General features: G+C 46.1%; 13 protein-coding genes, 1 long non-coding RNA gene and 1 other non-coding gene across 19 annotated transcripts in view; 10 read left to right on the top strand and 5 right to left on the bottom strand.

The window, feature by feature from the left end:
- LOC120697263 (proteasome subunit beta type-7-A-like) overlaps positions 1–236 on the top strand; it is a 3,583-nt gene extending 3,347 nt beyond the window's left edge. Inside the window, exon 9 of the transcript XR_005684398.1 lies at positions 103–236. The gene's annotated coding sequence lies outside the window, so the exon portion shown is untranslated. The remainder of the gene's footprint in view (positions 1–102) is intronic.
- Positions 237–5,763: 5,527 nt separating this feature from the next.
- On the bottom strand, positions 5,764–5,865 carry LOC120701712. The gene has a single exon (XR_005686268.1). It is a non-coding gene; the product is annotated as a small nucleolar RNA R71 (small nucleolar RNA).
- Positions 5,866–22,957: 17,092 nt separating this feature from the next.
- On the top strand, positions 22,958–29,491 carry LOC120697264 (UMP-CMP kinase 1-like). Its single transcript, XM_039980423.1, has 9 exons — positions 22,958–23,203; positions 26,425–26,479; positions 26,592–26,709; positions 26,804–26,960; positions 27,334–27,414; positions 27,503–27,610; positions 27,832–27,903; positions 28,814–28,908; positions 29,183–29,491. Coding segments are annotated over exons 1-9 (894 nt in total). The 5' UTR covers positions 22,958–22,996; the 3' UTR covers positions 29,184–29,491.
- A 20,870-nt stretch (positions 29,492–50,361) lies between these two features.
- LOC120701186 lies at positions 50,362–54,396 on the top strand. Its single transcript, XR_005685995.1, has 2 exons — positions 50,362–50,612; positions 54,122–54,396. It is a non-coding gene; the product is annotated as an uncharacterized LOC120701186 (long non-coding RNA).
- A 13,717-nt stretch (positions 54,397–68,113) lies between these two features.
- LOC120697265 (UDP-galactose/UDP-glucose transporter 5-like) lies at positions 68,114–73,028 on the top strand. 2 transcript variants are annotated; one of them, XR_005684400.1, is made up of 12 exons: positions 68,114–68,349; positions 69,275–69,388; positions 69,462–69,554; positions 69,643–69,708; positions 70,155–70,253; positions 70,753–70,832; positions 71,556–71,668; positions 71,820–71,908; positions 72,233–72,319; positions 72,413–72,481; positions 72,560–72,783; positions 72,855–73,028. XR_005684400.1 is itself a non-coding variant. In XM_039980424.1 (11 exons), exons 1-11 carry the CDS (start codon positions 68,197–68,199, stop codon positions 72,671–72,673), a joined length of 1,077 nt encoding a protein of 358 aa, XP_039836358.1. In that variant the 5' UTR covers positions 68,114–68,196; the 3' UTR covers positions 72,674–73,028. The 2 variants fall into 2 exon arrangements, 1 of the variants encoding a protein (XP_039836358.1); XM_039980424.1 differs by having other exon boundaries at positions 72,560–73,028.
- Positions 73,029–73,445: 417 nt separating this feature from the next.
- LOC120700553 (suppressor protein SRP40-like) lies at positions 73,446–74,060 on the top strand. Its single transcript, XM_039984804.1, has 2 exons — positions 73,446–73,749; positions 73,837–74,060. Exons 1-2 carry the CDS (start codon positions 73,446–73,448, stop codon positions 74,058–74,060), a joined length of 528 nt encoding a protein of 175 aa, XP_039840738.1.
- An 802-nt stretch (positions 74,061–74,862) lies between these two features.
- Positions 74,863–79,422, bottom strand: LOC120697266 (protein-tyrosine-phosphatase MKP1-like). Of its 3 annotated transcripts, none has more exons than XR_005684402.1 (4): positions 79,244–79,421; positions 76,885–79,158; positions 75,247–75,413; positions 74,863–75,134 (listed from the first exon to the last, which is right to left on the bottom strand). XR_005684402.1 is itself a non-coding variant. In XM_039980427.1 (4 exons), exons 2-4 carry the CDS (start codon positions 79,126–79,128, stop codon positions 75,360–75,362), a joined length of 2,190 nt encoding a protein of 729 aa, XP_039836361.1. In that variant the 5' UTR covers positions 79,129–79,158; positions 79,244–79,422; the 3' UTR covers positions 74,863–75,359. The 3 variants fall into 3 exon arrangements, 2 of the variants coding, with proteins under 2 accessions (XP_039836361.1, XP_039836359.1); XM_039980427.1 differs by having other exon boundaries at positions 74,863–75,413; positions 76,885–77,464; positions 77,573–79,158; positions 79,244–79,422; XM_039980425.1 differs by having other exon boundaries at positions 74,863–75,413.
- Positions 79,423–81,320: 1,898 nt separating this feature from the next.
- LOC120697267 (beta-hexosaminidase 1-like) lies at positions 81,321–86,713 on the bottom strand. The gene is made up of 15 exons (XM_039980428.1): positions 86,301–86,713; positions 86,120–86,206; positions 85,390–85,425; positions 85,037–85,148; positions 84,853–84,923; positions 84,641–84,771; positions 84,482–84,498; positions 84,313–84,361; positions 83,815–83,915; positions 83,116–83,175; positions 82,622–82,655; positions 82,395–82,493; positions 82,233–82,292; positions 81,860–82,110; positions 81,321–81,770 (listed from the first exon to the last, which is right to left on the bottom strand). The coding sequence occupies exons 1-15, from the start codon at positions 86,658–86,660 to the stop codon at positions 81,595–81,597; spliced, it is 1,644 nt and encodes a 547-aa protein (XP_039836362.1). The 5' UTR covers positions 86,661–86,713; the 3' UTR covers positions 81,321–81,594.
- A 979-nt stretch (positions 86,714–87,692) lies between these two features.
- On the bottom strand, positions 87,693–90,074 carry LOC120697268 (12S seed storage globulin 1-like). 2 transcript variants are annotated; one of them, XM_039980429.1, is made up of 3 exons: positions 89,783–90,074; positions 88,238–88,967; positions 87,693–88,104 (listed from the first exon to the last, which is right to left on the bottom strand). In XM_039980429.1, exons 1-3 carry the CDS (start codon positions 89,976–89,978, stop codon positions 87,954–87,956), a joined length of 1,077 nt encoding a protein of 358 aa, XP_039836363.1. In that variant the 5' UTR covers positions 89,979–90,074; the 3' UTR covers positions 87,693–87,953. The 2 variants fall into 2 exon arrangements, with proteins under 2 accessions (XP_039836363.1, XP_039836364.1); XM_039980430.1 differs by lacking the exon at positions 89,783–90,074 and adding an exon at positions 89,074–89,110.
- A 1,322-nt stretch (positions 90,075–91,396) lies between these two features.
- LOC120697269 (probable glutathione S-transferase DHAR1, cytosolic) lies at positions 91,397–94,545 on the bottom strand. The gene is made up of 6 exons (XM_039980431.1): positions 94,355–94,545; positions 94,137–94,227; positions 93,053–93,199; positions 92,278–92,395; positions 91,877–92,017; positions 91,397–91,777 (listed from the first exon to the last, which is right to left on the bottom strand). Exons 1-6 carry the CDS (start codon positions 94,410–94,412, stop codon positions 91,691–91,693), a joined length of 642 nt encoding a protein of 213 aa, XP_039836365.1. The 5' UTR covers positions 94,413–94,545; the 3' UTR covers positions 91,397–91,690.
- A 6,389-nt stretch (positions 94,546–100,934) lies between these two features.
- On the top strand, positions 100,935–105,582 carry LOC120700554. Its single transcript, XM_039984805.1, has 7 exons — positions 100,935–100,970; positions 101,390–101,546; positions 101,665–101,747; positions 102,030–102,122; positions 102,234–104,117; positions 104,511–104,694; positions 104,783–105,582. The coding sequence occupies exons 1-7, from the start codon at positions 100,935–100,937 to the stop codon at positions 105,397–105,399; spliced, it is 3,054 nt and encodes a 1,017-aa protein (XP_039840739.1). The 3' UTR covers positions 105,400–105,582.
- Positions 105,583–106,169: 587 nt separating this feature from the next.
- On the top strand, positions 106,170–109,786 carry LOC120697271 (G-type lectin S-receptor-like serine/threonine-protein kinase At2g19130). Its single transcript, XM_039980433.1, has one exon. It carries the CDS (start codon positions 107,153–107,155, stop codon positions 109,643–109,645), a length of 2,493 nt encoding a protein of 830 aa, XP_039836367.1. The 5' UTR covers positions 106,170–107,152; the 3' UTR covers positions 109,646–109,786.
- A 338-nt stretch (positions 109,787–110,124) lies between these two features.
- LOC120697270 (G-type lectin S-receptor-like serine/threonine-protein kinase At2g19130) lies at positions 110,125–115,389 on the top strand. The gene has a single exon (XM_039980432.1). The coding sequence runs from the start codon at positions 112,360–112,362 to the stop codon at positions 114,964–114,966; it is 2,607 nt and encodes an 868-aa protein (XP_039836366.1). The 5' UTR covers positions 110,125–112,359; the 3' UTR covers positions 114,967–115,389.
- A 1,497-nt stretch (positions 115,390–116,886) lies between these two features.
- On the top strand, positions 116,887–120,057 carry LOC120697272 (G-type lectin S-receptor-like serine/threonine-protein kinase At2g19130). Its single transcript, XM_039980434.1, has one exon. It carries the CDS (start codon positions 117,361–117,363, stop codon positions 119,950–119,952), a length of 2,592 nt encoding a protein of 863 aa, XP_039836368.1. The 5' UTR covers positions 116,887–117,360; the 3' UTR covers positions 119,953–120,057.
- Positions 120,058–123,545: 3,488 nt separating this feature from the next.
- On the top strand, positions 123,546–128,296 carry LOC120700555 (G-type lectin S-receptor-like serine/threonine-protein kinase At2g19130). The gene is made up of 5 exons (XM_039984806.1): positions 123,546–123,683; positions 123,717–123,972; positions 124,806–125,729; positions 127,626–127,778; positions 127,869–128,296. The coding sequence occupies exons 1-5, from the start codon at positions 123,627–123,629 to the stop codon at positions 128,294–128,296; spliced, it is 1,818 nt and encodes a 605-aa protein (XP_039840740.1). The 5' UTR covers positions 123,546–123,626.
- Positions 128,297–139,611: the final 11,315 nt, after the last annotated feature.

The following is a 139,611-nucleotide window of genomic DNA, read 5'->3' on the forward strand; positions in this document are numbered from 1 at the left end:
CACTAACAAACCTTTTAGGCTAGTTTGGTGACCTTATTTCTCCAAGGGATTCCCATTTCTCCAACGATTTTGAACTAATTTTTCATTCATTCCCCCAAATCCCTTGGGAAATGGGGTTGCCAAACTAAGCCTTAGACACGGAAAAAACCTCCTCTCTTCTTAATTATTATTTTAGATATGGATATAGTACTGTGACTGGCTTATATGCATGTAAATATATGTATTGGGGAGCAGTACTTGTCTGATGGAGCGAGCTATATGTGAGTGCTGAGTGGCTTGCATGCGTGTACATATCTATGGAGGAGGCCGAGATCAGATGCTAGTAGGTATGCCACCGCCGCATCATCATCGATCTGTTCAGAGGCAGTGGTGTAGCCAAGGGGGGCGCAGGGACCATGGCCACCATTAAGTTTGTGCAACTAAATGTATATGTACTATATTTTAGCAATAGATAATATGCTACATGTCCTTTACACAACAAGTTCTTTCTAATTGTTCAAAGGTTATTAAGTATTTTTTTTTATTTTGTAGGACACTAAATATAAGTTTTTCTATGAAAAAATTAGTTTGCACGTAAATGTTTATATGAGTTTTATCCTGGCCCCTCCTATCAACAAATCCTCGCTATTGAGAGGTGGCCGGTGACGTGCTTGCAGCCGTGGTGGTCAGGGAAGCAACTCCCACCGCTGCATGTTAGTCTGTTAGAGATGGAGTCAGATCAACACAAAGACATTATGCAATGAACGAGAAAGAGAGACAGCCGACATATGTACCAGCCGGTGGCTTGCAGCCTGAGCAAATGTGGGTGCAGTCTTAGGGCCAGTGCGACGAGGACGACTTCGAGCTTCTTGTTGGCGGTGCAGCAGATGCAGCAAGGCAGCTTGCACTCTTCTACCATGTGCCCCTTCTCCTTGCAGCCGCAGAAGCACGCATAGTAGCATGCATGTGCGTAATGCTGCCTCGCATAGCACTCGGCAGAGGCTCTATAACGCGCACTCGGACAAGCAAGAGGAGTATCGGTAACTAGACTGGTAGGGGGCTCATGCCCCCATGACCCATCGCTTTGACCCCCACCACTGTTGCTGGATTCATTTACTTTTTTTATCACTACTTTAGTTATATGCTATATTTGGTCAGCTCCCAACTACAACAACTTGTTATATGCGTCGAGTGAGCGCGGGAGAGCGAGCGCGTGGGCAGAAAGCACCCGTCGTGGTCAGGGAAGCAACCCCCGCCATCGCCGCCTATTAGAGATGGAGAGTCAGCACAAAAGACATGTTATGTTCATAACCAAAAAGAGAGAGAGGAGAGACATTTATAGGCTGCCGGGTTGCAGCCGGAGCAAATTAAAGCTGGGTGCAGCGCGACGAGGGCATCTTGGCCAGTGCGACGAGAACGTCTCGGCCAGTGTGACGAGGTCGAGCTTCTTCCTGGCGGTGCAACAGCTTCCTGGCGGTGCAACAGCTGCAGCACGGAAGCTTGCACGCTTCTGCCATGTGCCTTTTCTTCTTGCACCCGCAGAAGCAGCGGTAGTGGCAAGTGTAGAAGATCACCTTGGCGTCGCACTCATCCTTGATGTCGTCGTCAAAGGTGTGTAGGGTGCTGCTGGCTCATGGATCCAGCCGCAGTGGTAGGGGGCTCAAGCCCCCCGACCCATCGCTTTGATCCCTCCACTGTTGTTGGATTCATTTACTTCTTTTATCACTACTTTTATATATCTTTTTCACTACTTTTGTATTTGGTCAGCTCCCGGCTACAATGGTAGTGTTTGGTTTGATGAATGAAAATAGATGGTATGAATCGTCCTGGATGGATGGAGGCCGTACATGTGATTCTGGATGCTATGGTTTATGCGGACTGTTTGGTTGACCGATGATATCATGAGCCTTTCTTTCCTTGGCTACGCCATATATTTTTCCAAACCCAAAGTAATTGTCGTTTACGCCACACACACATAGATTAAGGGACCGAAAGGGCGACCAGAGGGGGTGAATGGGAGCCAATTGAAAAATCTTGCAATTGAAAGCTCGGCGTAAGATTTCAAGTTCGCACCCAACCCTCAAGTCCTAGGTGAAGTGTAGAGTAGCTATAGAGGAGCTACACTAACACAAAACAACCCTAGGAACAAACGTTAGCAAGCGCGGAAGCTAACACGAGAAATCAGCGCAAAAATCAACACAAGGTATATACACCGGTTGATCCGACCTACACAGAGGCACCTCGTCGGTTTAACCGGTGTACAGAGCCTGCAGCAGATAAACAAGAGCACCGGATGATCTGACGTGGCTGTTTGACCGACGTCGGTTTAACCGGCGAAGCAACGCCGGATGAAGTTGTCCAGATGAGCACCCAAAACGAAATTACCAGCACCGGTTAAACCGACGCATTCAAAAATGAAGCGTCGGTGCAATTTACCAGAGGCTCAGCAAAATGTCGTGTCCCGAGCACCGGTTCAACCGACGTCGATGAGTTTCTATACGCCAGTTGAACGTGCAAAAACGTCACGCAAAATGGCTTCACCGGTTGAACCGATGCTCTATGGAGAGAAAGCACCAGTGCAACGGAAGAACAACAGAAAACCCTAAACTCAGAGAGAAGCACTCACTGGTCGATCCGACGCATAAACCTTGAAAGCGTCGGTTCAACCGGTGCTATGAGAAACAGAGTCCAGAGAGGTTTTTCAGTGCGCGATCTTCGGAAAACTCGATGATTGAGCAATCAAAACTCGTCCAAAGCTCACCAAAATTTGCAGGCACGATCACTAGAACCTTGTGAACAAAACCGCTGATGGATATGGAACAGGAGGTATCATCATTTTTGTCTGTCTCGTGCTGCCTTTGCTTCCCTCCTCTGTGCTTTTGCTTTTGCATCTCGTCCGTCTCGTGCGGGCCCTCCAACAGATGAGCTGCCGTCACTTTTTTGCTTCTTCTCGAGGCCTCCGCCAACGCATCCCCCCATTCCCGGACAACAACTGCTGCTGTAGGCAACGCCTCTCCCTCTTTGCATGCTTCCTCATGCGTGCTGGGGATGGGGATGGGGAGGAACTCCCCGACGGGGAATTCCCCGTTGCCATCTCTAAATGGATCGGATTCTTGAGCGACACGGGTCGAGTCGAGTTGTGGGACGGAATCAATTCCCACCGCTTTTTTTTGTCTATCTCGTGCTGCCTTTGCTTCCCTCCTTTCTGCTTTTGCTTTTGCATCTCTGTCCGTCTCGGGCGGGCCCTCCAACAGATGAGCTGACATTACTTTTTTTGCTTCTTCTTCTCGAGGCCTCCGCCACCGCATCCCCCCATTGCCGGCCAACAACTGCTGCTGCAGGCAACCCCTCTCCCTCTTTGCCTGCTTCCTCCTGCGTGCTGGGGACGGGGATGGGGAGGCACTCCTGTTGACGCCTGTTATGAACTAAATTTATGATCTGTTTTATATCTTTTTTATATCTTTTTCAGTAGATAATCATAAATATTATAGTATTTAGCTAACAATTAACCCTGTTTTCGAGAATGCTTTTGTTTTTTGTGCATTATTGATTATTGCAGGAAAAAACAGGAATAATTGAGGTAAATTAAAAGATTTCTCGATAGATAGGATTCATGCTAAGATGAGCGGGCTCCAAGACTAAAACCAATTAAGGCCCAATTGGAGGATGAAGCCCAATTATGGAGGAGTCCTAGGAGATAAAGATTGCTTGGAGGAGAATTATCCTTGATATTCTCGAGATTCTTGACAGCAGTAGCTTGGAAGGCTATTTCGGGGATCTTAACGACGTCAAATGAGGAAAGTTTGTACACCAAAGTTGTAGATATTTTCGAGATCTACAATTTGGAGTCCGAGTTTGCTTTATTTGGACTTCAGAAGAGGGAGATATGGTCGAATTACCATCAGCTGCAGAATATGGAAGAGTTTATTTCGGGAAGGAAAGGATGGTGACTTGATCGACAAGCAAGGAAGGTTGTGAACGACCGGGACTCTTTCGGAAGCTTGGATATACAAGGGAATATTAGTTTTAGGAGATTAGGACTCTTAGAACCGACCAATTAGCTTCCATGTATAGGATTCCCTCCGGGGTATAAAAGTAGAGCCTCCCCGAGGGGAATAGGAGTTAGACCATTGAGAATTACATTGCATACGCGAGTTTAGGGCAGAGCTCGGGGGCCTCGGCGAAGCAACTCGGCGAGAAGTAGATCTCGGCGAAAGGCGGAAGCAAGAGGAGGAAGGAACCAGGGGGGTCGGCCGACCCCAGGTCTCCCGAAGGCGGCTCGAGTTTATCTTTCGACACAATCTTCGTCGAGTTCACCCCGACGACTGTACTTCAAAGTTTACGATGTATCTCAAGTAAAACCTTCGTACTTCTTATTTACTTTGATAAAGTCTTGATGATTGATCAATAAAGTTTGTCTTTTAGACTTACCTCCTAGTTTATTCATGATCTATGATCCATATCTTGCAATGCTTAACTCCAGCATGTTTCGGATCCGAGTTAACTAGTTACATGTTCTTTTAGTAGATCTCTCTACTTTAATTAGTTGATTGAATCTGCTCATGCTAGATATGGTTAGGGTTTACTAGTTCGTCGATTACCGGGTTTGCCCAGTGACAGTGGAGCCGGGGAAAGGTTCGAGTAGGTCCTTGACATTCATGATCATGTCTATCCAACACTTAATATTTATATCTAATCACAAGATGGTTCTTAGTGAATTGGTTGTTTGTCTCATATCTCTTGAGGAATCCTTTTGCCATGTTAAATCCTATCTTTTCTCGTGTTTTAGATTAAACTCTGCTTTCATCTTTTATGCATTAAGATTAGAGTATAATTATATTATAGTTTAGCTTATAATTAGAACGATCTTAATCCCTTTAATAGCTTATTTAGATCTATTAGAATTAGTTAGTAATTAAGTTAATATTAGATTAATAGTATATTAAACATAATTAAGGCCCTGGATTGACAAACCCAAGATACTCATCCTGGGGAAAAGCTACTACGATATTGTCGCTTGCAGTATAAGGTTTGGCGTGTAAGTGCTGTCAACAAGCTTTTTTGGCGCCATTGCCGGGGAACTCTCTAATTATCGTTTAAGCTATTATAAATCTTTTGTTAATTTAGTTACTACTAGTTTTGATAGTTAGATTAGTTTGCCTTTTGCTTGTGTTAGTTCTAGTTAATTAAGTTTGCTTTGTAGTTTTTAAATACCTTTTAGTTTTAAATTAGATTAATATCTATTGTTTTAGATTCATTTACTTTGCGCTTTATTTGTTCTTTGTTTATCTATTGAGTTTAGTTTAAACTATTAGCAGCAACTCTGTTTAGTGTTTTGTGTAGTGGCATGGATCCAACTGACCCTAGATCTTTTGTTTAGTGTTTTGTGTTAGTTTAGTTATGTCTAGTTTACACGGGAATCTGTCACTCGCGGAGTACTTAACTCCAAGAGCCGCGGATTTGAAGTTCCAAGTCTCAAACAAGAAGCCGGAATCAGGATCCTATGAGCTGAAGCCAGGAATCATTCGGATTGCTGCGGAATACCAGTTCAGTGGAGAAGATGACGAGAATCCTTACAAGCATCTGGAGAGACTCAAGAAAGTGTGCCGCACCTTTTATCAAGATGGAGTTCCAGTGGAGTGGGTGCTTTGGAACCTCTTTCCATTTACCCTTGAAGACAAGGCTAACAAGTGGTACCAAGCTGCATCAGTAGAAGCTGAGGGAGACTGGGAAACTCTCGAGCTGAAGTTTCTAGCAAGGTTCTTTTCTCCATTTAGAGTGCACAAGTTGAGAAAGGAAATATGTAGCTTTGAGCAGAAGGAGGATGAAGACATCGATGAAGCTTGGGACAGACTAGAGGAAATGAGGACACAAGGACCACCACTCGGGATCACTCCAGAGATGATCGTATCAATCTTCTACTACGGTTTGAAGTCTAAGGATTTTGAGCGACTGAACATTTGCGCAGGAGGGTCACTCATAAACAGGAAGCTGGATGACGCCATCAGAATTCTGTCGGAAGTTTGTTTGAATTCCAAGACTGAGAGGGATAGGAGATGCAGTGCAGTGAAGGAGTGGGAGCACCAGGCGCCCAATCTTGCCACCATCCCAGATCAGCTATCTGTCAGAAGAACTCCAATGTCCTACGCAATTGAGGAAGAGGAGTACGAGAATTTTGCACTTCAAGAGGAAAACAAGAGTGACTTCAGAAGTCTTGCTAGTGCAAAACCTTTGACAGAAATGGAGAAGATGAGCTAGATGCCAGTGGACTTTGGCAGTACTCTCAAGTGTGCAGGCCCACTCCCAGTAGAGGACTTAGTGGAGGAAGAAGAGCTGCCTCCACCAGAAATACCACTAAGGAGAAATGCTAATGGCCAAGGCACAGGGGAGATGCTGCAGAAATTATTCCAAGAGGAGGAGCTGGATAGTGATTTTGTCTCTGAAGTGAAGTGGGTGGTTGGAGTAAAGCCGGAGTCGTCACTTGCTGAGGAAGTTATTGTTTAGCTGCCGATTGAGGAATCTTCAACTGGAATTTCATGCTCCATCAACGGCGAGGACTTCAACAACATTCATTGCTCCATGGAAGCCCAGGTAAGTACACTGAGTTATGAAGTTTATTCTAAGTTAAGTGATAGACCATGCTTAGTTTCTACTGATCTTAGGATTAAACTCCCTAGCAATAAAATAATTAAACCTGTAGGCATAATCAAAAATGTTGAAGTTAACTTTGCTAATAATATAATGCCAACTGATTTTTATATAATAAATGTCTATGATGATAATGTTAAATTAATCTTTGGTAGACCTTTTCTTAAGTTGGTAGATGCCGTAATTAATAATGAAAAAGGTAAAGTCACTGTTAATATAAATGGATTAAAATATGACTTTGATTTCTTATCGGCATCTAAAGTGCCCATTAGTCTCACTCCCGATATAGAGGAGATAGAGAGTATTAATTATATAAGCACTTTTAGAGAACCTTTAAGTTTAGTCTTAGAGGGAGAAGAAGAAGGCTTTTTCTCTGAAGAAACAACCATTGCCGCTAATCAACTTGAACATAATGAAAAGGAATCCCAAGACACACCAGTAGAGCCATTAGGTGACCTTAATCAGCAGGAGGCGCCTGACATAGAGCTTAAGCAACTACCCGAAGGACTTAAATATGAATTTTTAGGAAAAGATAAAACTTACCCACTAATCATTAATGATCAACTAAGTCCGGAGGAAGTGGAGAGACTCCTGGTGGTGTTGAGGAAGCATAAGAAAGCAATAGGTTACTCTCTAGCAGATCTAAAAGGAATCAGTCCACCATTTTGTACTCACCGGATCCCGATGGAAGAAGACCACAAGCTAGTGGTAGACAATCAAAGGAGGTTGAGTCATGAGATGAGGTCTGTAGTGAAGAAGGAAGTGATTAAGCTGCTTAACGCTGGAATCATCTACCCAGTACCAACTAGCGAGTGGGTTAGCCTAGTCCATTGTGTGCCCAAGAAAGGAGGTTTAACTGTAATTAAAAATGATAAAGATGAATTAATCCCACAAAGGACAGTCACTGGTTGGAGGATGTGTATAGATTATCGAAAGCTTAATAAAGCTACTAAGAAAGATCACTTCCCTTTACCCTTTATAGACGAGATGCTAGAGAGATTAGCTAAGAATACCCATTTTTGCTATTTAGATGGTTATTCTGGTTTCTTCCAAATTCCTATTCATCCAGATGATCAGCACAAGACCACTTTCACTTGTCCATACGGAACCTTTGCTTATAGAAGAATGCCTTTTGGACTTTGCAATGCCCCAGCTTCTTTTCAAAGGTGTATGATGGCAATCTTCTCAGATTTCATTGAAGACATAATGGAGGTTTTTATGGACGACTTCTCAGTACATGGCACAAGCTTCAACCACTGCCTTAATAATTTGGAGAAGGTACTTAAGAGATGTGGAGAGGTTGACTTAGTGTTAAACTGGGAGAAGTGTCACTTTATGGTTAGAAGGGGGCTTGTGTTAGGACACATCATATCCGAGAAAGGAATTGAAGTAGACAAAGCCAAAATTGAGACTATAGAGAAATTACCACCACCTTCTGATATTAAGTCTCTAAGGAGCTTTCTCGGACATACTGGATTTTATAGGAGATTCATTAAAGATTTTTCAAAAATAGCTAAGCCTTTGACGTACCTGCTTCAAAAGGATATTCCATTTGAATTCACTAAGGAGTGTGAGGATGCTTTTAGAAAGATTAAGGGACTGTTAATTAGAGCACCTATCATACAACCACCTGATTGGAATTTACCTTTTGAAATCATGTGTGACGCTAGTGACTACGTAGTAGGGGCTGTGCTGGGATAGTGGAAGGACGGAAAAGTTCATGCTATTTACTATGCCAGCAAAACTCTTAACGAAGCTCAAGTCAACTACGCTACTACAGAGAAGGAATTGTTAGCAGTAGTTTTCGCCTTTGAAAAAAATCAGATCTTATATAGTTAACTCAAAGGTTATAGTCTACACTGATCACGCTGCTATAAAATACCTTCTTTCTAAAAAGGATGCTAAGCCTCGTCTGATTAGATGGATCTTAATGCTTCAAGAATTCGATGAAGAGATCAGAGACAAGAAGGGAGTTGAGAATGTAGTGGCAGATCATTTATCTAGGATGAACCATGCAAAAGATGGACCACCAATTGAAGATGCGTTAAGAGACGATACCCTTTATGCAGTTCTAGATAAAGATTCTTGGATGATAGATGTCATAAGAGCCATAAGAGGAGAGCCGCTAACTCATCTCAACTATAATTCTAAAAGAAACATCCTTGCTGAAGCAAAGAAATATTATTGGAATGCTCCCTACCTATATAGATATGGATCTGATGGAGTCCTTAGAAGATGTGTACCCGCAGATGAAAGAGAGGAGATTTTAAGAAAATATCATTCTGCCGAATATAGGGGACATCATGGACACTTTAGGACCCAAGCTAAGATTTGGGGGAGTGGTTTCTTTTGGCCAGAAATGCATGAAGATGCAAGGAAGTTTGTTGCTTCTTGTCCAAAGTGTCAGAGGACCGGAAATATAACGTCTACAAATTCAATGCCTCTCACATACAACCTACAAATTGATTTATTTGATGTTTGGGGAATGGATTTTATGGGACCATTTGAAAATTCACATGGTTTTGAATATATTTTGGTAACTGTGGATTACGTTTCGAAATGGGTGGAAGCTTTACCATGTAAGAGAGCGACTACGCAATAGTCCATTGAGATGATTAAGAATCATATATTTCCAAGATATGGGGTTCCAAGAGTGATAATCTCAGATAGAGGATCGCATTTTATTGGTAAAGAGTTTACCGATTTCTTGGTTAAAATTGGAATAGAATATAGAGTTGCTACAGCCTACCATCCACAAACAAATGGCCAAGCCGAAACATCAAATAAACAGTTAAAAGAAATTCTTAAAAAGACAGTGATTAAAGGAGGCAAGAATTGGTCAAATAAGCTTAGTGATGCTCTTTGGGCTTATAGAACTGCCTATAAAGCACCTATTGGGATGACACCTTATCAATTGGTTTATGGAAAGATGTGTCATTTACCAGTGGAGTATGGAGCATAAAGCTTATTGGGCATTTAAGGAATTAAATTTAGATTTAGACGCCGCTATAGTCAAGAGAAGGATCCAACTTATTAACCTTGATGAAATAAGATTGAAGGCTTATCATAACGCCACTATCTATAAGGAGAGGGTTAAGAGATGGTTTGATAAAAGGATCTAGAAGAAAGAGTGTAAGGAAGGTGATAAGGTTCTTCTCTATAATTCGAGATTTAAACTTTTTGGAAAAGGAAAGTTACAAAGTAAATGGGATGGACCCTATATTGTGCATGACATATCACCTACCAGAGCTGTTACCATTATGGATTTTGAAGGGAATAAATTTATGGTAAATGGACAAAGGTTGAAGGTATTCCTTGAAGAAGATAAGTTTGAGATCGATTATATTGACATATACGGATTCAAGGAAGTAAGGAAGCGTTACCATGACCAAAACCCTTAAAATTTCCATAAGTTTCTATCTTGGTAAATATTAGTCGTTTTTAGTTTCGGGTTTTTACAATTTTTCTGCGTAAAATAATTTTAAATTAGGTAAGGAAGTCACCGACCAAACTTGAGGCCCATGGGCCAGAGGAGGGGCCCAGGTCGGCCGACCTGTAGGGGGTAGGCTCGGCCGACCCAGGCCTTCTCCGTGTCGATTTGCGCTCAATTTTTGATGGAAAGTTCCTTTTTCGTATCCATATCAGTTTGCTTTAGAATTCGAATTGGAAACCTTGATTTTCTTTCTGAAGTCTGCATATCTCCGGACTATAAAACCATGGGCGAGCCATAGATCCAAGACATCGACAACCAACGCAACCAAGCCATAGCAACAAGTTCCGAAGCAAAGGAGAAGCAGTTCGCGAAGAGGGAAGTTGGGGAGACGAGCCGAGGGGGATGGTCGGCCGACCAAAGGAGCCAGGCTCGGCCGACCAGGGCCCTCTACCAGGGGTCTCGCGGTGGTTTCGTGTGCTTTTGTCTCTGACGTGGAGGAAAAGGCAAGGATGCATGAAGTTGCAGAAAGACGTCGGGTCATGGAGAAGTTGGCAAGGCTAGCAGTCAAACCAAAGGAGATGAGGACCAGGAAGTCCGGGAGGATCAAGAGGATGCCGAAGATCAACTATCAAGAGTCACCAGTCAGTTTGGGTGGTACAATAAACTCAATTGAAGATCAATACCTGGAGGATGACCATGAGGATGTCCCTGATCATGAGGCTGCAAGTGCTATCTATGAGACTCCTAAGATCAATCTCTATCGTCTTGGAGGAGTGGACGGGGAAGGAAAGAGCTGTTGTCCGACTTGTAGGGAAGCCATCTACTTCAACTACCGGAAGGGCGGTGACATCTTGGACGTAATCAATGATCTGGAGAGCCGTCTCTTTGCCAAGATAGAGGATACTAGGAGGGTGTTCATGGAGTTCAAGGCAGAGTTAAAGGGGCAAGTGAATTATATTCAGAAGATCAGTCAAAGCCAGTTCCACACTCTCCACTCCATGAAGAATCAACTCAATAGGCTGGAAGGCAGTTACCAACCTGATGACACTTGGGAAGATCCTGAAGAACCTCCTTACTATTCGGATGGGAAAGATCCTCTTGATAGTCCAGTGGATGATGAGCATTGGTATGACGATGAGGATTAGGACACTTAGTCTAGACTAAGTGTGAGGGAGGAAGTTAGTAGAATTTCCTCATTATAATAAAGCATTTTTATCTTTCTTATTTTATTTTAGACTTTAGGCCTTAGATTAAATAAGGTCAGTATCGTTTAATCAAGTCATATTTTGAGTAAGTCTTTATTTTTATTTTTCGTGAGTTATATGAGTCGTGTAATAGTCTAAATGTTTTTATTAATAAAGAGTGTGTGTGTGTGTGTGTGTGTGTTAAATATCTCACTTTGTTTACGTTTATTCTTTATTTTCGCTTTGAGATTTAATTTTGCTTTAAGATTTCATAATATGATTAATTTGAGATTACTACGACTATCAATGATGCATAACCCATGTCTTTATCGGAGAATTATGTTTTATAGCTTTGCCAAAGTTTTAGACTAAGAGAAAAGATTAGAGGAATATTTAAAATATTTTTCTTCTTTTAAAAATATATAATAAAGAGAAAAAGTTTTACATCCCTTTGTCAAGAGAGAGTTATAAATTCCTATTAGAGCTTAGATTATGGAAGCCAGTTTATAGGCAAGTTATCTCATATGAGTTTGGTTAAGTTTGATCCCTCTAGAGAATTTGATCTTTTAAACTAAACTTGGTCATCATTATTCATCTTTTTGCTAAGCCTTTATTATGATCTAATTGCTTATATCAAAAGAGCAACTTCCTTTAAACGCCCTATTATCTCAATTTGCTACCTTTACCTATTAAAAGTGAAGTTTTTGCTCATTCAACCTTGAATAGATTTTATCCAGTGAATTGTGAAAGGAGGTGTAAGGTGTTATAAAAAAATAAAAAAAATAAAAAATATATTTTATGGCGCCAAGCAAAATAAAATAAAAAAAGGGGAGAAAAAATGACCAAGTGGTCGAAATAAAGAAAAAAAATATGAGTAGAATTAGGAAAAAGGAGAAAGAAGGGAGAAAAAAATGACCAAGTGGTCGACAGTAGAATTAGGAATACCTTTGGATAAAGTTAAAATTTCATTGTGTTAAGTGAGCAAAAACTTCTGCTATTCTAACAATGTGCAATTTCCGGATTTATTCCATTCCATTTATATTGCACATGTCCACTATCTATATCTTCTTTTCTTTGCCTTTAAACATTTATTTCTTTATTTTGATGACCAAGTTATGTTGAAAATGATTGAATAATCTTTAGGGAGATATCTTAGCTAGATGATAAAATGAATAACTTAGCCAAGCCTTTACCAAGCTCCTCATATACTCCTAGTGAGATTAGAGAAAGAGAGTTTAAATTTATTAGGATAGCCACTTACAGGAGTGACCTTTGTGAGCTTGACAAATGGGATTTGTAATTCTTTTATCTTTAGTAGTAATTGTTTTAATAATATATATATATCCTCTTCTTAATTCTGAAATAAGACTTTGGCATAGCTATGATTTGTTTTGCTTTGATGAATATTTATGGGGATCTATATGCATAAAAGAAAGTCTAAAAGTCTCATGTTAAGATTTGAGTGATTTCTAAAGTAAGATTAAGTTAAAAAGTGATTGTTTAAGAATTTGCATAAATTTAGTAGAGTTTTTATCGATCCTATGCTCGAGGACTAGCATGATCTAAGTGTGGGGGTGTTGTTGACGCCTGTTATGAACTAAATTTATGATCTATTTTATATCTTTTTTATATCTTTTTCAGTAGATAATCATAAATATTATATTATTTAGCTAACAATTAACCCTGTTTTCGAGAATGCTTTTGTTTTTTGTGCATTATTGATTATTGCAGGAAAAACAGGAATAATTGAGGTAAATTAAAAGATTTCTCGAAAGATAGGATTCATGCTAAGATGAGCGGGCTCCAAGACTAAAACCAATTAAGGCCCAATTGGAGGATGAAGCCCAATTATGGAGGAGTCCTAGGAGATAAAGATTGCTTGGAGGAGAATTATCCTTGATATTCTCGAGATTCTTGACAGCAGCAGCTTGGAAGGCTATTTCGGGGATCTTAACGACGTCAAATGATAAAAGTTTGTACACCAAAGTTGTAGATCTTTTCGAGCTCTACAATTTGGAGTCTGAGTTTGCTTTATTTGGACTTCATAAGAGGGAGATATGGTCGAATTACCATCAGCTGCAGAATATGAAGTGTTTATTTCGGGAAGGAAAGGATGGTGACTTGATCGACAAGCAAGGAAGGTTGTGAACGACTGGGTGAAGCGCCCCCATTCTCACAGGGACTTAAATGTGATACAAATGCTAACCCAATAGATTAGCCACACATTTATTTCAGAGTAATACAGATTACAGCAACAGCGGAAAGCGTAGATTACAGCGGAAGTCTTTATTTAATCCGCGCCTCCTGGTTGGGAAGCAGGCCCGTATCCCTTACTCTTACGACCTTGTTGGCTTTTCTCTGAAAAACAACAACAAAGCAAGGGTGAGTACATGCATATGCCGCAAGTACTCCGCAAGTCCACTTTTCCCTTCTTGGGGTAATAGCCTATCTTTATATGCCAGGTATATCTGGGGCTATAGTTTTTGCAGAAAACAATGCAAGGTTTATTTTAGTTGGCAAGTTTTTAGTTAAGAAATAGAGTTTTCATATCATAGGGGTGCCACTGGACATACAAGTCCACACGGCTAATTCATCCACAATCAACCACATCAATCATATCCACATCCACCATTATATCCATGTCCATTTTTAGATTTATGAAAACTATTTGAAGAACCAAGCCGTAACCCATCCATACCAGTGGACACGGACTATTCTAATAGGTTTTACTTTGATCAGAGGTTGCACTAATTCCCACAAGGTGGACTCAGCGACACTTACGGCCAAATAAGCATCCGAATTCCACACCGAGCCGTTACCCTTACTTCCGGCCCTAGCAGTGCTTTAGAGGTTCGGGCATCTGCAGTCCCCCCTCACCTTACAGTGACTTCGGGACCCCACCCCTTCCCTAGCCCCTTGTGCGCCAGCACATCCGCTACTAGACTTTTCATTCAGGCTTAGGCTCAGTCAATGCCTCATACAGAGCGAGTGGTTGTACTAAAAGAGTTAGGCAAGATGAAAATCAATCAAGTCCTTATGGAGGGTTTGGGTAGGACCAGCCATACAATCACAATGCTCGACTCCGCGAGCCTCAACCTCCCCGGTCCTCTCCCTGAGTCCCGGGCCTTGGGGTAACTGCGAGTAGTGAGTCCCCCGTCCCACCCTGCCCTTGTTATGGCTGTGTACGGTGGTAAGCCCGTCCCGACCAAGTCGGTTTGCCGGGGTTCTTCCCCATTTTGTTTCGCAAAACAACCCATCCCATTGTTCATCAAATTTTTATCATCACGCCTCCAACTTCTCATCAAGATCATGAGAGATTTAGTTTAATGAGCGATTCCCGCCTAAGCACGCTACATCTAAGATTAGGGTTGGCTATATGTGTGTATTTCGCTGGTTCACCTTAGCAAGCAAAACATGCAAGTTTTATGGTAATTAACAGGCCAAGGGTTGTTTTTGCAAACATAGGAATTTTATGCATCAAACGGGTTCCAGTGGACTTGCCTTGTTAGCGTTGTTACGGACTGCTCGGTTCTACTGTCGTACTTGTCACCTCGGAAACGGGGACGGTAAGTTCCTTGGGCATGGTCTACGCGTACCGAAGGGGTGTAGAATGAGTCTCAGGAGATAGGCTTATATTGAAGAAAAGGTGAACCCTCCAAAACGGAGTTTACGCCGTGGAAATAGATGGTGTCTGGTAGTCCTTACCGACGGAGATGACTCCGGAGGATGGAGTGGTGTAGCGAGCCTCTTGGCAAGTTGGCGGGCTCGGCAACGGCAGTTACGGAGTCGCCAAGGTAGGGGTGGTGCATGAGCACAACGTGGTCGGATGCGGTGGAGGGGTGGGGGTCTCATGGTTGCTTGGCGGAAATGGGGGAAAATCTCTTGGTGAGGTGTGTTGGGGGTGGCTTAGGTGGATAGGGGGTGGGCCTAGATGAACTTAGACGAAAGAATCACCTAAATCGGAGCTAAAACGGGTAAGATATGTGGCGTGGTTTGGGCAGGGAGTAGATTTGGCCTTTTCGGATAGTTCAGGGAGTCGATCCGAGCTTCATCACTTGACTCCTATCGGTGGGGTCCGGCCTGGCCTCGGCCCAAGGCGGCGACGTGCGGCGCCTGGCCCAGGGCAGCAGCGCGCGGGCGCAATCCCGGCCCAAAGAGGCCCATGCGCGCGCGGCCCACAGCACGGTGCGGCGCACGGCCTGGGAGCTGGCCCTGGCGGCTAACGGCGTCTAGTCAGGGGCACGCGTGGCAGTGGTGGAAGGAGGGGACAGCGTCGGGGCGGAGTGACGGCGATGTTGGTGCCGACGCCGTTACACCGGGCCCGCGTGGCGGCGTCAGCAGGGAGAGGGGGAAAGGTGACGGCGTCGGGGGAAAGGCGACGGCGTGCCAGTTTGCTTGGTCGGCCCGGTCCGGCGAACCACCGGTGGGGGTCGACGGCGGTTCTCCGTCGGCGCGCCGGTTTCGGCGATGGAATCAGGCCAGCGACGATGAGGTAGGCACGGCGAAGTCAATGGTGGGGCCGGCTCGGGAATGAATTGGACTGGGACGGCTCGAGGGTAGGGCATTTCGCGTTGCGGATGGGGACGCCGGTGGATCAAGCGGCTGCTCCGGCGAGCGATTTGGGGATGGTAGACGGCGAGTGGCGGAGCGGGACGGCTTGGTGAGTTTCGCGTGGGGACGAGGAGCGCTCTAGGGGCCTATTTATATGTCGGGGAAGGTGGGAGCGAGGTGGCCACGGGGCCATGGCGCGCGACGCGGTGGCGCTGGGATGGCGCAGATGCCATGGCTTGGCGGGGCCGGGCGTCAGTGAGAAGGATTGGCGGGGCCGGATGGCGGGACCGGATGGCGCACTCGATGAGGTTGGCGGGGTCGGCAGGCAAGGCCGGAGCAGAGATGCCACAGGGGGGGTAGGCGGGCGGATGCTGGGGCGTGCGACACGCGCGCACGGCGCGCCGGGCGGAGGAGGAAGAAAACAGGGGCGTGGCGACGTGGGTCGGGCAGCTGATGCGGCAGCGTCACTGCGGCCTGGGGCCGGGTGGCGAGGTCCAGACGACGGGCCCGGGGTAGCGGAGACGTCGCAGGGGGGGTCGACGGGCGGTGGCCGGAACGTGCGCCACACGCGCACTGCGCGGCGAGCGAGCAGAGGAGGAAGAATGGGAAGGAGGGGGCGTCGTGGGCCGGGTAGAGGTAGGCGGCCCAAGCGGGCCGGCGAAGTGAGGTGGGCTGGCAGGGAAAGGCGGGGAGGCAGTGGGCTGGGCTGGGGGAAAAGGGAGAGGGGTGAGGTTTTTCTCTCCTTCAAATTTTGATTGGATTTTGATTTTGTGTTTGGATTTTTGGTGGAATGAATTGGGGAAATTTGGTGAGGATTTGGTGGGGGTTTGTGAGGGGTATTTAGAAAGGAAAATGCCGCGATTGCGTGGGAATTTTGGATGCGTGGTTCCCGGCCTAGGGCTGCGTGCTAATTCACGTCTTAATTACGTCGATTCGCTCGTGGGTTAGAGGTTTTTAAATTGAAATTTTCGGGCGCTAATTTTCGGGGTGTTACACCGGGACTCTTTCGGAAGCTTGGATATACAAGGGAATATGAGTTTTAGGAGATTAGGACTCTTAGAACCGACCATTTAGCTTCCATGTATAGGATTCCCTCCGTGGTATAAAAGTAGAGCCTCCCCGAGGGGAATAGGAGTTAGACCATCGAGAATTATATTGCATACGCGAGTTTAGGGCAGAGCTCGGGGGCCTCGGCGAGAAGTAGATCTCGGCGAAAGGCGGAAGCAAGAGGAGGCAGGAACCAGGGGGGTCGGCCGACCCCAGGTCTCCCGAAGGTGGCTCGAGTTCATCTTTCGACACGATCTTCGTCGAGTTCATCCCGACGACTGTACTTCAAAGTTTACAATGTATCTCGAGTAAAACCTTCGTACTTCTTATTTACTTTGATAAAGTCTTGATGATTGATCAATAAAGTTTGTCTTTTAGACTTAGTTCCTAGTTTATTCATGATCTATGATCCATACCTTGCAATGCTTAACTCCAGCATGTTTCGGATCCGAGTTAACTAGTTACATGTTCTTTTAGTAGATCTCTCTACTTTAATTAGTTGATTGAATCTGCTCATGCTAGATATGGTTAGGGTTTTCTAGTTCGTCGATTACCGGGTTTGCCCAGTGACAGTGGAGCCGGGGAAAGGTTCGAGTAGGTCCTTGACATTCATGATCATGTCTATCCAACACTTAATATTTATATCTAATCACAAGATGGTTCTTAGTGAATTGGTTGTTTGTCTCATATCTCTTGTGGAATCCTTTTGCCATGTTAAATCCTATCTTTCTCGTGTTTTAGATTAAACTCTACTTTCATCTTTTATGCATTAAGATTAGAGTATAATTAGATTATAGTTTAGCTTATAATTAGAACGATCTTAATCCCTTTAATAGCTTATTTAGATCTATTAGAATTAGTTAGTAATTAAGTTAATATTAGATTAATAGTATATTAAACATAATTAAGGCCCTGGATTGACAAACCCAAGATACTCATCCTGGGGAAAAGCTACTACGATACTGTCGCTTGCAGTATAAGGTTTGGCGTGCTTAAGTGCTGTCAACAACTCCCCGATGGGGAATTCCCCGTTTCCATCTCTAAATGGATCAGATTCTTGAGCTAGACGGGTTGAGTCGAGTTGAGGGACGGAATCAATTCCCACTCTTTTTTTTGTCTGTCTCGTGCTGCTTTTGCTTCCCTCCTCTCTGCTTTTGCTTTTGCCTCTCCGTCCGTCTCGGGCAGGCCCTCCAACAGATGAGCTGACATCACTTTTTTTGCTTCTTCTTCTTGAGGCCTCTGCCACCGCATCCCCCCATTGCCGGCCAACAACTGTTGCTGCAGGCAACCCCTCTCCCTCTTCGGCTGCTTCCTCCTATGTGTTGGGGACGGGGATGGGGAGGCACTCCCCGACGGGGAATTCCCCCTTGCCATCCCTAAATGGATTGGATTCTTGAGCGAGATGTGTCGAGTCGAGTCGAGGGACGGAATCAATTCCCACCGCTTTTTTGTCTGTCTCATGCTGCCTTTGCTTCCCTCCTCTCTGCTTTTGCTTTTGCATCTCCGTCTGTCTCAGGCGGGCCCTCCAACAGATGAGCGGACATCACTTTTTTTTCTTCTTATTCTCGAGGCCTCTGCACTGCATCCCCCCATTGCTGGCCAACAACTGCTGCTGCAGGCAACCCCTCTCCCTCTCCCTCTTCGTGTGCTTCCTCCTGCGTGTTACTATGGTACCTCCTCATCTCTTACCTTTCTGTTTGCTTGTATGTATGTTTTTTTCGATTAGGAGCTTGTATGTATGTTTGTAATTCCAATCCAACTTGCATGTATAACCGACGCTTCCTTCATTTTAATCTGTCTTCATCTTCCTCTGCTCTTCTCTGGTACTACTACTGTACCTAGCACTCTAGCAGCAGCTGGTTCTCATCTGGCATTCTCTTTCTTGCGTTATTGCGTACTATATATACATAAACCATCACTTTATTTAATTTGCTCTCTTTCTTCATCATTTTTTCTTCAGAAAACAGAATCCTCACCCCCCCTTTTTTTCTCCCAAGGAAAGAATAATAAGGCCATAGCGACCAAAACCATTTTCCAGTGCTCATCTAGACTGGTTCTACTTTTCTAGTACTCCTAAAAATTGGCCCTGAGGCCCATGAATTATTTAATCTTCGCCATATAATATGTATGAGGCCCATGAATTAATTAATCTTCGCCATATAATGTGTACTGGTATATGTTTAGGATAGAATCACGTTCACGAGGATGATCGCTTCAGCTTCTTTTGGCTGTTCTACAGCCACTATAGTGAAAACAAGTGTATAAACAGTGAAAAAAGGCAAATAAACAGAAGTAGTGGCTCAAAATAAGCACAACCGATCAGGGCATGAATATCTGATGAGAAATTATAATAAAGCGTCCTAAAGTTACAACTTCTCCACGCGGCGCGCTTGATTTCTGTTTGTGTGTTACGTCACGCCCCTGTATTTCTCCATATAAGCGAAAATGATTAATTGGCCGGATGTTTTCCTTTCCCTTTTTATCGGATGAAATTTTGGACAGGTGAGATTTCTAGATGGACCACCTCACGATGCGTATGTACGTGGCACATCAAGAAGCCTCTAGCTAGTACTAAACGGAGGACCATGCATCATATCAATCTCTTTCTTTTTAATTTCTTTTTAAGAGATGTTTGATTGGGATAGGGGAATGTAAGGCGTGATAAGTTTTATATTTTATTTAGATTGTGGGATAGAGAAATAAATATGAGTATAAATGGATTAGGACAGAGAATAGATGAGAGGATGGGATAGGATTTCTCTATCTCTATCACCATCCCACACTAAACAAACAGCCCCTTAGAGAAAAAAAACAATTTTGAACCTGCTAGCAGCTCTTTTTTATGCGAATACACAATACAATGCAGACTCTCACAAACACGCACGTACACTCAGCCCTATAAACGCACGCACGCCACTCTACCCCTATGAGCATAATTGTCGACGAGGACGTCGTCTACCACTGAAAGAACAAAGCCGTTAAATTCTGGAATAATTCTTAGAAAACGAGAGCACTCGTGTCAAGTCCAAGACTCAAACCCGAGTGGACTGTTTCCACCACGGGCAGGAGCTGCTGGCAGGTTGCGAGCTGAGCCCGTGCTTGGTGGCTACAAATCAAACCTACTTCTTCGTTCCAATGTGCATCTTATCTTCATAGTACCACCACCGTTGTCGGCGTTGATATTTTTCAAAACTTTAATCACTTATCTTATTTAAAAAATTTGTATGTTTTCATCTACTCATTTGATATATGTTCTATCGTTAAGTTTAGTTTATGTATTGTAAATTTACATGTTTACATAAATTTTTTAAATAAGACGAGTGATTGAAGTTTTGAAAAAATCAACCGCCGACAAAAAAAAAGAACGAAGGTAGTACCTATTTGTCACTGAACTCATCGCATGCAGATGTTGCTGCTCTAAACCACGCCGGTCGAGTTAGTTGATTTTTCTCATCCGTATCATTGTTGATCCTCACACTGCCCCGCATGGCAGATACGATCAAGGTAATCAGTGTTTCCCAAATCGCGCGTCGGGTGCACGACCGCAGCGCGAGGAAGGGCGGAGAAGTGGCGGCGGGTCTCGGCGAGGGTGGGGGGGGGGAAAGCGTGAGGATGCGCCCTACGGAATGAATTGGACTGGGACGGCTCGGGGGCAGGGCATTTCGCGTTGCGGATGGGGACGCCGGTCGATCAAGCGGCTGCTCCGGCGAGCGATTTGGGGATGGTAGACGGCGAGTGGCGGAGCGGGACGGCTTGGTGAGTTTCGCGTGGGGACGAGGAGCGCTCTAGGGGCCTATTTATATGTCGGGGAAGGTGGGAGCGAGGTGGCCACGGGGCCATGGCGCGCGACGCGGTGGCGCTGGGATGGCGCAGATGCCATGGCTTGGCGGGGCCGGGCGTCAGTGAGAAGGATTGGCGGGGCCGGATGGCAGGACCGGATGGCGCACTCGATGAGGTTGGCGGGGTCGGCGGGCAAGGCTGGAGCGGAGATGCCACAGGGGGGGTAGGCGGGCGGATGCTGGGGCGTGCGACACGCGCGCACGGCGCGCCGGGCGGAGGAGGAAGAAAACAGGGGCGTGGCGACGTGGGTCGGGCAGCTGATGCGGCAGCGTCACTGCGGCCTGGGGCCGGGTGGCGAGGTCCAGACGACGGGCCCGGGGTAGCAGAGACGTCGCAGGGGGGTCGCGCGGGCGGTGGCCGGAGCGTGCGCCACACGCGCACTGCGCGGCGGGCGAGCAGAGGAGGAAGAATGGGAAGGAGGGGGCGTCGTGGGCCGGGTAGAGGTAGGCGGCCCAAGCGGGCCGGCGAAGTGAGGTGGGCTGGCAGGGAAAGGCGGGGAGGCAGTGGGCTGGGCTGGGGAAAAAGGGAGAGGGGTGAGGTTTTTCTCTCCTTCAAATTTTGATTGGATTTTGATTTTGTGTTTGGATTTTTGGTGGAATGAATTGGGGAAATTTGGTGAGGATTTGGTGGGGGTTTGTGAGGGGTATTTAGAAAGGAAAATGCCGCGATTGCGTGGGAATTTTGGATGCGTGGTTCCCGGCCTAGGGCTGCGTGCTAATTCGCATCTTAATTACGTCGATTCGCTCGTGGGTTAGAGGTTTTTAAATCGAAATTTTCGGGCGCTAATTTTCGGGGTGTTACACCGAGACTCTTTCGGAAGCTTGGATATACAAGGGAATATGAGTTTTAGGAGATTAGGACTCTTAGAACCGACCATTTAGCTTCCATGTATAGGATTCCCTCCGTGGTATAAAAGTAGAGCCTCCCCGAGGGGAATAGGAGTTATACCATCGAGAATTATATTGCATACGCGAGTTTAGGGCAGAGCTCGGGGGCCTCGGCGAGAAGTAGATCTCGGCGAAAGGCGGAAGCAAGAGGAGGCAGGAACCAGGGGGGTCGGCCGACCCCAGGTCTCCCGAAGGTGGCTCGAGTTCATCTTTCGACACGATCTTCGTCGAGTTCATCCCGACGACTGTACTTCAAAGTTTACGATGTATCTCGAGTAAAACCTTCGTACTTCTTATTTACTTTGATAAAGTCTTGATGATTGATCAATAAAGTTTGTCTTTTAGACTTAGTTCCTAGTTTATTCATGATCTATGATCCATACCTTGCAATGCTTAACTCCAGCATGTTTCGGATCCGAGTTAACTAGTTACATGTTCTTTTAGTAGATCTCTCTACTTTAATTAGTTGATTGAATCTGCTCATGCTAGATATGGTTAGGGTTTTCTAGTTCGTCGATTACCGGGTTTGCCCAGTGACAGTGGAGCCGGGGAAAGGTTCGAGTAGGTCCTTGACATTCATGATCATGTCTATCCAACACTTAATATTTATATCTAATCACAAGATGGTTCTTAGTGAATTGGTTGTTTGTCTCATATCTCTTGTGGAATCCTTTTGCCATGTTAAATCCTATCTTTCTCGTGTTTTAGATTAAACTCTACTTTCATCTTTTATGCATTAAGATTAGAGTATAATTAGATTATAGTTTAGCTTATAATTAGAACGATCTTAATCCCTTTAATAGCTTATTTAGATCTATTAGAATTAGTTAGTAATTAAGTTAATATTAGATTAATAGTATATTAAACATAATTAAGGCCCTGGATTGACAAACCCAAGATACTCATCCTGGGGAAAAGCTACTACGATACTGTCGCTTGCAGTATAAGGTTTGGCGTGCTTAAATGCTGTCAACAACTCCCCGATGGGGAATTCCCCGTTTCCATCTCTAAATGGATCGGATTCTTGAGCTAGACGGGTTGAGTCGAGTTGAGGGACGGAATCAATTCCCACTCTTTTTTTTGTCTGTCTCGTGCTGCTTTTGCTTCCCTCCTCTCTGCTTTTGCTTTTGCCTCTCCGTCCGTCTCGGGCGGGCCCTCCAACAGATGAGCTGACATCACTTTTTTTGCTTCTTCTTCTTGAGGCCTCCGCCACCGCATCCCCCCATTGCCGGCCAACAACTGCTGCTGCAGGCAACCCCTCTCCCTCTTCGGCTGCTTCCTCCTATGTGTTGGGGACGGGGATGGGGAGGCACTCCCCGACGGGGAATTCCCCCTTGCCATTCCTAAATGGATTGGATTCTTGAGCGAGATGTGTCGAGTCGAGTCGAGGGACGGAATCAATTCCCACCGCTTTTTTTGTCTGTCTCATGCTGCCTTTGCTTCCCTCCTCTCTGCTTTTGCTTTTGCATCTCCGTCTGTCTCAGGCGGGCCCTCCAACAGATGAGCGGACATCACTTTTTTTTTGCTTCTTATTCTCGAGGCCTCTGCACTGCATCCCCCCATTGCTGGCCAACAACTGCTGCTGCAGGCAACCCCTCTCCCTCTTCGTCTGCTTCCTCCTGCGTGTTACTATGGTACCTCCTCATCTCTTACCTTTCTGTTTGCTTGTATGTATGTTTTTTTTCGATTAGGAGCTTGTATGTATGTTTGTAATTCCAATCCAACTTGCATGTATAACCGACGCTTCCTTCATTTTAATCTGTCTTCATCTTCCTCTGCTCTTCTCTGGTACTACTACTGTACCTAGCAGCAGCCGGTTCTCATCTGGCATTCTCTTTCTTGCGTTATTGCGTACTATATATATAAACCATCACTTTATTTAATTTGCTCTCTTTCTTCATCATTTTTTCTTCAGAAAACAGAATCCTCACCCCCCCCTTTTTTTCTCCCAAGGAAAGAATAATAAGGCCATAGCGACCAAAACCATTTTCCAGTGCTCATCTAGACTGGTTCTACTTTTGGTTCTACTTTTCTAGTAATCCTAAAAATTGGCCATATCTGATGAGAAATTATAATAAAGCGTCCTAAAGTTACAACTTCTCCACGCGGCGCGCTTGATTTCTGTTTGTGTGTTACGTCACGCCCCTGTATTTCTCCATATAAGCGAAAATGATTAATTGGCCGGGTGTTTTCCTTTCCCTTTTTATCGGATGAAATTTTGGACAGGTGAGATTTCTAGATGGACCACCTCACGATGCGTATGTACGTGGCACATCAAGAAGCCTCTAGCTAGTACTAAACGGAGGACCATGCATCATATCAATCTCTTTCTTTTTAATTTCTTTTCAAGAGATGTTTGATTGGGATAGGGAAATGTAAGGCGTGATAAGTTTTATATTTTATTTAGATTGTGGGATAGAGAAATAAATATGAGTATAAATGGATTAGGACAGAGAATAGATGAGAGGATGGGATAGGATTTCTCTATCTCTATCACCATCCCACACTAAACAAACAGCCCCTTAGAGAGAAAAAAAACAATTTTGAACCTGCTAGCAGCTCTTTTTTATGCGAATACACAATACAATGCAGACTCTCACAAACACGCACGTACACTCAGCCCTATAAACGCACGCACGCCACTCTACCCCTATGAGCATCATTGTCGACGAGGACGTCGTCTACCACTGAAAGAACAAAGCCGTTAAATTCTGGAATAATTCTTAGAAAACGAGAGCACTCGTGTCAAGTCCAAGACTCAAACCCGAGTGGGCTGTTTCCACCACGGGCAGGAGCTGCTGGCAGGTTGCGAGCTGAGCCCGTGCTTGGTGGCTACAAATCAAACCTACTTCTTCGTTCCAATGTGCATCTTATCTTCATAGTACCACCACCGTTGTCGGCGTTGATATTTTTCAAAACTTTAATCACTTATCTTATTTAAAAAAATTTGTATGTTTTCATCTACTCATTTGATATATGTTCTATCGTTAAGTTTAGTTTATGTATTGTAAATTTACATGTTTACATAAATTTTTTAAATAAGACGAGTGATTGAAGTTTTGAAAAAAAATCAACCGCCGACAAAAAAAAGAGAACGAAGGTAGTACCTATTTGTCACTGAACTCATCGCATGCAGATGTTGCTGCTCTAAACCACGCCGGTCGAGTTAGTTGATTTTTCTCATCCGTATCATTGTTGATCCTCACACTGCCCCGCATGGCAGATACATCAAGGTAATCAGTGTTTCCAAAATGAAGCATGGCTGTATGCTTCACGAGTTCTGTGATCCTGCAATTAACCACCGGCTCTGTTGCCCCTCTGTTTTGGGAGGAGGTTAAAGTCCGACGGGGTCGGACGGTCGCGAGCGCGCGACCCCGCGCCGCAGCTGCCACGAGTCTCCCGCCGCCTCCCCTCGCCCCTCGCCGCCGCTTCCTCCCTCGGCTCCGGCGGCTCCCGCCGCCTCCGCCACCCGCCTGCCACCGCCACCGCCGCTAAACACGCTGGCACGCTCCTTCTCCAGCCTCCTCTCCCCCGCCGCCACCGCCGCCCACCGGCCTTCCTCCACCTCCCAGCTCTGGCGGCTCCCGCCGCCTCAGCTCCGCCGCCCACCTCCTACCTCCACCGTCGGCCGGCGACCTCCCCCGAAACCCCCTCTATAGTCGCCGGGCACAGATCCCCCGACAACCCCCACCCTGAACCCGCCATCGGCTCGCGACAGCGGCGAGACCGCGAGGAGGCGAGCGAGGCGGCGCACGAGCAAGGAAGCGCGAGGCTGAAGACGGCAGCGCTTGTTGGGCCGGGCCGCGCCGGTCGCGCGGTCGCGCTATCACGCGACGCGGTCGCATGATAAACTTCGCAATTCCTATCCATCTTCCGGAAGGACAGAAGCCCACCTATCTTCCAATGTTTGAGATTCGTGCAAACTATATTGACCATGAGATCCATGTAACCCTAACCTCCCTCCATCTTTCTCTCTCCCGTCTCCTCTCTCCCTCCCGTGAGCCCAACGCGCCGCCGGCCTCTCCGCACGCCCGGCCCGCCGTCTCCGCACGCTCGGAGCCCCACCTCGTCGCCCGCCGCACTCTCCGCCTCGTCGCCCGCCCCGCCTCGTCGTCTCCGCGCCCCCAGAACCCCGCCGCCCGCCGCTCCTTCCCCGGCGCCGGCCTGCCTCTCCGCGCGCCCGGAGCCCTGCCTCGTCGCCGTCGCCCAGAGCCCCGCTGCCCTCGTCGCCGTCGCTTGGAGCCCCACCGCCCTCGCCGCGTCGCCCGGAACCCCGTCGCCCGCCGCCCGCCGCCCGGAACCCCCATGCGCGAGCCACAACATTCCCCTAGAACTGATCAACACACCTCTAAACTGAGTCAACATTCCATGAAAATTGATTCAACATTTCACCCTATTGATTTCAACATCACCTCTAAACTGATTCAACATTTCATTTAAACTGATTCAACATTTCACTGTCTAGTGTTTCAACATCCCCAATCCACCATTTCAACATCAGCGGGCTGTTTATGGCGCATCCTCAATTAGTTTTAAATATTAGTACAAACAAATGCATAAAGATACAAAAAATGTTCATGGCGCATGCCTGTTTATTGGTGGGCTGAATTAAAAAGACTAAATGGGCTTACTGGGCTTAAAGATGTATTGATTAATGATCTTCCACAAGATGCATAGGGACTCCCGATAAACTTTGCGCTGTTTTGATTGCTTCTGACTGCTGGGGCTAGGCTGGCCATCACATTACTCATTGCTCCAGTTTCTCATGTCTTCACACACAAACATATAGCAGTTCTGTTTTCTTTTTGGCTCATCAAATTTCATTCACGACATGCTAGTCGATTGTTGGATGCAGGATGAAGTTGGGTCATTTCCTCCAGGGAAAAAGATTGCCGTTGTGTTTGTCATAGGTATGCCGGACCCTGTCTTTTATATATGCTTAGCACCGAACAAATATACAGCGTTCATATTATTTACCACAGGCATGATATGCCCTGTCCTGCATCTGAACTTCTTGCGCAGGTGGCCCTGGCAGTGGCAAGGGCACTCAGTGTTCTATGATTGTCAAACAGTTTGGCTTCACCCATCTAAGCGCTGGAGATCTTCTGCGTGAGGAAGCTAAATCTGATACTGAACAAGGGTGCCACACCTAACCCTTCTTTCTGTAAACCAGCTAAGTGTAGGTACCAGCTGGTTATGTTGCTGACATGCGCAAGTTTCCTTTTCACTATCAGTACGATGATAAAGAATCTGATGCGTGAAGGAAAGCTTGTGCCGTCCGAGCTCATTGTCAAGCTTCTGTTAAAGGCAATGCTTCAAAGTGGGAATGACAAGTTCCTTGTTGACGGATTTCCTCGAAACGAAGAGAACCGCCAAGCATATGAGAGTATTGTAAGCCTACATTTTCTGATGCCTGACTCTGAACCTATCATTATTTTTGTTCTAAAATATACATAAGCCTTATGTATGAGTTTGTTGTGGTAGAAATAGTGATATGGCCCCCCTTAGCTTTATTATCATGCGCTTTCTAAAGCCTGACTCCGAACTATTGGTATTTTGGTTCCGGCGCAAATGAGCATGAGTCATGTATATGAGTAATGAGTTCATTGTGGTAGAAAATAGAGTTAGCTCCGCTTAATTTTGTAAGCATGCTCTTTTCAATGCTTGATTCGGACGTCTGAATGATTGGTATTTTGTTTCTAAAAGGTGCAAATAGTGCTATGCATTGCCCCCCTTTAATTTTGTTGCATATTATTGTTAACAGATTAAAATTGAACCTGATTTCGTACTATTTATTGATTGCCCAAAAGAAGAGTTGGAGCGGCGCATTCTAAACCGAAATCAGGTTTTTCTCTTTGTGATTTCTAAGCCTCAGGTTCTTGTTTTTGTCACGTTTGCTTAATTCACTGTTTCATATATTTGGTCTTTTACAGGGAAGAGATGATGATAACATTGACACTATCAGGAGGCGGTTTGAAGTTTTCCAGGAATCAACTCTACCTGTTGTGCAGTACTATGAGAAAAGGAGGAAGCTCAGAAGGGTAATTTTGGGGTACTTTGATTTTTGTACGAAATATGAAAAAAGTTATAACCTTGTACCTGTCTCAGATATTAACAGAGGTAGTATAGAAAAATGTGAACTATAACTAACTTAAGTAAAAAAAACTATGGTCCATATATCCATTTCTGCTCTATGCATCTATGTATATATAGGCCTCGCAATTCGCTAAGGATTCTGGACTATTGGTGGTTGTATCTTCAGGTTGACGGTGCTAAATCTGCTGATGCAGTTTTCAAAGATGTGAAGGCCATATTCACTCAACTGAACACTCAGGTTCACATCCATGTTCCCTCTTCCAATTGCTTAGTTCAAGAAAAATATCATGACTAATCGATGCTTGTCCTTTGTGTTGCATCCCCTTAAATTAATACATGAGATCTGAAAGGCTTTTGCTATGGTACTTCAAAATCGCCACTTTATAGAATGAGGTATTACCTCCTAGCAGAAGATAACATATTGAAAGAATATATTTATTTATTCTTGTTTAATATTGAAATTAGAGGAATATGGATTAAATATTCCTAATATACAAAAGACAATATAGACAATGCCTTTCTACAGAAACATTTTCATATGCTGATAGAGGAGCGAAATCATGGATAAGAACACCATAATTAAAATGAATAAAAAATGCAATGACCACAACCATCAGTTCTTAGTGAAATCATTCAAATCCAAAATAAAAATATAAGAAAATCAGAAAGGACACGGGAACCTGAGGAAACCCAGAAACACATATGTGTGCTAACCACATCCAATAGTTAGCAACAAAGAAAGTATTCGAACCTACAAAGGCGCAAACAAATGTAGAAGATAATTAGATAGGGAAAAGGAAATCAAAGAACCCTATAGAAGCTATAAACAAATCGATGAATCAGATGCGCATTTCGACAAACAATTCACAAGAAAATAATTCAAATTAACAATGGGAAAATAGAAGAGCATAAGGTGTCGGGTGTGATGGATTATCAGGAGGCATGCTCGTTGCTTCTTGCATTTAGTAACTGGGCAGCATGAGTTTTTACGTTGCTCCCTGATGGATATGGAAAAGGAGGTATCATCATTTTTGTCTGTCTCGTGCTGCCTTTGCTTCCCTCCTCTGTGCTTTTGCTTTTGCATCTCGTCCGTCTCGTGCGGGCCCTCCAACAGATGAGCTGACGTCACTTTTTTGCTTCTTCTCGAGGCCTCCGCCACTGCATCCCCTCATTCCCGGCCAACAACTGCTGCAGCAGGCAACCCCTCTCCCTCTTCGCCTGCTTCCTCCTGCGTGCTACTATGGTACCTCCTCATCTCTTACCTTCCTGTTTGCTCGTATGTATGTTTTTTTCGATTAGGAGCTTGTATGTATGTTTGTCATTCCAATCCAACTTGCATGTAACCAAAGCTTCCTTCCTTTTAATCTGTCTTCCTCTTCCTGCTCTTCTCTAGTACTGTACCTAGCAGCAGCCAGTTCTCTTCTCGCATTCTCTTTCTTGTGTTATTGCCTATACATATAAATCATCACTTTATTTAATTAGCTTTTCTTCTTCATTACTTTTTCTTCGGAAAACAGAATTTTGATGGGGAACGGGGCGCGGTACATGGTGTTGGTACGATCAACCTGAGGTTTACTTTGGGAAAGGTTGTGCGGCATTCCCCTCGATCAATAAAAACATCGTCAGCGGTTTCTTGCTGTGTCATGATGGATTTGAGTTGGTTTTCGAGTCTAATAAATTAGTCGTGTCTAGATTTGAACAATTTATTAGTAAAGGTTATGATAGCGGAGGCTTGTTCCGCTTATCCCTTTCGGATTTTTTGTAATTCAGTTGTGAACCAGGTTAACCGTTTGAGTAATGATGACGAGGTTAATGTTTGGCACTCATGTTTATGTTATATTAATTTTAGAAGCATCGCTCGGTTATATACTTTATGTTTAATTCCTAAGATGCCAATAGTCAAAGGTTCTAAGTTGATAAATTGTTCTACTTTATGTTTAATCGCGCGTGCAAAGCGTGACCCCGTGGCGTCCTGCTGAACACTTGATAAATTGTTCTCGAGTTAAAATGGTGCGGACGGAACTATTTGATAGGAGCAAAATGGTGTTTTCCAATATGAACTAACGGCAGCATTGACGGCGCAATGGCACCTAGGGCATAGAGAATTAAAATCGGTGGCATTGATATTTTCAGATGGCATGGAGGATATCACTGTAACTTTCAGTGTCATTGAAGGAATTTAATCCACAACTTGCCACGGGGCTAGGCATAGTGCAGCGCATCCGTTGCCTCATAATTGCTCTCCTGATGGGACGACCCTCGACAGGAATCTACCACCCTGCTTCAGGGTAGGGGGTGCTGGCTGCCCCCTTGGTGGTGGTGCTCCTCAGCTCCTGGCATGGGAGCCGGGCCAGCGGATGGCTGACCGATCGCTAGGATGTACCTAGTAGCTGGGTAACCCAAGGCCGATGGTTCATCCAAAATGGTGCGAGCCTTGGCCATAGGTTGTGCCACATAGTCTCAGGTGCTGACACATGGGCCAGCGCAGGGTGTTCATTAACTTCCTGGCGGCGTTGTTGTACACGCCCCCATATCATTGCGGGCATCATAAGATGCACGATGCTGATTGAGATAATGTCGTAACTCCTGCTGTTGATAGGTATCCATGGGGTGCATGGGACTGCACCAAGGGAGCTATAGATATGTAATTATGTATGCCTAATTAACAAGGGACGTATGTATACATATAGCCTGCAAGCCGATCGATATGGGAGAGCACTAAAAAGTCTTTTAAACACAAGAAAAACTTCCTCTCTTCTTTATTAATATATACAGGGGTATAGATATGGATATACAACGTGTCCGTTAGCCTGTTAGAGATGGAATCAGATCAGCACAGACATTATCTTACTATTACTAATTGAAGGTTCAAAAAGATGCACAGATTTCGAGACGCTCTAGGAAAAAAGATAAAATCTAGAAAATCCCACAAAAAAGAGAAACATCTGACCATCAATTAATATATTGGAATATTTATAGCCATTAGATCTGTTTTCTAAGTAATTACCCACCTCTGCCATTATAAAAGGTCTCGAGTTCAACTCCCAACAAAAGCAAAATATTTCTTTTTTTTTTTGCATTTTTCCCTATTTTCACCTTTGCCGTTTTGAAAGGTCTCGAGTTCAACTCCCAACAAAAGCACATTCCACCTTTTTTTATAATTTTTTCCGTTGTCAAATTTACTCTCATTTTTTTGTCAGATTTTCACATTTACAAATTTTCACTACTAAATGATCACATGTTTTTTTAAATAAAGATGCTGAAAACCTTTCATGAAACAGATATTTTATGCCTAATCTTACTATTACTAATTTGAGACTTTTTAGACTCACCACGTTAATCCTCACAAGATGCGCTCAAAAAAGATTAAATCATAGAATTTCTTACAATAATAAAAAACATCTGATTATCAATTGGCAGATTGAAATTTTAATAGCAATTAGATCTGTTTTCTAAGTAATCACCCACCTCTGCCATTATGAAAAAATATTAAATAATCCCTATAAACTACATATTAATTACGCACTCTGTCGTTATGAAAGAAAATATGAAATAACACTCTAAATTTATATTTCGTACCTAATTGGTCACATTTACTATCATAATGGATAATACTAAATAGTCCCAATAATTTATATCTAAATCGTTCACCTTAGTTATTATGACCAATAGTATAATAAAAGTAACCGCTCAACTTTATATTAAAAATTAATTACATCTGCAATCATATCAAAGAATAACTAAATCAATCAAAGCATATATACATCTAAAGTAGCAAGATATGCTATATGTCGTACTATAACACATAATATATCTAGGGTCAGTTGGATCCATGCCACTCCAATTTCTTGAAATTGGATCTCATGTTGAAAATCATGCCATTGAGTGGCATGATTTTCAACATGACACCCAATTTCACGGAGTTGTGGTGGCATGAATCGAATTTTCCCATATATCTAAGACTCTAGCCCGTGCGAGAGCACGGGTTGATAGACTAGTGTAATGAATGAGAAAGAGAGATGAGACAAATGATGTATGTACGAGACAAATGACGTATGTACCGGCTGGCAGCTTGCAGATGGAGCACATGTGGGTGCAAGTCTTAGGGGACAGTGTAACGTGGACTTGAAGCTTCTTGTCGGTGCAGCAGATGCAACAAGTCAGCCTACACTCTTCAACAAGATGCCCTTCCTCCTTGCAGTCGCAGAAGCATGCATAGTAGCATGCATGTGCATAACGCTGCCTCGCGTCGCACTCCACGTTGACAGCGGCAGCTGCTGGCGCGGCCGATACCAGCACAGCAACAGGCAACGGAGTTGAAGGAGGAGGAGAGCACAACTATCAGTGGTTGGGGGCAAACAGCAGGAGGAGGAGAGCACAACTAGCAGTGGTTGGGGGTTCAAGCCCCCCTGACTCATCGCTTTGATCCCCCACCACTGCTGCTGGATTTATTTATTTCTTTTATCACTACTTTAGTTATATGCTATATATGGTCAGCTTCCAACTACAACTTGTTATATGCTGTTACCTTTCTCCTTTTGTTGACGTCACTTAAGCACGGCAAACCTTATACTGCAAGCGACAGTATCGTATGTAGCTTTTCCTCAGGATGAGTATCATGGGTTTTGTCAATCCAGGGATCTAACTAACGAGAACTAATTAACTTAAATTTATGGTAAACCTAAGGGTGTAAAAAGGGTTTCTAATCTATATCTAAACCAGTCCTTAATCCTAATCTAATAAGAAATAAAGACTAACTAATATATATATATAAGATAAACAATTAGAACATAATTAGAGAACTAATCAAAGGGTATGAACTAGGCTCTAATCAAGATCTAATCGGATCCAAAGCATAAACGATAACTGGGCATCACAACTAGATTAGAGTAGCAAGATAACTAGTAGCTCAAGGTAACAAGCATGTTCTAGCATATTCATCAAAGCATAACTTAGATCTAGATCAATCAATCTAATCTCCTATATTGGCTTAACCTTTCCCCGGCTCCACTGTCACTGGCAACCCGGTAATCGACGAAAAGCTGTCAACAGGCACATAGATGAACAACGCGCACCCATCTATCTATTACGGTCTAATAACATAATTAAAGCAAACTAGAACCTCTAATCACCATGATTACAAGAACTAGCAACTTCAACTATACTATTAGTAAACTAGATCAAAGATCAAGAACACTAAATGAATAACACCCTTAATAACATGATCTAATCAACATGTATCTAGACATAAAGTTAATTACAGCTAGAACATGAGTAATTAGAACAAGAACTTGATAATTAGACAAGAACAATGCTTCATTAAATAACTGTATCAAGATTACAACCATGATCATACCTTCCCTGATGATACAATTAGACCTCTAGAGCAAAGTAATTAGAAGGCCGCGTAGGGTCTCTAATTACTCCCGGGAATAAGAAAACCACTAATCCTGGACTAGAATCTCGACCCTCTACTCTCCTCTAGTTGTTGTCCCTACCTTCTCGTCGACTTCGCCTTGATAATGAATTGGATGCCTCGACTCGGGGCCTATGGTAGCTATATATAGTCTGGGGAAAACGTGGCGAAAAAGGAAACGGAAACCGACTTCGGGAGGGGCCCACTCGGCCAAGCCAGGGGGGTCTACTCGGCCGAGCCCATGCCTCTACTCGGACTCTGCCTTCCATCTTTCGCGGGGACGTTGCTTGACGCCAAAGAAATACTTGTCGGAGGGTTCTCGGACTCTTGGGGTTCTGGAATCTTCGATATTCTCCGAGATTGAACGAAATCTTCTAGTCTTGACTTGATTGGAAGTATTCTCCTTGGATATTCTTCTATATTCCGGTAGCTCTTGGTATCTTCATGAAGCTTCCGATCTTGGAAAGCCTTGAGTGGCACAGAGGGGACATGAGTCATCCAAGCCCTTCCTTGATCATCATCTTTAGGAAAACACCATCCTTGAGGGTCTTTATTACTCGAGGTGGATTACGATGAATTTCGCGAAAAATAAGCCTAAAACCTGTAATAAATAGAAATAGACTTTCTCCAAGACAATATTGCAAAATTCATAATAATCGGTGATAAATTGTTAGTAAAAGGCATAGTTGACGCATTAAATCAGTGAAAATCAATGTAAAATGATATAAAATATTCGTCTTTAAGCAGTGTCAACAACACCCCCACTCTTAAACCTTGCTCGTCCTCGAGTAAGTCAAAATAAAAACTAAGTTAACTTATAATCTAATTATCAAATAAATAAACTTAATTTAAACTCTCAAACTTTTTAGTATTTGGATTAAACAAATTATATGAAAAGATAGATATTCATGTAAGCATATCCCACAATATATAAGTCGAAATCAAAATTCATCAAAAACAAATCTCCTCAATTTTTTTAGAAAAATAAAGATTCAAGGATCAGATTATATAAGGCCCAAAATTACTCTCATCTTTCCAGTCTCTCAACTTTATGTGGAAAGATCCTAGTCTATATAAATACATATGAGTGTAAGCTTTATCTGGAGCTTGGTATGGATCCTAATCAAAATTTAAAACTCAATATATTGTCAAACTAAGAAAAGAATCTGCTGGAATTACTGGGATTTCTCAAAAAGGTCATGGAAATAAAATTAATGAGGGATTGGAAAAACTATATATAGAAAAGTGGACATATGCAAATATATCTAATGATCCCAAGGCACAAACGAAGTCCTTGTTATCAGATTGCATATGGTTGGAATATTTTCTGGAGTATATAAATGACAAGTCTTAATATAAACAAATAGACATAGAAGATTTTTGAGGGGCATATACCTAATTCTACTAGCGACCACTTGGTCTTTTTTATATATTATATTTTTTTACTTGGGCGCCTCTTGGCTTTTGCCCTTTTCTTTTTATATATATTTTTTTAATTGCCTCCTAAAAAATTCTTCAAAAATAAATTTAAAATGATATGCTCTCTACCCCCACTCTTGAACAATACTCGTCCTCGAGTATTTAAACAACGACTAACATAGGGGATAGAGTTTAAAAACTCTTTATAGAAAATACTCCAGAAAATAATAGGTTGTGGTCAAATGAAGGTAAAAGATATGATATTTCTTGTTTTAAAGGTGGATATCCAGTGAAGTTTGTAATTTCTCCAATGTAGAGATTTACAATGCATGGATAGAGAGGCTAGCAATGAAAAATATAATCAAATTGAATGACCAGCTTTGAAATCTCAAACCTTAGATTCAAATCCTAATCCAACTCAACCAAGAATTAAATTTGATCAAACTATGGTTTAAATTCCTAAAGCTCTAATAGGTAGGGCCTATATAAAGTAATCACAAGAAATAAATAACATATATATATATTTTTAGAAAAAGGAGATCTATTATGACAAAAATTGAAATCTAAACATTAATAACATATGGGTCTTTATGAAATATCTTATCTATCATACAAATGCTAATCATAGTTCAATTAATTGTATTAATGAGAGTATAAATAAGTTTAAATAAATGATAACAAATCATAAAAAACAAAGTTTTTATTTCATCTCATCAAAGGGTGATACATGGTCATGATTAAAATAGCATACTTAAAATGAAATCACACTTAATTATACAAAATAGATAAAACAAGAAAAACTCAAAACGGCATAAACAAACCATTACTCTAATTAAACTCACAAAGTATTTATACATAAATGGATAAAGAAAAAGAAATGATAAATAAAGAAAAGAAAAGAAAATGCAAACCAAAGTTCTTCACTGCTGGTTGTCCTGGTTCCATAAATTCCACTCATGAAGTCTCTCTTCAATATCTTGTGCATTTTGCTCCTATTGATTTATGTCACTCCTCATATGATCAATCAACTGATAGTTCTGAGCAGTCAATGCTTCAATGCCATACATGAAACGTTGGGGTGCACCTTGAGCAGCAACATATTCCGGAGTATGAAATCTTGCTCTTCTAGGAACAAATGTTGCACTCTGAGGGATACTGACTGATGGTTGAAACACAGGAGTAGAGGTAGGATCTGCAGAACTAATAGGCCTTGCATAAAATGCTGGTCCTGATGGTCCTCCTCTGAACTGCTCATTCATGAAGTGCTGACTAGGTTGAGGTTGAGGAGTCTCCCAAGCACTCCATCCTGATGATGGTTGTTGGCTTGACTGACCTTCTTCAAACATGAACTTCTCTAGCCAATTAATTCTACCTTGAGCAAAAAGAGCTAGCCTTGGACTAGGGATCTTGAATTCAGTTTTCGACACAAAATACCCACTAGATGAATTTCCTTTAATATACTTTCCTTTCCTTAAAGAATTTTCATCAATACTAACAGGTTCCACAGTGTAATCCGGATCAAAAACTAATTCAGGCATAACTGATGAAGCAAGTATAGTGAGATAGTGGCCAAATCCCAATAATCCAGTTGTTCTTTTACGTTGGACGATCCAATGATTAATCATTGCACTACTAGGATCAGTCCAAGTTGGTTGGCAAAGAGCAATGTACAACCACTTCAACTCTGAAAGCTGCACCTTAGTATCATCCATCCTCTCTAAAACTCTGACAGTCATAAATCTATGGATGATTCGAATGATTGGGTTGACAATTTTCATCCTTTCCTTAGATGTTCCATTAGCAATCAATGACCAAAAATTTTCTAAGGTAGACGAATCAACTTCAATAGTTTCTGGTGCATTGGCATGAAATCCTAGTAGAGAGCCGATTGTTCCAAAAGATAGTTCAGTCCAATTTTCCTTTACTCTAAATCTTAGATTATCAGCACCATCGGACGATTGGACTATATCCATAGTAGTCATTATTTCTAGTGCTAAGTCTCTTTGAAAAGAAGCACTAATATGAATGAAAGGACTCCAACCAAGATTAGAAAAGGCTCTTTCAATACTTGGTTCAAAATCTAGAATCTTCATGAAATCTAAATCTAAATCAAGGTTGGGTCGAATCCTTTCCTTACAACTGAGATACATTTGCTCTTCGATAGACGACCGGAGAGAAAACCCTTCCGCAGCATACTGCCACTCTTCATCATCATCATCAACATTCATGGGCTGCGGCATTTGAGCTTGAGCTTGGGCACGGGTACGTGGTCTTATTACCGGCTCCATGACACCCTCCACGTCCATAGAAAACCGAGAGGAACAACCTCTCAAGCCTTGATCCCGACAAAGCCTTCCGGAGTCCGAACTTCCCATCTCGGAGACGGAGTGTCTCCTTGATGATTGCCTTGAAGAATCGTCATCTTGATGACGAGGGCTGCTCCTTGATGAAGAACCCTTGAAAGCCTTGTTGACGCTGCTTAAAGATGAATATTTTATATCATTTTATAATGATTTTCACTGATTTAATGCGACAACTATGCCTTTACTAACGATTTATCGCCGATTATTATGGATTTTGCGATATTGTCTTGGAGAAACTCTATTACTATTTATTGCAGGTTTTAGGGCAATTTTTCACAATTTTCATCATGATCCACCTCGAGTATGGAAGACCTTCAAGATGGCATTTTCATAAAGATGATGATCGAAGAGAGGCATGTGTGACTCACCCCTACCTCTGTGCCACTCATGGTTCTCCAAGATCAGAAGCCTCATGAAGATTCCAAGAGCTACCAGGAACTAGAAGATATCCGAGGAGGAAATTTCCAAATCAAGTCAAGACTAGAAGATTTCGTGCAATCTCGGAGAATATCGAATATTCCAGAACACCAAGAGTCCGAGAACCCCCGCACGATTATTTCTTTGGCACCAAGCAACGTCCCCGCGGAAGATGGAAATGAGTCCCCGAAGGAAGGGAGGGGGTCGGTCGACCCCTAGCCCCAGCTCGGCCGACCCCACAGGCCCCGACGTCGGTTCGCGATTCCTTTTCCGCCACGTCTTCTCCAGACTATATATAGCTACCATAGGCCTCGGGTCGAGGCATCCAATTCATTATCAAGGCGCAAAGGCGACGAGAAGGAGGGACAACAACTAGAGAGAGTAGAGGGTCAAGATTCTAGTCCAGGATTAGAGGTTTTCTAGTTCCCGGGAGTAATTAGAGACCCTACGCGACCTTCTAATTACTTTGCTCTAGAGGTCTAATTGTATCATCAAGGGAAGGTATGATCATGGTTGTAATCTTGATACAATTAATCAATGAAGCATTGTTCGTGTCTAATTATCAATTTCTTGCTCTAATTATGTTTGTTCTAGCTATAATTAACTTTATGTCTAGATACATGCTTATTAGATCATGTCATTAAGGGTGTTATTTATCTTGTGTTCTTGATCTATGATCCTTTGATCTAGTTTACTAATAGTATAGTTAAGGTTGCTAGTTCTTGTAATCATGGTGATTAGATTATGTAGTTGCTCTAATTATGTTATTAGACCATAATAGATAGATGGGTGCGCGTTGTTCATCTATGTGCCTGTTGAAAGCTTTTCGTCAATTACCGGGTTACCAGTATGAAACGCCCCCGTTCTCTTAAGGACTCAAATGTGATACAAATGCTAACCAAATGGCTAGCCACACATTTATTTCAGAGTAATACAGAGTACAGCGACAGGGGAAAACGTAAATTACAGCGGAAGTCTTTTATTTTAACCGCGCCTTCTGGTTGGGAAGCAGGCCCATATCCCTTACACTCACGATCTTTGCTGGCTTTCCTCTGAAAAACAACAACAAAGCAAGGGTGAGTACATGCGTATGCCGCAAGTACTCCGCAAGTCCACTTTTCCCCTTTTTGGGGTAATGACCTATCTTTATATGCCAGGGATATCTGGAGCTGTAGGTTTTGCAATAAAACATGCAAGGTTCTTTTTAGTTGGCAAGCTTTTAGTTAAGAAATAGAGTTTTCATATCATAGGGGTGCCACTGGACATACAAGTCCACACGGCTAATTCATCCACAATCAACCACAACATTCATTATCACCACCATATCAATCCATTAATAAGTTTATGAAAACTATTTGAAGAACCAAGTCGTAACTCATCCATACCAGTGGACTCGGACTATTCGAATAGATTTTACTCTGCAGAGGTTGTACTAATTCCCACAAGGTGGACTCAGCGGCACTTCTATCGTCATAGCAGCCCGAATTCCACGCCAAGCCCTTACCCAAACTTCCGGCCCTAGCAGCGCTTTAGAGGTTCGGGCATCTTCTGTCCACCCTCACCTATCAGTGACTTCAGGCCCCCACCCCTTCCCTAGTCCCTTGTGCGCCAGCACGACTGTCCTGCTAGGCCTTTCATTCAGGTTTAGACTCGGCCAATGCACCCCACACAAAGCGAGTGGTTGTACTAAAGAGTTAGGCAAGATGAAAATCAATCAAGTCCTTATGGAGGGTTCAGGTAGGACCAGCCATACAATCACAATGCTCGACTCCACGAGTCTCAACCTCCCCGATACTCTCCACGAGTCCCGGGCCTTGGGGTAACTGCGAGTAGTGAGTTCCCCGTCCCACACTGCCCTTTTTCATGGCTGTGTATGGTGGTAAGCCGCGTCCCGACCAAGTCGGTTTGTCGGGGTTCTTCCCCATTTTGTTTCGCAAAACAACCCATCCCAATGTTTCCCCAAGTTTTATCACCACGCCTCCAACTTCTCATCAAGACCATGAGAAATATAGTTTAATGAGTGATTCCCACCTAAGCGCGCTACATCTAAGATTAGGGTTGGCTATATGTGTTTATTTTGCTGGTTCACCTTAGCAAGCAAAACATGCAGGTTTTAATGTGATTACAGGCCAAGGGTTGTATTTTGCAAAACATAGGAATTTATGCATCAAGCGGGTTCCAGTGGACTTGCCTGGATAGGCGGTTACTCGGTGCTAACGTCGAACGTCCTAGTCGGTGTGCTGTGAGTCATCGGAGTCCTCTCTCGTGATCGCCAATACTTGGAGACGTTGGTGCATCTCCTCATATCGGCCGCGTACCATCTCCTGATGTCGGGCGCGATGTTGTTCCATCCATCGAGCATGGTCATACAGCATCTGCTGCATGCGCCTGTTGCTTGCCACGAGCATCACGATCATCCTGGCGAAGGGTGTGCCTTCCAGGATTGTCGGTACGATCAAAGGTTCCCATGGCGGGGCGTAGTATTGGTTAGGAACGGGGTTCCATGGACGGTGATTGGGATGGTTAGCGTGTGGATAACGGTGGGGATAGTGTGGGGGTCGCGGGACAGGGTTTGGTGGATTCAGCTCCGGAACAAAAGATGGCGGGGGATGTCCTAAGACGGACGGATGACGTTGAGCGTGTTGGCGGGCTCGGTAACAACAGTTACAGAGATGCCATGGTAGGGGTCGGGTTTGGGAACTACGAGATCGGGTCTGCCGACGAGGTGGGGGTCGCATGACGGCGATTAGTGGCAAATAGGAGGGCCTTAATGCAAAAGTGGTCGGGGTAGGCTTGGCTAAGGCTTGAGTGGACTATGCGAGATTTTAGGTGAATTTAGGCGAAAGAATCACCCAAATCGGAGTTCAAATGGTTGAGTTGTGGGGTGTGGTTTGTGCCAAGGGGTAGATATAGACTTTTTAGACTTTTGGAGGGGTAGAAATGGACCTTTCTTGGTAAACTTTGGCTTCAGCCCAAGGGGAAATGGAACCTGGGCCGTGGATGGTTTTCGGCCCGGCTTGGCCCGTACGCGAGCGCGGCCCGGCTCGGCTGGCAGCGCGGGGTCGCGCGGCCCAGCACGACGCGGCCTGTGAGCGCGGCGCGTGGCCCACGCGCCGGTCGGTGGGCGACAGTGGCCAAACAGCATCGGGGATAGAGCTCGCGTGTCGGTGAGACTGGGAGGGTGATGGCGTCTGGGCAGGGCGACGGTGACGGCAGTGGGGCGCCGTTGACGCGGGGCCCGCTTGGTGGTGGTAGGGGCGCAAGATGGCGTCGGGGGGGGGGAGTGGACGGCGTGCCGAGCCGGTTCAACCGGCCGCCTTCAAGCTGGACCGCCGGTGGCGGGCGGCGACGGCTCTCCGCTGTCCGGCCAGTCCCGGCGGCGGGACCGCGGGCGTGAGCATCAGTGGCTGGTGGCGACTGTGGTGGCGGGGTTGGGCTCCCGAGATGATGGCCAGGGGTAGGGTGTCCACGGTGGCGGGGCGTGTGGTTACCGGCGGCGGGTGATGCACGCGTGGTGGTGGCTTGGTAGAGTTCAAGAGAAGGGGCGGTGTGGTGCTGGGACGATGGGGGACGGTGGAGCGGTGCTTGTGCTCACCGAAATTACATGGTGGGACGGTGTGGACGACGAATTTGGGTGGCGGCCGTCGGGCAGAGGTGGTGGACAGGGCGGAAGGGGCTCACCGGTCAGTGCCAGAACGCATGAGGAACAAAGTCTTATCAACACATCCCATTTTGAAACCCTGAGCCAGCAAAAAAGTTTTCAATCGATCATACCAAGCTCTAGGGGCCTGTTTCAAACCATAAAGTGCTTTCTGAAGTTTGTAAACACGGTTTCGAAACTTAGGATTTTCGAAACCAGGGGGTTGCTTCACATAAACTTCTTCTTCGATAAAACCATTCAAGAAGGCAGATTTCACGTCCATTTGGAAAACCTTAAAACCCTTAGAAGCAGCAAATGCAAGAAAGATTCGAATGGCTTCCAAACGAGCAACTGGGGCAAAAGTTTTCTCAAAATCAATACCCTCTTTTTGGCAAAACCCCTGGGCAACAAGATGAGCCTTGTTCCAAACAACCAAACCATCCTCACCCTGCTTGTTTTTGAAAACTCACTTCGTTCCGATGGGATTACAAGCAGGTGGAGGCTCGACCAAAACCCAAACTTGGTTTCTTTCAAAATTTTCAAGTTCCTCATGCATGGCATTGACCCAATTAGAATCAGAAAGAGTGTGTCCAATATCTTTGGGCTCGAAAGAGGCAACAAACGCTGAATGAGCAAAGCCAGCGATACTTGTTACCTTGGACCTGGTGACTCGCTTGTTGAGATCACCTAGCATCTGTTGAGGTGGATGACGATGCTGAATGTGTCGCGGTGCTTCCCGTGTCTAAGTCACCTCCTCCTCAACCAAAGCTGGTCTCTCCTCAGGTGCATCTGGTGAAGCCTGAGTCACCTCCTCGATCAGCCCCCGGGAAGTAGACGTAGTTGGATCGGAGCCGTCGTCATCGTCCGAGCTCGTGGCGGAACCTGCCGGGTCCACAGCACGCGTGGTAGCCTCAGCATCACCTTCCGCAGCTTCTTCCTCCTCATCTTCAAAGATGGGGGTGCCGAGCTCATCATCCCCTGCAACTTGAAAGACAGAGGCATTGCACAGTGCAGTCTCGTCAAAAGTGACTTCACAAATCTCTCTGACGATGTTAGTATCAATAATAAGCACACGGTACGCTCTGGAGTGAGAAGCATAACATATAAAATACCGTCAGACGAGCGAGACTCAAACTTGTCAAGATTTCCTTCTTTCAGCACAAAGCACCGGCAACCGAAAACTCTGAGATGGTCAACACGAGGCTGGCGTCCAAACCGCAACTCATAAGAAGTCTTGTGCATGAAAGCACGCAAGAAAATACGGTTGGACACGTAACAAGCGGTGTTCACCGCCTTAGCCCAGTACTTGCGAGGAGTCCTATGCTCATCGAGCATCGTCCTCGCCATCTCAACCAACGTCCGATTCTTCCATTCTACAACTCCATTCTGCTGTGGAGTGTAGGGGGAAGAGTACTGGTATTCGAGCCTTTGATCACTGCAAAAGGTATCAAAATGAGTATTTCTGAATTCTGTGCCATTGTCACTGCAGATCGCTCTCATGGCCTAAGGTAACTCGTTTTTCAACCTTAAGATCAAGTCTCGAACAAACTCGAAAGCCTCATCCTTGGTTCTCATGAAAAGACCCAAGAATAGCGAGAAAAATCGTCCACGATCACAAGAACGTACCACTTTCCTCCAACAGACATCACCCGAGAAGGACCGACAGTGTCCATGTGTAATAATTCTCCAGGGTGAGAGGTCATCACCTGAGTGACACGCGGATGAGAAGCAGCTACCATCTTCCCGTGGCGACACGGATGGCAAACAAGGTCCTTCTCAAACTTCAAATGGGGCAATCCTCGGATTACGACAAGTGAGCTAAGTCTAGACAATAGATCGAAGTTCAAATGTCCAAGTCTCCTATGCCACTTCCACAGATCAGAAGAAGGACCAGCCATCAAGCAACAAGAAGGGCCAAGAGGAGTTCTAGAGAAGTCAGCAAAGAAAACTCGATCACGAGGAACAATCCGGCAAACTAAATCTCCTCTGGAATCCAAAACATGAGAACATCCCTCCTTAAAGCGAACCTCAAACCCCTCATCGAGAAGTTGCGAAACAAAAAGCAAATTGAACCCAAGGTTCGAAACCAAAGCAACTTCCCTCAGGGTAAAGCGATCAGAAACACGCACAGCGCCAAGTCCACGTACCTTTCCTCTTCCATTATCCCCGAACACAATGTACTCCTTTGAGCGCATCGGGGTGAGGCTGGAGAACCATTTGTCATTCCCGGTCATATGGCGTGCACAACCGGAGTCCATGATCCACCTGTTCTCCAAGCCTCCAACCTGCACATCAGTAGTGAGACAAAGGGTGAGCAAATGTCTCAACACTGGGGTTAGCAAAGTGAGAAGCAAACCAGTGTCGAGCCATTTGCTCTACAGAGGGATTAGCAAAACCTGACAAATCATATCCCCCGTCCCGTCTACCGCGTGACTGACGAACACCACCGCGAGGAAAGCGTGGTGCCTCGAAACCTCCTCCAAAACCTCAGTCTCGTGGTCCATAGCCGTACTGAAAATGACCCGGAGCACGACCGACAAAGCGACCACCCGCTGGAGCACGGTAAGCACCACCGTCTCCCTGACCTCCACCTACACGGCGCGCCCTAGCATCTTGCCTGCCACCACGCCGAGGAGGACCATGCACCCGAGCAGAGTACATGTCCGAGTTCAGTCTCTCCTGCTCACGCCTCACAACCCACTTCCTCCTGAAGCAAAACTCCTCCAAGTGACCTTCTCTGTCATAGTACTCGCAGTGGTACCTCACCTCACGCTTGGGAGGTGGAGGCCTAGCCTGCGGACGGGGAGGAGCAGCCCTCTTTTTCTGGGCAACCTGAGCTGTGGCAGCAGGGAGCGTGTCGAGGAGATTCCTCAGCTCATTGGGCTTTGGAACCCAAACCTGCTTCTGTGGAGGTGCTTTAGGTGGTTCTTTCAGCACACCGTCCACGGGGTCAACAGGCGAAGGCTGCGTGCTAGTACTAGCAGCGTTTCCAGCAGCCTTGCCAATCTTACCATAAAACCTGTCAAAGTCTGACTTCGTGTAGGTGTAACCGACCCCAAAACCATCACCACGCTTGAACTGCTTAATCATCATGCCCAACTGCGGCTCGCTGCTAGAAACCCAACTAAGAATCGCCCTAAGATAGGTATTCTCATTCTCCAAGTTGGCTTTCTCTACCGCAAGACTATCAAGATCAGAAATCAAACCAGGGCAAACAGAGCAGTCAATAGGTGGGCTAGACTCCACGACCTTAGATTTCCCCAAAGACTTAATCAAGGCGTTATTCTCGTCTAGCTCCGACCTAAGCGTGGGATAAAGTTTACAAGCACCAAGCAAAGTAGGCCTAGATCTAAGCTCCTCTAGCTCACACACAACAGTGGCAAACTTCGACTGCAAAGAAGCTAGATCAGACTTAAAGATAGGACACTCATCACATTCAAGCACATCGCTAATAATGGGAGCGTCCTTGACAAGTTCAAGCTCATGCTTGGCCTTGGCTAGCTCGTGAGACATGTCAGAAAGCGAAGTCTTAGCAACATCTAAGCTCGCGACGTTCTCATCTTGCTTGGCATGGAGAGCAACAAGATCGTTCATGTGAGATATGCAGCCAGCGCACTCATCCTCACCAGATTTCTCTCTAGCACATGCCAGCTCAGCCCTAAGCTTTCTACGCTCTCTAGCTGCTTCCTTAAGCAGCCTCTTCTGGTTGTCGAGAGCGGCGTACAACTCCCTAACCACAGTATCAAGCAAGTCAATAGTGGAGTTTACTTCTGAATGACTCTCGAATCCAGGAGAAGAGTCATCGTGCATCGGTGTAGCATGTCCACCTGAAGATGCACGAGCACCATTGGCCTCACCCGCCATGGTGCAGAAGCTCTTACGCCGACCGGCCGCCAAGCAAAGGCCGATAAAGCCGGTGGCTTCCTTGTCCCGCTTCTTCTTCTTCTTGTCATCGTCGTCGGAAGTCGGTGAAGAAGAGCGATCGGTGTCGGAGCTCTTGTCGAGGTTGCTGAGCTGCACCAAGAAGGCCTTCTCCCGCTTCTTGGCCTTGTACTGGAAGCGCTTCTTGAGCGACTCCTTGTCGAAGCGTCCTCCCCGGTCACGACTGCGGTGCTTGTGGCGCTGACGCTCCTTGTTGGAGCCTCCCTCGTCGCAGTCGCGGTGGTGGTAGTAGTCGAGGTTGTTGTTCTGGCCACCGCCGGACTTCTTGGGGCAATCGGCGATGAAGTGGTTCGGATCGCCGCAGTGGTAGCACCCGGGGTTCTTCTTCCTCTGCCTGTTGTGGTAGACACGCTGGAACTTGTTGATGAGGAGCCACAAGTCGTCGTCGCCCAGCGTCTCCAGCTGCTCATCTGTAACAGAAGGCAAAGAGGCAAGAGAGAAGCCAAGACCAGAGTTAGTGTTAGAGCTCGATCCACCTGGGATAGTCACAAGAGCGATGCTCTTGGAAGGAGGGGCACCATTGAGCTTGGCTCGTGTCTGGTTATCCACCTCGGTGGCCTTGAGCTTGCTGAATAGCTCATTCACAGTCAGAGTCTCATAGCCTGCAGACTCAATGATCGTGTTCACCTTGAGATCCCACACAGAGCGGTCAAGTGCGTAGAGCAACTTGAGGGCCTTCTCATGCTCTGTGTACTCAAGGGCATCAATAGATCTGTTCGCATTGACTTTGTTCATAATCGATTGAAACCGACTGAACATGTCGCCAACGCTCTCACCCGGCCCCTGTGTGAAATTCTCATATTCACGCCGGTGAGTCTCGAACAGCCTGGCCTTGACCTGAGGTGTGCCCTCGTGGTAGTTCTCAAGGCACGTCCAAACTTTGTGGGCTTCTTGAAAATCCTGGACGCGTGAGAACTCCGCACGATCAACGCCAGTGAACAAGGCATTGATAGCCTTAGCGTTAGCCTCGTGCTCGGACTCCTGAAGTGGAGAGGTCCGAACGGCAAGCACCACGTAAGTCTGGTTCATGGTAATCTCCCAAATCCCGGCTCCCATGCTTTGCAAGAAGGCTCGCATGCGGATCTTCCAATAAGCATAGTCCTCGCCGGTAAACACGGGGATCTTACCAAGACTCGCCATGGTCGCCAAGTGATTTTCGAACTGGTTAAGGTATTGAAAACCTCAACCGAGCTCTGATACCGATTGAGGGACCGAAAGGGCGACCAGAGGGGGGTGAATGGGAGCCAATTCAAAATTCTCGCAAACAGAAACTTCGGCTTTGTCCCAATGTGCACACCCAACCCTAGTTCCTAAGCACAACGTGGAGTAGCTATGGAGAAGCTAAACCAACACAAGAAAGCTTTAGGAACCAAGAAGAATTGATGCGGAAGCAAACAGCGAAGAAGCAGGGCAAGAACCAGCAAGGTATGCTTCACCGGTTGATCCGACGCTTTACTTTGAAAGGCGTCGGTTCAACCGATGAACAGAGCCTGCAGCAAAGAAACCGCGAGCACCGGTTGAACCGATGACGTGTCTTGAACGACGTCGGTTCAACCGACGATGAAACACCAGTTAAACCGATAAAATCAAAACGAACGCCGGTGCAGTTGTCCAGAGGAGTTTCAAAATGGACTTTGACTACACCGGTTAAACTGACGCAGGCGAAATCAAAGCACCGGTGCAGTTGTACAGAGGAGAAGCAAAAGGAATTCAACCGAGCACCGGATGAACCGACGTTAACAAAAATGTATACGCCGGTTAAACGATCCAACACCAAAACTCTAACAGCAACACCGGATGAACCGATGATAGTTAAGGCCAAAACACCGGTGCAACTGAAGAACAACAGAAAACCCTAACCTCTGAGAGAAACACTCACCGGTTGATCCGATGCATAAATCTTCAAAGCATCGGTTCAACCGGTGCTATGAAAAATAGAGTCCAGAGAGGATTTTCAGTGCGCGATCTTAGAAAAGCTCGATGATTGACCAATCAAAACAAGTCCAAATCTCACCAAAATTCGTAGGCATGATCACAACGGACTTGTGAACACGTCCACGGAAGGAATCGACGAATTACTCCATGGATTGCGAGAAATCGACGAAATCCAAGGCGAGATTGGGGTTTTCTCAAGAATTCAAAAATGTCAATTCGAAGGTGCTCGTGAATCCGAGGGTTTTAGCACAGGTCTATAAGGATTAGGAGCACCTCAAGGAGTCACGAAAACATCAAGAATCAACTCCTCACCTCGTGTACAAGAATCGACAAGCGAAAATCGAATTCATCCAAAACGAGGCACAAAACTTACGAGATTGAGTTGAATTCAAAACCCCGGAGGTCACAAGGAGGATTGGGCCTCCTTTCCCGATCAATCTCTGTACATACACTTCAAAAATCCATCCCTAAAGTCCTAGAGAGGAGAAGGGAGGAAGAAGAGAAGGAGAGAACCACGGGAGGGAGAGAGTGGGTGGCGCTGGCTGGTGTGTCTTCTGTTCCAGGCGCAGGGGAGAAGAGAGGAGAGAGGGGGGTATTTGTGGTGGCCACGCAGGGTCCAAAATACCCCTAGACTAAGACTAGAGACTAAAACGCCCGTAGGGGCAAAACTGGAATTATGTACACGATCCCATCCGACGACGGAGTTTCTTTCTTCGACTCGAAGCCTTCTCCGCGATGCCGCCATGTCGGTGAAGATCCGGTTTGCGGTTTTGGGGGGGGGTCCGCGAAACCCGGGTAGTTGGCCGGTTTTGTGAAAACCGACAAAACTTCACACGCGGGAAGATTCCCGCCTCCACGCCGTGGCCCTAGATGCCGTTCCCGCCTCGGCCTTCTGACGGCCCTAGACGCCGCCTGACGCCCGTCACCTCCTCACCCGCAGAGAGGCCCTAGACGTCGTCGACGCCCGTTGCCTCCGTCAGTCCCGAGACCGACGCCCGTGCCTCCACGACTTGGCGTCTTCGACCGCCGTCCGCCTCCTTGGTTTTGTGGCGCAAACCAAGAAACCCGCCTTCCGTCGCCGCTTGCGCCTTCGATCCAGGAGTGGACGCCACAGCTGCCGCCCGGCCCGAGCTCCTCCACGGCAACTCTCCGTCGACACTCGACGCCCGTATACCTGCAATCCAAAGACCAAGCGCACGATCACACCGCACGGTTGACAATTCACTCATCACAGACATGATAGAGTACTCACATTCCTCATGATCTTCTTCAAAAAGAATGCACTCAGGATTACTAGTGCGAGCTTTCCCCACTAGGTCTCGCATTCTTTTCTGCTGCACAAGTGCTAGTGAAGTATGGAAGCCCTTGATCAAAGTGATGGCAGATAGCATGCCGATGGCCGTCCTACCAACATCACTAGACATTGTCGACATAGCCATCAACAGGACATATCCACAGTGGAAGCATATCTGGTACACCATCTTCGAGAGCAAGCCTTTGTACTCAAGGCCACTGTAGGTGGTGACTGGATTAACACAACCAAAGAGAGCGTACAATGACACAGCCCATATGGGATACATCTCGCTCCTCACATACGAAGACTGCATTAGGCCAATGATGTAGGGCCCAAGTGACAGAGATAATGCATGGGTAGCCAAGAAACCCTTTTGGACTACCCAGGCGTTGGACCAGCGGCGACGTGATCCCATGACAGCATCAACCAAGATGATAATAGCTGTCACCACCACCAATGCCTCGATACGGACCACCGTCCCCCTTGGGCTATCCCACACATCTCTCGGCTCATGCAAGAGGCTTGTAGCTGTTGTAGCATTATTGATGATTCCCAAATGCTTCTCCATGTTCCCCATGCGCCGATAATGACCCACCTGTATAAAAGACAGGACAAGATGCATTGATATTAAGTAGAGTGCCAATATAGATATATTCATAAACAAATGGTACTGTTGGTCAGGTCACTCTTCAACTACCAATAATTTACCAAAGCATATTTAAATGAAAATTAATAATCTCGATTCCAAAGCAGTGGGAACACGATAAAAGTAAACTAACTAAGGCTAGTCCCGGCCATCACGTTCACCAATAGGACATAGAAATAACCACGTTAATTGAAAAAAGAGAGAGAAAAGTCCTTACCGTCGGATTTTACGAATATCTAACTATCTGTATTAAATCAAATATCAAATATAACTAAAAATAAGAATGATCTACACCATTGATTGTTATGATTATCCAAAGGTCTACAAATATCCAAATATATTGTACCACATATAGCGAATAAGAATTTTTGCTACTAAGAAAAAAGAAATAAATATATCTATGGAATAAATAGAGGAACGATCCCATCCTATCAAGACTCTACACAGAAGTCCAATTCAGGGATCACATAAACATATAATCGGTTTAGAAAAAGAAAACCTAACTTTTTTCCTACCAAACAAAGATGCTATTTGCGTTGGCCACTTTACTTAATTAATAAGATGCCACATAGGTTTTTTTTTCTGGCATGACACATCATTTAATAGGAGGGAGGAGAAAGTAGTATCTTGAGCAAGAACTGTGTCGGTATGATAGATATATTAGGCAGTGTCACAAAATCTAATGTCCTAGATCTAAGACATAACCTTGTCATTTTAACTATATAAGTATGATAATATGTATTATAGACGGTGTTTCTTAGAGTATCGTACTTTACATCCTATGCGACATTTTTTTATATTGAATTGTGATGTGCACTGCGAATGGCCTAAACGGCCAATTGCTATTTTCACCGTTGATAACAAGCCGCGCCTTTTGTCATCACGTGGCACCACATCAGTAGTGGGTTGGCGAAAATTCCAACCATCGACATGGCCCAATTTTCATCGTCCACTTTAGTACTTTACCCAACAAAAATATACAAACCTTAAGCCGCAACTAGGTCGCGCTCGCGCTTTCCGCGTGACCCCGCGTGGCCCAGCCCAATTGCCTCGCTCGCCGTCGCCTCCATTGACGTGCGCTATCCGCTGTGCCGCCGGTGATGTTAGGGTTTGGGGTTGTCGGGGGTTCCAGCTTGTCCGACGGACCTAGGGGTGGGGCCCAGGGGTGGCGGCTAGCCGGTGGTGGAGGCGGGTGGTGGGAGGTGGAGCGGAGGCGGCGAGGATGCTGCCGGAGTGGGGCGGCGGAGGTGGCGGGGGAGCAGAATTAGCGGCCATCAAGGTCGCGCGGCCGTCGAGGTTAGCGACGGTGGAGGCGGGTGGCGGGAGGTGGAGCGGAGGCGGCAGGGGAGCAGAATTAGCGGCCATCAAGGTAGCACGGTCGTCGGGGTTAGCGGCGCTGGACCCTGGAGGCGGGTGGCGGGAGGTGGAGCGGAGGTGGAGGGGACACTGCTGGATCTAGGCGGTGGAGGCCGCTAGAGCCGGGAGAGGTTGGGGGGGGCGTGGCCACGGAAACTAGGGGAGAGGGTGGAGTCGGAGAGGGGTGGGTGGGCTGCAGGGCGGAGCGGCGAGGCGGCGGAGGCCGCCGGCTGCGGGCGGGGTGGGAGTAGGCGGCGGTGGGGTCCCGCGCTTGGGAACCTACGACCTGGTCGTGGCCTATCCTCGTCCCAAAAATAGCAGAAGCATTCTCTAAGCTGCTGGTCCGTGTGCATATGCTTCGTGCTTGCAGGGCCAGCGAATGCTGAAGGGCATCTGGCCTCTTCTACGTGGAGTGGGAGATTTGTCCGATGGAAAGCCTTGGGTGGATTCGGTCAGAGAAGATGAAGACGATGCCCTCAGGCTGCAGCTGCCGTTCTCTTTCATGGAAGGGTCATGGAGGTACTTTCTCTCATCATGTTGGATTTTCTTAACGAAGCTTTTTTCGCCTTGGTTCTCCCTAGCCGGCTTAAGGTGGCGCTCGGCATTGTTACTTCTTGAAGGCGTCTCCTAGGAGGTATTGTTTGTGTTAGAATATGTGTCGAATATGTGTACGGTTAGGCTACGACTGGATTTTGAGTTGTATTAGCAGTATAGGTTAGAGTCCTAGTCAAACTCTGTAACCCGGACCTCCTCATAAATATGAGGGGAGGGCTGCGTCTGTAACCAAGACGACTAGATGGCTTGGCGTGGGCGTGTGGCGTTGCCGCGGTGTGCCCGGGTGCCGGCATAGCTATCGATGGGGAGGAGCGCCCATAGTCATGCCCCGGGGATGTAGGCTTCGGTCGAACCTCGTTACCAAACATCGTGCCTCCAGAGTCGTCTGTGATCGTGCATGTTCGTCTCAGCTAGATCCAAAAGTACGCTTCCGCAACGCTTGTTCTCTAACAAGTGGTACCAGAGCCAGGTTGGATTGGATCTTGGAGATTGATGCGGGTGATCACGGCGGAAGCACAAGGATCATGCTCGACAGGCGCCAGGAAGACTACTTAATTTGGTACAAGGTGGAGCATGGCGGCGATCGACGTTTCGATCGGTGGATGGCTATCAGGCGGGTGGCTTGAACCGTTCGATGGGCTATAGTTGACGAGGATGGATCAGACGTAGACATGATCATTGGGCCAACGCAGGTAGCCGGCGAGATCCTTATAGGCGACGATCTCGGAGCTCGCGATCGGTTGCGGATCGGAGCAGTCGGGAGCAGCAATGCGACCGGATGTTACACAGGGGTAGACATCACAACACGTTGAGTAGGGTTGTGATATGGATGTCAGGCCAGAGTGTAACATGGATTCACGTATGAGATCTACGTGAAGTTTGGCGGAGGATTACGGGATTGGTTTTGCCAGCGGAGGAACAGAAACAAGGTGCGGTCGCGGGCCAGAGGTGGCTCCAGGCGTGGAGTTCTCCGGCGGATAGATGGCGCAGGGGCAGGGTCAGGACGTGGGCGCTCGAGCGCCAGCCTAGCTAGGTGGGGCCCGCCAGGTGCGCCGGGTGCTGGAGCACGGTTGGACACGGCGCTGTCGCGAGGGGCTGCTGCGCACGGGAGACCGGAGGGAGCGGCAAGCCGGGCGTGATGCTGTCAGAAACGGAGGCTGCAAGGCACGGGCGGCTTCTGGCTCGGAGTGCAGGCGGAGTCCTGGCGCGGTGCGGCGCTCGCCGGAGCCGGAGGCACCTGGCAGCAGGAGACCGTACAGGACCGGGCGCGGGGGGCTAGCACGGAAGCGCAGGTGCTCCTGTGGACATGTGTAGAGAGAAACGGAGGAGCAGGGCATATGCTCATTTTTCTTTCTACGCGTACAGGCCGTGGGTGCGTCGACTTGGAATCAGAGGCAGCGAGTCCGCCACGGAGTTTGTTTCTATTGTGGTGGTTTTGAGACATGCGTTGGGAGTAAAACCAGGGTAATCAAGCTAAAGGAAGATCAAGTCAAAGCAGGAGAGATGACCCTGGAGCCTAGAGGGAATCAGATCTGCGACTTGGAGGAACGCGATGTTCGGGACAGCGGGGTCCTGAAGGAAGGCGGCGTTCGAGCGTGATTTCCAGCAATCATCAGTTCGAGATACAACTTGTGACAGTTGTGGTGAACGATGGGCGACGATCAAGCGGGTTGACTTTATCGTGTGCAAGCGATGGGATGGTCAACAGGGCATGCGAGGGATGCGATGGTGCGGTGACATACGCTGGAGTATAGTACTGGTAGCGAGTACTATTGTGTCGTGTGTGCTGCAGGGGAGGCGTCCAGACGAGGTCGCAAGTGGGCTGGAGACACGGTTTTTTCCGGCAGTTGAGCTGTGGCAACAGGCAGTTTGACTGGTACGGGGTCGACAGTTGAAGTCGATGACTGCGGCAATTTCTAAAGGTTGAATCGGGCAGCAGCGGTGGTGTTCTCTTAGTATCGGGAAACAGTCAGTTTAAGCAGGGATGTTGGATTCAGCAAGTTATTTTTCGTGCGACACGGAAAGAGGAGTTGTTCACTTCGGACATGACTGGTGATTTTGGTTCAGACTATTCGGGTAACATGATCTATCATGTTTTGAGTAGGCGATGTCAAGATCAAGATACAGGACGGAGTTGAGCGGATACTTCGAGTTGTGAAGCATGAGGTGGAGCTTGGGGAGAATCTAATTTTACTTGGTGGGTCGGATGATGATGGTTAATGTTCTGAGGTGAGTCAGATGGAATAACCATGGGGATCATGAAGAGCGGCACGACTGTGTTGATAGGAGAAGAGAAGGTTACACCGGGAGAAGCTGCAAGGTACACCATTGAAGGTGGAGTCATGAGGGACGAAATTGTGGAAGCAGTGTGTTCTGAAGGTGACGGGTCTCGCATAGGCTCGTGGGCTGTTTGATGCAAGCAGCAAAAGGAGACGACTCAAGTTGGTGCACGGAGGTTCGCGCATGGAAGACAAATTCAAGATGGCGGGAATATTCGCCAAGGTAGAGTTTGTTAGAATATGTGTCGAATATATGTACGGTTAGGTTACGACTGAACTTTGAGTTGTATTAGTAGTATGGGGTAGAGTTCTAGTCAAACTCTTAAACCCAGACCTCCTCATAAATATGAGGGGAGGGCTGCTGTTGTAACCAAGACAACTAGATGGTGTGGGCGTGGGCGTGGGCGTGCGGCGTTGCCGCGGTGTGCCCGGGTGCCGGCATAGCTATCGATATGGGGAGGAGCGCCCATAGTCATGTCCCGGGGATGTAGGCTTCGGCCGAACCTCGTTACCAAACATCGTGCCTTCGGAGTCGTCTGTGATCGTGTATGTTCGTCTCGGATAGATCCAAAAGTACACTTCTGCAACGCTTGTTCTCTAACAGTTTGCTAGTTGTTGATCCACGTGGGGTGGTGGGGTATTTGTAGCTTGTCTACAGGCTTGGGGTTCTTCGGCGAGGCCATGTCTCATTGGGCTCACGGCTTCCACCTTGGTGTATCGACATACACTCCGTTCGGCAGCTAGCTCCTGCTCCAGCCCAACAGTATTTTCCTCTCACACCACTCCAGCCACCAGCTCCAGCTCCAGCCAGCCCAACAGTATTTTTCTCTCACACCATTCCAGCTCCAGCCTCCAGCTCCAGCCTGCCGAACACAGTGATAGTCTTGGGTAGTCCGCGATGGTGGAGTCGGAGCTAATTCTTTGTGAGGATGACACCAAAGCTCAGCAATGATGACATATTGTGTTTGTTCTTCGGCTGTGTCTTTTCTCTGGCGAATACGCATGAGGGCTACGCACCTTTGTATTAAGCACCTTTGTATTAATACATCACACCTTCTGAACCAGTGGTCTAGCCAGGGGGGCAGGGAATTTAAGCCATTTCTTCTGACAGGAGCTGCAGCTTTGATTTGGGCCATTTGGCTGCAGAGGAATGATTCAGTTTTTGACAGGAAGCAACCTAAAAAAATTTTGCAGGTACTCTTCAGGGGAACATTCTAGCTTCGTCTTTGGGCCAAATTGCAGCGAAATGAAGTTCAGATTCAGTGGCTGACGCAGGGCGCACATAATCTTGAGGTTGCGGCTCTGCAAATCTTCAATTCGTTTGGTTGGCCGGCCCCGGCCAGGATTCCTTTTGTTTAGCGTTTTGAGTTACCGTATGAACGGTGGTTCCTGCTTTTGAGTCTTGTGTGGTGAACTAAGTCTGTGTGCTTTGTGTAAGACGCTTTCCGTTGGAGTTGTGGTGTGTGGGTTGTAATAAGGTTGGTCTGATTCTCCACTTGTGGAGATGAAGCCGGGAACGCTTGTTTCCATTATCTAAAAAAAAACAAGAGAAGAAAACATTGCGGTGTTGGGCGGTCACCGTGCACCGATTACAAGGTGGATATCTCCAAAACTAACCGGCCAGGCAACCCGGTGATCTCCCTAGATCAAGCCAAAGGCGAAGACCCGTGGCCCCTCCCAGCACCCACAAGTCTATGCTCGCACGCTCCCCTCCGAAACAACACGTGTTCCACTGCTTCATCGGGGGTGTCGGTGGTATTCATGTGTAGGCGGTGGCTCTTGTGAGTTTTGGCTGATGTCCACCATGGGGTGTTGGAGCTACTCGTCACAGTAGTGACAGGCTTGGCAACGATGACTTCTTGTGGGCTGTGTCGTTTGCGTTTGGCATGTGTTTTAATAAGGAGGTTGTTTATGTTGCTTGCTTGGACTCTTGTGCAGACTTTCCTTGATATCTCATACATAGACTGCGCCCGGTTTTACTAATAAGCAGGGATAACTCTTTTTTCTAACTTAAGCCAATAGCAGTAATTATCTTTCTTGTTCGGATGTTGCTTCGAAAAAAATTATTGGTAGTGTCCGGCTCGGGAGCAAAGAACGGTGAGCTTTCAGTGGGGGCTATTCACCTTTTTCTGTAATTACTCACATTATCTTTTCACTTAACGCTCCGAAGAAATTTGAAGTTTACTTTGTCTTTTCATTTTTGGCACTCCACCTTTGGGCCACGGGAAGATGGGGATACAATTGTGCAAACTCTCTGTTTTTTCAACACATCACCTATTTATTTGAACATATAACCCCATACAATTGTTATATATGTCAAGGTCGTAGGCATGACATATTTTAAATTAAATTATGATGACGTATTATCAATCAACCATAATCCTGCTGTCCCAGACAAATAAGTACTAACGTCCTATTCGATTCAGCTAAACTAATCTTGAGCTATAAGTAAATTAAAAATTAATTTGCTAGACATGTTTGATACTAGCTGGATTGGATTATTAATGAAGTGGATGTCAGCTAAAAAAATATCTGCCCATTAGAATATTAGATCATATGTGTATAAGAATTCTCCTTGTTGCAAGGAAAGTACGTAGAGCATTCTATGCAGAGCTCCCTAGGACAAAAAATACACAATGTATTCATGGCGTACTCTGTAGTAGCTAGTTTCGAGCCACGTACCATCGTTGTGCCCTTTGCTCTTCCACAAGCAGAGACTGCAGGCTGCAGCAGAGCGGAGCTTCACGAGCCTTTTCCGTTCAGAAAGCCTACAGGGTCAATTCCTCTGGATGGTGCATTGCAAATTGCAAAAGATAGCTAAGCTCTCTGCGTCACCTAGTCGGTTATATCGATGTGTTCTGAGGCCCAATGAATGACACAGATCAGATTCCCTAGCATAAATTTCTTGACTTGCAGCGAGTCTAGTCTCAGTAAGGTCTCGTTCTTAATTCCTTTCAACGGAGACTTTGGGTAGCCATACTCAAATTGCCGAAAGTCAGAACCAAACGTGCTTACCACGGTTGTATTGCTGCATGAGCAAATTTTAAGACCTTGCCACTAATGTTGCATTATTTGTATCACTATGTAGACCATATGCATATGAATGCAGAATGCAATGAGTATATATCAGTTTCCATGCCAAACATATAGCTCTGTGCAGGCCATGTGTAAAGAATGCAGTAAGCGATGAGTATATGTTGATTTCCGTGTCAAACATATAGCTGGAGCTAATGTTTTGACTCAAGACAAATGTCAAATGCAAAGAGGAAAAACTATAAATGAAAAGGGAAGGAGGATTATATAGAGTAATTGATAACTTGAGTCTATCGCATGGATTTAGATAACAAAACAATACAAGTTGTATGGGGATTGAAAACAAATAAGAACAATTCATTGATGAAGATCCAACGGTTAGAAAATATGAGGTACCAAAGGAAAGGTAACACGGTACCAAATAGATGGGCCCGGTAAAAAAAAGATAGGACCGGTACCATATTTGTTTAATTTTTGATTAAATAAATTTAATTAATTGATTCTATTGGTTATCGGGTGGTACTTTTTCAGCCACCTTAAAATAGCTCATAAAACAAACACATATGTGCATTGTCAGAGTATGGAAAATTTGAGAAAAGGGAAAAAAGTTGAGGTATTTTACGAGCCATTTTATGGTGCTTAGAATTAATGAAAGACATTCATTAGTCTTGACTAGTCTATCAACCCGTGTTCTCACACGTTCTAGAGTTTTAGATATATCATGTGTAACAGATTTAAAGTACAACATATATATTTTATACTTAGTTTTTTAGAATAGCATATCTTGCTACTTTATATGTATGCTTGATTGATTTAGTTAGTCTTTGATACAATTGCAGAAGTAGGTAATTTTTAATATAAATTTGAGGGGTTACTTTCATTATACTATATCGATCATAATAACTAAGGTGAACAATTTAGATATAAATTATAGGAGCTATTTGGTATTATCCATCGTGATAATAAATGCGACCAATTAGGTACGAAATATAATTTTAGTGTGTTATTTCATATTTTCTTACGTAATGACAGAGTCAATAATTAATATATAGTTTTAGGGGTTATTTAATATTTTTTCATAATGACAGAGGTGGGTGATTACTTAGAAAACAGATCTAATTGCTATTAAGATTCCAATCTGCCGATTGATGATCAAATGTTTCTTATTATTGTAATAAATTGTATGTTTTAATCTTTTTTCTAGCGCATTTTGTGAGGATTAACGTGGTGACTCCAAAAGAAGACTCAAATTACTAATAGTAAAATTATGCACGAAATATCCGTTTTATGAAAATGTTTCTAGCATCTTTATTTTAAAATTTATGGAATCATTTATGAGGGAAAATTTGTAAATGTGAAAAATCTAACAAAGAAATTAAGAGTAAATTTGACAACGAAAAAAACTATTAAAAAAAGCTAGAATGTGCTTTCGTTGTTAGTTGAACTCGAGACCTTTCATAATGGCAGAGGTGAAAATAGAAAAAAATTGCCAAAAAAATAAGTAATTTGCTTTCGTTGGGTTGAACTCGAGACCTTTCATGATGGCAGATGTGGGTAATTAATTAGAAAAAAGATCTAACAGCTATAAATATTTCAATCTGCTAATTAGTGGTCGGATGTTTCTGACTATTGTGAGAATTTCTAGGATTTATCTTTTTTCCTAGCGCTTCTCGTATACCGTGCATCCTTTTGAACCTCCAATTAGTAATAGTAAGATGTGATGGATATAAATAGAGAGGAACCAATTGGACGGAACAAAAGTTGTAGGACGAACTCAAAATAATACCGAGTTCCATCCAACCACCGTAAAAAACCTCTGCAATCCACAGTACTACTTCGCAACGGATACCTTTCGGCAACGGAATCGCGCGAAACCACACGGAACATGAGTTTTAGGCCTAAAGGAGTGGATTGGGCATGTTCATTGTGAAAAAACAAGACGCAACTTTGGAAGCACAAATTGGTGCACTGTATGCACCCCGGCACCCGACTTCGCAATGGGTAACTTTCAGCCACGGAATCGCGCAAAACCACCCGGAACATGAGTTTTAGGGCTAAAGGAGTGGATTGGGCATGTTCGTTGTGGAAAAACATGACGCAACTTAGGAAGCACAAAGTGGTGCACCCGGCACCTAACTTCGCGACGGGTAAGTTTCGGCAACGGAATCGTGCGACACCACCCGGAACATGAGTTTTAAGGCCTAAAGGAGTGGATTGGGCATGTTCGTTGCGAAAAACAAGACGCAACTTTGGAAGCACAAAGTGGTGTATTGTATGCACCCCGGCACCCGACTTTGCAACGGGTACCTTTCGGCAACGGAATCGCGCGAAACCACCCGGAACATGAGTTTTAGGCCTAAAGGAGTGGATTGGGCACGTTCATTGCAAAAAAAAAACAAGACGCAACTTTGGAAGCACAAAGTGGTGCACTGTATGCACCCCGGCACCCGACATTCCAATGGGTAACTTTTGGCCACAAAATCACGTGAAACCACCCGAAACATGAGTTTTAGGCCTAAAGAGTGGATTGGGCATGTTCGTTGCGAAAAAACATGACGCAACTTTGGAAGCACAAAGTGGTGGATTGTATGCACCCTAGCACCCGACTTCGCGACGGGTACGTTTCAGCAACGGAATAGCGCGAAACCACCCAGATCATGAGTTTTAGGCCTAAAGGAGTGGATTGGGCATGTTCGTTGCGAAAAAACAAGACGCAACTTTGGAAGCACAAAGTGGTGCATTGTGTGCACCCCGGCACCCGACTTCGCAACGGGTTCCTTTCGGCAATGGAATTGCGCGAAACCATCTAGAACATGAGTTTTAGGCCTAAAGGAATGGATTGGGCATGTTCGTTACAAAAAACCAAGACGCAACTTTGGAAGCACAAAGTGGTGCATTTTGTGCACCCGGGCACCCGACTTCGCGACGAGTACGTTTCGGCAACGGAATCGTGCGAAACCACCCGGAACATGAGTTTTAGGCCTAAAAGAGTGGATTGGGCATGTTCGTTGCGAAAAAACAAGACGCAACTTTGGAAGCACAAAGTGGTGCATTGTATGCACCCCGGCACCCGACTTCGCAACGGGTACCTTTCGGCAACGGAATCATGCAGGAACACCCGAAACATGAGTTTTAGGCCCAAAGGAGTGGATTGGGAATATTCGTTGCGAAAAAACAAGACGCAACTTTGGAAGCACAAAGTGGTGCATTGTATGCACCCCGGCACCCGACTTCGCAACGGTACCTTTCGACAACGGAATCGCGCGAAACCTCCCGGAACATGAGTTTTAGGCCTAAAGGAGTGGATTGGGCATGTTCCTTGCGAAAAAACAAGACGCAACTTTGGAAGCACAAAGTGGTGCACTGTATGCACCCCGACACCCGACTTTGCAATGGGTAACTTTTGGCCATGGAATCGCGCGAAACCACCCGAAACATGAGTTTTAGGCCTAAAGAATGGATTGGGCGTGTTCGTTGCGAAAAAACATGACGCAACTTTGGAAGCACAAAGTGATGTATTGTATGCACCCCGACACCCGACTTCGCGATGGGTACGTTTCAGCAACGGAATCGCGAGAAACCACCCGGATCATGAGTTTTAGGACTAAAGAAGTGGATTGGGCATGTTCATTGCGAAAAAATAAGAAGCAACTTTGCAAGCACAAAGTGGTGCATTGTGTGCACCCCGGCACCCGACTTAGCAATGGGTTCCTTTCGGCAATGGAATCGAGCAAAACCACCTAGAACATGAGTTTTAGGCCTAAAGGAGTGGATTGGGCATGTTCGTTGCGAAAAACAAAGACGCAACTTTGGAAGCACAAAGTGGTGCCTTTTGTGCACCCCGGCACTTGACTTCGCAACGGGTACCTTTCGGCAACGGAATCGCGCGAAACCACCCGGAACATAAGTTTTAGGCCAAAAGGTGTGGATTGGGCATGTTCATTGCGAAAAAACAAGACGCAACTTTGGAAGCACAAAGTGGTGCATTGTATGCACCCCGGCACCCGACTTCGCAACGGGTACCTTTTCGCAACGGAATCATGCAAAACCACCGGGAACATGAGTTTTAGGCCTAAAGGAGTGGATTGGGCATGTTCGTTGCGGAAAAATATGACGCAACTTTGGAAGCACAAAGTGGTGCATTGTATGCACCCCGGCACCCGACTTCGCGACGGGTACGTTTCGGCAACGGAATCGTGCGAAACCACCCGGAACATGAGTTTTAGGCCTAAAGGAGTGGATTGGGCATGTTCGTTGCGATAAAACAAGACGCAACATCGGAAGCACAAAGTGGTGCATTGTATGCACCCCGGCACCCGACTTCGCAACGGGTACCTTTCGGCAACGGAATTGCGCAAAACCACCCGGATCATGAGTTTTAGGACTAAAGGAGTGGATTGCGCGTGTTTGTTGCGAAAAAACAAGACGCAACTTTGGAAGCACAAAGTGGTGCATTGTGTGCACCCCGGCACCCGACTTCGCAACGGGTTCCTTTTGGCAATGGAATCGCGCGAAACCATCTAGAACATGAGTTTTAGGCCGAAAGGAGTGGATTGGGCATGTTCCTTGCGAAAAAACAAGACGCAACTTTGGAAGCACAAAGTGGTGCACTGTATGCACCCCGGCACCCGACTTTGTAATGGGTAACTTTTGGCCATGGAATCGCGCGAAACCACCCGAAACATGAGTTTTAGGCCTAAAGAGTGGATTGGGCATGTTCGTTGCGAAAAAACATGACGCAACTTTGGAAGCACAAAGTGGTGTATTGTACTCACCCCGGCACCCGACTTCGCGACGGGCACGTTTCAGCAACGGAATCGCGCGAAACCACCCGGATCATGAGTTTTAGGCCTAAAGGAGTGGATTGGGCATGTTCGTTGCGAAAAAACAAGATGCAACTTTGGAAGCACAAAGTGGTGCATTGTGTGCACCCCGGCACCCGACTTCGCAACGGGTTCCTTTTGGCAATGGGATCGCGCGAAACCATCTAGAACATGAGTTTTAGGCCTAAATGAGTGGATTGGGCATGTTCGTTGCGAAAAACCAAGACGCAACTTTGGAAGCACAAAGTGGTGCCTTTTGCGCACCCCGGCACCTGACTTCGCAATGGGTACCTTTCGGCAACGGAATCGCGCGAAACCACCCGGAACATGAGTTTTAGGCCTAAAGGAGTGGATTGGGCATGTTCGTTGCGAAAAAACAAGACGCAACTTCGGAATCACAAAGTGGTGCATTGTTTGCACCCCGGCACCCGACTTCGCAACGGGTACCTTTCGGCAGCGGAATCGCGCGAAACCACCCGGAACATGAATTTTAGGCCTAAAGGAGTGGATTGGGCATGTTCGTTGCGAAAAAACAAGACGCAATTTCGGAATCACAAAGTGGTGCATTGTTTGCACCCCGGCACCCGACTTCGCAACGGGTACCTTTCGGCAGCGGAATCGCGCGAAACCACCCGGAACATGAGTTTTAGGCCTAAAGGAGTGGATTGGGCAAGTTCGTTGCGAAAATACAAGACGCAACATCGGAAGCACAAAGTGGTGCATTGTATGCACCCCGGCACCCGACTTCGCAACGGGTACCTTTCGGCAACGGAATCATTCAAAACCACCCGGAACATGAGTTTTAGGACAAAAGTTATGGATTGGGCATGTTCGTTGTGAAAAAACAAGACGCAACTTTGGAAGCATAAAGTGGTGCATTGTATGCACCCCGGCACCCGACTTCACAACGGGTACCTTTTGGCTACGGAATCGCGCGAAACCACCCAGAACATGAGTTTTAGGCCAAAAGGAGTGGATTGGGCATGTTCGTTGCGAAAAAAAAGACGCAACTTTGGAAGCACAAAGTGGTGCACTGTATGCACCCCGGCACCCGACTTTGCAATGGATAACTTTTGGCCATGGAATCGCGCGAAACCACCCAAAACATGAGTTTTAGGCCTAAAGAGTGGATTGGGCATGTTCGTTGCGAAAAAACATGACGCAACTTTGGAAGCACAACTGGTGTATTGTATGCACCCCGGCACCCGAATTCGCGACGGGTACGTTTCAGCAACGGAATTACGCGAAACCACCCGGATCATGAGTTTTAGGACTAAAGAAGTGGATTAGGCATGTTCGTTGCCAAAAAACAAGAAGCTACTTTGGAAGCACAAAGTGGTGCATTGTGTGCACCCCGGCACCCAACTTCGCAACGGGTTCCTTTCGGCAACGGAATCGCGCGAAACCACCCGAAACATGAGTTTTAGACCTAAAGGAGTGGATTGGGCATGTTTGTCGCGAAAAAACAAGACGCAACTTTGGAAGCACAAAGTGGTGCATTCTCTGCACCCCGGCACCCGACTTCGCAACGGGTACCTTTCGGCAACGGAATCGCGCGAAACCACCTAGAACATGAGTTTTTGGCTTAAAGGAGTGGATTTGGCATGTTCGTTGCGAAAAAACAAGACACGACTTTGGAAGCACAAAGTGGTGCACTGTATGCCCCCGGCACCCGACTTCACAACGGGTAACTGTCGGCCACGGAATCACGCGAAACCACCCGGAACATGAGTTTTAGGCCTAAAGAAGTGGATTGGGCTTGTTCGTTGCGAAAAAACATGACGCAACTTTGGAAGCACAAAGTGGTGCATTGTATGCAGCCCGGCACCCGACTTCCTGACGGGTACCTTTCGGGAACGGAATTGCGCGAAACCACCCGGAACATGAGTTTTAGGCCTAAAGGAATGGATTGGGCATATTCGTTGCGAAAAAACAAGACGCAACTTCGGAAGCACAAAGTGGTGCATTGTATGCACCCCGGCACCCGACTTCGCAACGGGTACCTTTCGGCAATGGAATCGCGTGAAACCACCCGTAACATGAGTTTTAGGCCTAAAGGAGTGGATTGGGCATGTCCATTGCGAAAAAACAAGACGCAACCTTGGAAGCACAAAGTGGTGCACAGTATGCACCCCGGCACCCGACTTCGCAATGGGTAACTTTCAGCCACGGAATCGCGCAAAACCACCCGGAACATGGGTTTTAAGCCTAAAGGAGTGGATTGGGCATGTTCGTTGCGGAAAAACATGATGCAACTTGGGAAGCACAAAGTGGTGCATTGTATGCACCCCGGCACCCGACTTCGCAACGGATGCCTTTCGGCAACAGAATCGCGCGAAACCACCCGGAACATAAGTTTTCGGCCTAAAGGAGTGGATTGGGCATGTTCGTTTCGAAAAAACAAGACGCAACTTTGGAAGCACAAAGTGGTGCATTGTATGCACCCCGGCACCCGACTTTGCAATGGATAACTTTTGGCCATGGAATCGCGCGAAACCACCCAAAACATGAGTTTTAGGCCTAAAGAGTGGATTGGGCATGTTCGTTGCGAAAAAACATGACGCAACTTTGGAAGCACAAAGTGGTGTATTGTATGCACCCCGGCACCCGACTTCGCGACGGGTATGTTTCAGCAACGGAATCGCGCGAAACCACCCGGATCATGAGTTTTAGGACTAAAGAAGTGGATTGGGAAGTTCGTTGCGAAAAAACAAGAAGCTACTTTGGAAGCACAAAGTGGTGCATTGTGTGCACCCCGGCACCCGACTTCGCAACGGGTTCCTTTCGGTAATGGAATCGCGCGAAACCACCTAGAACATGAGTTTTAGGCCTAAAGGAGTGGATTGAGCATATTCGTTGCGAAAAACCAAGACGCAACTTTGGAAGCACAAAGTGGTGCATTGTATGCACCTCGGCACCCGACTTCGCAACGGGTACCTTTCGGAAACGGAATCGCGCAAAACCACCCGGAACATGGGTTTTAGGCCTATAGGAGTGGATTGGGCATGTTCGTTGCGGAAAAACATGACGCAACTTTGGAAGCACAAAGTGGTGCATTGTATGCACCCCGGCACCCGACTTCGTGATGGGTACGTTTCAGCAACAGAATCGCGCGAAACCACCCGGAACTTGAGTTTTAAGGCATAAAGGTGTGGATTGGCCATGTTCGTTGCGAAAAAAACAAGACGCAACTTTGGAAGCACAAAGTGGTGCGTTGCTTGCACCCCGGCACCCGACTTCGCAACGGGTACCTTTCGGCAACAGAATCACGCGAAACCACCCAGAACATGAGTTTAAGGCCTAAATGAGTGGATTGGGCATGTTCGTTACGAAAAAACAAGACGCAACTTCGGAAGCACAAAGTGGTGCATTGTATGCACCCCGGCACCCGACTTCGCAACGGGTACCTTTCGGCAACAAAATCATGCAAAACCACCCGGAACATGAGTTTTAGACCTAAAGGAGTGGATTGGGCATGTTCGTTACGAAAAAACAAGACACAACTTCAGAAGCACAAAGTGGTGCATTGTATGCACCCCGGCACCCGACTTCGCAACGGGTACCTTTTGGCAACGGAATCGTGCGAAACCACCCGGAACATGAGTTTTAGGCCTAAAGGAGTGGATTGGGCATGTTCGTTACGAAAAAACAAGACGCAACTTCGGAAGCACAAAGTGGTGCATTGTATGCACCCCGGCACCCGACTTCGCAACGGGTACCTTTCGGCAACGGAATCGTGCGAAACCACCCGGAACATGAGTTTTAGGCCTAATGGAGTGGATTGGGCATGTTCGTTGTCAAAAAACAAGACGCAACTTCGGAAGCACAAAGTGGTGCATTGTATGCACCCCGGCACCCGACTGCGCAACGGGTACCTCTCGGCAACAGAATCATTCAAAACCACCCGGAACATGAGTTTTAGGACTAAAGGAGTGGATTGGGCATGTTCGTTGCGAAAAAAACAAGACGCAACTTTGGAAGCATAAAGTGGTGTATTGTATGCACCCCGGCACCCGACTTCGCAACGGGTACCTTTCGGCAACGGAATCGCGCGAAACCACCCAGAACATGAGTTTTAGGCCAAAAGGAGTGGATTGGGCATGTTCGTTGCGGAAAAAAAAGACGCAACTTTGGAAGCACAAAGTTGTGCACTGTATGCGCCCCGGCACCCGACTTTGCAATGGGTAACTTTTGGCCATGGAATCGCGCGAAACCACACGGAACATGAATTTTAGGCCTAAAGGAGTGGGTTGGGCATGTTCGATGCGAAAAACAAGATGCGACTTTGGAAGCACAAAGTGGTGCACTGTATGCACCCCTGCACCCGACTTCGCAATGGGTAACTTTCGGCCACGGAATCGCACGAAACCACCCGGAACATGAGCACAAAGTGGTGTATTGTATGCAGCCCAGCGCCCGACTTCGCGACGGGTACCTTTCGGCAACGGAATCGCGCGAAACCACCCGGAACATGAGTTTTAGGCCTAAAGGAGTGGATTGGCCATGTTCGTTGCGAAAAAACAAGACGCAACCTCGGAAGCACAAAGTGGTGCATTGTATGCACCCCGGCACCCGACTTCGCAACGGGTACCTTTCGACAATGGAATCGCGTGAAACCACCCGTAACATGAGTTTTAGGCCTAAAGGAGTGGATTGGGCATGTTCGTTGCGAAAAAACAAGACGCAACATCGGAAGCACAAAGTGGTGCATTGTATGCACCCCGGCACCCGACTTCGCAACAGGTGCCTTTCGGCAACGGAATCATTCAAAACCACCCGGAACATGAGTTTTAGGCCTAATGGAGTGGATTGGGCATGTTCATTGTGAAAAAACAAGAGCAACTTCGGAAGCACAAAGTGGTGCGTTGTATGCACCCCGGCACCCGACTGCGCAACGGGTACCTCTCGGCAACGGAATCGCGCGAAACCACCCGGAACATGAGTTTTAGGCCTAAAGGAGTGGATTGGGCGCGTTCGTTGTGAAAAAAAAGACGCAACATCGGAAGCACAAAGTGGTGCATTGTATGCACCCTGGCACCCGACTTCGCAACGGGTGCCTTTCGGCAACGGAATCGCTTGAAACCACCCGGAACATAAGTTTTTGGCCTAAAGGTGTGGATTGGGCATGTTCGTTGCGAAAAAACAAGACGCAACCTTGGAAGCACAAAGTGGTGCACTGTATGCACCCCGGCACCCGACTTCGCAATGGGTAACTTTCAGCCACGGAATCGCGCAAAACCACCCGGAACATGAGTTTTAGGCCTAAAGGAGTGGTTTGGGCTTGTTCGTTGCGGAAAAACATGACGCAACTTTGGAAGCACAAAGTGGTGTATTGTATGCGGCCCGGCACCCGACTTCCTGACGGGTACCTTTCGGGAACGGAATCGCGCGAAACCACCCGGAACATGAGTTTTAGGCCTAAAGGAATGGATTCGGCATATTCGTTGCGAAAAAATAAGACGCAACTTCGGAAGCACAAAGTGGTGCATTGTATGCACCCCGGCACCCGACTTCGCAACGGGTACCTTTCGGCACTGGAATCGCGTGAAACCACCCATAACATGAGTTTTAGGCCTAAAGGAGTGCATTGGGCATGTCCATTGCGAAAAAATAAGACGCAACCTTGGAAGCACAAAGTGGTGCATAGTATGTACCCCGGCACCCGACTTCGCAATGGGTAACTTTCAGCCACGGAATCGCGCAAAACCACCCGGAACATGGATTTTAGGCCTAAAGGAGTGGATTGGGCATGTTCGTTGCGGAAAAACATGACGCAACTTAGGAAGCACAAAGTGGTGCATTGTATGCACCCCGGCACCCGACTTCGCAACGGGTGCCTTTCGGCAACGGAATCGCGCGAAACCACCCGGAACATAAGTTTTTGGCCTAAAGGAGTGGATTGGGCATGTTCGTTGCGAAAAAACAAGACACAACTTTGGAAGCACAAAGTGGTGCATTGTATGCACCCCGGCACCCGACTTCGCAATGGGTAACTTTCAGCCACGGAATCGTGCAAAACCACCTGGAACATGAGTTTTAGGCCTAAAGGAGTGGTTTGGGCTTGTTCGTTGCGGAAAAACATGACGCAACTTTGAAAGCACAAAGTGGTGCATTGTATGCACCCGGCACCCGACTTCGCGACGGGTACGTTTCGGCAACAGAATCACGCGAAACCACTCGGAACTTGAGTTTTAAGGCCTAAAGGTGTTGATTGGCCATGTTCGTTGTGAAAAAACAAGACGCAACTTTGGAAGCACAAAGTGGTGCATTGTTTGCACGCCGGCACCCGACTTCGCAACGGGTACCTTTCGGCAACGGAATCACGCGAAATCACCCGGAACATGAGTTTTAGGCCTAAAGGAGTGGATTGGGCATGTTCGTTAAAAAAACAAGACGCAATTTCGGAAGCACAAAGTGATTAATCATGGATTAATTAACATCATTAGATTCGTATCGCGATTTACAGCCCAACCATGCAAAAAGTTTTGTAAATAGACTTCATTTAGTACTTCAAATTGGCAAGATTCCCACGCAAAAAAATTTTGCGTTTACATGTAAAACAATCTAAACAGGGCCTAAACGCGCCCCTACTCTCACGCTTGGCCTCCTGCTTGCCCTGTAAAACGATCTAAACAGGGCCTAAACGCGCCCCTACTCTCACACTTGGCCTCCTGCTGCCCTGCACGGAGAGAGGCCGTACCGTCCCCGCAAAGGCGGCCGTAGCGCGGCGCACGCCCCTGTGGCTCTGGCTTTTTTTGTTACTCCAGTAGCACAAATAGTATAAATTTTGATTAATAATTAGATGTACTAAATAAAAATAGTTTGTTAAACTAACTCCACAATCCCTGCGCTACTTCGCGAGATGAATCTAATAAGGTCTTTGACCGCACGATTAGAGATTGTTTACTGTAGCATTACTGTAGCCAATCATCGATTAATTACTGCCATTAGATTCGTCGCGAAAAGTTATACACATCCGTAAAAAAGTTTTACAAAAAGTTATACACATTCGTAAAAAAGTTTTACAAATAAATTTCGTTTAGTGCTTCGTGCAGGTAAGATTTCTTTTTGGGGAAAATTCGATCCATGCCACCACAACTCCGTGAAATTGGATGTCATGTTGAAAATCATGCCACTCAATGGCATGGATTTCAACAGGAGATCCAATTTCTTTTTGTGCTAGTTGTGGTGTCTGTCGCGCTCGGCCCGGCCCCTGCGGCCTGCCTTTCCACCGGCGCTTCCCCCGCCCCGCTTTTCCCTCTCACTGCCGCGCGGGGCCCACCCAGCCGCGCGTGCGCCCGGCCCGCCCGCCCGCCCTCGCGTCCACTACCGGCCGAGCCGAGCCCCGCGCCGTCGCCCATCCCCCGCCGCTGCCGCTTCGATTCGCCTGCCAGAGCAGGGAGGCGGGGAGCCATGGCGGACGCGGCGCCGCCGCCGCCCGGGCTGCCCGTGGCGGCGGGCAGGGACAGGGACAGGGACAAGGACGACCGACGCCGCTGGGCGGCCCGCTGCGGCGTCGCCGTGCTCGGCATCATGGGCACCCTCCTCGTCTACGGCGTCCTCCAGGTTGGTGCCGCGGCCTCTCTGTCCCCCCTCCCCATTTTCCCGCTCCGGCTGTTGCACACGCCGGCCCCAGAAAATTTCCCCCAACGGGAGGGGCCTAAGCGCGTCGGTCGCGGGGGGATCAGTGGGTGCTGATCCGTTGCGTCCCCTCTCCATGCCGCCCCTCCGCCAATGAAATTTACCGCGGCAATAGGACCGCTCAGCGGCGCCGTGCGCTCTGATCTCTTGCGTCCCCTCATGCCGGGCTGCCGCTCGCTGCGTCAAACACCAGTACGGCGCGCTCCAAGGGGATCCGTATGCTCCTCCCGTCTGATTCCGGCCACCGCGCTGCGGCTTCCGGCACAACAACTCGGTGCGGCTGATTGTTTTTTACTCCCCCCCCCCCTAACATGCTTATGGGGTCGCTTACATTCGCTGGTACGCTGTGGTTTTAGTTGCCTCCCATCACAACTCAGGTTCACCGGAAGAGTACTCAACCATCGGCCGATTCGTTGCTGCTGTGACTTTTAGTGCTCAGCTTAATTGCGAATTTTGTTATGGTATAGTACAGTATAAGATGAGAGACTGCGATCTTCTGTTGTGATTCTTATGGCTGCAAAGGTTTTCATGCCCCTGATGTAGAGCCCAAGGTCCCCTTAGCTTAAATCAACAAATCGATGTTCGTGCACCGTTTATTCTCTCGTTTCCCCAATTACTGCACTAAAAAGTAAAAACCAATAAGAAGAGTGTGTATTCTTTTGTCAAACAAGTGTTTGTTTCTTCCTTGGGTTGTCCTTTACCAAAATTATGGTTGATGTGTGTTCGCAAACATGATCCCATTGGGTACTGATCAATCTGTTGCCATTTACTGAAACATTCTGATTCCTGTTCACATCGCATGCATGGCCATCATAATTACTGAAGATGTTTTGATCTCAATGTCGTGCAGGAAAAAATCATGAGAATTCCCTATGGAGCAGAGAAGGAGTTCTTCAGATACTCACTTTTTCTTGTTTTCTGTAACCGCATCACCACGTCCATGGTGTCTGCAATGGTCTTACTGGTATGAATCCCTTTGACAGCCTCTCCAACTTGTCTCTATCTGTAAGGCTGTTAAATTCTTTATAATCGTGCAGGCAAGTAAGAAATCATTGGACCCTGTGGCTCCATTGCACAAATATGGTGTTGTCTCTATATCAAATATACTGACGACAACCTGCCAGTATGAGGTTGGATTTGTTCTGGTCCTTTATTTATTTTGTCATCTGTGTTGCTTTGTGTTACTTATTTACTGAATTTGCAACATGATCATTTCAGGCCCTCAAGTATGTCAGTTTCCCTGTCCAAACGCTTGCCAAATGTGCGAAGATGATACCTGTGATGGTAATCTCTGCTATACGCTAACCAGTGCTGTAAAGTCTATCCACCTTTCCATACACTTTCACTATATAGTCTAGTTTGGTGCCAATCGTTGGTGGGACCGATATGCATGCATAAGATTCTAATAAATGATATAATGTTTGATAATATGCATGTGAGGATTATTATGGACGATTTAATGGTTCTTGATTAAGTAATGTTTCATTATTGGAGCAATTATACTGTCTGTATGTACATAGTCTAGTTTGCTGCCAATAGTTACTAGAAACCTAGAAACAATATGTACCATTAAGATGTTAAATACATGAAGAAAAAATGTTTAGTAAGATTCATTTAAGAATTATTGTGCTGGATGTCTCCGTAATCTGCATATTACATCTTTTGATACATTTCCTGGATAATCAGGATCCATGCCTTCTTATAAATATTTTCTTTTTTAATGCTTGTAGATCTGGGGCACAATAATAATGAGAAAGAAGTATGGTGGAAAAGATTACTTCTTTGCTGTCATCGTGACCCTGGGTTGCTCATTGTTCATTCTATATCCAGTAATTCACATGTCTAACTCTCTCCTCTTTGTTGTTTGGCATCACATGATTGCATTCTATTGCATTCTAGTATGATTTTTCCACTGCTGTAGAAAAAGTATTCGAGATCATAGACCAAGTTTGATTACTGCCAATCCTGTGTTGCATTGCAAGTAGAGCTGGCATAGACGTGCTAGGATTGTAACTAGCTGCAGGATGGAGATGTAGTTCAATCTTCCAAAAAATTATTGCAGGTGGAACATTGCACTGCCATCGTTTTGGCTTGTATTGGTCCATTATCCTTTCTTAATATGATGGCACACAGTTCAAGAAAAAATGTATAAATATGGACTTGTGGAAACTGCTGGTAACCAACTAGTTACTTCTGGGTCTATTAGCCAAGGCATCTATGGCCAGTACCCATATATATTCAGGAAGGTTCTTGCAAATTATAGAGTACTGAGCTTTTACTATTTTTTTCTGAAGTGATTTCTTTTCCTTGTGGGTCCCATGGATGCAGGCATCGATGGATGTCAGTCCATTCAACAAAGGCAGAGAAAGCACTATTTGGGGCGTTTCACTCATGCTTGGTTATCTTGGGTATGACTTCTGTGTTCTACTTCTTTCCACGCTAAAGAAAATAACAAATAACTTTTGAAGTCATGATGCAGCTTATGAAATCCTATAATAGCTCCGATTTGTGAATCTTTACGATTTCTCTGATTCATTCAACACAGAAACCTGTTTCTATTTTCCAGTATAACACTGCACTGCTCTACTTTGTATATTAGACACACCTAATACATGTATTGACATGTGTTATGGCAGCGGGCTGGGCCTGTATGGGCTGAATAGAACCCAAAAGGGAGGCCCACGGTACTGTTCACGCGGCCACAGTACACGTGAACAGTACCCCGTGGGTGATTAGGGTTTAGCCAGGGCGCCTAGTCTATAAAGGTGGCCTGAGTCCTAGGGTTAGAGTTATCGAAGAAGAATAGAACCAGCCTTAGGCGGCCTGATCTTCGACGATCTGGCTGGGTTTCCTGCCCGGCTAGGCGTTCCAGTCTTCCTGATCTAGTCAATCCATAACAACATGAAGCATTAAAAATGATTTGATACCTAACTTAATTTCAAAATTTTGATACCACGTGATTTGATATATCTAGTAAAATGCTTGAAAACTCCAACAATGACTTGCATTACAGATACAATTTGTACAGAGCACTACTGGCTTATAAGACTCACTGATTTGCTGCTTTGTTATGCCATCTTTGCCACTCAGGCTGCTAATTTGATCCATGATTTTGTTTTCTGGATGTGTAGTTTTGATGGGTTCACAAGCACGTTTCAAGATAAACTCTTCAAAGGGTATGACATGGAAATACACAACCAAATATTCTACACGACAATGTGCTCATGTCTTCTGAGTTTAACTGGTAATTGCTCGATGACCTGTACTAACATGCTGGAATTTGATTAGCAGTTCTGTGCATCCAATTATTCTACCAATGTTTTGCTAAAATATATCAGTGCATGTTAACAGTTGCGATGGTTGTGCTTATACATCTCTGTTACTTCTTTTTACAGGTTTGATTCTCCAGAATCATCTGATTCCAGCTGTGGACTTTATGTTTCGTCATCCAGATTGCTTCTCTGACGTCGTAATTCTATCCAGTGTAAGGCTTACCTCTTCATTTGTAATTCTGCAATATTGCTTGCTCCTCCTTTCCAAGTGACCAAGTGAACCAGTGTAGGTAAATCCACTTGAGTATAGATGGATAGATGTAATGGAGAGTTAGCATGGTGAATGGAGATGAAATAAATTGACGGATAGACATCGTGAATTTTTCAGTACTGTGGAAAAATATATCAACAAAGTAGTGTCAATTTTTTGAATTTTCCTCTCCCGCACCCACAAAGAAAAGCTATGCTGTTTTTCGTTTGAATACCCATAACAGTTTATCCTTTTGCTCTGGGATTTACATTCCGTATTATTTCAGGTTGCGACAGCTAGTCAGTTCTTCATATCCTACACCATTCGAACATTTGGGGCTCTCACATTTGCTACCATAATGACAACTAGACAGGTAGGTATTGATCTCATCAGTGTGATATTCTTGCATTCCTATTGTTCAACGTTTTTTTTTTGTTCTAACAATAGTTGTCCATACGTGTTGTAGCTGGTGAGCATATTGCTGTCCTGCGTCTGGTTTGTACATCCTCTCAGCTGGATGCAGTGGGTTGGTGCAGTGAGTCATCTACCTTGTGTCTCACCAATCATCTTACATGTTTCCGTTTCAGCCATGAATAACATTCTCTATTACCAGGCAATTGTATTCGGAGCCTTGTACACAAAGAGTTTCTTGAGAAGTAAACCACAGAAGCCAGCGGTCGGAAGCCCACCACGCGGTTCTAGCCCGAATCCTCCTAACAACAGTTGATAAAATAATATAGGAAAAAAATTGACTTGTTGAACCGGAACGAAGTCTGTTTCCGAGATCAACAGCGTCATGACAAGTTAACTGGGCATATAGATTCCAGATCTAGCTGTGTTACTACTCCCTGACCTGGAGGAGATGAAGGTGGCCCTAGTGTTAGTTTAGCATTCAGGCAGTCCAGCCCGTATTATGTGAGCTGGGCTGCCAATTTTGTAGCTCAGCCGTTCTCTATTAGCTGTATGCCTGTATCGCGACAGTTTCTTGGACCATTATATTTTCGGTTTGTAGAAAATTTTTATACACTCAACATAAGCGGTGTGTATATGGGTCTATTTTCATTTAATGTTCCTTTCTGATATCCTAGATTTGTAATTTTCTGGTTGGGAGAAAAAGTTTCAACGGAGAGATTAAATGTTCTAGGTAAAGAGATAAAATGTTCGGAAATTCTTGATCAGCTGATTTTTTTGGGGTAAAAAAATGTATCCCACTTGGCAATGTTTTAGTCTAAGATATTCCAGGTAGAGAAATAAAATATTATATTCGCAATTTACGTGTAACTGTATCTTGTTTTTTTCTGCGGCAGGAAACAATTAGAGATTGGGTAATGCTCTGTCAACAGAATCTGATTTGCCAACGTATAATGCGGAACATATTCTAACCTAACGATTCCACGTTTGGTTTCCAAGTTCCAGCAAGAGGTCTACTCACGTATAAATAGAGGCATCCTAGGTTTACCAAAGAAACGGATCGGAGCAGAGGCGCCGCCGCCGCCGGCATGGCTTCGTACGCTGAGGACGTCGACGCCATCGCTGCGTACGAGGACGAGGACGACTACATCATGGTATTCACGAGCGTGCCATCGTCGACGTCACCCCACGCTGCCACGAGCTCCTCGTCGACGTCGTCACCGGGCGTTCATGCGGAGGAAGAACAGATGCCACCGCCGTCAGCGAGCTCATCGTCGTCTTCGCCGCTGAACGTTCATGCGGAGGAGGAAGAACAGATACCGCCGCCGTCAGCGATCTCTTCGTTGCCGAACGTTCATGCGGAGGAGGAAGAACAGATGCCGGCGCCATCATGTCCTAGCGGCGCCGCGTCATGGGCGTTTGATGAACACGTTAGCAAGGTCGAGATGGCGGACGCGGCGGCGGAAGTCGACGCAGCAGCGCCGGCGCCGCAGCAGGACGCCGGGGAGGATGACGACGAGGTCACCGACGAGGACGAGGATGACTACTTGTACCAGGCGCACTACGACCGCGCCGACCGTGGAAGATCACGGCACATGAAGCGCAGCAGCGGCAGGATGGGGAGGACCAAGAAGGCGTCGACGATCGGGCGGCCGCGCGGCGGGCACCTCTCGCATATCGCCGGAGCTCTCTGCACGCAGTGAAGCTCCATCGACCGGCTCGAATTTAGTTGAAATTCATTCATATGCATCGTAGATGGATAAATTGCTTTGTCAGATTATACTAGACGAACTTAATTAGATTTGTTATCTTTTTTTTAGACTGATTCTGTCCGTAGTTTTTTTTAATGTTGTTTTATCTACACTAGTGCAAGATGTTTGTTAAGAACTAACGCTACACGAATCGCACTTCTTGCTGGCAGATATGCAACACTAGCTAATTTCTCGTCCCCAGGTAGTTGTTCTCCAGTAAACCTATTAACTGTGCCTTCACTCTAGTGTCTTTCAAAAGCACTCCTAAAAGATCACCACCTATGCAACAAAGCAGAGCTTAAGAATTTATATCCTCTTTTCAGACACTTCATTTGATGCCACCATGGGAAAATCTTGATTTTTCAACCTTTGGATCCTAAGTAACAATGACACAGATAAGTGGACATATTTTTTAACATCAACTAGAATGATGACGGTGGCAATTTGCACGAAAAATGTTATTACCTGGACTTTTTTTGGGTTCTAACAGCAAAGAGAATGATGACGTTGGCAAATTGCACGAAAAATGTTATAAAATTAGTTAAAATCATTCGTAGACTCGTCCAACAAAATTAGTTAGCACACGCAAGTCTCGTGATCCAGCTTTAGTGCTGCTCACATGCGCAGCACAGCTAAATAAGTGCAGGAGCTTTGGGTAGACTCCCCCAGACAAAAATGTATTTTAGCTGACAGCATATTAATATGCAAAATTTGTAATCACTAGTAGACTCATCCAACAAAATAAATTGCAATCTGCAAGAAACACGAGACTGCCAGCTAACAACCTTGCCTTAATTTAAAGTTATGACCAATGGAGCCACTTATAAGCCAAGAGGATTACAGATCAGTTCCTTTCAAAGGTGTACAAGAATGTTTGGGGTGAAAAAGTAACTGTTGACATAGCATCTCCCGGTATCTGATCTTACATTACAGGGGAGTGGATAATATACATCCGATTGGCAGATTGCGCCAACACCCAGTCCATGAGTGTTAATTCACAACAGATACAACATTCTTGGCAGCCTCCTGCCATTTGGAAAAAGATAGATCATGAGGCACAGTTGCCGATCCATCAGTTCTACTAAAATGGAATCTGTTTGTAGCCTATTATATTCAGGGTAATGGTTGTGGCTTATACCTCGCTAACAATCATTGGTGTTGACTGATGCTGGAGGGAATGCCTTCGTTGAATGATAATTTGCGGCTGAGTTTGTTAAACGACTAGAATATCCTGATAGCTACAGCCTAATGTTAACTGACATTCAGTACTTCCAAAAGATTCTCAGTTTCGTGCTCCTTGAAAACCTGTATAGTCAAAATCCAATGAGTCAGTTAAATTCTCAAGCAGAAGGAAATAGCACTAAGTAATACTAAACTCAATGGTAAAATTCAAACACGTTACACAGGTCCACGGATAGCACTAATGTTAGCAAACAAACAGTAACCTAATGATTCAGTTTACCTATAAACAAGACAAACATGAATGACAGAATGAGATACAGCTAATAGCACTAGTCCATTATCCTTGTTTTATGGTGTCACACCAATTCCTCTTATTGCAAAAACACAACTGCTGAACTGACACTAATCACATGGGAAAAATTTTACTTTCATTAGGAAGATAGAATGTAAAGAAAAGAAATTGTTTCCTCATAGAGAAATCTTAAGCAAATAGAAACTACTATTTTTGATATCACAAGAGGATTTTGGCATTCACAGCATGATAGCTCTTAACTAGGGGCACACAATAGGTTAGCAAACTCAATTCTGGAAATTTACTTTTCACGTAACTAGTAGATGTTTTCTTCGAGTTGTCAAACAAAAGAGCTGGAACATGTCAAAGAGTGATCTAGCCTCATCCATATTTCAGTAATCTCAAGGAACTAAAGTCACCCTGATGCTAAATTATTCCTGTTGACTAATCAACCAGTCATCATCAGATGTCATTGGTTCTTGACTATATAGGTATGTCACAATACAAAAATAAAGATAAGTACTCCAAGAAAACAATATACTTAATAGGATATCCTATCTGGTCAAACATGTCTGCACTATAAACTATACAAATCAGGTAAAGAAGCCAAGGTCACAGGGTTTTATCTACCAAAGATGGGCTAATATTCTATAGAATATTGTCGCCCATATATGACAATAACCAAAGCTTTGTCTCAAAATAGAATTTTTTGGCCAACCAGTCTGAATGATTGAACCGCACAATCTTACACTCAAACACTACTTAGTATCAAAATGATGTCTACAGAAAAACCATTGACATACTGTTTGGCTTTCCAACACCCATAAATTTCTAGATCATGTTAGATCATTATCCTTCAGTCATAGAAATTCACTCAGTATCGATTTTTGTATGTAAGTTTAGAAAAATCTGAAGCCGCCTAGAAAATCCATGAACGCCTATGTGCAGCCTTATGACACAACACTGGCACAATATATAGTCCCATTTTTTTTTCTTGATGACAGAATACAAACTAACAAACTGTCAATTTGTGTTGAGCCAACAACTATAACAATACTTGCAAAGGGCAACTAAGAGAAGAATGCAAGATTTTGAGTTAACTGCATTTGACCATGTCGGTTTCTATTTTGTAATGTAAAAACTGTTTGGGTGCTGCTGGGAAACAAAACTCATCACCCTATGCTAGAAATTAGTGATCTTCCAAATTTTGAGTTTCAAGCTGTTTATACAGCTTAAATAGCAGCTAGGCTAAGGGATAATACAAAATGCAAAATAAAAAGGTAGTCTGTGGCATGCAAGTACCTTGACAGGAAGAGCATCGCTGAGGCCTTTTAGATGAAGAAAATCACCAGTAACCTGTTGCCAATCAACAGTATCAGCACTCTTGCTGCTCTCATTTTCGCCTCCTACCCATACATAAACTGTCTTAACTGCTTCTCTTCTGCTGGCGTTTGAAGCAACAAAAATCAAAACTGACTTTGGGTCAAGATCCTTGCGTGCAAATGTAGTTAGCTTTTCCATGCTGGGCCACTGGTAGACTAATAGTTGTGGATTACTGCAAGCTTCTGAGTTACCATCAGTACGCTCACTTAATCTAGTTTCAGAATGTGAGCTCAAACTATCACCAGTGCACTTTTCTGAGCAACATTCACCAGTCAGCTTTTTAACACCATTTGTACTACTCTTATCTGAGACTTCCTCAGTCCTGCGAATACTAGACGGTACCCTTGGTGGCAATACTAGTTCCTTTTGGAGAGATGGTAGCTTTAGAAGTGTGAAGCCTCCTCTTCTTTCTGCTATAGAAGAGGTCTTGGAAGGAGAGCGCATTGATACCAGGCCAGACTTTGAAGCTTCCTCATTAGATGATTGAGAAAGGGGAGACCTGGATGATGGCACCAAAGCATGAGGCAGATTAGATGAAGCAGGCGAGAGACCAAATGATGGCGGTGAGCTAGTTGAAGGTGACAAGGAGGGAGAGTCTGAACTATACTTAGAGCTAACGCTTGAATCTGATGACAAAGAACTTGGAGAAAGGAAAGGGGGTGAGGTTGAAGCTTCTGCAGCCAAGTGCTGTACACGGTCTACCCGTGGATCAAAATCCCTGATTAGTGCAGAATCTGAATAAACACGAGCCAGTGACCTGGAGATAAACTTGTGCCTCAATAAACTCCAGCTACTTTCTCTAGCTGGAAGATGGGTCTCATCCCCAGCCCCAGAAGTTGAGAATGCTGGAACTACACCCCCAGTGATGGCTTTGTAAACAAGCTCAAAATCAGCATCATAAGACTCCACTTTCCGGCTTCCTGGGTTATTCTTGGACGCTGAATCAATCTGGTCCTTGCTAACCTTTGTGTTACTATCTGAATTAAGGGGCGTACTCGAAAAGGAATCCCAAAACTCCTGCGGCTCCAGACCTTCTCTCACAACCTTGATGTGCCCCTGCACCTTCTCATACCTCACTACCTGAAAGGCTGCAGCTCTTGCATCCTTCTCCATTACCGGATCACACTTCATTCCAACCCAGACATAGATCGAGGACAGAACATGTACAATGAACGCACCTCTAGAGTCCAGGGTGGCAGGGGATGGTTCATTGAGCATTTTGGGCACTAAATGCAGAGGGGCATACTGCGAGTGAGGTGCCATACGGTACATCCTGAGCACTGAATTTGGGGACAACGGAATCGCATGCACCCGCTTCTGGCACTGGAGGAGCTGGCAGGCGAACCCCATGTTTGGATTTGCAATCCCACGGGCAGCCTTCACAAACTGGAAGGCATCATCGAAGCTCTGCCCTTCCCTCCACATCAAGTAGGCTATCACCAGCGATGTCGACCGTGACACACCCTGGCAGCAATGCACGAACACGCGCCCTCCCTGCTCCCTCACATCCTCAAAGTAATCAAACACGTCATACAAGATGCTTGTGATGTCCTCCGTGGGACTGTCCTGCAGCCAAAGCGTGCGGTAGACGAGGTCCGACTTGAAGTACTCCGGGCAGACGAATCCCACGCAGTTGAGTACGTGGGTGATCCCGTTCTTCCGAAGGATGTCGCGGTTCTTGGCGACAGCATCGCCTCCGAGGTAGACATGCTCGGCGACCTTAGAGCACTCCTTGTCGAAGAAAGCGATCTGGTCCTTGCGGCCCTGCGATCTGAGAGAGGAAAGGTCCAGCCGGAGGCCCTCCCCGGGCTTGGCCGAGGAGGGGCCCCCGTCCACCTTGGACGCGCCGGGCGTGGTGGGGTTGGGCCACTCCCCGACGTCGTCAGAGCCAGCCTTGGGCCACTCGTCCAGGCTGCGGCGGGTGATGGCGAGCGGCTGCAGCGGTGGGAGGCAGGACCGGGCCTTGGCGCTCATCGACCGCGGGGTCAGCGGCGGCGGCGGCGGGACGCGGCGGGCATGCCTGCCGGCCCCCGGCGCCGCGGCCGCATCCGGCGGCGGCTCTGCGGCCGCCCTGGACGCGGACCACGACGCGGAGCGCCAGAACTTGCGGCCCGCGCCGACGCCTCCCCCCACCGCCGCCGGGCCGTCGTCGGGGGTGGCCATGGCCACGAATCGGAGACCCAATCGGTGATGCTGCGCGGAAACGCACCAAAAGGGCGGGACGGTTAAGCCATTCCGGGCTCCGAAAAATCCTTAAAAAAATGGGGGGAATTCTAACCTGATCCGCACAAGACGAGCCCCGGGCTCAAATCTAAGTCGGGCGCAGCCTTCCGCGGCGAATCGGGGCGCGCGCGGGCGACCAGATCGGAAGATCGAGGCGCGGCGAGGCGGGGGCACCACCAGCCCGTCGTCCTCTCGAGGAAGGGGAAGCGAAGCGAAGGGGGACGCAAGGGGAGGAAGTGGCACAAGTGGGTGAGGGTTTTCAGGAGGCGCCGACGCGATCTGGGCCGTCGGGCGCGCGCCGTGATGCGTGCGGGTGGGATCGGACGGGTGGCTGCGCGGTGGGCCCGGGTTTGACGGGGGTGGTGTTGACTGGTCTTACATGGAAGGCAGGCGCAGCCGCGGCTGAGGCACAGGAAGGAAGGAAGGGCCCATCAAAAAAAAAGAAGGAAGGGAGGAAAGAAAAACTCCCATGTCACCTCAAAATGTTAGGTGCACCTGCTCTTCGGGCACCTTGTAAGAAAACTGTGGGGTTTTTGCTAGATCATTGAGTCTCTGGTAATAGTTATTTGCCGTAATTTGATGGTCATATTCTACCGTGTACGTTATAAACATGTTTGGTTCTAGAATTATGGGTATAATGTTTCCACGCAAAAGTTTCGCGGGAAAATATTCAATTCCAGCAACGATCCAAAAGAATTGTCGAGAGTTCGGAAGGCGAACTAAAAAGATGATAAAACTTGCTACATATTGAGAACTGATTGTCGTGTGGTGATTGATTGGTTTGTTGTGATGTCAGCTTGTGTTGGTGGAGCAAAGACGGCATTGGTTGGTTGGTTGGTTGGTTTTGTGACACCGTAAAATGATGGAAATTTGAATAAAGTGGAGACAAAGTTTAACCCAAAAGTGATGCCATGTGATGTAGATTACGAATACTACTACTAAAAAGGGATTCCAGTTGCTACAAAATGCCAAAGGAATATTAGGTGCGAGGGATTTTGTTTTATTGATTGATGTGGTTATCTTGTTGGGTACTTCTTGCCTAATTTTATATAGTGTCCTACCGATCAAGGTCTAAAACTTCGTATCGATGTCCTTGTCCCCTTGCGTAGAAGACTATGAATCGAGTCTACTACTCACCACAGTTTAAAAAATTCCGTAGAAATGCAAACTCAGACTGCCCTACTCAAAGTACTAGAATTTAAGATCTTTCCATCAGAGTCCCCTCATTCAATCGTGTAAGTTTAGCAACGAATCAGATACTTGTAGGATTGATACTCTTCCGTTGGCTCACATCGTAGCAGATAGCAGGTATGCGTCAGTTTCAGAACAGTGGCATCAGATCCAAAAACCGGTGGCCGAACTTACTTCGTTGACCGGAAAATTACCGGTCCAGGTAAATTCTGCAGCGGCACGTAAAACCAGAGGAGCGTCATCGCATTCACATAGGCAGAAGTGAAAAAAGATGCCAGTATTATACGTATCAATACCTCGTGACACGTAACATCACATTGAGATTCAGACAGGTAAACATGTAACATGGAGGAGCCACTCTCCAGTCTACCTCACAGTCCCTGGCCAGTCACCACAAGTCTTGCGTTCCAACCTGTCTTTCCAATACAAAGTTTCACACATCTTTTCGATGAATTCAGCAGAATTTAGGATAGGACATATTAGGACTGTAGGAGTATGGTATTCCATCCTTCACCTTCACTGCGCTGCTGCTCACCATAGGAAAAAACTGGGCAATGGAATGATGGATAGAGCAAAAGGCTACATACAGATATATGTGGCCAATGAAGGTGACATGGGAAGGACAGTGACCTATAACAAGCGGCCAAGCCCCATTCTCATCAGTCTAGATCACCAAGCACAACAGGTGGTCGTAAATTACACGCGCCATGAATGCGCTCTTGGACCAGCAAGTTTCCGGTCAAGGCCAAACTCAGGAAAGGAAGGCGTAGTCTGACGGCGACAGCTTCCCAAAAATCCAAATGCAGTCGAATAAGCAAGGCAGGAGTTGAAATATCCACAATGAGATCACCACTCTCTTACCAGTTCAAAGGAGGCTGCCCAATTGTCCGGATGCTGATCTTGGTTCCGATACACATGGGAGGAATTCAGGGACAAGGCTGTTAAAAGGCAGCTGAATTCGCTGTTACACCGATGACTGGCTTCTCCCCAGTCAGATTTGAGTGATGCAGTTTTTATTTCAGTTTCAGAGTGGAATACACAAAGGCAGATTATTAAATTGTTATCGTGAATGACAAACAGATATGGTACAGTGCAAGGGACAATATAATGTTTTTTTGTTGCAAGTATCATTGGCAGGTGTATGAATTGCAAGTATCATTGGCAGGTGTATGAAGGCTGAGCACCTCGTGGATATCTTCACTTTGAAGGGCCAGCTTACTGAACAAAGCATGAACCTGGCCCGGTCGGGGGCCTCCGAGCATAGTAGTTTGTTACTGGAGCCGCAGCGATTCCACGGTGATTCAGCAGGCATCTGAAATAATGCAGCCGAGACAAGACGGTTGTCTCTAGGTCTTGGGCAGATATAGCCTCCAATTGACTCCACAGACGCTCTACAGTAATTCAATAGAGACAAGTGAGTTCTCATGGGAAAAAAGGGATGAGGAAATGCTCACAGCTATATGATTTGTGTCTTTCGTACCAGCAGCAGCTGCTGCTCGGGGCCATATTGTTTGTAGAACATCAGATGTGTCTGCTGTCTCACCCCACATGCAAACTTCCCCACCAAGTACTAGCTTTTGCTGGTTTTTATTACTAATCCCTGCGAGTGGCTCGCCACTATAGACATCTTCCCAGGGAACATCAAGATGATCAAGGTACCACACGCCTTGATTACTCATTATACATCTGAAACCCTTTGCCACAACCTTAGGACAGACTCCAGGACCCAGCCTGCAGTGTTTCAATAGTTAAAATTATCTACTGTGCATTGGTCATTAGCCTAGATATGGAAGATATGGTTGTAAGAAATGAAAGAAACAGATGCAGTAGCATAAAGCAGATTTGTGGTTTACCAGTTGTGCACAACTGTTAGAGGATTGAGGTTTTCTTTGAATGAATTGAAGGTTTCTTCCCTGCAAGGAAAAAAAGAAGAAGCAAGCGGCAAGTTAAAATCAAAGCTCATCTACCCTCCCCTCCCTCCCTCCTCTCCAAAAGCAAGAATGTATGGAACAGACCAATTCACAGGAATCCAGTTTAGCTTAATGGCCAACTCTTGGGCCTTCAGAACAAAGTACTTGTAAGCATCCTTTGTGGTCATGTTGCGCTCATTAAGCCTGGAATTGGGGATTTTCAACAATTAAATAAAATCAACAGCTAGCAACAGATTTTTTTTCTCAAACAATCTAGCAACAGAGATTGATAAATCATAGATGAAACCTAGTTTGTGGATAAGATTCCATACCACTGCCTCACATGAGGTGTTACATTCCAGCACCCTGTCATGGATATTAGAATTGAGTCTGGGGAAAATTTTCGGGCGGAAAAAGGCACTCCAGTAACACTAAGATATTTTAAATATCACCATCTATTTAAGCATGATAGTGTTACTGTATCAGTGGCCATTCTGCTGAATAGACAATGCATGGAGAAAAATTACACAAGATCCATTTGAGCATCACAAGTAATATGCTAATGGACACACCAACCATATTTTTCAATCAGTAGAAAAAAAAATCTATGAAGATGGTATGAATCAATCTGTTCAGCAGTTGGGCAAGGTGTTTCTGGAGTATAAAATCAAAATTGTAGTTGAAATTGATACAGCAAACAAACAGAAATGACAGTATGGCATCTTATTTTGGCAAAAAGGCATTATTGGAAGCGTATAGAACTACCTTCCTTAAAACAGAGTCTTACACTCTTAATTAGAAGTTGAGTTGCAACAGAATCAGCTACCTGTATATACTTCATCACCACCCAAGTGAAACAGCCCAAATGGAAAGATTTTCCTCATATCTGAGAAGATAAAAAGGTCCATAGTGATGTCAACTATTTTGTTATAATGCAGCCATGCACAGGTTGATATCTACAGAAGTCTGCAGAGAAATAATAATGGTCGTTTCAATATTTGGTGGAGAAGTTTTGTACAGGGGGTGGTCAAGTCCAAATGTTCCTAGATGACATTTTGTGCACAATTATCTGCTCTTATAATTACCTGCACATGCTTCTGAAACAATCTACAAGTTCAGCCCAATCTAAGAAATAATAATGTTTCATTCTTTACTTAGTCGTCATAAGGCAGGCCATGAATTTCCGAACTATAGTTCTTCAATGTAATGTAATTGGTAAATTATTTATATTCATTTTTATGAGTTGTGGAAAAGCACATTTCAGTAAAACAAAACCCAATTTTGAGTTAGCAGTCCATATTCTAGATAAAGCACTAAGTACATTTTTGAAAAGAGATTCATATGCCAGGTGACAAAAACAATCCACGCGCCTTATTGCATAACTTCAATGTCTTCCCTTTTTTCACTTTCACAGAAAAATAACATATGATGTGCAAATGATACGAAAGGGATTAACATTTTTCGATCAGTATTCAAGTCCTCGTATGAGTTAACCAGATTGAGAAAGAAGTATCAGAGGACTAACCAGACAGAATCCCATAAATTACTTCAAATGTGAAATTACTAGAGACATCTAATGGCTCTGTACAATTGGGAGAAGGCCAGAGCGTTGGGTATCCATTTCCCCTGCAGAAATTAAAATTTGCGCACAAAAGTTTCAAGAGCAGAAAACAGACAAATATCATAACAATTGGAAGTGTTTGGACGCCTAAATCAGATAACACAGTTAGAAATATGTTGACATGTATGCATCATTTTAAGTTGAAATGTAAATCCATGGAGATAAAAAAAATAAATGTAAATCCATGGATCAAATAAGAAAAGTAATGGTAATTTTTTGTTGAGGTATCACAAGACATATGCTGCACCCAGGAGCAACGAACTGCTTGATCAATCAATACTTGTAACACTAAGTGATACTAAAAAAATAAATAAAAAAACTCGACTTATGTAAGCAGAGGAAGAAGGCTTCATGTCACTATGTCTCTATGAACATCATAAAAAACACTACAGGTAAACTCACCACGATTCTGCATGACCGGGCACGTCAATTTCTGCCATGACATTGATACCTGTGAAAAGTATAAAATAGTAAAAATGCCAAATCCTTTTAGAGCATTCCATGACATATGTAAGTAACTTATGACGTAGTTTCTGACTAAAATAGTTAAATCATCTTATACTAAAAGTACCTCTTTTTTTAGCGTAGCTTTACGTGGTGAAGTATGAGATGACATATTGCAAAAGAAATGATCAGAGAACATCAGTCAAGAAAAGAAGTAAGAAAAGAAATACATCTTACAATATAGAGGATGAGGGAAATGCCAAAGGCAAATGATAGAATAACATACTTGACAATATCATGAGCATCTTCCACGGTGTAGCGCTCCCATTTGGAGTATGAACCTTTCCAAAGGTTTGGATATGATGGAACCTCCAAGGGGAAGGATTGTTCATCGATGATATGCCAATGAAGAACGTTCTACTGGACACAACTCCAGGTTTCAGTACATGGAGAGTTCTGGGAGCATAACTAGCACAACCCAAAAGACAGTAGTATTACCAGCTTAGCAAATGACATAGAGTCGATCACTTGCTTAATCACATCAACTGGGAGGTAATGCCGTGAGGTGTCTGCAATGCACGCGATTGAAGCAAATTTGATCATTTCACATTTTATGTTTTATTTCTTGTGATAACTGATATTGATCTCTGCTTTTAGTATAAGCATTAAGTTATAATTTTACCTAGGAGTAGCCCACGGAAGGCAAAGCGGGGCTCATCTTGAATATGCCATGGGGCATGCAGCACCTCGACATTTTTAGTGTCGTAGTTAAAAACACAAAGTTGACTGAATGTCTGCCAATCAATCAAACAAGAAATGTTAATGTCCATGCTCCAAAATAGTAAAAGATCAAAATTTACTCCCTTTGTTTTCAAATAAACTAAGTAGCTTGTCCTAAGCGTTATATTTTTAAAAATGGAGGGATAACTAGCCCTTCAAACATCATGCAAAACATGTTTACCATCAGCAGCCTTAGACAATTAAAATGAGAAAATGAAAAGCTGAAAAGGTGTTATTTGCACAGTCAGCTCATACCTCCAGTCCACGAATAGCTCCATATATTGTGTTTGCCTACAAGGACAGATAAACTATGGCTTCAGTTACAACATTCCTTGCACATAAAAGTGAAAGGCAAACAATTTTTTTTGCAAACCAAGCATTTACTTGAAAAAAAAACACATACACAGAACACCTATACAAATATGAGTATGTCAGCATATGTTCACTCAATCATTTCCCTAGTGCATATGGATAAGAAAGACAGCTTTGATGCAATCATCCCCTCAGGACCGCTTGCTCAAAATATTAAGCAGTGAGCCAGAGGTGCTTAATAGTTATGTCTCAACTACCTTATGAACTTCAATCACTAACCATTATTTAATTCATTCTGACAAAAAACTAACAACTAGTACAATTCCAGTGAAAATTGTGAATAACGCAAACGAGTAACAGCAGCAAGCAACAGAGAACTAGTTCCTCCAATTTTACAGTTCAATGCAATAACTAAGTATACATTAACAATACGAAACCAGTAAGATTACAGAAGTGTGTTGTACGCGTATGCCAGGCATCTACATCTTCATTAAAACCACATACTACTTCACTAATGTGTGCAGAAAAATTCCCCCAGTATTCCTTGTAAATAACTACTCGACAGCTCACTCTAAAAGCTCCTCAATTTGCAGGCGATCAAGGGGCGAGAGAGAACAACTGCGCCGAATTCGCCAAGAGTTAGACAAAAGAATCATGGGGGAAGAGCCCAGACCTCTATGATTGCTCCCCCGACGATGGAGTTGAAGCCGCCCGCCGCCCCCACGTAGATCGTGTAGCTCTCGTCCACCCCCAGCGCAAGCTGCAGGGAGCAAAACCGCGCAGAATTTTCACACCCCGCGCACTGATCCAGACGAAACTAGCGACACTCTCAGCAGGATGCGGCCAGCAGGTACCGTCTCGTTGGCGGAGGCGACGACGACGGTGAGCCTGGCGACGCCGTACCCGCCGCCGCCGCCGGCCGCGCGCGCCGCGTGCGCCCACGGCGCGAAGACGTGCCCCCTGTACCGCTCGAACGCCTCGGCCACGGCGGGCGAGGCCCCGCCGGGGCCCCGCGGGTCGAGCGCGAGGTCCGGGTCGACCGTGAGGGTACGGGACCCGGACGTGACGCTCTTGGGCAGCGGCCAGAGGTAGACGGGCTCGCCGTCCGAGGTGGCGTTCGCCGGCGGCGGGCGGAGCCGCGCGGCCGAGGCGGCGGTGCCGGCGAGGAGGAGGAGGAGGGCGAGGAGGAGATAAGCGGGGGGGTTGGGGGGCATTTTGGGAAGACGCGGGTTTAGGATTTTAATCGCGGATTTCGTGGGAGGTTTTTGGGTGAGTTGAGAATCGCGGGGGCTATATACATGGAGGGAGAAGGTGCGGCGTCTATGAAGAAAAAAGCCCCCTGAATATTCATGTATTGCTTTGCCGTCCTGTTCGACACATGAAAGTCCACTAGAAAGAAAGAGCTGGATTGCGAATACAGTTAGTTATGGGGGCATATGTAGAAAATGTACTTTTGCGATGCGACATCCGGACGGCAACGTGGCTCTCACATGGCGACAGGAATGATGAGCAGCAGTTAGGCGGGGCCCGGCTGCCAGAGACGGATCCGGGACGGCGGGGCCGAGCTGTTTTTGGCGTCTGGTTGGTGCGTCGCGGCACCGATGGGTGATGGATCCGCCCGTGACCGCCGGCGTGCAGGCTGCAGCCGTAGGTTCGCTTCGCTGCCTGCTGCCTCTGCCAGTCTGCTTGCACTTCGTCTGCCTTCGTCGTCGGATCGGGGTGCGTGCCGAGCAAGTACAAATCAAGAGTTGGTGCGTTCTTTGGAGTGAAGACTACTAGCACCGTTGCACGTTAGGTGGCCCGCACTTGTCCGATTGTACCATTGCTTTAGAAAAAACTTTACTCCAGTGCAACATCATGAGGGGCGTTCTTCCTTAAAAAAACATAAGGGTGACGCTCATGCAGAACATGACAAGTTATTTAGATCATCCACTTCGCAGTCAAGCAATTAACAGTCCAAAGATAGGCGCTATCAATCAATCATTTGTATAGGTGGTTCGGGAGGGGGCAGGGTGCCGCTGGCTCGTCAAATTTCCGCCCACAGGCAACGAGGCAGGCTTCAATAGTTATGCTACGTCGGGCCGCGCGAAATGGCAATGTCGTTAAGCAATCGGCTAAAGGCCAAAAGAGGAGGCCCACGGCCTTTGTTTCCATCCTGCACGACATCCTGTGACGAGTCAACTTCAAGCACAGCATACAAAAGACAAAACAGAGTGCAAGGAGCAACGATAATCTGAGCATCATCATAAACGAAAGAAACCTGAGATTTGTATTCATCTCGCAAGTTTAACCAACCCGGACACGCACGACCAGACCATGACTCAGAGCGCTCAAAGCTCTCTCTCCCCCTTGGCGACCCTAGGACTGCTGACTGACTGACACTGACTGCCAAAGGTAGCCGCCACCGACAGACTCCACCGCTCTCTTATTCTTATCGAGCTAAGCTAACGACGACCGACGACACCGAGACCGCTGGTGGATCGGGCGGCAATGGTGGCGGGGGCTCCTCAGTTGGGGGCGAAGAAGATCTCGGAGTCCAGCCTCTTGGACCGGAACAGCTTCTCCATCTCCGGCGTCGTGTTGAACGAGGCCTCCAGCACCTCCGGAGAGATCGCCTTCCACACCGACGTCCTCCCGGCCAGGTGGCTGAAGATGGGGCTGTTGCACATTCCAACAACAATTGTATTAGCTCGTGAATTCACTCGACACGTACTGACGTACACCAATATCATGTGCAGTGCAGAGAGCTGAATAAAGCAAATGCATCAGAGGATCGGTTGCGGTGAACTACTTGGGGGTGGTGATGATGGAGAACCACTCCAGGCCGGAGGCGTCAGCAATCTTGGAGACGACGAAGAAGCGGGGCACGATGAAGAGGTAGCCGCCCTCGACTTGGGTCTCCAGCACGCGCTTGCCGTCGGTGCCCACGACCTGCACGCGCCCGCTGCCGCGGACGATGTACGTCACCTGGTACGCCGAGTCGCACGAGAAGCCCGGGGAGCACATGGAGTGGGCGTCGATGCGGACCAGGTCGGCGCCGAGCCCGACCTCCTTCACCAGCGGCAGGTTCTGGGTGTTGAGCACCACCACGCGCCCGCCGTTCTTGATGTCCACGTCCAGCGGCGCCTCCAGGCAGTTGAGGGCCATGCCCTTGCGGTCCTCCGCGGACGGGGCGGGGAGCTTCTGCCCGGCGCCGAGCTTGACGATGCCCGAGGCGGGCTGGCTGGACACGAGCTTGGCGGCGTCATCCTGGGTGAGGTCCCAGGCGCGGCCCACGAACTCGGTGGAGAAGCCGGTGAAGATGCCGTTGGCGCCCGTCAGCTGGAAGTTGGTGAACTGGCCGGCCTTGTGGCCCTTGGAGGTGTCGCCGAGGAAGAGGACGATGAGCTCCGTGGTGGCGTCGGGGGCGTTGTGCCACCAGGTCACCACGCCGAAGGGGAGAGCCAGGGCGTCGCCCTCCTTCACGCCGACGACCTTCTCCTTGGTCGCCTCGGGCAGGACAATGCCGCAGGTACCCGTGCCTGCACCAAGCATCGATCAAATTAAAAAACCAAAGCATGAATTTCCAAAAACAGAAAACAGCTACGGATCATTTATTGCACGTGCTAGTGAACATGAACAAATTACCATAACAAACTAGTGATGTCATTGCGAAATTGAACTACATGGGTGCCAGGTTTTAGTTCTCAGATGCGTGATGGGAACATCATGATCACGACGCCTTTAAACTAAGACATCACGATCGTCAAAATAGTAACCACTAGGCAGAACAGTACAGTGAGAAATTTGACTTAAATTTATATTAAAAATAGAGATCTGATGCGCGAATCTAATCTGGTAAAATTAAAACAAAACTGCTACACATTGATCGGATCGCATAGCCGCCGCAAGGATCGGATCAGTTCAGTTCAGCTTTCATATCGTTACCATTCTGAATTCCACCCACATGCAAATCAAATTAGAACCTGCAACCTCATGCTAATCATGCTAACCAAAAGTTTAGTTGACAAACGAGATGCCATACAATTTTTTTTCAAACTAAAAGTGAGATCGAGATCTGACATGGGAACCTAGCTGACAAATTAGTACTGAAAAACTAGGGACCGATCTCATCGTATAGTCGCAAAATTAGTAGTAGTAATGCTGTAGTGTTATTACTTTTCAATCACCATCCCACACTCCTAATCCAACACTCTAAATTACCCGAAATTAGAATCCGAACAAGTCAACCACGAAACGCACGCCACGTCACCAACAAAACATATTCGCTCGGCTCTGCTCTACGAGACTACGAGCGACCGATCAGAGCGAGGAGGAAGGCGGGTGGTGCGCGTACCTTGGAGCACGTAGGCGACCTTGGCGGAGTCGGAGTAGCTAGGGAGCGAGAGGCCGGCGGCGGCGAGCGAGAGCTTGGCTGCGCCGATGGAGGCGAAGCCAAGCATGGGCAGGTCGGCGGGGCTCCACTCGTAGTAAGCGCCGCCCTCGCCGCCGTACGCCTTCTTCGGCTGCCTCGGGGTCAGATCCACCGCCATCGCGCCGAAGGATGAGCGAGCTTCGCTTCGAGAAGGTTCGGGAAAAAAAAGGGCGATGGATGGAAGAAGAGGTGATCGGGGTTTTGTTGTGAGGACGGCGACGGGGCCGGGGCCGGCTATTTATAGCGGCCAGGCTCGGCGGAGGGGATAATGGCCATTAATCGGGGCTAATCCTAGATTAACGGGTGGATTAGGATGCGGGTTTATCTCCAGTAAACGGACGGGAGCGGGGTTATCGGCTGGCTAATCACAACTATCAACCTCTTTCCCCTTCCCCTACGGCGATGGCGGGGGAACACGTGACGAGGCGTGCCATGCGGCTCGCTGACCCAGAGGGCCCACCGCGGCGGTGCGTGGATTTGTTGGGCACCATCCGCGGTGAGCTGGTGCAGGGCCCACCTACCATTGGGGTGAGGCAGCCGTTCAAATGATCCGGGTCTCTCTCTTTCTTGTGAGACGGGAGATGATGAACTGTGTGTGTCCTCTGCCGAGCTGGATTTGGTTAGCCGTATATCGCCAATAAGGTGGATGAGTCCCACGGGTTTGAATTTAGAAAGTAGGTGGATAAGTATTATATTACTACTAGTACTGGGCTGTTTAAATTTTGGATAAGATCTTTAAGCCTTTTTAGATAAGATTTGAGGTCTGGAATTCGGACGCCCACATACGTATCCGGGTCAGGCGTTTTGTGCCCGTGGAATCCTGAGGTGTGAAGGATGGCAGCGTCACACGAACGCGGTGTGCGGTGTGCGGTGTGCGCTGGGCGTGCTGCCGTGTCGCGTCGACGGGCCACGGCCTCACGGGTGCACACAGGAAGAAGAGTTGCGGCACAAGTTTGGAAACTTTTTCTCCGTTCTGAACGGAATATGCTCTCAAGCTCCACGATAAAAATGGAGAGAATTAATCTTTTTCAAAAAAAAATGGAGAGAATTCGCTCATTGTTTCGTTGAGCACTGCCCGCTTTTTACCCAAACAGTCCATGGATCACACGTGTATTCTGATGAGGGCGAGATGAGCTGAATGCCTGAATCCTCTCACTTTGGAAACTTTTCCTCCATTCCGACGAGTAATGATTAAGAGGAACCCATCTGATTAGACAGTTTGGAATATGTTCTCAAGCTCCATGATAATGTTTTAAAATATATTTTTTGGAAAAAGGGAGAGAAATACTATCTGCAAACATCCCCATCGCAACACCACGAGACGCACGAGGCAATGCATTGTGTGCGCACCATAATGCGCGCTTACTTGGCACCAAACAATTTGAGATGAACGTGCGTTTAAGAAAAAGTTTCCAGCTCAGAAATGTGCCCCAAGGAGAACATAACCTGCTGCTTCCAGGCTATCACCATAGGATAGGATGATAGGAGAGAACTAAGATAACCATGAATGCAAGGTACAACAAGACACGCAGCACGAGCATAGAAGCGGCTCCATTATTTGATACCATGGTTAACATTACAGTATGCACACTCTCATACATAAGACCAAGAGATGCTCATGGTCTCGAACCAAACCGGCAAGGAAGGTCCATATAAAAGGCGCGCACACTTGCAACAACCACAAGTACTCGGAACATGGTGCTGCATTATTCTAGTCCAATCATGCGTTCATGCTACAGACGCGACGCCTACCCACACCACTGACAGCGACTGATCAGATAAACGCATGGTGTCCACAAGGTAGCACCAAAGCACAAGGGGGATGGGCGCTTACGCGTTCACCTTGGGTGCCCATCCCGCAATCAGGTGCTCCTTGGCTGGCTTAGTCTTCACAAAAGATTCGCGGCTGAACAGTGCCTGCACAAAGACAAACGTGATCTTGATTATTTGATTCTGGAAAGAATTATGGAACATTGGAACTGATAGTGAAATGCGATCAGTTGAGCACTTGTGTACCTTGGTGTATGCATGGACGCTGGTCAGGTTTTCTGGGATCTTCCAGCCCTTGAAATGCTCCAGTGCAACCTGGAGGTGGAAAAGCTTCGACCCCAGGCTAAGATCAGCAGCTGATACATTCTCTCCGTTGATGTACGGACCCTGCAAACATGATAGTGTTGATAATGGCGTCACTAAAGGTCCCGGTTCAATCAAACAAGATGGTTGGACTAAGCAACGCCCATGCAACAAGGCTATTATTCAAACACAATCTCATCGTGTTTTGTTGTATAAGTGCAGAGAAATGTGGCAAGTGGGTGTGGGTATGACTGAAATGACCGTGGAAGCATGTGTTATGTCCATTCCCTTGATGAAAGCAGCAGCCATAGTAATCACTTAAAGACCTTATGCCTGCAACTTACATGAGCTTTCAGATGGTCGTCTAGTGCCTGCAGCTCATCAAGAAGTGCCTTCTCTGAACCATCACTAGCATCTTTGCTCTTCAGGAACTTGACAAAGGATGGGAAAATCTTTGATCCCCTGTCATCACAACCATACATAGACAACAGTAAGACAACTGCCAAAGCTCAACTGAAAATGCAGCAACACAAGAAGGTGTGATAATGCTTCAGAATAACTTGGTAAAGGAGATGACAATCTTGAAAGTTGTTATTATTTCAAATGCTATCAAATCAGCACTTGATAGATCCTACTGCAGGATGAAGCTACTTCTCATACTCTCATGAAAGTATTCAGTCGTATTCATATCCTTAACAAATACATTACTTCCTTCTTTAGTAGGATATTTATTAGTCACCAATGCCCATGAAAAATACAAATTTCTAATCCAAATGCCAAAGAAATGTGATGCATCAGGCGCATGGATTGTGAGGTGGCAACTATTTAAACACAACATGTCTCTGAAACGAGTGCAGATTTTACTGATTCTCAACCTGCTAACAAAAAGCCGTTACAGGACTAAATATACAAGGATCTTCAGAGCAAAGCAATAGTTAAACTTAGGCTCCATTTGGGACATGGGAATTTCACATTGAAATGTTTAATTCCTATAGGAATTAAGAAAATGAAAATCTCCTGTGCTCAAAGGTGACCCAGCTACTTCCCTAGGAAGATGGAGATGTTGAAAGCTAAATGCAGAATTTTCCTAAAAGACAGGACATGAGGAAGACAACTTACACTGATGCATATTCTGGAGGGGTGACCAGAGATGGAGTTGGGAACTTCTCCTCAATGACTTGAGTGATCACATCAGAGTCAGCAATCCAGTTGCCATCACCACTGTTAAACACAGGCACCTTACCCTCTGGACTGATCTTCAGGAACCTGAAAGAGCCATTACAGTAGGTTAGATATGTTACAGACAGATAAGACCCCAGAGTATGAGGGGCTAAATTATACCCTTGCGTCACTGAAAATTTTGGAAGCTGCAAAATATTAAATCCTCTTCACCTTTAAATTTAGAAAGTCATTGTAAATTCGCATGAAAAGGTTGCATAATTCCAAGAGTGTCAGCATAAATTGAGAAGCTCATTTTGGTTATTTCAATATTTTGGTAATTGATGGCTCCTATGGTTAAAAAAAAACTACATGCCTTCTTCAATGTATTCGAAAAGGCATATGCAACTCTGCTAGCCAAGGTACAAGAATGTTCACTGCCAAACAGTGGTCCGAGGTTTATGTATTTTGATAGATTTTAAGTTCCAGAAGAAAAATGCACAAGTATTCCAAGACAACTCTAGTAAGCTACAGCTTGTTCCTGAAAGGTGCAGAAGAATTCCCAGATGAGATGATGAGGTACGATAGATGGACTTTGAAGCACAAGCAATCCCCATGAATGAGGAGAAAAAAAGATTATTGCTCATGAGTCATGTCCTTCAGCAGTCCTATTGATTAATCGATCCAAGAAAAAGCAGTGTGGATTTCAGTTCCAATCCAGGCTACAGTTCAGTGGGATCAAGAAGAATCTACCATATCCAATTATCTAATAAATCAAATATCATTTCTACAGCAAACAAGCTGACAGAACATGACTCCGTTTTGCACTGTTCCTAGTCCACTGCCAGTCTACCACTGAACCTCTGAAAATGAAGTCAAGACAATAGAGAAATTTCGTCTCCAAAACAATTGTAGCAGGAAATAGCACTCTATTCAAAACAATTCCTGCCTGCCTACTCCTACATAGCACTCTATCCATCAGTCGTCAGACACTGTGGAACTATTTTTTGAAAAGTACGGGAAAGGGAAATAAAATAAGACGGACCATTCGGGCTTGTTGCTGAGGTCGACGAGCTTCATCTCGTAGGGGACCTTCTTCTCCTCCAGCGTGAGCAGCACCCTCTGGGAGAAGGGACCTGCCAGCAAGTTCCAAACTCGGATCAGAGAAACCGATAGGGTTTTGGGTCGAATCGGGCGCAGAAATGGGAGGGGGGCAAGGATGCGAATCAGATGAGATGAGAAGCATAGAGCGGGAGCACTCACAGTCGCCGAGGGTGTCGGGGGCCCCGACGGCGGCCTTCACGCACACCTCCACGGTCATGGCGACTGGCGACGGCGAGCTGTTTCGAATTTCTCTCTGTTTAATCGAATCGAGGCGAGGATTTTGCTAGTGATGAGGAGACCGCCAGAGGTTTCAGTGCGCAGTTATAGGAGGTCAGAGTCTCAGAGATCACACCGGACAAATATTGGGGTTGGCACTGCGGGTCGCTGACGTGTGGGCCACCTGTTGGTCCAGATCTGGGCACACGACAAACAACCCCCACCCCACCAACCCACCCACCCACACACTTAACCGACACCACCTCCCTACCTCTCCTCCCTCAGATCCACCCGCTGCCCCTACTGGCTCCACTCCTGCCTGGTCGCTTCCCCTCCCCTACTATCCTCCCCTCTCCTGCCAGGCCGGGCGGCCCCTCATCTGCCTCCCCTCCCCTCCCCCCTCTGCTCGCCCTCACCGGTAGTGAGGAGCAGCGGCGGGGCGAGGAGCGGCGGCGGCATACTGGGAGCGCTCCCTGCCGGCAGTGAGCTCCAGGCGCGGCGCGAGCTTCGGCTCGAGCTTCGGCAGCGGCGGCGGACTGCGCGGCACGAGCTCCGGCAGCGGCGGCGGACGGCGCATGGTCCGGCAGCCCCCTCCCGGCTCGGGCCTCTCACGGTGCGGCAGCCCCTGCTCCTCCTCTGGCACGCGGCCCTCTCCCTCTCCTCTCCGGCCACCGGATCTGCGGCCCCTGCTCCTCCTCCGCCGCGCGGCCCCTTTCCTCTCCTCTCCCGCCGCCGGATCTGTGGGCCCGGACCCTCCTTCCCCGGCTGGAGGCCGGATCCGGCCCGCCGCCGCTGGAGCCACCACGTGCCGGCCCTTCCCTTCTTCCCCGCCGAGAGGGCGCACTAGGGGACGGCGACGGTGACGAACTCTTCCTACGGTGCTCGACGTCGACGGTGGAGGGGGATATGGCTCCTGCGGCGGCGGCTTCTAGTGGTAGCACTTTACCAACACATGTATGCCGTGTGCGCGTTGCCGTGTGTTGCACACGGCAAAGCTTTTGCCGTGTGCAATATGGGCTTTGCCGTGTGCCCCAGGCACACGGAAAACTACTCGATTCCGGTAGTGGGGGCGTCTATTTATCGCCTTCTGCGATTGGAACCCGTCCAATCGTAGAAGCGAGCTGCACTCCCGCAGCCTCTGGCGGCCTCCGCCGCCTCTACCGCCGCCACGCTAACCGAGCCCGCCACCGCGCCGCCTAGCCACCGCCGCACCGTCTTCTCTTCGCCCCCACCGCCAGCACCACCCACCGGAGGTCCGGTCACGCCCGGTCGGCGGCGCTCCAGCCCCGCCGCGCCCTCCGCCTGCCGAACCGCCTCCGTCGCCGGGCCGCCGCCGCCGTCAGGCCCTCCTCTAGGTCCAGTGGCCATGGAGCCCCCCACCCCCAGCAACTCGAAATCATAAGCTCCGCCGCCTCCCGCCACCACCCCGACCGCCGGCGGCTGCCCCGCCCACCTCCCACTCCTCGCCGGCCACCCCCTCCCCCCACCCCTCCCCCTCATCTGGCTCGCCGACGGCCACTTCACCCTCCCCTGGCTCGGGGAGGAAGATGAACAGGGGCGGGGCTCTTCTGCGACGCGTCGGCTGCCAGCCGCGCGCGCGATGAATAGCCCCCCCGGGGGGCCGCGTGTAGTTGCTGATCATCTGGTGAACGCGATAGAGGATTCTGCACCGCACCGCTGCTGCTTTTTGTCAATTATTTTTGAAGAAAGTTTTTTTGTCAATTTGTCCTCGACGTATCTTCTTCATGTGACAGTATTTGTTACCCCCCTTTTTCAAAAGTAGTAATGTTGCCCCGTATATACAAATGGTAGGCTTTTAGTTTTATGTTGTAAGTTAAACCTCTTTTAACTTTAACTTAGTTCACGAAAATAAATAAAATAATTTGATTGTTTAGTATTTGTTGTGAATTTTTCATATTTGATCAAATTTTTTAAAAAAAAATACTATTTGATTTAGAACAAATATAGGATGTTAGTATTTTTTATAATTTTGGTTAAATTAAAAATTATTTGACTTCTCAAGAAATGAGAGTTGCATTGCACTCTTTTTGGGATGGAGGGAGTAGTTTTTTTTTCTAGATAATAGATGAGAAGATTTTTATGTTTACCTTGCTTCGTTACTTATGTCTTAGCATCTGCAGTAGTATACATCTACTATTGTAAACTTGCGAATTTTTTGGTTATATATGGAACTCTCATTTTTCCTTCTTAAAGTTTCCTAAATGCTAAATAAGAAACTGGAGTAGGCTGGGGACTAATTCCTAAAAGTGCTAAAATTTCATCCCTGAGAGGGACGAGTACAAGAAAGGCCATCGAGAAACTACGTTGCTTTTAAAGCACTTCCCGTTCTCTTCCCTAGCTAAACAAGTAGGCTCCGTTGCCTCGCAGCCCATGCTTTTATGGGCTACCACCGTGCACCACGCCAGTCGTGGTGGAAACAGATCCTCTGCAGTACTGCAGGCCTCTGCAGTACTGCAGAGGAGATTCATCTGTCTTGAGGGCCTTTGCAACTGCTCCCTTCGGCACAAAATAAATACACTTCTAGTTTTGTTCTAAGTCAAACTTTCTTCATTTTGACCAAGTTTATACAAAATAATGCTAATAGTTACGGTACCAACTACCAAATAAGTATCATTAGATTCATCATGAGATATATTTTGTTAGTACATCTATTTCGTGCCATAAATATTGATAATTCTCTTTGCAAACTTGGTCAAAGTGGCAACAATTTGACTTAAGACAAAGCTATAAGTGCATTTATTTTGGGACGGATGGATAAAGTGCTAGTCGACTAGTCCCCTTTATCGAAACCTCAAGGTAACATCTGAGTATTCCTCGATGATCTTGTTTGAGTTTTTATTTTGAGTTTACATATCATTTTTCCCATTCTTTTGCAAAATTCATCTTCTACTAGAAAGTTCTTATATCCTTGAGTCGTCTAAAGTTATTTCTCAATGGCCTAAACTCTCAGATCTGAAGTCTAAAGGTCTTTTGATGTTTTCGGGGTTGGGGTCATCACCTGTTTTGGTAAATAATTAGATCTGAAGTTGATTTGAGTTTTTAAAAATAAACTATATATCAAAGTTTGATACTTAAAATTCAACACCGATAAGGTAAGTTCAAGGTCCAAATCTAAAAGCTTGGAGTTTTAGGTTCAAAGTTCATGATTTAAATCGAATTCTTGTGGGCAGAGTTGTAACTAAATTTTGATTTTAAAGTTAAGATTCATGACTTGGCTAGTGCTTATATTTCCCAAGATGCATTGCCGGTTCGGTATCTTTTCAATCAATGGGTTATTGGGATGCATATCTTTCTACCAAAATGAATATCTAAGTTATATCCGTTCAATCAATGGTATGGATATCTAACTTTCTATATCTCCTTCAATCAATGGTATGCTTATCTAACTTTTTTATCTTTCTAGATTAATCATTTTGTTATCTAACTTTCTATCTCTTTCATTAATAATATAATTTTTTATCTATCGTATCAAATTTTCTTTTAGAGTAAATTGCACCCACTATACAATAACTTGTCAGATGAGTGCAAATTGGTCCAACAACTTGTAAAATGCTCAATTTAGTGCAATAACTTGACAGGTGGGTGCATATGGGTCTAACAACTTGTAAAATGCCCAACTTAATGCAATAACTTGGCAAATAGGTGCATTCACAGTCCAAACATTACACGGCAATGTAACTAACGCAAAGTCTCAATAAAGAGTATATTCATGTTGGGACAAATTATTAAGTATTATTTGACCATTGATTTTTTGTGGTGCCTGTGTGGCAATTTTTTTGGCTAGGATGAAAACCCTCACTGCTTAGAAAATTAATGTTATGTCTTTACATTAATTATTTTTATATAGTGATTTAAAACTATTTAATTTGACATTCAATATTAAAAATTTCACCCTCACTATTTACGATATGTTTGATTATATGCACTGTTAAACTAAAAAAGCCAATACGTTGATACAAACTATTGATACCTTTTAGGAGCTCGGTACATATATTTTTAAAGCCTCATATATTCGTTAGAAAGGAAAAAAATGAGTTAAATAAACAGAAATAAACATGAGCATTGTTGAATACATGAGCAGAAGCGCAGAGGAAACCTAAGGTTTCAAGGTCTCTCTTATCAACTTCAGTGTTTGAGTGATGCTTATGGTGTAATTCTAAAATTTGTTTGCATTTGAACTAATAAAAAATTATACATAGTTGAAAAGCAACAACCGGATCACCATCAATAATTTCTATTTATAAAATTTAAGAATTATTGACGTTCATCTACTTTGCTTAATATGTTATTGTTGTAATAGTGGTTAAATAATATATTATTTTAAATAAAAACATAAATAATTTATTCTGAGAATAAAATTATTGGTGTCCATTGCGACACAAAAATATACGGTCAAATAGTACATTTCAACGTGAATATACTCTTTATTGTAACATGACATTAGCAAATATATTGTCGTGTAATGTTTGGATTGTGAATGCACCAATTTACCAACTTATTGTACTAAATTAAGCATTTTCTAAGTTGTTGGATCAATCTGCACCCAGCTATCAAGTTATTGTACTAAATTGAGCACTTTACAAGTTGTTGGACCAATTTGTACCCACCTGCCAAGTTGTTGTATGACGGGTGCAATTTACTCTTTATTTTATTGTGGGTTGGAGTTGTTGATTTTGAATTGAACCTTCTGCTCTCTAAAATAATATTTAAGTTTGAATTCTTAACCCAAGTAAGTCCATGGTGTGCTAGTAGATATGCATTATTAGTTGAGATAGAATGGTGCATTTTCAACAATAGTGAGAGAGAGAGAGAGAGAAAGGTGCACTACAAGCTATTGCAAGAGGTACTTTTTTTTTAAAAAAAGAGAAGCGATGAAATGAAATAAAAAGACGTTGAGCAGATTTTTTTTAATGTACCTAGTTCCCCTAAACTACTCTCTCTCTCCATGAAAAATGCATCGTGCTCTCTTGGCTCTTGCACTATATTTGCCCCCACGTCTTTCAATCTTCCTCTTGAAAATCCATCATTATATCTTCTCCAGTTAATAATGTATAGTATCTCTAGCATATCCTAATCATTTTAACATGGTGTAATCAATGATAACAAGATCAATCCAGATCCCCTCATTGCACACACGCGTACCTCCAATTGATCAACACGCCTATATATAAAGCACGCTCGTTCCACGATTAGCACCGCAGAAAATCCATGGCCGCAGAGTGGGAGTGTTGACCTTCTCCTTCCTCGGATGCTCTTTTTCCTCACGGCGAGTTCGTGAGAGAGAAGGGGAAAAAGTAAATTTTTGACCATCCAACTATTGTCCGAGTTTGATTTTGGCCATTGAACTCCAAAACCGGATATCTTCGACCATCCAACTATCAAAACCGTTCACTTTTGACCATCCGGCATTTTTGCTGACGTGGACGCCACGTGGAGGTGGGGCCCACTTGTCAGTGCTACCCTCACACTCTCTCTTTTCTCTGTCTCCCTCTTTCTCTCCTCTCCATCTCTCTCCTCCCTTCAGACGGTCGGCGGCAGGCGGAGCAGTGACCGGCGGGAGGGCGGCCGGTGAGCCGGCGTCGAGGCCGTTGTGGTGACGCGCAGCAGCCTGACGCCGGGCAACCGGCGCGAGCGCCGCCGCCAGAAAGCCGCGGTCGCGCACGGTGAGGCGTGAGGGCGAGGGAGCAGCAGGCAGTTGCTGGGCCACGACGAGCCGTGCAGGGGCAGCGGGGAGCTGGACGGCGGCGAGCCGTAGCAGGGGTGGTAGGAAGCTGGGAGGCGGCGGCCGGAGCATGGGCGGCGGCGGGCTTGAGCAGCAGCCGGTGCAGGGGCCGCGCGAATCGGGCAGCAGGGACTGCGCGGAGCCGGCACGGCGGCCGGTGCTGGGCGCCGCGGCGAGGCGTGCTCCGCGTCGCAGGCGTGGTTCGTGGCGGCGTGCAGGCGAGCCAGTAGCGGTGCTCGTCCTCGCACCCGCCGCACCTCCCCTGGGCACCACCGCCGCAGCTCCCCTGCCCCGGCGGCCCCCTCCCGCCGCTTCCTCCTTCCTCCCCACCGCCGCCGCACCCCCTATCCCGGCGGCCCCCAGCGCCTCTCCCTCCTTCCTCCCCTACCCCGGCGGCCGCCACCGCCGCTCCCTTCTTCGTCCCCTGCCCCGGCTGTACTACGTGGCGGCGGCACCTGCTGCAACAAGTGGGCCTCACTTCCACCCGCGCGTCCACGTCAGCGAAACTGTCGGATGACCAAAAGTAAACGGTTTTGATAGTTGGATGGTCGAGGATATCCGGTTTTGGAGTTTAATGACTAAAACTAAACTCGGACAATGGTTGAATGGTCAAAAATGATTTTTTTTCTAGAGGGGGTGGCTTGGCCATCTCCTTCCTGGGCTTTCGCGCCTCGTGCCCCATCACACTTTTTCGAACTCGAGCACACCCACCCGCGCCCGTCCCCCACCCCAGGCGGAGCCACCTCACGCGCTCGTCGCCCTTCCACCGTTACTGACACCATGCCCCGCATCACGCTGTGGCCCAGGTGCAGGCAGGTGGACGTGGTCCTCACAGGTCCACGGCCCCCTGCAGGCACCGCACTTCCATGTGGGGCCCATACGGATGAGTGCCCCACAGTTCAAAATCTGAATTCGTCAGGAGAGAGAAAAGGTTTCCAAGGCCCTGTTTGGTTACTTCAATAGCACAATTAATATAAATTTTGATCAATAATTAGAGATATTAAATAGAAACAGTTTGCAAAATTAACTCCACGATCCCTGCACTACTTCGCAAGACGAATCTAACGAGGTCTTTGACCGCACGATTAGAGATTGGTTACTGTAGCATCACTATAACCAATCATCAATTAATTATTGTCATTAGATTCGTCGCGAAAAATTACATCCATCTATAAAAAATTTTGCAAATAAATTTTTTTAGTGCTTCATGCGATTTTTTTTTCTAGTCGTGCTAGTGTCATCCAAACGGGGCCCAAAGCCTGCAGGAGGAGAGAGGAGCAGAAGCGGAGGCGGAAGAGATTCTGCGCGGCGGCGGGTCGCGTGCCTCGGCGAAGCCCCGACGCCCCCACTCCCGGCAGCGGCCGCCGTCCCCGCCCGCCCCGTCGCGCCGAGGTGCGTGGTTTCCTTCCAAGCACAGAGCGAGCTTGGCCTCCATGGCGTCCCCGTTTCCGCATTCCATTTTCTAACCATAGTTTTTTTTGGTTTGCTTTCTCATGTTGTGGTTGCGCAGCAAACGGGGCTTCCGGAGCGCCCGAATCGAAGGAACCGTCGGCGTTGGAGGCTCCGGTGGTGTCTTCCGTGGAAGAAACATCAGTAAGCAGGCCATTCCCCGTGGGCTCTACCGCTCTTGTTTTTACTTTTCACCAAGGTTTTTTATTAGCGCAGATGCCGCTCTTAACTCTTATTGTACTACTGCATGTTTAATTTTGCCCATCCAGGTTTCAAACGCACGCACCTATTTAAATATGCTTCGTGGTTTAAAAAAAACTAATTTAACCCAAAGATACTGTTCTCTCACGGTCTTGCCAGTCATTATTTCGGCATGAGTGTGTACCTTGATTCCTAGTAATTTTAACTTTTGCGTGATTACACCAGTTCACTTTTGAATTTGAGCGAGGATTTAAAAGGGCAAAGAAGGCAATGCGGCCGACCATGGATGCACCAGGAAGAGAAGACCACATAAAAGAGGTACATAATGCAGTACTGTTGTCCTCAAATGCATTTCTACATACATTAAAAGATGGCTGCTAGTGAACTACCAGCTGAAGCCATGTAAATACTCTCGCTCTTTTTTCCCAGGGCTTCTCTAACAAGTCAGATGCTGTTCCTGCAAAGAAAGAGGCGCCGAAGCAAGTGGAGTTCACCCATTGCTCACCTGGCATCGTTGCTAGGCTGATGGGCCTTGATACCGTGCCTCGCCCCAAAAAGGTTCTTGACCGGTGCCAGAGTGACAGCCAAGGTAATCTGCAACAACACTTGTCTGGGTTTGTTCAAGAAGTGGCCTCTGCTTCATCTGAAGATCAGCCATGTAACGTCAGTTCTGATGAGCTACCGGAATTGAAGGATGTTTTTGAGGTGACAGAGATGGAGAACATGGTGGTGGATGAGCTTTTGCAGCCTCGAAATGAGGAGCAATATCTGAGGAACTTGGAGACTGATCTGGAATTTGTGAGGCAAAAGTTCTTGGATGCGAAGCGCCTTGCCACTGATGAAAGGCATAGGAACTCTAAGGAGTTCAGTGAAGCACTTGAGATACTCCACTCCAAAAAGGATGCTTTCCTTGAAATCCTTGAGGAGAATAGAACTGCAGTGTCAGGATTCTCAGGACACATCCTTAGTCACAGTGGTTTGCAATGCTCTCCTCATACAAATAATACTGCTGCTGCAGAATCGTCTGAGCAGGAAATCCTTTGCAACATGGAAGGTGTGTGTGATGAGATGTTTGGCAGACCAAAGGAGTTTGAGAAACTCATCCCTAGTATGCTGATCAAAGAAACTTCAGTTGCGTCAGTGGAGCCGTTGGCATCAATTGGGTACAAGAGTAAAGGTTCAAGCCATCGCTCTCAAATCGTAGTTCTGAAACCAAACCTTCAAAGGAAAAGTTTCACACCTATTGTGTCAAGCCAAGAAGCATCAAAATATAAGCAGAGGAGGGGTACACAACATTCAAAGCCTCCGCGCCATAATAAACAATATTCTCTGCAACAAAAGAATGAAGTTCTGGAAGGAGAAGAGGGTATAGCCACACAGAAGCTTAGAAAACAGACAGCTAAAAGTGGCAGCAGGAGGAGACAGTCCAATGACGATTATAACCTTGCTGTGGACACTGAGAGGACAAAAGTTGCTTCTACCTCTCATGATGACACCATGCCCATTTATTCAAGCACGAATTTTGCTGGACCATTAGTGAGTAGGAAGGCCAGAAAGCACCTCTCTGAAAGATGGCAAATGGCCCACCAATCTGGTTCAGAAAATTCAATTCCCAAAGGAATAACAACATTAGGTGAAATGCTCGGACTCTCTGCTGGAGATGCAACAAAAGAATCCTCCCACAAAGGATCATCAGATCCAAACTTCAGTCGCTCGAATGTGAGAGAAGTACCAGCCAGCCCTCTTGGTATTAGCAGTAAAGATGGGTGGAAGCCAGGGATTTACTGTGAAGATGAATCAAAGGGTGGTACGTCAAGGAATTTTCCCAGGTCCAAGTCTCTTCCAGCCTCGGCGACCACCTCTTCAAAATTATCAGGCAGAAGGCAGTCGGCACCAACCTGTAGGTTGCCCATTCTGAAAGATATATTGAATACACCCACTGACGAATCTGAAAGTATACCTGTCAGGAAGAGATCACAAATCAGAAATGCAAAACAGAGAAATGGAAGCGCAATTGTTCATCTAGGAAAGGAAAACATGCTACCTGAGAAGGAGATTCATGTAACTTCGGAAAAAGCAAGGCATAGCATCTGCATCTCTGATCTGTCTCGAGCAAGCAATATATATACTGAAAAATACCATGATGACGCTATCAGAACTGAGGATCTGCAAAATTCTTATTCTGATGTTCAACATGATGACAAGAAAAATTCGGAAGTTCATATGGGGCGGACATACCAGACACTATCAACATCTTTCCCAAAGACAAAAGAAGTTCTAATGATTCAGAATCAGGATAACATAGCATTGGAGGTATGTTGCAACAGTATTATTATTGTTAAGTAGTTTAAGATTTCACTTGTCAATGTTAGTTGGTCAACATGCACAAACAATTGGTTGGCTACATGGTAGACTGTAATCCTATAACACAAGATTTTAAAGAACTGGATTTATCTTTTGGTGTTGACATTAAAGGTCATTTCCTCATTTCTGCCGAGGAAGAAATGCGCATGACTTGAGTTGGGCAGGTTAGGGGTTGGACAGTCAACCTTTATTTACTGGTCCTGATAAAATTCTACTGATTATTTATTTTGTCTATATAATTTATGAATCTGCAGCCATCTCAATTATTTTTTTGTTCTGATATGAAAAATCTAGCTCAAAATTGAATAATTACATTCTGATTTAATTAACATCTGGTTCTAGGATGGAAGAAGCCCATCAGTGGAGATTGACATTGCTCAAGTTGACACTCCAGCAACACAATCGGTGAATATTGCAAGTGGCGAGAGTTGTGAATGCTCAAGTCCAACTACTTCATCACCACAAAGTTCTGTTGAAGGTACTTCTTATTCTGGAATCTTCAAAAGCATCAACGTTGGTATTGAAGGTTAGTACATCAAAGCCAATTCAATTTTTCTTCATCTCATATGGTTTAATATACTGAATATTATCCCTGCCTCTTCTACAAAATGCAGGACTCAGAGCGCAACTGAAGATGCTGAAGATGGAAGACCAAGATGGCATCTGTGGAGACTATTCAGATACACAGTCAACTGGTGAGTGCAACAATGTGGACATCTTAACGTACCAAGCAACAGAAGAGCAGTTACCTATATTCAAGGATGAGGAGGACAGGGATTTATGTTATGTTCAGGACATGCTTGCAAGCGTGTGTGAATTACCAGACTACCCAGAAGGTTGGCAAGTGGGCTCAGATGTGTTTCTTTGGCTTGAAAACAAGTACAGCAAGCTGCTCCTGTGGTCGAAATCGGAAAGGAAACTTCTATTTGATCTTGTAAACTCTATCTTGGCTGACATGACAACTCCTGACAACAGTTTGCATTCAAAGGTTATGATGAAGTACTGGCCTGAAATAGATCACGAACAGTTAGCTGAAAACGTCTGGCAAGTGGTGAAGAAGCGCAGTAACTATGAGCACTTTGCTTTGGAGGATGTTGAGCCTTTGCCACTGGATCATCGTTCTGAGTTAGAAGTGACTGGAATGAAGATTGCCAGGATGATCCATGATGATATCATAAAAGATTCTATTGCCGAATTTATGTCGCAGGAGAACTACCTTGTTAGTAACTGAAGTTTAGGGTAGTAGTAGTAGTTAGAGTTGTTGACCTAATGAATAGCATAACCTGCTGCAAACCACTAGTTTGCGAGATGGTTTACTATATAATACTATGTGGGGGCAACATTTGATTGCCTTGAATGTGGATCCTTATAAAAATATGTAGAGCTATGGGATCAATGCACCTCTGGGTCCAAACGTGTCTCATTTACTTGCATAGTTTCCTTTGCAAGATCTAGTGCAGCTTATACCAGTTTTGGGAATAAACCATGGTAAGTCAGGTTCACGAGATCTGGTTGTACGACTGTAAGGGAGACTGAAGGTCTGCACTACTGTAAGATCCAATTGCTTGCTGGAGCATCTCTGTATTCTAAAGCCTGGAGGTCTCGCATCAACTGTGAGAGGCACTGGCCAGTTGGTAATCGCTGTAGATCAGGAACAACATGATCTTCCAAGGTGAGGCTTGAAAACTGTGGATTACATTACTGCTACACGTCTATAAAGCAGAAGAATTGTTGTTGTTCGATCAGATTTGCCTAGCAGGTTGCTCGTCCTCTGTTCTCGATTGAGAGGGACATCTCGCAGCTAAATTGACCCATACATTTTTTTTTCCGAAATGTTTTTAGGGTTAAAATATGAAAAAAGGGCACCTGCAGGAAGTTTTTTTATGGTGTTTTTAACTCCCAGAGGCAGAGATGGGCCTAGAGAAAAAACCGCGGCCCAAGCCCAGTAGCCTACCATGTCGACCACCTTCCACGGCGGGCGGCGCCGGCTCGGACAGGCGGACCTCAATTCCGCCGCTCCCCTCGACGGTCCCTGCCGGGCGCCGGCTGCCGGCGTTCGGCCTCCGCTAGGCGCTGCCCCGCCCGACTTGAGCGCGCGGATGGCCAATGTCCGTGCGGCCGCGCCGCCGTTCCCCGAGCACTGTGCGCTCCGTTACCCGCGGTCCGGTCCGGTGTGCAGGGAGAAGGGAGCGGCGCGGTCCCATGGCGTTGCAGAGGGGTCTTTCTCCAAGGCCTAGGTAACTACCCGCTGTTTAATTCGAGAGACCTTTTTAAGTACTAGGTAGTAGATCCAAAGGTGAAATCGCTGGAATAAGGGGAAAATCGAGAATCATTTGCAGGCTGCAATCTGAAACCATTTCAACCGCATCCTCTAGAATTTCTCGACGAACTGTGCGTTTGTGCTCCTGGCAATGGTATAGTATGATCAAGTCTGTGCATTTTGAGCCGCGTGGCTTCGACCCTGGCCTCGGTCGAGTCCGCTGCATTCCTGCGCCGTGCGTCAGCAAACCAGTGGCTCGTTGTTGACTTGACCACCACAGGCACGTTGGAATGGAATCCTCACTGAAAGTCCCGCGTTGGTTATGATGCCGCGGCACGCGTGCTGGGGAGGGGTTGGCTGGACCCGGGAGAGTAGCCCGTGGTTTTTGCTGTAATACCGCCATTGTACTCGTGAACTTGTCTAAAGAGGGCGCGTGAGTGCCCAATGCCCACGGTTGCACTTCCACCGCACTACCAGAGTAGATAGAACGCATTGTTTTCAGTACTGCTGTCCTATCAGCAATCTGAATTAACAATCTGTCCTGCGCCTGTTCTGTCCAACCTCATACTTCCTCTCTCTTTCTCTATAAATCCTCTTGATAACTTCGTTCTCCTCCAAACACCGGAGCGGGGCACCAGATCGCACATATTTGTGCACCCTTCCATCCATCGCCATTCAGCCATAGACCCATAGTTCCTCTTTCCTTGTCCAATTGAGCTTCCCCATGCCTACCCTGAACATACTGCTATTTTGCCTTCTTGCAATCTTCTCTTCTTTGCGCACTCCCTCTCCATGCTCCGCTGCAAATGGAAATAATGATACTCTCATGGCAGGCCAAGTGCTCGCTGTTGGTGACAAGCTCGTCTCGAGAAACGGCAAATTCGCGCTTGGCTTCTTCCAGCCAGGCTCAGGTATCACCAGTAAGTACACAGACATTAGCACCACCACCTCCCCTGGCTGGTACCTTGGCATATGGTTTAATAGGATCCCTGTTTTTACCGTTATATGGGTTGCTAATAGGGACAAGCCAATCAGCGATCCCAAGCTCAACCACACACAGCTGAAAATCTCAGGAGATGGCAATCTTGTCATCTTAAACCATGCCACTGAATCCATAATATGGTCCACTAACATTGTCAATAAGACACAAACCAGCATCATAAACACCACCGCCGTCCTCTTCAACAATGGAAACTTTGCCCTCATGGGAAGCCCATCTAGTGCGGTACCACCGTTGTGGCAGAGCTTTGACTACCCAACAGATGTTTTTCTTCCTGGCGCCAAGTTTGGCCGGAATAAGGTCACCGGTTTGAATCGCAAATACATCTCGAGCAAGAACCTGATTGATCCGGGTCTTGGCTCATTCTGCATTGAACTTGACACTAATGGGGCAATGCTCCTAAGGAGCCGTAACCCCTCTGTAGTGTATTGGTCTTGGTCATCAGGAAGTTCATTACTTGTACCACTATTGAAGACGATGCTAGACATGAATCCACAAACCAAAGGGTTGATTAGCCCCGCATATATTGATAACAATGAAGAGATGTACTACACATACACCTTAGTGGATGAATCATCTTTGATATTCGCCTTACTAGACATCTCTGGTCAGGTCAAGATGAATGTTTGGTCACAAGCCAGACAGTCTTGGCAAACATTATATGCCCAACCTGCTGTTCCCTGCACTGCGTATGCTACCTGTGGACCTTTCACAGTCTGCAACAGCAATTCAAAGCCATTCTGTGACTGTATGAAAAGCTTCTCTCTGAAATCGTCTCTGGATTGGGAGCTTGATGACCACACAGGCGGGTGTGTCAGAATTACTCCCTTAGATTGCAATGTTAAGGAAAACACAACAAGTTCAACAGACATGTTCCAACCCATAACACGTGTTACAGTGCCCTATGACCCCCAAAGCATAGAAGATGCTACCACTGAAAGCAAATGTGCAGAAGCTTGTCTCGGTGACTGTTCCTGCACTGCTTATTCCTATAACAGCAGCAGATGTTATACCTGGCATGGGGAATTGCTTAATGTAAAACAGAATGATAACATTGACAACACCTCTGAAGATGTTCTTTACGTTCGCCTTGCCACCAAAGATGTGCAAAGTGTGAGAAAAAACAAAAGGAAACCAATTGTTGGAGTTGTTAGTGCTGTAAGCATTATTAGTTTTGGGTTGTTAATGCTCATTCTGCTGTCAATGATTTGGAGGAAAAAATTCAAATGTTGCGGTGCACAATTATACAGCAGTCAAGGTACTGGTGGCGGAATTATAGCCTTTAGATACACCGACTTAGGTCATGCTACTAAAAATTTTTCGGAAATACTGGGAGGAGGTGGTTTTGGTTCTGTGTTTAAGGGTGTGTTAAGTGATTCGACTGCTATAGCAGTGAAAAGGCTTGATGGTGCCAGTCAAGGAGAGAAACAATTCAGAGCTGAGGTGAGCTCAATTGGATTAATCCAACATATTAACCTTGTCAAATTGATTGGTTTCTGCAGCGAAGGTGATAAGAGGCTACTTGTGTACGAACACATGGTAAATGGGTCTCTTGATGCACATCTATTTCAGAGCAAAGCTACCATCCTAAATTGGAGCACTAGATATCAGATAGCAATAGGAGTTGCTAGAGGATTGTCCTACTTGCATCAGAGTTGTTGTGAGTGCATCATACATTGTGATGTTAAGCCAGAAAACATACTTCTCAGTGCATCATTTGTTCCAAAGATTGCGGACTTTGGGATGGCAGCAATTGTAGGAAGGGATTTTAGCAAGGTTCTGACTACATCAAGAGGAACTATAGGGTATCTTGCGCCAGAGTGGCTTAGTGGAGTTGCTGTTACAGCAAAAGTTGATGTCTACAGCTTTGGTATGGTATTGTTGGAGATCATTTCAGGAAGGAGGAACTCACCTAACCAAGGATACACTAGCAGCAGCTACCATGTTGCTTTTTTCCCTGTACGAGCAGTCAGCAAGCTCCATGAGGGAGATGTGCAGAGTTTAGTGGATCCACAATTACATGGCAACTTTAATTTGGAAGAGGCTGAAAGGTTTTGCAAAGTTGCATGTTGGTGCATCCAGGATAATGAGTGTGATCGGCCGACAATGATTGAAGTGGTCCGGGCTCTTGAGGGCCTACATGGGCTTGATATGCCCCCGATGCCAAGACTACTTGCAGCTATAACAGAATGCTCTGATGGAGCTTCAATATTGTAATTTGCTAATGCTTCATAGTTAGCGGCAATGTTCAAATTTCTAATGTGGATTGGAAGGAATAAGGCAAGTCAGGCTTTCACTTGTTAAACTGTACATACGATGGATCTCTTTTTTTATTTTTCAATGATCCCAATTATGGAAGGACTAGAAATATGTGTTTATTCTCTCGATGGGGCAGTTGATGCGTACCAATCCTAAAGCTAGAGGAAGAAGGTATACACCACTACTTACCATTTTCTTTAGAGATGTCACTTCTAAGTTTCTTGTTGAAAAATGCCATTACTAAGTTAGGCTGTCTGATGTATGACATTACGGATCGGAGGATTACTGGCCCATTTTTTTTCCTGATGTGCTCCTTCATCTGGTTCCATATTTTCATATGTATCAGTGCTGCTACCAAATTCTTGATTCTTGTTTCCCATTGGTTCGACCCAGCAAAACTAGAAGCATCAGCCTGTACGATTCATTCTGCCTACCTGCTCACCATTTACCTCTGAAGGAAAAGTTTCATGCCTATTCTTCTATCAATCCAATGAAGCATCAAAACTTGAGGTGAGGTGTGGTACGCAATACTTGAAGTCCCACAATAGCAGTATATATGAGCCAAGTTCTAATGCATTCTGTCCCACCTAACAATAAAGTTTATTCTGTTGACCCATCAGTGAGAAGAAAGGCCAGAGGCACCTTTATATCTGAATGATGGCAAATTTCTGCCAATCTTGCTCAGAAGTTCAATTCCTAAAGACAAAACCATTAGGTGAAAAATACTTTAATTGTCTAATATAGATGCACCCAAAGTAATTGTTTCTCTTGGTACTAGCAGTAAAGATGTTTGGAAGATGTCGAGCTACTGTGAAGATTATTCAAGTGGGCACAAACAAGTGGCTTCAAGGTATAATGTGAACAAAAGGAAAATGTAGTTAGTTTCTAATGTTGGCATTAAGAATCATTGCCTGCTATTGTTTTAGGATTCTTGCCTGTCAAACTTTTATGCCTTTGATTTTGATTATCACTAAATAAAAATTATTGCAGATTGGAAACACAAGGTTGATGTGTTAACCATGAAAAATATTTTCATAATTTTTTAATAGAAACTGGTAGACAAAGTATCACCACGTTGACTATATCGATGTGTCTAAACACCTACTTATATTTTGGGTTAGGGAGTATATACTGTTGTTGTAAAACAAAGTCAATCTACAGTGTTTTCACTCTTGTGTTCTTGAGTTTGTGATCTGTGTGACTGAGTGCTACAAACTGATTTCTTAACTTATACTATTTCTTAACATATATCCCCCTTGCCTCGTATCAACTAGTTAGTACAAGTGGCAGGCAGCCCAAGTGGGCAGTGCTGAACATGCATGCAGTTGACGTGCAGCGTTCCTCGCTGTTACTTCCCCGTTAGCTGAGATTTTTTTTTTAAAAAAAGCTTCCCCGTTAGCTGAACATGCATGCAATTCAAGTTGCAAATTATGGGCCGTGTTTGGATGGCCCATGAAAAAAAATTTATGAAAATTTTTCGATGCTTTGACCACTAATTAAAGGTATTAAATAAAATCTAATTACGAAACCACCTCCACAATTATGGTACTATAGCAGTTACTGTAGATAACGAGGTCTTCGATCGTACACTTAGGGGATGATTACACACGGTTACTGTAGCATCACTGTAGCCAACCATGATGGAACTTGACTTATTAGATTCGTCTCGAAAAGTTACACTCATCCGTGAAAAAAATTCACAAATAAATTTCGTTTAATACTTCATGCATGCATTCGTCTTTTTATGAAAAAAAATTAGTGTGTCTTCCAAACACGACCATGATTAAGTAGATTCATTAGATTCGTCTTGCGATTTACAACTCATCTGTGTAAAAAATTTTGTAAACATATTTTATTTAATAATTTTATATAGTAAAATTCTCTTTAATGTGATGGGTGTAAAATTTTTGGGAAGAGAACTAAACACTCCTAGATGACGTAATGATGGGAGTATGATGATTCAACCTCGTCTTAAGTCTTAACGCCATTGGTCTTGGTCTTCATCGCAAGTCCTGGTGCCAGCATTGTTTGGGCCTGGGGTGGTTGATGGCGTGATAGACGCGGGACCTCGTACCATGAAGGACAGTACTAGCCGCTAGCGGGGACCTCGATGTTGACTTGACGGACTTCAGGTAACGAGAACCTGCAAATCTTTATGTTTGATACCCTGACTAAACATTAGTCTGGTCACATGAAAAAGAATCTTACATAATTTTAATATTTAGAAATATTAAATAAAATCTAATTATAAAACTAATTGTACAAATGAGTGCTAATTCGTGAGACAAATCTAAAGAGGGTAATTAATTCATAATTAGCGGATAGTTACTTTAGCATCACTGTAGCAAATTATGAATCAAGTACTCCAATTAGATTCGTCTCGCAAATTAGCACCTATCTATGCAAAAAGTTTTGTAACCATATTTTATTTAATAATATTTCTAAATGACAAAATTCTGTTTGATGTGACATAGACTAAAATTTAGTACCACTAGTGTTCTCTTTATACGGCTGTTTAGCCTGTTTACGTACACTATGTAAATGCTATAACGTGACTAGCCGTGCCCATTTAATCACTTATCTAGCCTATTTAATGATCGTTTAACCAGATAAAATAGCTGTTTAGACTCGAAAAAGAACTAAACGATAGCCAACCAACTGTTTAGCCTTCAATGTTTATGATAGCACTTTGTTGCCGTATCTTCCCCGCCCGGCTGTCTGTGTGTCAGCTGGACATGCATGCAGTCCTTGGTTCCACCGATGGAGTTCATATCCTGTGCCACTGCCACCTTTTTCTATATATACATAAGAGACTCCTTTTATCTTCTCCCAGCAGCAGAGCAGCATATGCGCACCATCAGCAGCCAATCACAGATACTCCTCTGTTCCATCTCCAGTCGATTCCCTTCTCCATGCCTCTGATGGCTCTCCTCTACATACTACTCGGTGGCCTTCTCTTGTCTTCCATGCACACTCCTTCATGTTCTGCCGCACCGGCAAATGGCGATACTCTCGTGGCAGGTCAGTCGCTTGCTGCCGGTGACAAGCTTGTATCAAAAAATGACAAGTTCGCGCTTGGCTTCTTCCAGTTCCAGCCACCACCAACTGCCATCATCAGTAAGTCCACTGACACCGCCGCCACCACTACCACCTCCTCCTCTTCCCTTGGCTGGTACCTTGGCATCTGGTTCAATAAGATCCCAGTTTTCACCCCTGTTTGGGTTGCTAATAGGGAGAAGCCCATTAGCTACCCTGAGCTCAAGCTGACACAACTCAAAATCTCAAGAGATGGCAATCTTGCCATCATCCTCTCAAACAATGCCACCACTGAGTCAATAATCTGGTCTACTACTCACTTTGTCAATAGGTCAATAGAAACCAACACTAAAGGTACTAGCGCCATTCTCATGAACACCGGAAACCTTGCCCTCGTAGCAGAAAGCCCATCTAATGGAGTGCCGTTGTGGCAGAGCTTTGACTATCCAACAGATGTCGGGATTCCTGGCGCCAAATTAGGCCGGAACAAGGTCACTGGTTTAAAATGGCAGTTCATCTCAAAGAAGAGCATGATAGATCCCGGTCTTGGCTCATACAAACTCGAGATAAACAACAACGGGGTGATGCTCCTCGAGCGCCGCAAACCCCCCTTTGTATTGTATTGGTCTTGGCCATCTGGAAAGTTAGCGAATACACTTATACCAGTACTGAATGGGTTGCTAGACTCAGATCCACGGACCAAAGGTTTGTTGAAACCGGCATATTTCAACAATGATGAAGAGGAGTACTTCACGTACACCTCATTGAATGAATCATCATCCTCATTTGTCTCATTAAACACCTCTGGTCAGGTTCAGCTGCATGTTTGGTCACAAGCCAAACAATTTTGGGAACTAATATATTCCCAGCCTTCTGATTTATGCACTACATATGCTGTCTGTGGACCATTCACGGTCTGCAAGGACAACTCAAGTCCATCCTGTGATTGTATGGAGACCTTCTCTCGGAAGTCACCTAAGGATTGGGAGCTTGGTGATTGGACTGGAGGGTGTGTCCGAAATACTCCCCTAGACTGCACAACTAGTAACAGAAACATGACACACTCAACAGATGTGTTCCATAGCATACCTTGTGTTACATTGCCATACGATCCCCGAAGCATAGAAGATGCTATCACCCCAAGCGATTGCGCAAGAGCTTGTCTTAACGACTGCTCCTGCACAGCTTATTCCTTTAAGAATAATAGATGCTCTATTTGGCTTGGGGATTTGCTTAATCTAAACCAGGATGATGGAAGTGCTATTACTTCTGAATATGTTCTTTACATTCGCCTTGCTACAAGTGATTTGCAAAGTCTTACAAAAAACAGCAAAAGAATACCAAGAGTTGTTATTGCTGCAAGCATTGCTAGTTTTGGGTTACTTATGGTCGTGTCGCTAGTGATTTGGAGTAAGAAATTCAAGTGGTGTGGTGCACCATTACATGGAATTCAAGGTTGCCGTGGTGGAATTATAGCCTTTAGATACACTGATTTAGGTCATGCTACTAAACGTTTCTCTGAAAGGCTTGGAGGTGGTGGTTTCGGTTCTGTATTCAAGGGAGTCTTAGGTGACAAGACTATTATAGCTGTGAAAAGGCTTGATGGTGCCCGTCAGGGAGAGAAGCAATTCAGGGCCGAGGTGAGCTCAATTGGATTGATCCAACATATCAACCTAGTGAAATTGATTGGTTTCTGCTGCGAAGGTGATAAGAGGCTACTTGTGTATGAACACATGCCAAATGGATCTCTAGATGCCCATCTATTTCAGAGCAGTGCTACTATCCTAAATTGGAGCATCAGGTATCAAATTGCTACAGGAGTTGCTAGAGGATTGTCCTACTTGCATGAGAGTTGCCATGAATGCATCATACACTGTGACGTTAAGCCAGAAAACATACTTCTAGATTCATCGTTTGTTCCTAAGATCGCAGACTTTGGGATGGCGGCTATTGTAGGACGGGATTTCAGCCGAGTTCTGACTACATTCAGAGGCACTGCAGGGTATCTTGCCCCGGAATGGCTTAGCGGAGTAGCTATTACACCAAAAGTCGACGTATATAGCTTCGGCATGGTACTGATGGAAATCATATCAGGAAGGAGGAATTCACCTGAAGTTTACACCAGCAATAGTTATCACGCTGCTTATTTCCCTGTGCAAGCCATCAGCAAGCTTCATGCGGGAGATGTGCAGAGTTTGGTGGATCCGCTGTTACGTGGTTGCTTTGATTTGGAAGAGGCTTAAAGGGTTTGCAAAGTTGCATGTTGGTGCATCCAAGATAATGAGTTTGATCGGCCAACAATTGGTGAAGTGGTCCGTGTTCTTGAGGGTCTACAGGAGCTTGATATGCCCCCAGTGCCAAGACTTCTTGCAGCTATAACTGAGCACTCTAATGAAGCTTTAGTATGAGAATTCACAGGCACTTCGTTGTTGGTGTTAGTAAAACTTTGTTTCAACAAATTTGAAAGTTAAGGCAAGGTTGTAAAGTTGTGTATGCTGTATAGTTTGTGGTCTACCTACTACTGTCTTATTTATGCTTCTTACCGATTGTTGTGGTAAGCAAGCAAATATTTGTACTAGCAAAATATGGGCAGTGTGTTTTGTTGAGATGGGATAGCGGACATGTACTCTTAAGTTGAAGATGGAAATTTGAAATTTGCTACTATTTATTTGGAAAAACCTGATATATGGCCACTACTTGCTGCTTTGTTTAGAGATTTATCACTTCTAGTTGATTACTGAAGTGTGACATTGCAGAGGGTTTGGAAATTTTTTGCCATGTAGAGCGCCCGCGCCTTCAGATTTTTTATTTTTTATTATTATTATTATTTTTGCTTCCGATGCATTGTTGCTGCGAATACTGTGCTCCATGCCCACCTTTCATCGTTACTAGTACATTGTTGTTTGGCAGCAGTGGCTGCTGGACCAAATAAATGCGATGATTGAGGCTGTGCAGCAGCGCATTTCATCGCTTGGGAACCTGACCTGGCCGGACTCGTGCTTGACTTGCATCCATCATCCATGCGCTGTTGGAAGAGCTGGCGCCAGCTGCGTTGTCTTTGTCTGGGCCTGACCGGAGAGGTCGACCCATCTGCGGGAAGCTTGCTGGGAACGAAGAAGATGCGGGCCTTGACGCCTGTAGCATAGGCCTAAGGCCGTCCACAACGGGCCGAGCAAACTCAGGAGCATCTCCTCCTCGATTTCCACGCCCCCTCTGTCTACAGTGCCAAACAGTACATCTACAGTGCCAAACAGTACATTTGCTCCTTCATTTGCTCTTCTCGCTGTGGACAGTCTAATAGTAGCTACACCTGCCTGCCCGGCGCATGTTTTTGGTGACTGATGCGCCACGTCGCCGAGCTACCCGCGGCCAGCGCGCCACCGCACCGCACATACACTAGTATAGAACAGGCTTTGATCTCCATATTTGTCCCGGCCACCGTTAGATCCGAGACCAATAAAGACTTTTGTCTCGAGTACAACGGCTAACCGAACACGCGAGGAGCGCAAGAGTTTTTTGTTTTGGTTGGAGCCACCAACCGGAACCAAAGAAGAGTCTTTGGGTCCCGGTTGGTGGCTCCAACTGGAACAAAAGGCCCAACTCTTTGATCCCGGGTGGTACCACCAATCCGGACTAAATGGTACCCCTTTAGTCCCGATTGGTAGTACCAACCCGGACCAAAGAGGTCTCTACGGATTAGTACAAAAGGAAGTCATCTCATATAGTCACATGCGAGCTGTAGGTGAGATGGTAAGGAATCTCTATGTGAGTCGTCCCGGCTTCGTAGTCCCGGTTGTCAAAACTGGAAAAAAAAAAGTTGGCAACCGGGACACCAAGCCATTTGTGTAGTAGTGATATCCGCCGGTGTGCGCGAGCCACCGAACGGCACAGGCGCACGCCGCCGGCCGCCGGCCGCCGCCGCCGCTTGCCCAGAAAATTTCAGGCCATCGGAGACGTGACATTGAATGGCCCCGTTGAGAAGTCTGCAGTGCGAATCGCACCGATCGCCGCAACGTGAAGTTAAAACGGCCGGGCAGGAGGTTTCCTTCTCGTCCAACCGGTATGGCTGTCCGTCACCAATCTGCTGACCACCACCACGCTATCCTGATAATGGAGAGTGCGTGTCTGATCGCTCAGTGCTGGAATTTTCGTCGCCTTGGTCTCATCGTCTGACATGTCTCTGCCGACGGGCGGCCTCCGTCGTCGTCCTCTCTGTACCTCGCCGCGACGCGACAGCACCGCTGGTCGACAGGGTCGGCGACCCGGTCGCCGGGTCGTCCACGGCGAGCGCGCCCCACCCCCTGGACTCGAGGCAACGGGATACTGTTGAGTAGGACGGCGCACCAGTCACCCGCACCGTCGCCGTCCTGATCAACGCGCCGCAAGTGTGACTGCTAGTATGGCCGCGCCTTCAGCTGGGCATGCACGCCGCGGCCTTCCTCGCGTCGCAACTTGATTGCTTCCATGGAGTTCTTCTCGGATTCACATCCTTCCGTCCATGGCGTGTCAAGCATACGTATACCCTTCAGCTTGCTAAGACCTCCAATTTTTCTCTGAACACATAGCCTCTTCTTCCTCCTCCCAGCACCAGCAGCAGCACATCGTCAGCAGTTCAGCACACACGCCGAGATGCGTGCATGCTGCTAGCTAGCTCCTCTCTGCCGACCTCTGCCTGGCACAGCCACATGCTCTCTCACCGGCCACCGGCCATGACTCCCCTCCACGTAGCACTGGCTGCGCTCGTCGTCTTCTCCTTTTCGCTGCACACCGCGGCTCCATGCTCCACCGCGACCGCAACCGGCGACACGCTCGCGGCAGGCCGGACGCTCGCCGCCGGCGACAAGCTCGTCTCGAGGAACGGCAAGTTCGCGCTCGGCTTCTTCCGGTTCCGGCAAAGCACCGCCGGTAACTCCACCGGCGGAACCACCACCACCACCGTCTCCTCCCGCGGCTGGTACCTCGGCATCTGGTTCAACAAGATCCCGGTATGCACCACCGTCTGGATCGCCAACCGGAAGAGACCGATCGCCGAGTCCGAGCTCAACACGACGCAGCTCAGGATCTCGCGAGACGGCAACCTCGTCATCGTCTCCCTGAACACCACCACCGAGTCCAAGCTATGGTCCACTCAAGTTGTCAACACCACAGACAGTGTCAGTGCCCTTCTCAACAGCACCGGGAACCTCGTCCTCGTACCAGCAACCCCATCATCCAACGGAGCGCCGCCGCCGCCGCTGTGGCAGAGCTTCGACTACCCGACCGACGTCGGGCTTCCCACCGCCAAGATCGGCCGGAACAAGCTCACCGGCTTCAACCGCTCCTTCGTCTCCAAGAAGAGCCTCATCGATCCGGGGCCCGGCTCCTACTCCATTGACGTCGGCATCGACGGGGCGATGCGCCTGACGAGTCGCAGCTCCCCTCCCGTGGTGTACTGGTCCTGGCCGGCCGGAAGATTAGCACAGCTTGTGCAGGCGCTCGATGGGCTGATGGACTCGGATCCACGGACCAAGGATTTGCTGAAGCCAACGTTCCGAGATGACGAAGACGAGGTGTACTTCTCCTACACCATCACGAATGACTCGGCTGCCGTGTTCGTCCCGATAGACATCTCCGGTCAGCTCAAGCTGAATGTTTGGTCGAAGGACAAAGAATCTTGGGAGACTGTGTACGCCCAGCCTTCTGATTTCTGCATTGCGCATGGTGTCTGCGGGCCTTCCACGGTTTGCAACGGCAATTCAGCCCCGTCATTGTTCTGTGACTGCCTGGAGACCTTCTCCCGGAAATCGCCTAGGGATTGGGAGCTCGGTGATCGAACGGGAGGGTGTGCAAGAAATACTCCCTTGGATTGCGTACCTAGTAGCAACGGAAGCAAGACAGGTTCGACAGATGTGTTTCACCCTATCTCTCGTGTGAAGCTGCCCTTTAATCCTCAGACAATAGAGGATGCTACCACGCCAAGCAACTGCGAACAAGCTTGCCTCAATGACTGCTCCTGCACCGCTTACTCCTATAGCAGTAGCAAATGCTCTGTCTGGCACGGGGAATTGCTTGATGTAAGTCTGGACGATGGCATTGCCATTACTGGTCAAGATGTCCTTTACCTTCGCCTGGCAGCCAGAGATTTTCAAAGTTTGGAGAAGAACAAGAAGAACAAACGAAAACCAAGAGCTATTATTGCTGCAAGCATCGTTAGTTTCGGGTTACTGGCGCTCATACTGTTGTTGGTGGTTTGGAGGAAAAGATCCAAGTGGTTCAATGTGCCGTTACACGACACTCGAGGTAGTGGTGGAATTATAGCCTTCAGATACATCGATTTAGTCCGTGCTACTAAAAATTTCTCAGAAAGACTAGGAGGAGGTGGTTTTGGCACTGTATTCAAGGGAGTGTTAAGTGAGTCAACTACTATTGCAGTCAAAAGGCTTGATGGTGCCCGCCAGGGAGAGAAGCAATTCAGAGCTGAGGTGAGCTCAATCGGATTGATCCAACATATCAACCTAGTGAAATTGATTGGCTTCTGCTGTGAAGGTGATAAGAGGCTACTTGTGTATGAGCACATGTCAAATGGGTCTCTTGATGCCCATCTTTTTCAGAGCAATGCAATCATCCTGAACTGGAGCACAAGGTACCAAATAGCCCTAGGAGTTGCTAGAGGGTTATACTACTTGCATCAGAGTTGTCGCGAATGCATCATACATTGTGATATTAAGCCAGAAAACATACTTCTCGACGCATCTTTTGCTCCTAAAATTGCAGACTTTGGGATGGCTGCATTTATAGGAAGGGATTTTAGCCGAGTGATGACTACATTCCGAGGAACGGCAGGGTATCTTGCCCCTGAGTGGCTTAGCGGAGTTGCTATTACACCGAAAGTTGATGTTTACAGTTTTGGTATGGTATTGTTGGAAATCATATCAGGAAAGAGGAACACACAAGAAGTAAACAGTAAGAGCAGTTATAATGTTGCATTTTTGCCGGTGCAGGGCATCAGCAAGCTTCATGAGGGGGATCTACAGAGTTTGGTGGATCCACAATTACATGGTGACTTTGACTTAGAAGAGGCTGAAAGAGTTTGCAAAGTTGCATTTTGGTGTATCCAAGATAATGAATGTGATCGGCCTACAATGGGTGAAGTAGTTCGTGTTCTTGAGGGTCTCCAGGAGCTTGATATGCCCCCAATGCCAAGACTGCTTGCAGCTATAACAGAGCGCTCTGATGCAGCTTTGTTGTAATAATATATCTTGCAGTCAGTATTTATTTTTGTTTTTAGCAAATTTGAAAGTTGTACTATCGCGGAGCTAAAGGAATAAAAGGGCAAGCTTGCAATTTATAATACAGTTTTATTTTGCATGTGGTCTCCCATTTGTCTATTTCTAATTCAGCAAAATGCGGCCAATCTGGAACTATGTTTATTTTTATTGATGGAAGAATCGACACATCCTTAAATTGAAGGAAAAATTGATGTATGCCACAACTGACTGCTTGCCTTAGAGATATGATATCTATTATCTTAATACAATAGTGTTAAAAGAAGCCATCACGTTCGTCGAGAGGGTCTAGAAATTCTCACATTAATCTAAAAAAGAGAAGAATTTGCACCGTTGGATTTTATGAAGATCTAACGGTATAGACTAGCCCGAAGAGTCCATATCAAATACAACTAAGACATCTTTATCTTAATACAATAGTGTTAAAAGAAGCCACCACGTTCGTCGAGAAAGTCTAGAAATTCTCACATTAATCTAAAAAAGAGAAGAATTTACACCGTTGGATTTTATGAAGATCTAACGGTCTAGACTAGCCTGAAGAGTCCATATCAAATACAACTAAGACACATATAAATTTAAAAAGATAAGAATATACACCGTTGGATTTTATGAAAACCCAACAGTCTAAACAAACCTAGAAATTCCACATCAAATATAACTAAAACATATATATTTATAAACTAAAAGACAATTTTTTAGTGAATCACGTTCCTTTGATTCCATGATTGAAAAAATAAGTCTTTACCGAGAGGGCTAGCACTTGATTCCATGATTGGAATACTAGACGGATGCGATGCTTCCATGAAAATAAGTCTTTACTGAGAGGGCTAGCACTTGATTCCATGATTGGAATACTAGACGGATGCGAAAAATCACGTTCTTTGGAATAGCTGGTTCTCACGTAATCCTAACTAAATATATATGTGTCAAAGAATGTCATGGAGAATGCCGCCAGATTTTTTTTAGTGGGTTGTCATTGCCCTATGCCTGTCACGTTTGCAGTTCATCTGTGATTCTTTGCTACAAAGGAATGTCTTTGCTGAGACTAATTTGAGGCGCCGCAATTAATCTATATAAGTGTAGATTGATTGATACATCACAAATCTGAGTGAATGAGATGCAGATCAGCAACACCAAGAAGAGGGACAAGGAGGGAATAGATGGAGGCGCACATCCCATTACTGCTTAGAGAATAAGCATACAACGATGCAAAACGAACATATGTGACTTCAGTTGATTAACTTCTGAAGTTTGAACTCGATTTTTTATCCAAGTTGGTGTTTATTAACTTCTGAAGTTTGAACTCGAATTCTGATCGAAGTTGGTTCGGTTTAACCAACAATAAGGTATGGTTGGAGATTTCCTTTGCAATGTACCCGAACATAAGTGGGGGGCGTGAGGATGGACTGATGAGAGCGAGAGGGCCGAACAAAAATCGCTTTGGTTAGTTGATTGGTTTGGGTGTCTCAAGTCAATACTTTTTTCTTCTTCTTTAAGGGGGTAATGTCTCAATTTATTTCATGGATTATTGCCAGAGTTCAACGATCACAGATGAGACAACAACAGCCGAGGATGACGAGGAAAGAAAGAAACCTTGCCATGCCGCCACAAACTAGGTGGTGGTCCACAATATTAGATGGTGAACATCGTGGTGATCCATGTGCTAGCATATATAACACCACATAATAGTGTTAAAAGTAGCCATCACTTTCGTTGAGAGGGTCTAGAAATTCTCGCGTTAATTTAAAAAAGAAAAGAATTTGAGCAGTCGAATTTTATAAAGATCTAATGGTCTAGAAGAAGTCCATGTCAAATACAATTAATAAATAGCTAACTTTAAAATTAAAAAAATAGAGGAAAACAGAAAGCATGGACCTGATCCTAAGATGAGTGATGGCCGAGTAACTAATACCATGTAGAAAAATAGGATTTTGTTAGCAAAAATAAGTTTACTTGGACAACAGCATATGGAGAATAATTGTACGATCAGAAGATAGAAAAAAGAATCACATTGCTAAGAGCTGAGTTCAATCTAGAAAGCAATAAGCCAATAAGTGTTTCTAGACTTGAAAAGCGCAACAGTAACAAGGGTATGAAATTAGGGGTATTGCAATATAGCACTATAGCAAGATGGTTCAACCATGTTATAGCCGCAACGTTATCTCAACCCATTCACTGGGTTGAGTATTACCCTACATGGACTGCACTGTTGCTATTACAAAAGCATGATATCACCACTAGCGATAATGAGAAGCATTCATTCGTTTCTGCTGGCAACCAGCAACAGTGCTTTTCTCTCTTACCAAATCAGCACCAGCCAGCTAGCAGTACTTTTTTCTCACAACAAATCAACACCAGCCACAGCCAGCCGAACAGAGCCAATATAATTAGTTGATATGGGGCTATATCAATGGGTGATTGAAAGGCAAAGAAAATAAAGTCTATTGTCACTTCTAGCCATATATATGGAAAACACACCAATTTTTTTAAAAAAAATTCTAGAGATAATTTAGTATGCACTGTAACTAAAACACTCAAAAAAAATTATATCACTAATAAAAAATTAAAAAAGAAATATTCATGTCAAAATAAATATTAAATATTTTATTTACTTTCGATAAATACCCTAACTATATTTTTCTATATAAGATAATTCATTTGTCTCCTATGTCATGTTAAAAAAATACAGCAAAGAACATGACAATAGGAAAAAAAATAGATGGCATCTGTGTCTGTACTTTTAGGATAAAATAATTATAATGATATTGTATAAACAAAACTATCTGCATCTATTATTTTGAGGTAAAAAATCCTAAATATTAGGATAAAGAACTAGGCTAGGTTCCCGTGCTATTTGCGCGGGTCACCTTGCTAGCTCCACTTATTTGCAGGGTATGTGTGTGCTGTCTGAGTTGTTCAGCTCTGTTATCTAGGGCACATCTTTTCCTTTTTATTAAAAAAATCAGAGGTCAAAGTGCCTAAGTTCGGTTCTTTCTGGTGAAGGAGAATTTCAACAAATTTGGAGGCTTTTCTTCTTGGGCCTTGTTTAGTTCCCTGTCAAAAAATTTACACATCAATCACATCAATATTTGGACACATGCATTGCGTATTAAATGTTGACAAAAAAATCTATTTTCACAGATTGTCTGTAAATTGCGAGACGAATCTTTTGAGTCTAATTAGCCCGTGATTATATAATAAATTGCTACAGTAAACATGTGCTAATGATAGATTAATTAATCTTAATAAATTCATCTCATAGTTTATAGGCGAGTTCTGTAATTAGTTTTATGATTAGCTTATATTTAATATTTTAAATATGAAAATATTTCATTTTAAAAACTTTACCTAGGGGAATAAACAAGGCCTTGGTGCCTCTGTGCGCTCTTCTGAGCCTCAGGAGGAGACTCTGGTTGTTACTTTGGGTGCCTTGAACATTCAGAATTAGAATTCTCTTCCCCACAACATGGCATGAATGGAAGCTGCTGTGTACTCTTGCACGCATGTACCCAGTGGCGGAGGGTGAAGCTAATTGCAGGGGGGGGGGGGGGGGGGGGCCGATTTCGCCTCTACTAGGCTCCGACGCCGACGAGATCGCGCGGAGACGGGCGCTGCTCGCCAGGAAGTACGACAGGGACATGGTGGAGCCCGGGGTGTTCCAGAGCGCGTACGGCAAGCTATACCTGGTGTCCCAGGAGCTCGTGGCGCGGATGGACATGGCGTGGAAGGAGGACAGGTGGCTGCTGTCACAGCTGCTCGACGGGATGAAGTCCCCGGCGGCGCCGAAGCCTCTGACCAAGAGCGAGCAGCGGCTCGCCGACGTCCTGGCCGCGCCGCGGGGGAAGCTGCACCCGGCGTCCGTCCTGCTCGGGGGCGGCGACTACAGCGTGCGGCGGCGCCTCGGCGGCCACCTCAAGGAGGCGCAGTGGATGGGGGAGACCGTCGCGGTGAAGCATTTCGTCGGGGACGCCGAGGCAAGGGGGGGTGCCAGAGCCCAGTTTCGCCTCTATGAGGCTCCGCCACTGCATGTACCATGTGCATCATCTCGCTCCACATGTATTGGGCCTTGGTCGAGCCAGGAGACATCAGCTCCACCTGCAGGCTGCAGCTTGGGGGGGGGGGGGGGGGGGGGGAGCCTCGTGATTGAACATGGCTGGCAGCCCTGCCTGGTCAAGTTGAGAGAGACAGAATATCTAGAGTGGCTAAGCCCAAGTATATTTTTCCCTTCAAGACTCCCTTTGATCTAAAATTTAAGGCAGCTTTTATGGTTCAGCCTGGTCAAACTTTAATGGATGTGTGATCAATTATAATTTATTAAAAAAACATGTAGATTTGGAACATAAAGTTTTTTTTGTTATATTCATCTAGAAAATTAGTTTCATAACATATAATCTTTATATTTGAAAAGGCATTTCCATATAAATTGGTAACCAAAGCATAGCTTTGTAGATCAGGTCAATGCCTATTTTCTGTTAAGGAGCATATATATACCTCGTGGCCTGGTTGGTGCTGATCGACGCCCCAAAAGAAAAAAGGTAGTACAGAGAATGCAGGCAGGTGGACCTGCCTGCCGGGTCGTTACTGATTCTTCGGCGTTAGCTGAGCATGCATCCTGCATGCCGTTGAAGCTGCATTACATTGGATGCATCCACTTTCTATATATCCACTTCTTCTCAGAATAGCAGCCCATAAATGATAGATCCATCGTCAGTCACCACTCAGCTTTTCTTCGGACATGCCAACCCTGTACATATTACTCGGAGGGCTTCTTCTTTTCTCTTCCTTGCACACGACCAGTTTCGCCGCAACTGCGAAAGGTGATACTCTTGCAGCAGGTGAAGCCCTTGCTGCTAGTGACAAGCTCATATCAAGAAATGGCAAGTTTGCGCTGGGCTTCTTCCAGTTCCAGCAGGGCCCTGGTACCACCAGTAAGTCTCCCAACACCACCAACACCTCCTCCTCCCTCGGCTGGTACCTCGGCATATGGTTCAACAAAATACCAGATTTTACCACTGTCTGGGTAGCTAATAGGGAAAAGCACATCACTGACCGTGAGCTCAAACTAGCACAGCTCAAAATTTCAAGAGATGGCAATCTCGTCATCATGTTAAGCAAGGCCAGTACTGAATCCATAATCTGGTCCACAACTGGCATTATTTTCAATAGCACAAACAATACCAGTGCCGTTCTCATGAATAATGGAAACCTTGCCCTCATACCAGAAAACTCGTCTAATGAAGTACCGCTGTGGCAGAGCTTTGACTACCCAACGGATGTCGGGCTACCTGGTGCAAAGATAGGCCGAAATAAGGTCACTGGATTTAACCATCAGTTCATCTCAAAGAAAAGCCTGATTGATCCAGGTCTCAGCTCATACTCCGTCCAGATAGACACCAACGGGGTGTTGCTCCTCAGAAGTTGGATGCCCCCTTTTGTCGTGTACTGGTCTTGGCCATCTGGAAAATTAGCAGAACTTGTATCAGCCCTGAATGCTCTGCTAGACATGGATCCAAGGACCAAAGGTTTACTTAAGCCCACATATGTCGATAACGACAAAGAGGTGTACTTCACATACACCTTAGTGGATGAATCAACTTCTGTATTCGTTCCAATAGACATCACTGGTCAGCTTAAACTGAAAGTTTGGTCACAAGCCACAGAGTCTTGGCAGAACATATATGCCCAGCCTTCTGATTTCTGCACAACATATGCCGTCTGTGGACCTTTCACGTTCTGCAATGGCAATTCGAGTCCATTCTGTAGCTGTATGGAGAGCTTCTACCAAAAGTCACCTCAGGATTGGGAGCTTGATGATCGGACAGGAGGGTGTGCCAGAAATACTGCCCTAGACTGCATCACTAACAACAAAAGCACAACAAGTTCCACAGATGTGTTCCAACCTGTAGCTCGCGTTGCGTTGCCCTATGATCCCCGGAGGTTAGAAGATGCTACCACACAAAGCAGCTGCGCAAAAGCTTGTCTTAACGACTGCTCCTGCACTGCCTATGCCTATAACAATAGTATATGCTCTGTGTGGCATGGGGAATTGCTTAATGTAAATCAGGATGATGGCAATGCTATTACTTCTCAAGACGTTCTTTACATTCGCCTTGCTGCAAGAGATTTGCAAAGCTTTACAAAAAACAACAAAAGAATACCAAGAGTTGTTGTTGTAGCATGCTCAGCTAGTTTGGGGATCCTAATGATGCTCCTGCTGCTGTTGATGATATGGAGGAACATATTTAAGTTGTGTGGTGTGCCGTTTCATGGAATTCAAGGTATTTCAGGTGGAATTGTAGCTTTTAGATACACTGATTTATGCCATGTGTCGGTACCCTGTAGCAGGGATACCCACTCCTACTGCAGCAAGGCAGGACTCGCGTAGTCATTCGTAACTACGCCATAAGGGGCGGAGCAGCCGGGCCCCACGGATCAGGCTCTTATCTCACCGGGCCAACGGCCCCGGACCCGCTCCCCGCTCTGGGACGGGTCCGGTGACGCCACATGTCCCTGAGGAGGGGAAACTCCGCGCCAACAGCCGAGGGCTCGGACCCCCCATAGGGGTCCGGGACCTCCCCGCGTCCGTCCGGACCCCTCACGCGCATAGAACCAATATACCGCCGGGGCAAGGTCCGGGGGCGCCACGTGTCCCGCAGATGCAGGCGCGAGTTTTCCGCTGGAAGACTCGCCCACCCACCGCATTCAATGCGGGTGGTTGAGGCGTGCTCTGCCGCCGCGGCACGCGGGGCAGCCTTTGTCAGGTCTCACTGTAGACCGCATATTACCGAGGTACACAGTGCAGCTGCCTGCGCCGCATCCGCGCAGAGCCCGTCTGCCGCATTGAATGGATACGACGGCTCGGCAGGTTTTCATCATACCGCCTACGCCGCAAGCTACACGGCCGTTCAGCTACGCTGCAGGCAACGCCGCAAGCTACACCCTGGCGCCGTTTCGACAAGACAAGGCATTGATATGCTGGATGGAGGATTCCCACGGGCAGAGCAAGGAAATCCAGGAATAAGATCTCCGTCGTCTGCTACGCCATAATGTCTGTACAGTATGCTATTTTATACTACATTGTTGGGCCCACCTGTCGGGGACTCAACGGCCATGTACGCGTCTCCCTTGAGATATAAAAGGGAGGCATTCGCTGCACACTGGAGGCTCTCTCTAGACTCAGCTGGAGACAGACACACAAGCTCGGTTTCACTCCGAGCAACCCTGTTCTCAACCTCTTGAGAGCACAAGCAATACAACACACAGTGGACGTAGGGTATTACGCTCCGGCGGCCCGAACCACTCTAAACCTGCTGTGTTCATCGTGTTCTTATACCGAGATTGAGCTAATCCTAGCTAACCCCCCGAGTACTCACCCTCTGGGTTTAGGCGGGTGCCCTACGCCACCCGGCTGTGTGTTTGCACACCATGATACCATGCTACTAAAAATTTCTCCGAGAGGCTTGGAGGTGGTGGTTTCGGTTCTGTATTCAAGGGAGTGTTAAGTGACTCAACTACTATAGCAGTGAAAAGGCTTGATGGTGCCCGCCAAGGAGAGAAGCATTTCAGGGCTGAGGTGAGCTCAATCGGATTGATCCAACATATCAACCTAGTTAAATTGATTGGTTTCTGTTGTGGAGGTGATAAGAGACTACTTGAGTATGAACACATGCCAAATGGGTCTCTTGATGGCCATTTATTTCAGAGCAATGCTCCTGTCCTTAGTTGGAGCACCAGATATCAAATAGCCATAGGAGTTGCTAGAGGATTGCTCTATTTGCATAGGAGTTGCCGCGAATGCATCATACACTGTGATATTAAGCAAGAAAACATACTTCTGGATGCATCATTTGTTCCTAAAATTGCAGACTTCGGGATGGCAGGGTTCATAGGAAGGGATTACAGCCGAGTTCTAACTACATTCAGAGGCACTGCAGGCTATCTTGCCCCTGAGTGGCTTAGCGGTGTTGCTATTACACCAAAAGTTGATGTCTATAGCTTTGGTATGGTACTGCAAGAAATCATATCAGGAAGGAGGAACTCACCAGAAGTGCACAGTAGTAACGGTTATCATGGTACTTATTTCCCCGTGCAAGCCATCAGCAAGCTTCATGAGGGAGACCTGCAGACCTTGATGGACCCAAAGTTACAAGGTGATTTCAATTTGCATGAGGCTGAAAGGGTTTGCAGAGTTGCATGTTGGTGCATCCATGAGAATGAGTTTGATCGGCCGGAAATGGTTGAAGTGGTTCGAGCTCTTGAGGGTCTCCAGGAGTTTGATATACCCCAATGCCAAGACTACTTGCTGTAACACCCATATTTTCAAATTAGGAGCCTAAATAAATTCAATTAGATTTGTTATAGGTTCGATAAGGTTTTATTTAATTTTTCTTGATTCTAGAGCATTTATCGGGAATTAAATAGAATACTTAGTCATCAAATAAATATAAGGAAAATAGGTTGTGTTGCATTTTCATGCTGCCTTTGCATATTATTTTGTTTGTTGTTCAGTTTGAATTTGAATCTTTGAATTCGAATTTAAATTGAAAGTGTTTGAATCGTGTTAGAAAATGGAAAACCCCCTTTTCTTTTTCCTATCCCGCTTTCAGCCCAGTAGGCCCAACTCTTTCCCTCTCCCCCGTTTTTCTTTTTCTTTCAGCTCGGCAGAAACCCGTCCGCACCGGCCCATCTCGCGGCCCAGCCCGCTCCAGCTTTCCACTCCCATTCCCTCTCTGACGCGGGGGACCCGCCCGTCATCCCCGAGCTCGGGACGGGCCGGGACTCCCCCCGAGTCCGAGCGCCACTCGCGCCCCCGCGGCTTCGTGGCCCGCACGCCAAGGCCCGCGCCCGAGCCTATAAAAGCAGCACCCCGCGCCCCCTGGAACCCTAAACCCGAAGCTGCAACTTTCGCCCTCGCAAAACCCTAGCCGCAGCTGCCGCCATTGTTGAAGCTTCTCGGAGCTTCCTGTCGCCGCCGTTCCAGCTGCTTCCTGTCGACCTTGAACTTTCCAGGGGCTTCGCGTCGAGGTAGTGAAGCAGCGGATCTCTTTTTCCCTCTCTCTCTCTATCGCTCTGTTTCGTCGGGAGTTGCTCGCCGGAGCTTTGCTCCACCGCGTCGCCGCCGTGCGCCTTGCTCCGCCTGCCTAGGCCCCACCCGAAACCCTAGATCGAGTTCGCCTTGCCGCGCGCATGCTCCCAGTGCCAGCCGTGCTCGAAATCGAGCACCGGACGGCCGTTTCGGCCAAGTCCGAAGATGCGCCGCCGCAACAGCTTCGCCGCCAGCGCCGCCGCTCAGCCCCAACCCGCGGTGACCGTCGGATCTAAATCAAACGGCGCAGATTAGATCAGATCCAAGTCAACCTAGTCAGAAAATGGTCAACTGTGGTTTTTTTTGCAAATAAACCCCTCTGTTTTATTAAAATTAACCCGCCATCCACTACTGTTGAAAAGTATTTACAAAACAGCCCCTGTTTTTATGTTTTAGCCCCTGCGTATAAGGTTTAATTATGATCTAGCCCTTAAAACTTGTTTTAGCCATAACTTTCTCGTTTTAGATCCGTTTTTTATGATTCTTGCGCTCACGCGATCGTTGCAACGAGTAGAATAGTTTAGTAATCTTGTTTTGTTCTGTTTATATTGTTTGGTGTACTGTTTCTTATTGTTTGCACTTGGTTGCTTGTATGTGCGTGTGCAATGCGATAGACGATCCGCAGTTCGAGGAGCAGCAGCAAGATCAAGACTTCGGAGCACCGGACCAGCAGCAGTTTGAGGAAGGTAAGTGGACCCTTGATCATGTTTTGACCCATGAAATCACCAAATCTATCACATCTACTTTTATGTACATGCATGTGTCTATAATATGACGGGAACCGAATTAAGGATATGCCTAGTATTGTTTACCTTATTCCTTGATCAACTTGGGTTTATTTTTCATGTTGGGTAGCTATACTAGTCGCTTTACCTTGGTTATGGGTGGAAAATATACAAATGCTATACTTGTTTACTTCATGTTCATGATGGTTTAATGTTGTTAATCAAGATCATATGTGTTAATTGGAACATGGAGAACCACCCAGAAAAACAGTGCAACCACAATACTATATGGCTCTGGTCTTGGCTAACTAACTAGATGATCTATATGTTGTGCTGGGGCGTTTGATTGGTGGATTTTTCGGGTTATCGTGCTTTGAGGAGCGGGTGAAGGAAGCTTCGTCTTCTGAGGCACCGCAGAAAAAGGGACCAGTGCGTACATATAGTGATTCTTTGGAAAAGCCTCGTAGTGAATCCCTAGCCACTCACCAAAGGAAGTGTTTAAGGGCTTTGCAAACCCGGGCGACATGGGAAACACGAGTTGTGGGTAAAGTGTACAACCTCTGCAGAGTGTAAAACTAACCGGTTAGCCGTGCTCACGGTCAAGAGCGGCTTGGACCCTCACATGATAATTGAACTTGAAGTTGATCTAAATCGATGCTCTAATTTATGGTTAATTATTGTTTATCTTTATATATGCTTATCTTGTGGGTTTAATGGTATATACTTATATCTTGATAATGCTTGCTAATAAAATATGATCAACTAAAATTGTTGAGTGCAGTTAAACCGTGTCAGCTATTACTTGAATTAGCCTTGCATATATTATAGTTATTTCCCTACCACTTGTTGAGTACCAACCATAAGTGTACTCACCCTTGCATACTTGCTGCTCAGACCATAATAACAACTGTCCGGAGTTTCCAGAAGACTTCGAGGATTTCTAGGCATATGTCTCCCAGTCATCTGCCTGTGCTGAAGAAGATTCCGCTGCTACTCTGTAGACATTTATTTATTTGCTTAAGATATTCGGTTATGTAATAAAGTCTTTAATACTCTCTTTACGCTTGCACTCGTTGTGATATTCACTTTATGGTCAATCATATGTGTGTAAACTGATCCTGGCGCACATATGAGATGCATTCGGTTTGCCTTCATAAACCGGGTGTGACAGAAGTGGTATCAGAGCAGTGTTGACTGTAGGACGTTAGCCTAGATAGAAATGGTCGAAAAATTAAGGTCTATCTTGCTTAGTAGCCATGCTCTTTCATGCTTATTTGCTTAATCCTTATTGATAGCTTTTATCTCATCCTTGATCGTATACTTGTCATTTCTTTCAAGTATGTTCTAAAACCTTTCCATCCTATACTTCAGATGGCCAGAACCAAGCGGACTGCACGCAAGAGCACTGGAGGTCGTGTCTTCGCCCGTCATACCGTTGCTGCACCCGCTGAGCCAGTACCCGCCCCAGCGCCTGCTCCAGTGCCAGCTCAGCCGGAGGAAGAGGTTGAGGAAGTGCCCGGGAGGGATTACTTCTTCGACGAAGACCAAGAAGGCAACATCCGGGAAATCGATGCGGATGGAAACATACAACCATCTCTACCGTCGCCAACGCCAGCACCCGATCTAGGCCCACCACTGGCCTATATCGAAGCTCAGGTTCCAGCGGCCGCCGTCGCTAGAGGAGGACAAGAGGAGGACAATGGTGACATCCAGTATGATGGCTACTATGGAGGAGGCATGTGGGAAGGCTCTGATGCAGAGGAGGAGCCCCTGGAGATGTCGGAGGATGAAGCCCCAGCACCACCACCTGCACCTCTTGCTCCAGCAGCTTCAGCACCTGCACCCGCTGGAGGAGACCCGGAAGACCCAGAGAATCCAGAGGACCCGGACGACGAGGATGATAAAGAAGATGATCAGGATGACGACCCGCCAGAAGAAAGGGCACCGTACTACATCTAAACCTCATTCCACGAGGAGGGTCACTTCCCCCTGCTGCTTCAGGACGTGCTGAACGAGCTTCACAACCCCGTGGCTCCCATGTACGAGACATGGCACTATGAAGACCTTGCGCTCGGTGACTACTACGTCACTCGGGTCCACATAAGGGTGGATAATGGGCCCCGAGGCATGATGATAGTCTCCGCACACGACTCCTCCACACCCATGGTGACCTATCGTGCCGCAGTCAGCCATTCCGCCAGGAGGGCTCTCTGGTCCCTCAATCACACCAACCGCAGAGACTTGGAGGACACAGACTATCAGCACCTTCCTCGCCGTGCTCGTGGGACAGAGTATATGGAGTTGACACTTGGAGGGGACGAGGAGAGCCGCGTCAATGTCACAGTGCGGGCTCTCGCCGGAGTTGACACGGACCTAAGGAGCATCGTCAACCAGCTGGACGACACCCAAGACTGTCTGAGAGAAGCTCACCACAGGATTCGCCAGCTAGAGGCCCAGCTTGCAGGAGAGGCGCCTCCACCGGTTCCAAAGGAGGAGCCTCCACTTCCCGCCTTGACACCCCCACGCAAGAGGCTTCGTTTCAGCGACCGTGGCTACCAGAACCGTTTCTATTAGATGATAGGCTTAAGAGTTTAGGTTGAGTCTTGTAAAGAGTCTTTTTGTAATCGCTAGTTCGTGAGCATTTGTTTAAGTGTGTTAGTTAATCAGTGTGTTTCAATGCTTGGTTTTGTGAACACTTGTGAGTTGGCTTTTTGTAATGATTGCGGTGTAATTATGGAGTGATGACCATGATTGCATCAAGTTTTTAATAAAGTTAGCTAGTTAGTAAAGCTTGGGGTTATCTATTTTATTTTATATTGTCTCTATCTCATCCTTGCACCTATATTTTACCATGATTATTTCATGAGTCTTACTTGTCTAACCGGTCAGATGGTGAACACCAGGTCCGGATCAGGAGTTGATTAGCCACCAGTGCAGCGTCAGAGAAGAGGCAACAACCAGCAACCCAACAACATGAGTGGAGGCAGCAACCAGAACAATGGGCCACCGCCACCACCACCAGCAGGGATGGAGCAGTTCCTTGCTGCGCAGACACAGCTGTTGACTCAAATGGCCAACGCCATGGCCAATCTACAAGCTCAAGCGAACCAAGCTCCAGTACCACAGCCGCCACAGAGGGATCGCCACCGTGACTTCATGAGTCACAGACCTCCTACTTTCTCCCACTCACCAGATCCTCTTCACGCCGATGACTGGCTCAAGACCATTGAGAAAATGCTGAACATAGTTCAGTGTTCAGACAGGGAGAAAGTACTGTATGCCTCAGGTAGATTGGAAGGAACTGTAGCAGATTGGTGGGATGCTTATACCGCCGCCCATGCTGATCAAGACACCATCACCTGGGAAGAGTTCAGGACTCAATTCAGGGAGCACCACATACCTGAGGGTTTGATGAAGCTAAAGAGGCAGGAATTCCTAGCTCTGAAGCAAGGGGGAATGTCCGTAAGTGAGTATCGGGACAAGTTCATCCAGCTGTCCCGCTATGCCCCCGCATACGTGGCCACATATGGGCAGAAGCAAGACTACTTCAGGCTAGGGTTGGTTGCACCCATCAGATATCAATTGTTGGTGCACAGGTTTGATAGCTTCCAGAAATTGGTGGACAATGTCATCTCCGTGGAGAATGCTCGCAAGGAGATGGGCGAGCAGAAGCGGAAGTTCGAGTCACAAGGCCAGTCTAGCAACTCGCGCCCGCGCTTTGGACCCCCAGAAGGAAACCAGATTCGCCTAGGAGGACAGAATGCCAACTTTGGGCAGAATCAGTATCAGTACCCGCGCCAAGTTCAGCAGAATCAACAGAATCAGCAGTTAGCGCAACGCTTCAACCCCCAGCAGAACCGTCAGAACACTCCTGCCGGCCCGTGAGGAACAACAACACAGCCCCTACTGGGCCCACCGTGTGTTTCAAGTGTGGTGGACATGGTCACTATGCGAACCGTTGCACCAATCCTCCTCAGAACACTCCTGCTCAGAACAACGCCAGCGGACAGAGGCAGACTCCGCAGCAGCAGCCCAGGAACAACAATCAGACCCCGCAGAGCAACAAAGGACAGCAGAACTACGTCCATGACAGGGTCAACCACGTGGCTGCAGACACCGCTCAGGATGCTCAGGACGCTGTGCTCGGTATGTTCTTAGTCAACTCAGCCCCTGCATCAGTTTTATTCGATTCTGGAGCATCGTATACTTTTATATCTACTCAATACATGGCCAAGTACTCCATACCGCTTTGCACCATGCCTAGAGCTATGCTAGTAAACTCACCGGGGGAAACATGAGAGCTGTGTACCAGTGCCACGGAATTAAAATTCAGATTATGGGTAGAGAGTTTGATGCAAGACCTATAGTTCTGGATTCGGATGGAATTGATGTTATCCTTGGGATGGACTGGTTAACCAAGCATGATGCTGTCATCCAATGTGCCAAGAGATCAGTGCTCCTTACCAGCCCAGCAGGTGAGAGGTTTGAGTTTGTTGCAACCTCTCCAACACCAGCAGATTGTACGATGAATCAGATGAAGGCTGCGCTGATAGAGGACATCAGGATAGCATGCGAGTACTCAGATGTGTTCCCCGATGACTTGCCAGGTATGCCACCTGAACGTGACATTGAGTTCATCATAGATCTTTTACCTGGTACTGCACCTATTGCTAAGAGACCATATAGGATGTCCGCTGGTGAACTAGAAGAACTTAAGAAACAATTAAAGGAATTGTTAGATAAGAGATTTATTCGTGCTAGTTCATTACCATGGGGAGCCCTAGTGATCTTTGTGGAAAAGAAGGATGGTACACAGAGGATGTGTGTAGACTACAAGTCATTAAATGAAGTTACTATCAAGAACAAGTATACATTGCCTCGTATAGAAGATTTGTTTGATCAGCTGAGAGGAGCCAAGGTATTCTCCAAGATCGATCTGAGGTCAGGGTATCACTAGTTGAGGATACGACCGTCGGATATTCCCAAGACCGCTTTCACTACCAGATATGGGTTGTATGAATATACGGTTATGTCATTCGGGTTGACCAATGCACCAGCTTACTTTATGTACTTGATGAATAAGGTGTTTATGGAGTATCTCGACAAGTTCGTAGTGGTGTTCATTGATGATATATTGGTGTACTCCAAGAATGAGGAAGAACATGAGGAACATTTGAGGCTTGTTTTGCAGAAGCTCAGGGAGAACCAGTTGTATGCCAAGTTCAGCAAATGTGAATTCTGGTTGAATGAGGTTTCATTTCTTGGTCATGTCATCACAGATGGAGGAATTGCAGTTGATCCCAGCAAGGTCAGAGATGTGTTGAAGTGGGAACCACCTCAGACAGTGTCAGAAATCTGGAGTTTCTTAGGACTCGCAGGCTACTACAGAAGATTTATAGAAGGCTTCTCCAAGATAGTGAAACCCCTTACTTCACTACTGGAGAAAGGAAAAGAGTTTGTATGGTCAGATGAGTGCCAAGCCAGCTTTGAGGAATTGAGGAGACGATTGACCACAACACATGTGTTATCTATGCCGGGTATCCACAAGAGCTTTGATATATATTGTGATGCATCCCGGCAAGGACTAGGTTGTGTGCTGATGCAAGAGGGACATGTGATTGTTTATGCGTCTCGTCAGTTGAGGAAGCATGAGCAGAATTACCCCACTCACGACTTGGAATTAGCAGCCATGGTACATGCTTTAAAGATATAGAGGCATTATTTGTTGGGACACAGGTGTCAGATCTACATAGATCACAAGAGTCTGAAGTACATATTCACCCAGAATGATCTCAACCTGAGACAGAGAAGATGGTTAGAGCTCATAAAGGATTATGACCTGGAGATACACTACCATCCAGGGAAAGCTAATGTGGTTGCAGATGCTTTGAGCTGCAAGAGCCATGTAAATGCAATGAGAGTTAGGCAGATGCCTCAAGAATTGTGTTGGGAGTTTGAGAAACTCAACCTTGGTTTTGTTGGTCACACTGAGGGAATCACTATAGAAGTCGAGCCGACTCTTGAGCAAGAGATACGGAAGGGTCAGCTTGAGGATGATAAGATCAAGGAGATCAAGGAGCTGATAAAAAGAGGCAAGACACCTGATTTTACTGAGGATGAACATGGAACTGTGTGGTTCAAAAAGAGGATATGTGTGCCAGAGGTGGATCATCTGCGAGAGAAGATTCTAATGGAAGCCCATGATTCAGCCTATTCGATTCACCCAGGCAGCACCAAGATGTACCAGGATTTGAAAGGAAGGTATTGGCGGTATGGCATGAAGCGTGATGTTGCGGCTCACGTGGCCATATGTGATGTGTGTTAGAGAGTCAAGGCAGAACATTAGAGACCAGCCGGTTTGTTGAAACCGTTGAAAATACCAGAATGGAAATGGGAAGAAATTGGTATGGATTTTATTGTGGGGTTACCACGTACAAAGGATGGCTATGATTCTATATGGGTTATTGTGGATAGGTTGACAAAGGTAGCTCACTTCATTCTAGTGAAGACTACTTACTCGGGAGCCAAACTGGCAGAGCTATATATATCCAGGATTGTCTGTCTACATGGGGTACCTAAGAAGATTGTGTCCGATAGAGGTACTCAGTTCACGTCTCGATTTTGGCAGAAGTTGCATGAGTCGATGGATACGAAGCTGAACTTCAGCTCAGCTTATCACCCGCAGACAGATGGGCAGACAGAAAGGACCAATCAGGTGTTAGAGGATATGCTTCGAGCCTGCGCTCTAAAGCACGGATGCAGTTGGGATAAGAGCTTGCTGTATGCATAATTTTCATACAACAACAGTTACCATGCCAGTTTGAAGATGGCACCGTTTGAGGCATTATATGGAAGGAAGTGCAGGACTCCATTATATTGGAGTGAGACAGGAGAAAGCCAGTTGTTCGGCCCTGAGATCATAAAAGAGACCGAACGACAAGTGCAGGTTGTCAGGGAGAATCTGAAAGTGGCACAGTCGAGGCAGAAGAGCTATGCAGACACTCGACGTAGAGAGTTGATCTTTGAAGAAGGAGATTTTGTGTGTCTCAAAGTGTCACCTATCAGAGGTTTGCGCAGATTCAAGGTTAAGGGGAAGTTGTCACCTCGTTACATAGGACCATTCAAGATCTTGGCCCGGAAGGGTGAAGTAGCTTATGAGCTAGAGCTACCGGCCCTATTGTTCGATGTACACAATGTGTTCCATATATCGCAGTTAAAAAAAATGTTTGAGGGTGCTAGAGGAGGAGTTACCACTGGAGGAACTGAATGTGCAGGATGATCTGACTTATACCGAGTATCCAGTCAAAATTTTGGATACACTAGAGAGAATTACTCGGAGTAAGAGGATACGGATGTGTAAGGTTCAGTGGAGTCATCATGCAGAGGATGAGGCTACTTGGGAAAGAGAAGATGAGTTACAGGCAGAATTCCCTCAGCTCTTTGCTAGCCCAGTCGAATCTCGAGGACAAGATTCTTTTTAAGGGGGTAGGTTTGTAACACCCGTATTTTCAAATTAGGAGCCTAAATAAATTCAATTAGATTTGTTATAGGTTCGATAAGGTTTTATTTAATTTTTCTTGATTCTAGAGCATTTATCGGGAATTAAATAGAATACTTAGTCATAAAATAAATATAAGGAAAATAGGTTGTGTTGTATTTTCATGCTGCCTTTGCATCTTATTTTGTTTGTTGTTCAGTTTGAATTTGAATCTTTGAATTCGAATTTAAATTGAAAGTGTTTGAATCGTGTTAGAAAATGGAAAACCCCCTTTTCTTTTTCCTATCCCGCTTTCAGCCCAGTAGGCCCAACTCTTTCCCTCTCCCCCGTTTTTCTTTTTCTTTCAGCTCGGCAGAAACCCCTCCACACCGGCCAATCTCGCGGCCCAGCCCGCTCCAGCTTTCCACTCCCATTCCCTCTCTGACGCGGGGGACCCGCCCGTCATCCCCGAGCTCGGGACGGGCCGGGACTCCCCCCGAGTCCGAGCGCCACTCGCGCCCCCGCGGCTTCGTGGCCCGCACGCCAAGGCCCGCGCCCCGAGCCTATAAAAGCAGCACCCCGCGCCCCCTGGAACCCTAAACCCGAAGCCGCAACTTTCGCCCTCGCAAAACCCTAGCCGCAGCTGCCGCCATTGTTGAAGCTTCTCGGAGCTTCGCGTCGCCGCCGTTCCAGCGGCTTCCCGTCGACCTTGAGCTTTCCAGGGGCTTCAAGTCGAGGTAGTGAAGCAGCAAATCTCTTTTTCCCTCTCTCTCTCTAGCTCTGTTTCATCGGGAGTAGCTCACCGGAGCTTTGCTCCACCGCGTAGCCGCCGTGCGCCTTGCTCCGCCTGCCTAGGCCCCACCCGAAACCCTAGATCGAGTTCACCTTGCCGCGCGCATGCTCCCAGTGCCAGCCGCGCTCGAAATCGAGCACTGGACGGCCGTTTCGGCCAAGTCCGGCTATGCGCGGCCGCAGCAGCTTCGCCGCCGCCGCTCAGCCCCAACCCGCGGTGACCGTCGGATCTAAATCAAACGGCCGAGATTAGATCGGATCCAAGTCAACCTAGTCAAAAAACAGTCAACCGTGGTCTTTTTGCAAATAAACCCCTCTATTTTATCAAAATTAACCCGCTATCCACTGCTGTTGAAAAGTATTTACAAAACAGCCCCTGTTTTTATGTTTTAGCCCCTGCGTATAAGGTTTAATTACGATCTAGCCCTTAAAACTTGTTTTAGCCATAACTTTCTCGTTTTAGATCCGTTTTTGATGATTCTTGCGCTCACGCGATCGTTGCAACGAGTAGAATAGTTTAGTAATCTTGTTTTGTTCTGTTTATATTGTTTGGTGTACTGTTTCTTATTGTTTGCACTTGGTTGCTTGTATGTGCGTGTGCGATGCGATAGACGATCCGCAGTTCGAGGAGCAGCAGCAAGATCAAGACTTCGGAGGACTGGACCAGCAGCAGTTTGAGGAAGGCAAGTGGACCCTTGATCATGTTTTGACCCATGAAATCACCAAATCTATCACATCTACTTTTATGTACATGCATGTGTCTATAATATGATGGGAACCGAATTAAGGACATGCCTAGTATTGTTTACCTTATTCCTTGATCAACTTGGGTTTATTTTTCATGTTGGGTAGCTATGCTAGTCGCTTTTCCTTGGTTATGGGTGGATAATATACAAATGCTATACTTGTTTACTTCATGTTCATGATGGTTTAATGTTGTTAATCAAGATCATATGTGTTAATTGGAACATGGAGAACCACCCAGGAAAACGGTGCAACCACAATACTATATGGCTCTGGTCTTGGCTAAGTAACTAGATGATCTATATGTCGTGCTGGGGCGTTTGATTGGTGGATTTTTCGGGTTATCGTGCTTTGAGGAGCGGGTGAAGGAAGCTTCAGTCTTCTGAGGCACCGCAGAAAAAGGGACCAGTGCGTACATATAGTGATTCTTTGGAAAAGCCTCGTAGTGAATCCCTAGCCACTCACCAAAGGAAATGTTTAAGAGCTTTGCAAACCCGGGCGACATGGGAAACACGAGTTGTGGGTAAAGTGTACAACCTCTGCAGAGTGTAAAACTAACCGGTTAGCCGTGCTCACGGTCAAGAGCGGCTTGGACCCTCACATGATAATTGAACTTGAAGTTGATCTAAATCGATGCTCTAATTTATGATTAATTGTTGTTTATCTTTATATATGCTTATCTTGTGGGTTTAATAGTATATACTTATATCTAGATAATGCTTGCTAATAAAATATGATCAACTAAAATTGCTGAGTGCAGTTAAACCGTGTTAGCTATTCCTTGAATTATCCTTGCATAT

The sequence above is a fragment of the Panicum virgatum genome, chromosome 3K (genome assembly GCF_016808335.1).
Source record: "Panicum virgatum strain AP13 chromosome 3K, P.virgatum_v5, whole genome shotgun sequence".
Taxonomy (NCBI): domain Eukaryota; kingdom Viridiplantae; phylum Streptophyta; class Magnoliopsida; order Poales; family Poaceae; genus Panicum; species Panicum virgatum.

Excerpts from the sequence above, each read along its gene's own strand:
- LOC120697264 (XM_039980423.1), top strand. The coding sequence starts at position 22,997 with ATGCTGCCTTTGCTTCCCTCCTCTCTGCTTTTGCTTTTGCATCTCCGT. Across the intron at positions 23,204-26,424 it reads TCCTCCTGCGTGTTACTATG|GATGAAGTTGGGTCATTTCC; the intron begins GTACCTCCTCAT and ends TGTTGGATGCAG. Across the intron at positions 26,710-26,803 it reads AAATCTGATACTGAACAAGG|TACGATGATAAAGAATCTGA; the intron begins GTGCCACACCTA and ends TTTCACTATCAG.
- LOC120697265 (XM_039980424.1), top strand. The coding sequence starts at position 68,197 with ATGGCGGACGCGGCGCCGCCGCCGCCCGGGCTGCCCGTGGCGGCGGGC. Across the intron at positions 69,709-70,154 it reads CGAAGATGATACCTGTGATG|ATCTGGGGCACAATAATAAT; the intron begins GTAATCTCTGCT and ends TAATGCTTGTAG. Across the intron at positions 70,833-71,555 it reads CTCATGCTTGGTTATCTTGG|TTTTGATGGGTTCACAAGCA; the intron begins GTATGACTTCTG and ends CTGGATGTGTAG.
- LOC120700553 (XM_039984804.1), top strand. The coding sequence starts at position 73,446 with ATGGCTTCGTACGCTGAGGACGTCGACGCCATCGCTGCGTACGAGGAC. Across the intron at positions 73,750-73,836 it reads ACAGATGCCGGCGCCATCAT|CGCCGGCGCCGCAGCAGGAC; the intron begins GTCCTAGCGGCG and ends TCGACGCAGCAG.
- LOC120697266 (XM_039980425.1), bottom strand. The coding sequence starts at position 79,128 with ATGGCCACCCCCGACGACGGCCCGGCGGCGGTGGGGGGAGGCGTCGGC. Across the intron at positions 75,414-76,884 it reads GCGATGCTCTTCCTGTCAAG|GTTTTCAAGGAGCACGAAAC; the intron begins GTACTTGCATGC and ends TTGACTATACAG.
- LOC120697267 (XM_039980428.1), bottom strand. The coding sequence starts at position 86,660 with ATGCCCCCCAACCCCCCCGCTTATCTCCTCCTCGCCCTCCTCCTCCTC. Across the intron at positions 83,916-84,312 it reads CCCGGTCATGCAGAATCGTG|GGGAAATGGATACCCAACGC; the intron begins GTGAGTTTACCT and ends TAATTTCTGCAG. Across the intron at positions 81,771-81,859 it reads CCGAGCAGCAGCTGCTGCTG|AGCGTCTGTGGAGTCAATTG; the intron begins GTACGAAAGACA and ends GAATTACTGTAG.
- LOC120697268 (XM_039980429.1), bottom strand. The coding sequence starts at position 89,978 with ATGGCGGTGGATCTGACCCCGAGGCAGCCGAAGAAGGCGTACGGCGGC. Across the intron at positions 88,968-89,782 it reads GGTCGCCTACGTGCTCCAAG|GCACGGGTACCTGCGGCATT; the intron begins GTACGCGCACCA and ends TGCTTGGTGCAG. Across the intron at positions 88,105-88,237 it reads TCCATCATCACCACCCCCAA|CCCCATCTTCAGCCACCTGG; the intron begins GTAGTTCACCGC and ends AATGTGCAACAG.
- LOC120697269 (XM_039980431.1), bottom strand. The coding sequence starts at position 94,412 with ATGACCGTGGAGGTGTGCGTGAAGGCCGCCGTCGGGGCCCCCGACACC. Across the intron at positions 92,396-93,052 it reads CCTCCAGAATATGCATCAGT|GGGATCAAAGATTTTCCCAT; the intron begins GTAAGTTGTCTT and ends TTGTGATGACAG. Across the intron at positions 92,018-92,277 it reads ACGACCATCTGAAAGCTCAT|GGTCCGTACATCAACGGAGA; the intron begins GTAAGTTGCAGG and ends TCATGTTTGCAG.
- LOC120700554 (XM_039984805.1), top strand. The coding sequence starts at position 100,935 with ATGCCCCGCATCACGCTGTGGCCCAGGTGCAGGCAG. Across the intron at positions 100,971-101,389 it reads TGTGGCCCAGGTGCAGGCAG|TGTCATCCAAACGGGGCCCA; the intron begins GTGGACGTGGTC and ends TAGTCGTGCTAG. Across the intron at positions 101,748-102,029 it reads CTTCCGTGGAAGAAACATCA|TTCACTTTTGAATTTGAGCG; the intron begins GTAAGCAGGCCA and ends TGATTACACCAG.
- LOC120697271 (XM_039980433.1), top strand. The coding sequence starts at position 107,153 with ATGCCTACCCTGAACATACTGCTATTTTGCCTTCTTGCAATCTTCTCT.
- LOC120697270 (XM_039980432.1), top strand. The coding sequence starts at position 112,360 with ATGTTTATGATAGCACTTTGTTGCCGTATCTTCCCCGCCCGGCTGTCT.
- LOC120697272 (XM_039980434.1), top strand. The coding sequence starts at position 117,361 with ATGCTGCTAGCTAGCTCCTCTCTGCCGACCTCTGCCTGGCACAGCCAC.
- LOC120700555 (XM_039984806.1), top strand. The coding sequence starts at position 123,627 with ATGGTGGAGCCCGGGGTGTTCCAGAGCGCGTACGGCAAGCTATACCTG. Across the intron at positions 123,684-123,716 it reads AGCTATACCTGGTGTCCCAG|GAGGACAGGTGGCTGCTGTC; the intron begins GAGCTCGTGGCG and ends ATGGCGTGGAAG. Across the intron at positions 125,730-127,625 it reads ACCTTTCACGTTCTGCAATG|GTGATAAGAGACTACTTGAG; the intron begins GCAATTCGAGTC and ends TCTGTTGTGGAG.